This window comes from Phoxinus phoxinus (assembly GCF_949152265.1).
Source record: "Phoxinus phoxinus genome assembly, chromosome: 2".
Taxonomy (NCBI): Eukaryota; Metazoa; Chordata; class Actinopteri; order Cypriniformes; family Leuciscidae; genus Phoxinus; species Phoxinus phoxinus.
In genome coordinates this window covers 25,278,544-25,422,722 of record NC_136877.1, presented here as the reverse complement: position 1 = coordinate 25,422,722, position 144,179 = coordinate 25,278,544, and the positions used below count along the sequence as shown (strand labels likewise).

Below are 144,179 nucleotides of genomic sequence, written 5' to 3'. Positions count from 1 at the left end.
CTTGACAACTTTATTGAGAGGTCTTTGCCAAATGGTCTACCAATTTAAACTAAGGCTTGTTTAATGAGTTTGGTTTTGGCCTGATACATCTCAAAGTACCACTTACAACATCTTAGCCTCAACTCAAAAGTCTTTTCATTTCATCTGTTATTTTTATCAAGCTTCATTTACTTCATAAAATCCAATTATGATCACAGGAACGATGATCGCATAGAATAAATCAACAAGCAATAGTCAGTAACTGCTATTTTTCTTTGACACTATTAGGTCCCTGCGTGAAGCCGGTCTCCAGGGAGCCTGCTCTGTTTTCTCTGCTGCGAGAAAATGCTAACAACCATGTCTTCGTTCTTTTTAGTGAGATTGACAAGTCCAGACTGGATTTATTGATTTTCTCACCTCTAGTTCTTATTTCAATCTAAATGGAGAACATTCTGTAGGTGCAGAGTATTTTTCAAAGACCTTTATGTCACCATTTCTCTGCCATTGCATACCCATACTGCCCTCTCAGGGCACTAAAATGTCTGAAGGTAGGCACAGCCATCCGAGCAGAAAGTAAATACTGCAGGTTTTAAACGGAGCATATAAATCTTGGTTTTTTACATCATGAGAACTTTTCTGCCTGGAATCCTCCCTTCGGTTTTATAAGCATCCCCAACAAAACATTGCAAAGGTGAAGCCTGCCACCTTCAGTAAGCCACATGCTGTTGATGAGAGCTCAAGCTGACACACGCACCTCCTGCAAACATGCAGTGGCGACCAATTTTCTGAAAGATCTCTATTTATAGCCCTCTGAAGAGCTGCAACATGCTACAAAGGAGAATTAGAAGTGCTTAATTGTGCACATTATGCCTCTAAAATGAATCCCAGTGAAAGCGCCCCTGTGTGCTACACTATAACAAACCAACATTTTACTCTTTACTCTTTTGGCCAATGTTCTGCTTGCACTAATTAGGGCCTAGGTGACATATGGTAAACATTTGCCGCCGATTTGTTCCCGCTTGCTTTCTGTGCATTTAGTTGAGTTTAATGCACCTTGTGCCTGAATGAGAAAGCTCAAATGTACTCTTAGTGCAGGGAGAGGCCTTTCATTAGTGCTATTAGAAAGTGGCAGGAATTTAAATTGGTTGCGATAAATTAACAGCCCCACTGGGAGCTCAGGCCTGAGCCAGCTAATATGCAATTATATTAGGCAGCTTTGCATCTCCATCTCTGCTTATCTGGAATAGTGCATGCTGGGAAAGGGGCCCTCCCACCCAGCTCAGGGATGGGAGGCCTGCTGGATTAAACGTTCAAATGGTTAATTGGGAACAGCTTGTATCTGCAGCACTTACTACGCGAAATCAACATTGCCTGCTTTAAAAGCGCACGGATATTATCCTGAACGGACGATGTGTTCGGAGTCTTCACTTCACTTTTACGACTTCAGAAACAAAGCAACTTAATTTCTAATAAGACATAGTGGACATAGCATGTTAAAAAGAATACATCAGCGAGAGCAGCTGAATCATGCTGTTTTCTCATCTAACACCTGTTGCCTTCAGATATGCATTATTGAAAACCCCTACAGAGAAGACGTAAGCAACCATGTGGAACACAGAGCGAGGACGTTGTCTGGATTCGCAAATGTTTCGAGTTAAACATTTGTTCGCATTATAAGGTGCGTTTTTCCATTGCACATGTCTTTTACTTTATCTTGACGCTGCTTAAACAAGCGCCTGTAAGCCGTGGGACGCCTATTAGCAAATTTGCCCACTATTGTGTTCCGAAAACTACAGCTGTTCTCTTTAATGGGAACATGTAAAAACAGGCTTTGCTGTTTTGATTTAAATTCAATTGAAATTGACTTGTCATGCTGTGTTGTCTACCAACTACAAATGATCCAAGTAATCAAGGTAGACATGACAAATTCTGAGGAAAACCTTGACGGGATTCAACAAGACGTTCTGAGACGAACAAATTGACGTGCTTTATGCCTGTCACGTGGATGTCATCTTCGCAAAAAAACATTTTTCACTCAAAGGTGTGGTGGATGCAATCCATTTCACTGTGAAGTTCAATATTCTGTGTTGATAGACCTGATAAAACAGACCTGCATCAAGAATCATCAAACAGCCTCTCTTTAACATTACTTTTTGTGCTCACCACAGATGGTTATCACCATCTCCTTAACACAAGAGACAGCATATGTTTTCTTCTTCTGGCCCCTGTTTGTAGATTTACTACAAAGTGCATCTCAGTCAGCTGCACACGAACGGTTTTGCCAGGCTCATGTATTCCTGAGATAAGAAAACACAGCATGCTAAAGACAATCAAACAACCTTCTCCTTTGGACAATGCACAGCATGGTTAGTGACCATGATTAACCTCTTTCTCATGGTGCCTGTGTTCATGGGGATTTAAAGAGATAATTCATTGTTCTGGAGAAATATCAGCTGGATTCAGATATGCAGTCTGATTGAACGGTAGGCCACGGAGTAAAGGAAAGCCTCTTATTGTAGCATCATGTTATGAGCATCCAACTGATAGCCTCTTGTGCCAAATTACAGTCCATGTGCTGGTCTGCCTGATAGCCTCCACATTTGTTCCTTTAAATTAATATGACTTGGAAGTTACAGTGGAAATCACATTTGTGCATTTACTATGTTAAATTATTGATGAAGAAGAGCTAGCGCTAGATCTTTTCTTCTGTATTGTGTATTATTGAAAGGGCGGAGACATGGTTATAACTTCTATCCATCGGATATTGATTATATGGGAGCTGCAGACAATTAGACAAAATGATTGGAGAAGTCCTGCATAAGTCACCACACATTGGTTTCACTACATCCACACTGTCAGTTCTGGGAAACAACAAGTAAAACACAGAGTAGACACATGTTTGTGCAATGCAGAGTGGCTCTCCCGCACTGTATGGCATGACAGACAACTAGTTTTCCAGTCCAGTTCCGTTCACACAGTGCAGCTTTCTTAAGAATGCGGTTGTGAGTTTGGTAACAGAATGCAGTATGTCACTCTCATAAATAACTGTGTTTGAACGTAACTGTATTAAGGACTCAAATACAGGACTGACAACGTATTGCTGTATTGTCGTGTTGCTGTATGAACGTGGCCTTTGATTAAAATGCAATTAATATATGTAATAATAATGGAAAGTTAATAATAATAATAATAAAATATAATAAAACATAAATAATAAATGAATTAACTTTATATGTCATTTATTTTAATCATTCACATTAAGAACATCTATTTAGATGAAGTCAGTAGTTTGAGAGCATGTTATTTATAAGGAATATAGGCTAGTTATATTAAAAAAATTAAACCATTTTTTAAAAAAAAGTCATAGCTTGTGGAGTAAAACGCCCCCTATATTTTCTGTGAAAATACTAATTAATTAGGCTATGAAGGCTGAGCAATTTTAATATTTGGTGAATAACTCCTGCCATATACTCACTCAAAATTGGGATGGCAGTTCTAGTCATATTTATGTTTTTCTATGTCACATTTTCCTTAAGGGGGGCGTTTTCCCCCACTCTACCCACTATTGATTGTTTTTTTGTTTTTGTTTTTTTTTATGTGTAGCCTAATTTTATTTTTTTCCAACAGCTCATAAGATTGTATACATTTTCTCCAACAACTTATAATGGTGCATAAAACCAAATAATAAGTAAAAAAAGGGGTTTAATAAACCCGCTCAATAATGAATTTAAAGTGATCAAGGGCTTAGTGCATTCATTTAAACCTTATGCACGAGCTCCGCCAGTAGTGGGCACTTGTGCAACGCAATGACGCACATCGGAGTGAACGAGATGAAGGGAATTTAGCGAGTGAAGGGTATAATTTGACGCAGCCCGAGATTCTGGAGAGCGCATTCAATAAACAGGTTGAGTATAAACCAGCAACAACTCGATAACATCGATTATTATCGGAAGTGAATTTGATTATCGATTAGTCGCGTCTGCGAACTGGAACCATCAGCCCGGGAACCATCAGCCATAACGTCGCTTTACAATAATAAATAACACATTTCTATGGACAAAATGTATTGAGGAAAATAGTGGAGGATACAGGGAGAGTGAGCTATGCTCCGGGAAAGCTAGGTACAGTAACGTTACATGATCCAAGTTGTCCGAAACATAAATATTTATGGCCTTCAAAAATGTTACCTCGTGTTTTGATAGCGTCTGTTGTTTAATTCCGTTGACACGTGTAGGCTTTATTCCTCTGCGCATAACTTATGGTTATATCCTTATCTGTAATTGTTAGAAAGTTCCAAAGTATTTCCATTTAGCATATTCTGACAACAAGCGTCTTGTTAAATTCCACAGTCTGAACGAGCGCTGGTGGGCGCATGCGCGTCAAACAGACGAAGTGCAATAATTCTGACAAATACATTTTGCTAATATATAACTTGTATAGGCCTAGGCTATATTTATTTATTTTTTGGTTTATAAATTATTAAGTGTATATTTTAAAATACATTTAACAAAAGTTTATTTTAAGAGCAGGCTACTCGCTATTGTTGGAATAGCCTGCCCTATTAATGTAATATAACTGTTCAAACGAGTGCATGTGTGTTCCTCATACCTCTTACAAGTTCAAACTTTTTGTTTTTGTCTATTATAATTTTTAATTTAGTTGTGTTAATGTCTGTATTTTGTATGTAATGTTTGTATTTTTGCTTATAGACAGCCTCCCCTATATAAATTTACATTCACTATATTTGTTGTCATAGGCTATATATTACACATTGTTTGGGGGATAGCATTGGGCAGGATGTGGAATAACATTGTTTAAAAGAAAGGATTGAGAAAAAAAAGGTTTTAATGCATAATCATTTTTAGATTTCCATCCGCTTAATCGATTAATCAAAAAAATAATCTACAGATTGATCGATTATCAAAAAAAAACGTTAGTTGCAGCCCTATTCATTGACTCACAAATAAAGTAACTTTTAGGTCTGCATAGCATACTCTCCTGTGTTAGTTCCAGTTCCATTTTTCCCCCCAAACACTTAAAGTTGTCAGAAATCCCGCCCTGCAGCTAATTTCATTGGTTAAGGTTACAGTGACGGGTAGCTTTAGGGATCAGTGTTTGGTGGTAATCAGTACTTTGATTGACATGACCAGTAAACGGCTGCAGTGCAGATTTTCCGCTGAGCTGGTTTGGGGGGAAAAAATCATGGAGTTACCATCTGGACATAAAAAAAACTGAACTTAGTCTCAAAATTCTGTTTCATGTAACAACTTGTAGTCAGGAACGAGACTGATAAATTTATTCAGCTGCTGAATGTAGCCACAGTGGAAGCAATGAAGGTTGTGTGCTGTGGAAAACAGCCAGATCTTTTTCTTCATCCTCTTATAGATGTCGTATTCTTTCAGACATCTGTTCTACAAACTTGCTTCATTGCATTGCTTGGAAAGATTTTCTGAAAGATTCTTTCATATGGGTTCCCTTATGACTGGTTCAGAGCTTCACTCCAGTCTTCAGTAGCATGAGTGAAGTTGACAGGATGTTTCTGGGAGTTTTCAGATAACTGCATACATCATGACATCAAAACAACACAGTGGACAAACACAGAGATACTTCTCTGACAGAGAGAGAAAAAGATAAAAAACTACATTTGGTGGGAAACAGTTGAATTCATGAGTGCAGAAAGACATTTAAAGTCACCATGAAATCAAAATTGACCATTCTTTTTTTAATATATATATGCTTTATGACGGATAATGATATATCCGTGCAATTTTTTTTTATTTTTTTTTTATTCATATACCCTCATAATCTTTCAAAACATTGTGAATCAAAAACATTCACAGCCCCTCACCCGGCCGCAATGACATTCATTCTCTAATGGGGTGGACACTGGTACTTCATAACTTATTAATTTTGCAAATTGTGAATAATGACACTGTCTTCTAAAAAAATGCTGGGTTGTCTCAACCCCGGTTTGGGTCAAATATAGACAAACCCAACAGTTGTTTTAAATGTTTTAATTAATTAACAGTTAGGTTTGTCCATATTTGACCAAAACATGGGTTGAAGCAAGTCTATAGAGCTGCTTATATTGCTGAATTGAACTCATTATTGATACATTTACACAGTTATTGAACTGAAGTGACTTGAACTGAATAATGACACTATTGTTTTTTTTTAGAGCTGCTTTACAGCTTTGAAACAATTTGTATGGTATAAAGCCCTAACGGTAAGGTGGATTGACTGGCACAAGGGCTTGGCAATAAACAATAAGCAAACAACAGCAATCCAACAAGCCAATCAATTCCCAAAGGATAATGTCAAGTCCTGCCGCAAGTCACAATTTCCAGTTCTTTAACCGTTTGTATGCAGTATGATAAATCCTTAAAGTAAGCGTACAAAAAACATGTTTAGGTGCGCAAAATATGTAAATCGTAGATTAGAAATTGGAGATTAGAAATATCTGACAGCCATGACTTCACTTTCCCCAGTCTCCACATCTGTCTTAAAGACATAGCATCGTTAGCAAATGCTTTTTAATGATTTTGTGAGTCATTACCCTAGCAGTTTACATAAATAATGACAAAACAAAAGATAATTAAAGACACAGACTGTTTTTGTGCTTCATAATTCTCTGATAAAAAGGTCTATGAGGATGAACGTAACTTTGATGGTGTTGTTTCTCCCCCATTAGTTCATATTTACTCATTAATTATAGTGATTTTTCTCTACAAAAGCACACATGACAAACATTTTGTATTTTGCGTTTTCAATTATTTAACTTTTTTTAATTAATTAGGTCTTTGTGGAGTCCTTTTCAAACGTGAGTCATCCTCTGGCCTTGGTGCTGCCCATGATGCAATACAATCTCACAATGTAATTCTTCTGTTTAATGATCCAGTGTGTGAAGGCCTCACGAGTCACAACCATAGGGCACTTTATGAATCTTTCTTGATGAATTAGACAGTTGTACCTCACCTTCGGTTGAGATTAACTTTAATATGTTCATGTTTTAGGTCCCAGAGACGTGTAAAAATTAGTAATATAGTCATAGAACTATTTTTTTAAGAGTATGTGAAGTTATTAAACGTAATTTCGGGAGGAGTACGCCCATCTAATCTTCTAAATAATACCAAGGTATAAAAACAGCCACTTACTTCCATTGTCAGTTCTTTTGGCATCCCTCCTCCTCCTCTTCCTCCTCCCTTTTTTCTTCTTTATGTATTTTGCCTATGTAATACCTCTCTGAGCCCTTCTATAGCAGACAGCAAGCCAAATCTGTTTACCACTTGCTCTATGAATATATGGGCACAAAAACTTGTGGACTAACCTTTATATATATATATATATATATATATATATATATATATTATTGATGCTAAATCCCTATGTTTTACTACATTAGGATGTACTTAACAGAAATGCGACTGGTAAAGTCTGTTTGGGATGTGTTTGACCCCAAGTCAAGTCAAGTCATCTTCATTTATAGAGCGCTTTTAACAATGTAGATTGTTTCAAAGCTGCTTTACAGAGATGAACGTATAATTTAAGGTAACAGATTGTTTTGGCTTTATAGCGGTCCTTGAATAAAGTTATTTTCCAGCTAAAGTTAGTTTTGATTAATTCACTTCCGTCGAAAGGATAATTTGTTATTAAATTAGGGGCCGCTTAGACGACACTGTTCTCTCTACACAGACTTTAAACGCGAACCTGTGAGAAACACAGATGACGCTCACGTGCGCATCAAGAATTAATTATATAGTTATGTGCGTTTGGATATATGTGCCATGTTTGTAATTCCCTACAAACCAAAATCACAGCAAAATCACATTGTAGAAAAAGACAATAAAACAAACCGATGTAGACGATGGACAGGAAAGTGCATATAACTGTCAGAGAATGTTGTTTTGTGAAAGTTAATTGCATTTATTCATGTGATGTAGTCTAAAATTTGCTATGGAAGACTTGTGATGAATGTCATCATAATTTCTCATATGATTTTGAATAGTAATTAGGAGTCTACCTGAAACTTGAATGTAAAGTATTTTATTCAAGCCATTGAAACAGATTAATAATTCAAAGATAATATGAGGGATGCAGGCAAAAGGTTGAGAACTTTGTATATACTATCGTTCAAAAGGTTTGGGTCAGTAGGATTTTTTTTTTTTTTTTATGAATAGAAAGTTCAAAAGCATTTATTTGTAATCTTTCAAACATTATAAATGTATTTGCTTTCAGTTTTTTATCAATTGAATGTGTCATTTCTGAATAAAAGTATTTATTTATTAATTTCTCCAAACATTTGAACGATAGTACATAAACAAAGAAGGTATTGTGTGCATGGCCATAAAATAACCCAAAAAATAATAAAGCACAGATCAGAGCACTTCATAAAGCACATCGTCTAGAGAGATGGCATACTTTATTTTGGAAACAGTATGTTGTTTGTCAGTTAATCTTAAATCCTCTGCCTCTTTGTGTGGGTGTTTGTGTGTGAACACTTTATGCATCTGATCTGCATATGTCTGTGTGATATCCTAGAGCTTGTGCAGATAACTACCTCTGAATGTTATCCAAGTTTGGAATGAGCCACTCCACCGCAAGCATACACATCAGTGATAATTACACAGAATAGCTCACTGCCTCTTCAAACATGGCAGCCAATGCCAATTGGAGATGCTCCAACGAGGGCCATGGAAATTAAGCTGACAGAGAAGCCTTGATAGAGACACATAGTCACTTGCAGACTAATCACTGTCTTTCTTGAAAAAGTCTTTGATTATTAGTTTACAAGGAAATTACAACGATTACAATTTTCAGCACTCTCCCCCTCTGTCATGTGAGAACATGCTCTTATACTGGATGCAGAATCGCGTTTGTCCACAAGATGGTGATACAGAGCTAAAAAAAAGCTCTCGGGAATCTCACAGACAGATATTCAGCTCTGTGATTCCTTTCTAAAAGGTCTGTGACTGTGAAGAAAGCTATCGGTTAGCATATACTGTAGTCAAGTCGCATGTATCTATATAGCGCTTTGTAGCCTACAATACAGATTGTTTTAAAGCAGCTTCCGAGTAATATGCAAGACAACATGTCCCCTTATTCATTTTCAAACTTCAATAACTGCTGTAAAATAACTATATGCTACTGTAAACATTAATAGTGTCGTTGTTAGCAGTTGCACAGCTGCCACAAGATTAGAAGTATGCGATTTGAAACTGGCCGTCCATCAGAGTAGTCTACATGGCTACCGCAATGACCGCCAAGTGGATCAAGTAACTTTTTGGAAGCAGATGGTGTAGTCACGGCCTCTACCAGCAGGGGCTAACAGGGCCATGCTAAACAGCCAAATCTTGACCCCTTGATTCTTTGAGCTGAGTAATCTGTTAGTCATCAGATAAACAAGAAAAAAACAGATAAACATCCTCTTTTGGGTTGGAGAACACTACAGTTATATAACACTCTATGTCACAAATGTTTAACATGTATGTTGTTGTTGTTGTATATTTTTTATAGTAGGCCTATGTGATAATCCAATCCAAAAATTGTGGAAATGTTCAATTTAGTGTATTATAGGCCAATTGTATATCATACTTTATATGTTTTATTGTTGTTGTTGCACATTTTGACCCTGATTTCGATTTTACACAATATATATTTAGATTATGATCTAAATATATAATATGTATGTATGTTTTAAAGTAATTGTCAGTTTGATGTCCAGTTTTAATTAGTAAGAAAAAATCTTCAAAACAAAAGAAACAAAAGTAAGGCGTGACTGGATTTCTCGAAGCAGCGGTTTAATCAGATCCTCTGAATGGGATTAGGGCCCCTCTTAATCTAGACTAAAAGCTGGTTGCAAGGTGTGTACTGTGCCAAGTGAGGGGAAGTGGCTTTGGTGAAGCAATCAAGAGATGAGAAAGATAAAGGGATTAGATTTTTAACCTTGATAATCTCGCACTTTGCATTGCCATGTGAATGCACTTGTTTTTTCTGTTCTGATTTGTTTTGATTCTCCACAATCCCTTTCTCTACAGCAGCGGGGCTTATCATTGTTAAGAAGAGTTAGGAACTTAACTGCGCCTAACGTCACACCTGGGGCCAGTTGCACCAGCTATTCACCAGCTATGCGTAAGTTACAACGTAGCCTAGTTTTGACGTAGGGCACTAGTTACAACTTATGCACTACTAAATATGCACCATTAAACTTAGTTGAAGCGTAACTCTATGTAGACTAGATATTTACGGAAGCCTCCGATCAGGAGAAATGGTTGGAATAAAATAGTAGACTGACTCAATCAAAAAGCGCTTATGATAATGCTGACATTTACACTTGCTTACATTTTAAGAGAGACAAAATGATGTGTAGATACTTTGTTAGCGGCTCAACACGTTCTGTGTGCATCGGTCTGTGTTGTGCATGTCAAATAAAATCAGTCATATTCATAATTTCTTATGTTTTTGTATTAGTATAGAGAAGGTGAAGCTCTAAGCTCTATCCCGTCTTTCGGATGGGATGAGACGTTAAACCGAGGTCCTGACTCTCTGTGGTCATTAAAAATCCCATGGCACTTCTCGTAAAAGGGTAGGGGTGTAACCCCTGGCCACATTCCACCCATTGGCCCTTGCCAATCATCGCCTCCTAATAATCCCCATGATCTCCTCTCCACCTATAGCTGGTGTGTGGTGAGCGCACTGGCACCGTTGTACTGTGGCTGCCGTCGCATCATCCAAGTGGATGCTACACACTGGTAGTGGTTGAGGAGAGATTCCCTGATATGATTGTAAAGCGCTTTGGGTGTACAGTAGTACACATGAAAGCGCTATATAAATGCCTCATTCATTCAAGCTACGTCATACTGCATTGCATGCTGGGACGGCACCTCCATCTTAAGTGGATCGCCTTCTACTACTGATACTAAAATTAATACCGATACCTGCACCTTTTGTTTCGTTTTTGCCTTTAAATTAAATATTCAAATTTTCCATGGTAGGCTATCATTTGAATGAAAGAGAAGCTCTTGTATTGCATTGCATGATCATTTGATGTTTATTGTCATTGTAGATATTCACTTTCCAGTGCCACGAAGGGGAATCGGAGAATGAGGGTCATATTCAGCGGACAGACACACTGACAACCAAAATCAAAACCCTTGAAGCTTGTGAACAGTCGTGTAGTGGCTGCCTGTGAGTTCTGCTAATTCACAAGCCGATAAACTGTGAGAGTGATACTCACAAAGGTAAATCTCACCAATGTGATTATTTTATTGAGCGATAGGCAGTGGGTTTAATCTGTGACATTAATAATAGATCTACTATCCAGCGTCTTCTCGTCACCCCCTCAACCTGCTTTCCTTAGTATTTTGACACGTAGAAAAGGCAAAAAAAAGTATGGCATAGTTCCAGTTTCTCCCTGAACGAGGATGTGAATTACTATGGCAATTTTCGATGCCGCATGAATGACCTACAATGTTTTCAGATATTTTCATAACACAACCTTTCAGATACATTTTATCTTCAGGGGCAGACATTAAGGGCACAGACATGCTGAAAGTGGTTAATTTTATTTCTATGTTTGGTGTGCATCATTTATGAGTTTTTGTTTTGCATGGCTGTAACTTCAACGTGAATGGATAAACGGACTGGAGTGCTGCGCCCTCATTTCCCCCACATACAACACACACACATACTCCCTTTGTCTCTCACTTTGTCCCACTTGCAAGACCCACATTAAAAACCAGGATCAAAATAAACAAAAAAAAAACATATTTTTATCATATTTGTCATAGATAAATAATATTAATTAGTATACACTATCGATCAAAAATGTCTCTTATGCTAACCAAGGCTGCATTTATTTGGTCAAAAATACAGTAAAAACTGTTCATATTATTAACTTGGTGACCTCAAACTTTTGAATGATAGTGTAATACCATTACAATATTAAGGAAACAGTCTAATTTTCAGAGGCTCAATGACAAAACATGCATGGAATCACTGAAAATACCATAACTGTGATTCCTCTCATAGTCTATTGACGAGGTCTTCTATTGTTCTCATCAAAGCACGACTGAAATGTTTACTCTCTCAAAAAGACAACTAAACAAATGAGCTAATGACAGTCAACTGCAATGTAATGTACGGAACCAATTAGCTATATTTAGACATAATCCATAATACGTGGGAGTGAACTTTATCCATTAATCATGCTTCAATTAAGACTTAGCCTGCAGCGGTATAACGAACCGTACCTCTTATTTTGGGTATGATAGCATAGTTACAGGAATAGCTATTGTGCCTCTGTTTGCCCACTCGTGTCATGTGTATGTGTGACTAAAAGACTTAGTCCTTAAAATGGATGCTATAATTAACTCCGTCAGAGGCAATGTTTAGCTAATTTAAATGACCAAATTAAAGTCTTAATTCCCAAAGAAGGCCAAACGCCTGGACCAGCTTACGACAGAAGTCCTGGGAAAATGTTACAATGTGCCTGATAATATCACAAAAGAGAATGCAAATCGCTAAGAAGGTGTGGGAAGGGGGGTGGCTTTCAAATCTCACTAAAAACTCAAAATCTCCCTGATATCGTTTAATAGATCCTCCTCTCCCCTCTAATAACAGGCTTAGAAAGTCTTTACTAATGGATATCTAAGCTGATCCCGTCCATCTCTTATAAGGCAAGGCGCTTCAACCAAATTACGCTCCCTCAGAAAACAATCAGCTGCCAGCAAGTGACTCGGGGTTACAGAGGCTTTCGGAGCAATATTACTGTCTCTCGCTGGATTGCACTGACTCAGTTCTCGGTATAGCGGCAAATGGGGCTCTTCAGCAAACGCTTCCTCAAAATGTGGCATTAGTAAGCACTGAGTCCTGAGAACATTTTCAGGAAATGTGAAGTATGTACTCTCAGGTCCCATTTTCAACCGTGTCGTTCGACCTTACTTTGAAAATCAAAAATCGCTAGTGACCCTGTAAAACAAACACTTTTCTCTAAACCGGGTAAAGCCTAACAAATATGTAGAGAAAATATCGCTCGTTAGGTTTGCTTTTTTTTTTTTTTAGTCCCATCTGATGTTCAGCTCTCTTTGTTATCTTCCTCATAGCAGCAAAAGATCTGATAATATTATGACAACTTGGTTGTTTTTTACAACGAGATTTACAGAGAGAGAAAAAATCCAAAGAGTGCAGATTTGCATTGGCAAGAGGGTGGGGTGTTGTCTAACAACATGGCCACCCATCGCCCAGATGGAAGTTCCTGAACACTGTGTAATGACTGGGCCACTAAATAGGTTCTTAAGGCTAAAGATTATACCAAAGCTACCAGTGAAAGCATAAACAGATAAAGAGGGTATACAGGGGATAAAAAAGAAGAAAGAAAGGAAGAGCTTTATTGAATCATCTGCCTATCATCTCACATTAAATCAGATAACTATTAAAATAATATTCTGGGTTCAATGCGAGTTAGGGAAAAAAATCATTTAAACGTTTCATTCCTTTTCTTTTAAACGAGAGGTTTACAATGAGGCACTAACAATGGAAGTGAATGGGGCCAATCCATAAAAGTTAACATAATAAAAATGTATTTTAGTGTAACCACAATATGTAAACAATATGGTTACCATCAATTATTGTGAATCAATTGTCCTAACCTCTTCTGTGTAAAGTTGTATCCTATTTTTAACTGGACAGCCATGACAACATAACACCATAAAAATGATTAAAACAATTTTACAGCTCAAATAACTTTTTACAGAATATTTTTTTTATATTAAACAATTAGCTTTATATTTCTGCTTTTAAGTCCCATTCACTCCCATTGTAAGTGCCTCGCTGTAACCTTGCTTTTATTTTATTTATTTTTTAAACAAAAGGAGGGACAAGTCAAAATTAGTTTTAATTGTAATGAACATTATGACATATGTAGTGCTGATTGACCTTAGCTTGTATTGAACCTGGAATATTATTTTATTGCATAAGGGAAAACTAAAATTGTATTGCATGATTTGGAGGCAAATAACCTTGTGAAACATATTTAAGGTTAATTCATTCTTGGAACCACAATACAATTAATTGAAAAGTAAAATATACAGAACCTCTGTCAATCTGACATATGGTTGCTTCTGCTGTGTAAAACACTGATCAAAATTAAATCTGCTGACCATAAGGAATTCTACGTGAAAAGCCTAGACAGAGCTCAAAGTCCACAATGAACTGGAATTGTGTTTCTCTTCAGGCTAAGGAATGTCTCACTCAGCCTCAGGTCAATTCACTTCCTCCCATTGAAACAGTAGCAACATCCCCATTTAAACCCCTAACCTTGAGCTTCCTGTTGACAGAATGGAAATCCCATGGATCCAACACAGCTGGCCAGTTGAGAATGTTTCTTTCTGCTCACATTGAGATGATTACACACAGGAGACTTGACAAAAATGAGTCTCTGTGTGAGATGTGTGCTTCAAGTCCAAATAGCATTAGCCCATTACCTAATTGTTTTTCATCGTTGTCCTCGGTTACCTGCCATGAACACCAAGGTGACAAAAATGTGCTTTCAATTGTGCCGTCCCTGCCCTTTAACAGCATGTTTCAGCATGTGTGTGTAATCGGTTAGCAAAGCACAAATCTGAGCAGTGATTAAAAGTTCAGGGGTGCTGGTCCAAGCCTCTGCAGCTATGTTTCTGAAGGTTCAAACACAGGACATGAGCCGAAGATTAGTTTGGGCCTGGGAGGAAGCCGAGGCTGACGTTACGGAAATTACTGCAGGGCTGGAGCTGCTTGATTAGGACTGAAGTGATGGGATTAGCAGACCTCTCCATTTTGGAAAGGTGTAGGAGGGGAGAACGACTTTGAAGCTGGCATTACTAATCACGGTGGGCGTGGTACTCTGTATACCGTACATGGGGTTGTGACATCAGAGATAAAAAAATGAAACGATACATTCCGTGTGACTAATTCCGGTAGCATGTCACCGATGTCGTGCTTAACAGCCCTTCCTATGTGAATCTCACACCTGAACGCAGTCACAGTGGAACGGAAGCACTCAATCTTTCACCTCAGTCCTTATATTTTGATTCTGATGTTACAAAGTACAATTAATATTTTGTGAAATACCATGTTGTATTTGAAATCATATTTGCGAAATCACACTTTTTTCTGGCTTCCCGCTATGAGGCAATCCCTCTACTGTGATTACCCACCCTTGAATATGCTTCCCCCATTTGTTATTGAAAAAGGCATGAAGGGCAAGGAGGCCCATGATGAAACTCTCTGGCAATTTTGACTCTCTCAAGTCCTTAAACCTGAAGGGAATATGTTCCGGGAATTAATGAATTCAACATGTGAGTGCAAGGAAAGCGACATGAAAGTATCGCCCGGGTCTGTTTTCTCTTACAACTGCGGCTGCATTCTTATTTTGTAGCTCTCTGCTCCAGGTCGTCTCTTCACACATCTTAACATCAAAAATAATGCACTAACTGGCTGTTGGATGCTGCATTGCCAGTGCTGGCTCTGTTAGTCTAGCTGCCTCTTTGAATGAGGTGATAAAATTAGCATTAATATGCTTCCTGAAAAGTAAATTAGCAAGCGGCTTTGATATGTCTATGAATTTATTTCTTTGTTATTGCATTAGGCAAAATGTTTGGAATCTCTAATACTGACAACTTATTACTACAATACGGATTCCATTGTTTCTCAAATACAAAGAAATCAAAAGCCATTTTTAAACTTCAGACGCCATCTAAAGCAAAAACATTTTTAACTTGAATAAGTTTTGATGCTATTGTCTTCTTCAAACTGCATAATTTAGCTGAAGTCTAGCAAACAGCAGGATGCATTTGATGCATATTCCTCAGGCGCTTCTCATTAGCTTTTGAAGGGGTTCTTTGTGTTTCATTATTAAAACAAATTTTCACTGGTATGACCGTAACACAATTATTCTGAGACATGTTGCCAAAGCTAAAAATTACAGACTTTTATGCTTTCATTGCTTCATCCCCATTGTGGCACTAAATCATTTGGACTCAGTATGAAAGTCTGATTTCTTTAAAGGGGTCCATTTTCAATAAGACTAAAGTAGAAGGAGGGCGATTCAAGCATATGCCTTACCATGCCCCAGGGTGAATTTAGGATCACGTTAAGTGAACATTAATGTCTCGTTAAGATCAGTCCAAACGCCTCAAACATGCTGTACATCAGCTTTCTCTGAGGGCCTCGATGCGCTTGGCTGCTCACCCAGGGCAAATGAGAGATGACAAGAACCCTGCTATTTTTAAAGCACACACTTCACAAGGCATCCACTGTCTCATGCAGTCTGGTGGGTGATGGTGCAAAGAATGTCTGCTGGACAGCGGCAGGGTTAAACACCACAGCCGTGTCTGTAGGAGGCATAAGGAAAGGTCTCAGATGACAATGGGGAACATAAAGTTCATCTTACCTTCTGGAATGAGAAATCCACAGCTGGGAAGCTTTAAGTGTGCTTCTTGTCCATTTAAATAGATATTTAATTATTTTTATATAAATATATTTGTATATATTTTAGATAACCTTAGATAACCTCTAAGGTTATTGCTAAAACACTTGAATGAGTCTTGTTCAACCAACTCTCTACCTTTCTTACACAGAACAACCTCCTGGACAACAACCAGGTTTCAAAAGCGGCTACTCATCTGAGACTGCCGTGCTGCGTGCTCTAAGTTATCTCTGAGACTGGTAAGAGCAGCTTCTAAATCATCAGTACTCATCTTGCTGGATCTGTCTGCTGCTTTTGACAGTTAACCACCAGGTCCTCCTCTCAACCCTCATGACGAAGGGCATCTCAGGATCTTACCTCCTTCTGGGTGGTTTGCTGGAGGTCCTCCTTCCAAATGATTGCTAATTTGCTTGAATTTATAAGGTCTGTACCGATTTATGTGTATAGTTATTTTGAAGGACTTTTATTATGATACGGCCTTAACGTGTATAAAGTTTCACTATGTGTATGTGGCGTGCGCACTTTCGTGAAGGACGCAGCTTGTAATACATAACGGTTTTCTTCCCTCCCATGAAGTTTTGTGCATCCCACTTGAGGGTTATAAGGTAAACTAAGTTTAATGTTTATATTTTTTGTAATTGTATCGTTTTATTGTGATGTTGGTTAATGTGTTGGAGTGACAGTGTTTGTTTGTTTTTATTGTTTGTGTTTTTGCTGTAGCTCTTACGGTGTCTACATGAGTGTCACGAATAAAACGCTAATGGAAATATCAGTTTAAGGAGTAATTGACCATCATTCAAGTGGAGTAGCTACACAGGGTGTCATGGAGGGGTGATGTGTTTAAGTTGCAACATCTAGCTGTCGGGGTGCCTCAGGGCTCAGAGCTTGGACTACTTCTCTTCTACATGTCATCACTAGTATATGTCATTCAGAAACATGGTTTTTCCTATCACTGCAATGCTGATAACACAACTCTACCTCTCATTCCAGCCAGATGATCGTATAGTAGCTGCTTGTGTCTCAGCCTACCTGACAGACATTTCTTGCTGGATGAAGGACCACCACCTTTATCTTGCAAAGACAGTACTGCTTGTGGTCTCAGCCAACTCAACACTTCATCACAACTTTCATTCAGCTTGGTTCTTCAACCATAACTCCATCCAGGACACCTAGGAACCTTAGAGTTGAGATTGATGATCAGTTGAACTTAAAAGACCACATTGCTAGAACTGCCCGGCCCTGCATATTTGCCTTATACAACATTAGGAAGATCAGGCCCTTTGTAGGTCACTTTGGATAAAAGTGTCTGCTAAATTATTAAATGTAAATACTTTTATAGAGAGTACATTATGATTTGAAATGTCCACAGAGGTGTTATTTTTCTTGGTCATCTTTTCCTATGTCCTGTGTCCTGCATCCTGGACATGTGGCCATTCCATCACGAATTCCATCATTATTATTGAACTTCATAAAATAATTGCTCTATCTAACCTGAGGATATATTTCTTAAAATAAACCTGACACCTGAGCAATGTTCTGTATAGCACTGTATGCCTATGGTGACAATACTGTAAAAAATAGCTTCAATTAAAAAAAAAAAACAAGGTATGTGGAGAGAGTTGACCTGGACCATTTCTGCAAGACATTCAATAAGCATAATAGTATTGCCTCAGTCTCCAAACAATCATGTAAACTTTTATAAGTCTAACTTTCCAAGATACCATTTTAATTGAACCGGTATCACAGAATGAAGTGTTTCTTTAGTCACGTTAGCTAAAGGACACTAGTCGGTTTCCACTTCATTTGAACTTTTAAACTGTTTTATTTCCAGACTGGGATGAAATTATTTATTCTCATTATTATAATCAAAATAGTTGTCATGCTTTAGTTTGTTACATAAAAAAACAAGGTCGACAAGAAGTACACTTCAAAGACAGAAAGCAGATTTTAAGTCAACCAAATTTTAACAAAAGTTCTGCAGGGCAGTCTGAGCGAGGGCTAAAAAGGATCAAAAGTCAGACAGACTTTTTCACCTGAGGCCTGTCGTGGTGAAGTCTGTCAGCCATGTCTTCCAAAGTGAAGGCCAATAGACATATTCGAAGAAATAAGAATATCTTCACAATAGCCAAGGAGCAGACAAACAAACAAAAGCAAATGTCAAGCAGGGCTGCACTTCAGCAATTGCCTCTCTGTCTAAGCACCCAGGGGTATTTATCTTAGGTCCCCTGTCAAAACGGCTCGGCCATTCCTTGCAACTAATCCTACTAAACTGACTCTCTCCACTTAGATCAATGGGGCACGACACTAAGCACTTCTGACAGATACATACATCCGCAGCACGTCCCGGTCCCTAAACTCTACCCTCCTCTGAACGCATGAGTAGTCCCCAGCCCTGCACCCTTTCTCACTTACTCGTTTAGACAAGATCACAGATTCAGATATGTCAAAGCCTCTGAAAAATTTAATACCACTCTGAGGAAAATCTCTCAGGATTACTATAACTCCGTTAACCTGTTTATCGTACTCTTTATTCTATAGGTTTGAATAATAAATCACTTTTGCTTTCCTCTCAGGGAGCGAGCTGGAGCTTAATGATCTCCCACCTTCAACCCCCTCAGTCTCTCTCTCTGCAATCACTACCCGTCTCTTTCGCTCTCTCTCTCTCTCTCTCTCCCTGCTTCAGTGGCATAATGCGCCGCTTGCCTCACAGAGCTACTGGTGGTCAGGGGGCTGCGAATGTTATCTGATTTTCCAGAGAGGGGTTTGGAGCTGGACTAAAGAGGCTGGGACAATAACAGGAAGCGGCCAGAGGAATGGCTGGGCTGGGCTGATCACTTTTGCCACTGGAGTGGCCTGATTGTCCAGTGAGCAGCTCTGTTGGAGCTCAGACAGGTTCACATGCAGCTGGAAACAGACACCGCTGACCTGAAATTGAGGAGGATATAACTCGACTTTCAGATCAAAAGGGATTTTCAAATCAAGAACGATTGTTGAAGGATACAACACTCCGGTAGGTGATTTTTTTAATTTTTTTTTTATGTATGTTATATATATAGGCCTATATATATTATCCATATTTGTCATTCTATTGATATATTTCAAGTCAAAGTACATATTTTAATGACTGTATAATATATACTGTATGTGTGTGATTTAGGCTACTTTAAATTATATTAAGTTATAAAATGTATCTTTAAAAAAAAAAAAAAAAAAAAAAAAAAAATCTGTTTTGAATGATGCTTCCTGGACTAATAGGAAGGACATTCCCAAGGAACACTGATTACCCACGGGAAGACGTTGAACTTATCTGGATGTAACATTTTACTGAGGGACAGAGAAACAATAATGAATCCTTACACCATCTGTCCTGCTTTTTCTTGAAACAGCACAGCAGTTACAGGTTATTCTTAATGTCTCCTCCCATATGCCCCTGTAGGAATAATGTTTTAAGAGATGCAGAAATCAGTTCTATCTCATCAGACAATGAAAGCCGATGATACAAATTATTAAAGGTCATGTAAAACAGCACAGTTTAGTCTATAAATAATATAAAACATGCTTGACGCTATGCATATACTTAGACTGTAAATGAAGAGAGGTGTACCAGATGAGTCAGAGGTGGGAACAGGTGCAATGCACACACTTCAAACAGTGACACCTTTAACAGGTCTCTGGAACTTGTGACATGGAAGATATGGGATATAATGGAGGGGAGAGTTGATGTATGTCAGGCTGAATTTCCTAGAGAAGAGAGTAGGCAGACTGCAGATTGCTGGAAGCTGCTCCATGATTAAACCTATTTTAATCTAAAGCCCCCACCCACACACACACACACACACACAGAGACATACTTTCAAATGACTGGTTTAATCAACAATTGCTTTGGAAATGGTGTGCTTTTCAGTAATGTCAAATTATAAGAACAATTTTTGTATTAAACGCTTCAGTGTCAATGTAATGAGACTATTATGAGTCTCAGCTAGAAAGCTGTTGATAGCACTGCATTCGATTTTATATGTGGTGGGGGATCGAGGGCAAAAGGGTTTTTTCCTAATGAATTATACTAAATGAATGAGATTGTACCCTTCACACTCCGACTATGCCACTCTGGGAATTTCACCCAAAGAATTAAAATGAACCCCTACAAATGGCATTCACAGGTTCGTATCACCGATCAGAGTCAGAGACATGGTTAATCGTACACAAACTTTATTGACAACTCTTAAAAGAGAACAATGTTAAAATGGTTATGGAGCACTTTGTTCCACTTCAACAGGCCACTAAGCGTTTAGAACAGTCAAGGCCAGGGACGAGGGCTTACCAACAGAGAAAGTCAGGCCACGCCGTGCACCCGCAGGTGAAGGATCACTGCACTTCACTGTGCTCACACACACACATATAAGACTTCAGATGCAAACGCCTCTAAGTGTCATCTGAAGTTTTCTTCTAAAATTAATATTTTTATCAAGCTTGTATATTTAAGTTCAGTAATTTCACTTAAATTACAATTAATATGTCATTTTCATTGCCATTAAAGTGAAATAACTGACCATAAACATACAAGCTTGATAAAAATTATCATTCTAGAAGAAAAGTTCAGATGGCACTTAGAGACTTTTGCATGTGAAGTCTTCATATATATATCTTATGCTGAAAGAGGTGGGTGGGAATAAGAAGAAAAATAAGTGATGGTTAACTTGTTTGATTGGAAATGATCTACTGTTTCCTATGAACAATGTAATAGAAATGAAGGACATGAGAGTGATAGAACTAGCTAAACTGCAGTAAGGCTTTTTAATATTGCACAATATAACACAACCAGAAGTGCTTCTAGCTGAATAAGCGCCATAGACACAAGCCTATCAAAAGTTTATACAGACAAGAAGTTCAAATCGAGTTACCAACATTTAGAAAACAATATGGCTTGTACAATATTTTGTACCAGTGAAACCAACAGAAAGAAGCCAAAGCAGAATCAGCATTTGGATTTTAGTTAAGCAAACACAGACAAGTGAAGTGATGCTGTTACATCCAGTGATCTGATCTGTTACATCAAATATTAGCACTTATGGAACACTGCTTGTACAATATAAAAGTATTCTATTTTTTTATTAATAATAATAACAATACATTTGATTTATAATGTGCTTTTCTAAAACCCAAAGCACTACTGACAGTAAAAGCAAATAAAATACAGAAGTACAAGAATAATACAAAAATTGTCATTACAGTGCAACACAGTAAAATACTAATCATGACAGTCTATAAGCAATTTTAAAAAGATGAGATTTAACAACTTCTTGAAACTGGCTAATGTAGGATCATCTCTAACAATAAGAGGAAGTGCATTCCATAATTATTTTTTATGAAAACTGAAATAACCTATTAAAAACGAAAGTATTTTTTACTTAATTTATACATTTCTCCTTATAAATAACTTTTTTGCATGCCATTGAACCATTGAGTGTATTGTACTAAGACATTGGCATTTTTACATTTACATTTGCAGAAAATAAGTTATGTATCAAGTTATTTCAGTATAATAACCGTTTTGAATCTTATAGCTTAGATAATGAACAGCATTTCCCTTTTGTCCTTTTTTTGTTTTGATTTTTAAATCAGACATGGATAAACAGGAACATCTGAGTAGGAATGAACTCAAAGTGTAGTACATTTCTTATGCAATGCCCATACATTTCTGAACCCGTTGTTATGAAGTGATGGCATTTTATACCTTATGTGAAAGTAATCATTTTGAGTGGAAGAGTCTCAAGCAAAACCCTCAAGCAAAGATTAGTAATTTGGGAACACTTAAGAAGCATAATCCACCTCATCTTAATATAATCATCTAAATGAGTCTAACATAAGAATGGTCCATCAAGCTAAAGCGTGTTATCTGGGATGGGAATATCCTCTGAATTTTTCAGGCACATAGTAGTCTGGATAATGTATTAGTATAGGCTTTTACAGTGTCACACAGTGTGCAGTTTCCCATGATTTAAAAGCATGCAGTCGAAAGATTGTGCGACCGGAGGAATCATTATAAGACAGACAATTTAATGAAGGGATTTTATAGTCGGAGATAACAATAGATTTCTTTCTTTCTTTCATTCAGTCACACTTTATATTAGGTGTCTTTAACATCAAAAAAGTTGTTAGGTACAATGTTATTGTGTTTATGCTAAAACACTTGCTGCTATTGAGGTGTGATACTGCTCAGGTTAGGGACAGGTTTGGTGGTATGTGTAGCACACGTGTCAAATAATATTGCACTTGTTACTAGTATTAACCATAGGCCAGTAGGTTCGACTATGGAGGTGTAATAAAGACAACACTGGTTAAATAATAAAGTAAATCTTTTTATTTAAATGAACCATTGGAAGTAATTGTGGATATTAAATCAAATAAAAATAAATAAATCAACAAATTGTGACGTTTTTTGCTCAGTATCAAACCACAGTTATATGGATTCAATTCAATTAACAATTTCACTTGACTCAGTTATTCATTCAATTAGTTGGGTGCACCCTCTAGGCTATAAGGATATCCTAGAATATTACACTTTCGATATCAATATGAAATAGACCCCATAAACATTTACAAATGGTCACAGTTGTAAAAATGACAGCTTACTGAATCACATGCAAAAATAACTCATCCAAATTGAACAAGATGCATACAAACAGTTCAGAAAAAAAAAACAGTTCAATGAATCAGTTCAAAAGACTTGTTTGAACTAATCAGTTCAAAAGGGTTGAATTCGAAAAGTTCAGTTCAAGTTCGCTAGAGGATCCGATTCAAAAGACTCGATTCACTGATTCAGTTCGGAGAATCCAAAGTTCCTTAGAACCGTGGAAAAATTATTCTATAGTCCAAAGGAAAAAATCGGTTGTGCAGGAAAATAAAATACTCTGAGCAGTCTTGCAAAAAAAAAAAAAAAGCTCAGTCCTGTTTAGAAAAAAAAATAGCAGGCAATCAGAACTTTCCTACCCAATTGACCGTTCGCAAAACCCCGCCCTCGAATGGTTCTCGTCCAATCCTAGCTCAGCAACTGTAACTAAGGAGAAGGACCTCCGTCAAACATTGCGATTTCAGCAAGATAGTGAAACGATGCGCCTATGTCAGTGAAGTCTACACGGGCTTAAAACTTAAGCCCGAACCCGGCCCGTACCCAAAATAATTGAACTTGACCCGACCCGAACATTACGGTTATATTTTAAGCCCGACCCGAGGTCCGTTTCTCACCTTTTTTTTTTCATATGCTGTAGGCTATTTTATGATTGCTTGCAACTATAATTAAAAAATAGGCTACATGTACAAACTGCGGCACCCTCATCAGTCAGCAAACAAGAAAAAAAAGAGCTTTGATGTGGTTGAACAGGTACACAGTCACACATTCCTCTGGAACTCAAACATTAAACTTCAAAACAAAGTTTGCGCAGTTGCACAACTATTTACACAAATATATCCTTCTCAGTCTACGAGTTATGAATGAAGAGAACAGCATCGAGAGTTGATGGTTTCAGCGCCATACCTGCAAACTCAGAAGGTCTGAAAAAGGTGACATTACATTAAATATAATTAATCCTTAAAGCTATTAACGAGCAGTGAATGCTTTTCTTTTGTTGCTTGATCAATAGTAAGGACACAGACTGCATTAGGTTTAACGTATTACCCACTGTCACTTTAAGACATCGGATCATTTCCAATGAAATGCGGATCCAGAATTGCACATCCGACCGGCATACACTCACAACTGTTTAAGATATAACCGACATAATTTACCTGAATACTCTCCAAAACCGACATTTAGACATAATGTTGTGTGTATTTGTCCATTCAGACACGAAACAGAGCTCAGTACTCGCGCGCTGTATAGGTGTCTATGCAGTGGTGTAGTCTAGTTTTTTGAAGTGAGTACTGTGAGAGAGTAACTTTTATTTTGACAGGTTGTCGTAAAGACATTACAGTTTCTGTGTGTCTATGATACAAATGAATGGCGATAGTTTTATCAAATGAAATGGTGAAATTCTCATGAAGTGACTCTCATAGCAGCTCTGTGATGAAGTTCATGTGTCATGTGTAGCCTACATCATGTCCTCATACATAGCTACAGTGAAGCGCTGACACAAGCACGCGCTTGCTTCAGTGTGTGTGTGTGTGTGTGTGTGTGTGTAGTAGAGCACACATTGAGCGCTCATTCCCAGAGACGCGTTGAACAACTGCAGTCTCTGAGTTGTTCATATTCACGCGATTTGATCTGTGTCCATTGCAAACACAGACGCGGTGAATTTATGAATGAAAGTGTGAAAGTTCTGTCACAAAACGAAGTTGTTACGTATCCTCACCCTTTTTTTAGTGGGTATACGGAAATACTTGGCATTTTCGTCTGTGAAAAATGTCGTTGATGAAAATTATTCGTCAACGAAATTAACACTAATGCAGTGGAGGAGATAGCCTTGCCAATTCTTCACATTGAACTAACATTGTAGGCTAACAGTAACAACACAATTTGCTGATCTCACGTTAGCTGACTAGCCGACAAGCTTACTTACTTACCAATATAACGTTAATGTTAAACATGTTAACTAACAACAACGTTAGAGAAAACAATTATATTGTTGACAGATAACAGGACTTAACTCAAAAGTAATCAGTGTCCAAAGCATGAATTCATCCGCGGGAAAGCTGCAGCCAGGGGTGCGGGCGCTGCCGTTATCTTGACTGTGATTGGCCAAATGACCCCCCCTCTTCGGATCTACACGATTCACGTGGATGACATTTTCCCATTCAAAACGGCGATTTTCGCCGAAAAGCGACTAGTTTGCAGGTATGCAGCGCGTCCTCTGATTGCAGTGTTGTGACTGATATAGCGCGCGCGGGAGCACATGCGCAAAACAGTTTTGTAAAATTATATATGATCAAATAAAAATTATTGATATATAATTTTACAAAACTGTTTTGTGCATGTGAACGAGTGTAGCCTTTATATCTATAGACGTTTTTAATTCTGAAAACTCCAAAAAGCAACGAAATTGTCAGACATCCATCAGTGCATGATGTTCACAGAGGAAAACAACTGGAATACAGCGCTGGTTCTCTCGAACGATACTCGACGACAACGGCGGAATCCAAAGGCGTGGGCGAGGTAATGGGTGTATTAAATTAACGTTATATGAAATAATCCCGAAAAAAAGCACAAACACGGCAGAGATGGCAAGTTCAGCAGCTGGAATTTGCTGAGGTGAAGTGACGGCTAACCGGCTAGCATTTACATCAGCGGGAATCCACCTGTCACTTAAAAGTGGACACACGCTTAATTTAGCAGAACTTTAAGTATTAATCAACTAAACGGGTGAGTTATAAAAAAATGCACCCCCCTCACAGTTGTTATGAAGGGCAAAATTAGCTGTATAGACCAAAGCCACAGAGAGAACCAGGTTGTAAACATGTTTTTTTCTGCTGTAAAGTTGGGCATTTTAACATGGGGGAGATACAGATTTGACTCCCTTCTGCGGCCAGTCGACGAATTGCCGTTTAATTCACTTCCGTGTTGGTTTCAAGAGAGAGACAGAGAGGTTGCCGCTTGGTCAAAACTCATTCCTTCACTGATTCATACTGTAGTAGCAGTCCATAGAACAGAAGCCATCAAACTCTTTGTCTAAATAGAGCTGGTAAGTCCCGCCCCCTCCGCTAACCCCGCTGGACCTCAAAGTTGAAAAACCGTCAATGCAAGTGAATGGGAGAAAATAATTATTTTCTGGTCCCGTTTGAATTGTGCCATGAATGTGAACATATGTTGTCTGTGAATTTTTTATATAATCTTTCGTGTGAAAAATGCTACAATTTAGCGGGTAGAAGATTGATACGGGTAGACTTTGTGTGAGAGCACTTTGTGGACTACAACTCTTCGCTGCTTTCGGCGCGTTTGAAACGTCAACACCACTAGCTCACGGCTCTAGCTCACGGATCCCGCTAGACATGGCTGTGTCTTTGGTGCACTTCACCACCTTCCTTCAGGGAGAGGACAAAATCGTTGAGGTTGGCGAAAACCACGGGTAAGTCAACTTTATGTGGTGACGTCACATAGGCGACATGTAGGCTAGTCTTTCTCGTTATGTCTTTTCCACAACTGCTAGCCGACGAATCATACCATATACTGTCAAACTTGTAACATGAAAGATTATATAAAAAATTCACAGACAACATATGTTCACATTCATGGCACAATTCAAACGGGACCAGAAAATAATAATTTTCTCCCATTCACTTGCATTGACGGTTTTTCAACTTTGAGGTCCAGCGGGGTTTTACGGAGGGGGCGGGACTTACCAGCTCTATAGAACGCAGTGAAGACCCCCTTCTTTCCACTTTTTTTGGCCAAAGGAAATGACGTATAACTATGGTTACTGCTGATTGGCCAACGCAGTTGCCAGGAGGAAACTCCTTTGACCAATGAGAAACCTCTTACTACGCCCCTACCTCTTGCCACGCCCCATACCTCTTGCCACGCCCATTACTCCAAGCTGCAGCTACCCCTGTCTCGGCTTTTGAGAACGGTCAATTGACCGTTCGCAAAACCCCGCCCTCTAACGGTTCTCGTCCAATCCTAGCTCAGCAACTGTAACTAAGGAAAAGGACCTCCGTCAAACATTCCGATTTCAGCAAGATTCAGTGCAACGATGCGCCTATAGAGCTGGTAAGTCCCGCCCCCTCCGTAAAACCCCGCTGGACCTCAAAGTTGAAAAACCGTCAATGCAAGTGAATGGGAGAAAATAATTATTTTCTGGTCCCGTTTGAATTGTGCCATGAATGTGAACATATGTTGTCTGTGAATTTTTTATATAATCTTTCATGTTACAAGTTTGACAGTATATGGTATGATTCGTCGGCTAGCAGTTGTGGAAAAGAAATAACGAGAAAGACTACATGTCGCCTATGTGACGTCACCGCATAAAGTTGACTTACCCGTGGTTTTCGCCAACCTCAACGATTTTTTCCTCTCCCTGAAAGAAGGCGGTGAAGTGCACCAAAGACACAGCCATGTCTAGCGGGATCCGTGAGCTAGAGCCGTGAGCTAGTGGTGTTGACGTTTCAAACGCGTCGAAAGCAGCGAAGAGTTGTAGTCCACAAAGTGCTCTCACACAAAGTCTACCCGTATCAAACTTCTACCCGCTAAATTGTAGCATTCTTCACACGAAAGATTATATAAAAAATTCACAGACAACATATGTTCACATTCATGGCACAATTCAAACGGGACCAGAAAATAATTATTTTCTCCCATTCACTTGCATTGACGTTTTTTCAACTTTGAGGTCCAGCGGGGTTTTCGGAAGGGGCGGGACTTACCAGCTCTATGGCAGTGAGGTCTGCACGGGCTTAAAACTTGCTGTATTTTATGATTGCTTGCAACTATAATAAAAAAAATAGGCTACATGTACAAACACTGTTTCACTACGGCACTGCGGCCCCTCATCAGTCAGTAAACAAGAGAAAAAAAAAAGAGAAAGAGCACGGACTTACTAATTAGGACACAACTTTGATGTGGTTGAACAGGAACACAGTCACAAATTCCTCTGGAACTCAAACATTAAACTTCAAAACAAAGTTCGCGCAGTTGCACAACTATTTACACAAATATATCCTTCTCAGTAGGCTGAGTTATGAATGAAGAGAACAGCATCGAGAGTTGATGGTTTCAGCGCGTCCTCTGATTGCGGTGTTGTGACTGAAATAGCGCGCGCGGCGGCGGGAGCACATGCGCAAAACAGTTTTGTAAAATGATATATGATCAAATAAAAATGATTGATATATAATTTTACAAAACTGTTTAGTGCATGTGCTCCCGTGCGCTATTCTGTCTATACTTTCTGTCGTGCCCTGGAGGATATGTCTGCTGCATTACTCCAAAACAAATCACTTAATGTATGGATCTCAACCCAGCCATGTGTCTGGTTCTCAATTGTTTGACGGGCGTAGTAACAATAACTAAGGGGCGTGGCTTTTGCGAACGGTCAATTCCACAGGTGTTCGTTTGAACTCAAATCTTGCATCATTCAACGTTCATCTCGCTGGGAAGGCTCGCCATCTTAGATCGTCACGCTGAAATGAACGCAGTTCCAGCGTAGTACAAAAAAAAAACAGACCTGCATATGTAACAGGCAGTATTTAGTTCACAACACACATTAGATTCACTGCTTTTAGGTTAAAAACAGAAAATAGTAGCACTTGTTATCCTGTTGAACATAGTGCTGCACTTCAATCGTAATTCGACAGTTTAGATAACAGTATGCAACTTAAACAAGGAAAATCACTCGTTCAATATAATCAACAACAAAATATGAACATTACGAACTCATATTCTTACCATTAGGCCTACATAACTTTTTGCTCGTTAAACATCAGATAATATCAGCATTTCATGCTGACAAAGAAATACGATTTCACTCTCTCTCAATTTAACACATCTGTACACTACACAATTAATTACATTTATGAAAGTTTACACATTTCAAAATGTGTACTCACCAAATCATAAATATAACATAGATCATAAATGTCTCTTTTTCAATCCTCTTTGACGATCTTAACTTGTACACACAAAGTTATGCTGCTGCTCGTCTCACAGTAACGCAGATAAAGTAAAATGGCTTCCCCCATACAGAAACTAATGTGGTGGGGCGGGACATCAACATAAATCTCACGCAATTGGACAATCATTAAGATGTCAATCATCACACTGACATGCATTTCTTTTTGATTTTATAATTTTTCTTACACTCTTTACCAATTTCTGGTTAGTTTTAACAACTCTTTATTTAATTCCTTTTTAGAATTAATTTGTAAAATTATACAGGGTTACATATTTACTGTAAAAAAAATATATTAACAAGTTATGACAGCATCAAAATAAGTTAAGCAAACTTTTTTACAAGTTATACAAGATTCAACTCATTTTGTAAAAAGTCAGTTTAATGCCATTTAAGTTGAAATAACTTAAACATCCAAGTTGATCGTAAAAAAAAAATTATGGCAGCAACTTTTTTTTACAGTGTGTGTAAGGGATGGTTAAGTAAGGAAAGAGTCAACAGTTTTATTGATGTATATTACAGAAATTATTTGCAGCTGTGGTTACATGCAGGTTTTTTTTACATTTACCGGTAAGTACAATGTAAAAACATGTATGTATACAATAATTGCATTGTATCAATTGATTAATTTAAAATTATAGTATATAATAATTAAGGACTTTTTTCTTTCTTTCTTTTTTCTTTTTTTCTTTCTTTCTTTCTTTCTTTCTTTCTTTCTTTCTTTCCTTCTTTCCTTTCTTTCTTTCTTTCTTCCTTTCTTTCTTTGAAATATTAAACACACCTAATGTTTGTGAAGCTAAAGTAACCATGATGAATTAATGTATTTATTTGTGTTCCATTCACATGGTCCACAGATGATGAAACTGTCTGCCTGGAGGCAGATGACTGAGCCTGGATGCTGGGCAGGTATCCTGGTCGTTTTATGTACCCTCAGCATGGGAGCTGATGTCCAGCAATCTCTGAAAACACCCTCCATGCCGAGCACAGTACTCCAAAGACACAAGAGAGAATGGAGATGGTATAAACTTTATGTGTATGAGGAAACACCTTCAAAAAACCCACCTGAAAAAATTGGAAAGGTAAAGGTTCTAAACCATAGTGCTAGTTTGGATATAATGCTAATCGACTACTTTTTCAAATTTACTTCAAAGGTTATTGAAGAGTCTTCTGAGGTGTTACTATATATAGTTTAGATTAGAAAGGCCTAATAAACATAATCTTTATCATCTTTATTTGACATTGTGCTCTTTTCCCTTTCTTTCTCTTTTTAGCTAGAGAATTCACTTTCCTCTGTGTCCACAATATATAATCTCTCTGGAGAAGGTGCTAATGACATTTTTTCTGTAAATGACAATGGGGATATCTTGGTCAATGCAATTCTGGACCGGGAGAAGAAAAGTAACTACACGCTCTCAGCTTCAATAATCAACATTGAAAACAGAAAGCTGGTGGACAAAGATGATACGTTTGTTATAGTGGTCCTGGATATTAATGACAATAGCCCTGTTTTTCCACCTGACCTCTCTGGATCTATCAGCGAGTCCTCTATAAGAGGTAACACATTTTTTTCATGGTGGCCATATTTGTGGACAGATTCACCAATATAAAGAAAGACAGATGATGTGGGACAACTTGAGCTTGAAATCATGGATTTATGAAATGTGGATGTTGCAATGCTCTAAAACTATACAAAACAGCATTTTTTTATGCAAGATAAAAAAGATACAAATCTGTAAACTTCTCACATTTATCTATATCAAAACTATAAGTTTTAACTAAGTAAAAGTTAATTGGAACTACTATGATGTTTATTTTTGTTTATGTTTGCATTATGTTTGTAGGATCGATAGTAATGACAGTAAGTGCGACTGATGCGGATGATCCCACCACTCAAAATGGAAAGATTGAGTACAGACTGCTAAATGGGACAGACCTCTTCAAAATCAACAATGAAGGTATATATATTTACAGTATACACACACACACACTACCATTCAAAAGATTGGGTTCAGTAGGTTTTTGTAAAGTTTTTTTTTATGCTCATCAGGGCTACATTTATTGGATGAAAAATAAATAAAAACAGTAAAATATTGTGAAATATTTTTTTAAAATTTAAACAGATTGAATTCAAAAAAAGAAATTGTAAACAATCTAAAATTGTAACTTATTCCAATGAGGGCATTCAGGAAATTTTCCGCATCATTACTCCAGTCTTCAGTGTCACACGATCCTTACGAAATCATTATAATATGCTGATATACTGCTCAAGAAACATTTATTGTTATTATCAATGTTAAAAACAGTTGTCCTGGTTGATGTTTTATTGGAAACTATTATACATGTTTTGATGTACAGAAAGTTCAAAAGCAACAGCATTTAAGTTTATGAAATATTTTTGTAACGGTATATATATATTTTGTTTTGTAGGTCAAATCATTACGATGAAAAGTGACCTGGACCGTGAGAAACAGAGTCGGTACCTAATTGCTATACAAGCCAAAGATATGCCAGGAATTATGACTGGGAATTCTGCTACTACCGTTGTGACCATCAACATTAATGACATAAATGACAACATTGCCACCTTCAAGACGGGTAAGTCAACTTAAAAACTGTAACTGAATATTTAGTAAAGACTCACTGCGTGTTAGAGTATACTTGTAGAGTCAGTGCCAACAGAACGTCATTTTTTCCTACAGGAAAATACCATTTTAATGTGAAAGAAGACAGCGAAATCGGATTTAAAATTGGCATATTAGAGGTGGAGGACAAAGACGAGAGACAAAACAAAGATCCAACTTTTACTATACAACAGAAATATGATGAAATGTTTGGGATCAAACGAAATGATGAGAAAGATGGAATTCTTAGCCTGAAACTGGTAAGTATTTCAAGCTTTAATACTTGGCTATTAACCAACTTTTTTTTTTCTTTTTTTTTTTATTATAACTCAAAAACGCAGTCTAGCACAAAGTATTTTTACAACAAATAATTATACAAGCCATTCTTAATGTGATCAGCGTTTTACAGATCCAAAAATAATAATATCTGAAATAAGTAATAAATAATAGCCTACCCAAATATTGAAAAAATTATTAATTTATGAGTTCTACTGTATGAGTGGTGCATTGTAATTCTGAACATGCCTGCAACTTCAGTTTAATAATAAATAAAAAAAGAATGTTATCACATTTCCAGCATGTCGTATTATATAAGAATGTAAAGTAACAAAGACGGAGACATATGTCTGGACAGGGTTTTCGCAAAAGTAACTATCAGGAGGAAACTTAATCCTTAATCCTCTACTCCCCAAACCAAAAAAAGAAAAAGCATTCTAAAGGGGAACCAACTTCAGTGCTCTTTCTTGCTAAAGAAGCTATAAAAGCTTTTTCCATTGCCATGTGTTCTATGGTAAATTTAACCAATGATTGATGTTTAATACACGTAATTGTTGTGGTTTCTAGTTTTGAAGAAAAGCTTTCTTGGCAAAGCATAAGAGCAATATAAACTCTGTCAATCTCTGAAAGAACAGAGGGAAGGGGATATGAATATTTAAGACTGAGCAATGCAATGATTTGAATCAAAGACGAAATTTAAGCTCTTGTGCCATTATTGTTAATTTGCTCAATTTTCTTTCCAATCACTTACAGCCTCTTGACTATGAAAAAGTAAAGACGTACACTTTTAGTGTAAACGTGGACGAGCACACAGTGTCTACAAAAACAGACAACCAAGGTCCAAACCTGCTGAAGAGAGCCGAAGTTTCCATCAGTGTAATTGATGTTGACGAACCACCTGTTTTCAGCCAAACTGAATACATGTTCAGCATCTACGAGGGCCCCTTTAAGAACCCGCGCATTGGAGCTGTTTCAGCAAGGGATCCAGATAGTACCGGTTTCAAAATACGGTATAAACTGAACTGTATTTTTATTCATGTATCAAAAAAGATGTGTTCTGCTGTACTGTCATAAAGGTTATAGAGTAAACAGATGACATTTAATCTAATGATCCCTTTAGGTACTCTATTGAAGACCCAAACTGTCCTGTAGCTGTGGATCCTGTACAAGGACATCTGTCTGTGAAGTGGCAACTGGACAGAGAGAAAGAATCCTCATACACATTCCAGGTTACAGCACATGAGGATACACCAAATGGTAGGATATAAACAAGCTTTCACAACTTACCCATTTGCACTACCAATCAAAAGTCTGCACACATCTTCATTTAAAAAATATATATATTTTCCACTTTTTTAAAAAGCAGTGAAGGCACATAACACAAATGGAATTTTTTTTTTTTCAGGAAATAAGTTGCACTTTTTATATTATTATTAAATGAAATGTTTTATTCATGCATAAGCACAATTTATATTCGGAATAATAATTTAAGAATTTTAGTGTAAGCCTTTCAATTAACATAATATCTACATAAACCATATAAGTGTGTCCATTTGTGTTTCCAAAATATAAACTATCTTGGGCTATTGTGATTTCAGTGTTAAAAACATACTGGGGGGATCAACAAGGTCACTGAATTAGCTATGGCTAAATTATCTAATCAAGGATTTGTTTCAAGAAATCCAACAAAATGTGACTTCTGGATACTCTTTTGTTTTGCTGTACTAATTATTGTCGTTGTAGTTGTTTGCATCTTTGGTTAGTACTTTGGTTTAATTCAAAATGAACGTAGTTGCAAAAATTGGTAGTTAAATTGTTTTTAAATAAGAAGAATTAACAAACAAAAAAAAACTAGACAAGCACCAGTGAACTACTGTATGAACTTTTGATGGAGTTCATAGACAAATAGAAGTAGTTAATAATAGGTTTGACTAGATAAATAGGCATCTCATCATCATCATCATCATCGTCATCATTATTATCATCATCACAGACAATTTGTTAAAAAAAAAACTATTGTTTTGTTTTTCTTCTCTGATTTCTCAGGCCTAAAGTCCTATGCAATGGTTAAACTAAAAGTTATTGACATTAACGACAATGAACCAGAACTAACTAATGGGAGCTACGTGTATGTTTGTGAGAGTGATAAACCTGGAACGGTAAGGAATTACCTAAATACGTTTCATATTATTACATTTATAATGACTTTCCTTTAGATATCCTTAATTGATTACCCTTTTACAGGTTATTGGAACTATTGGTGCATACGACAAGGATGAAAATTCAGGCAGATTCCGCTTCACCCTGGCAAAAAAGAGCTCAAACTTTTCCCTTATTGATAACCAAGGTAAGAAAAATTATGTTTACTAAAATTGATCAGAGTCGTGCTAATCATCTTCAAACAATTTCTCTTCCATTATATAGGATAATGTTTGTAACATTGAGTTTAAAAAGGGTGTTTCTAGTGCAGGTATACATTTTCGTCATGATGGACATTAAGATTGTTTTATCCTTAGTCCCTGAACTACTCCAAAGCAAATTAACTGCTGATAATTCTTACTGTAATCTGGCATAAAAAGAATAGAAATAAACCCACCAAAGTACTCTAAAATGCATTAGGTAGAAGCTTTCTAAAAGCAGCAGCCCTGCACAATAAATCTATGATCTGACACTCCATGTTCTAAATGTGCCAGACTGAGGAACATTTTCAGAGCACTGGTTTCTTTCCTCGCAGCTGTATAATGAACTAAAATGACAGATTACTAATTTTAAACTGGCAGAAAGTAGGTTGTTAAGGTGCCTTGACTGGAACTAATAAATATGTTTTATTTTTAATAAAAATTATATATCAGCATAATTATTTAAAAGATTTTTAAAGGATCACTGACTGAAGTGACACTGAATGAATACAGAAAATTCTTATTTGTCATCACAGGAATAAATTACATTTTAAAACATAGAAAACAGTTCATTAACAGTTAATAAAAAAAATAAAAAAATCTGGTTACAGTTTATTTCAATGGTCCACTTTAGACACTACTAACTGCGAGTTAGTTGGCCTGCTGTAGTTGCAAAGTTACTTAGACTATTAGTAGACTAGTAAACCGTTAGTAGACTTAGTAGAAGTTAGGGTTAGTAGAATAAGTAGTTTCAAAGTTACTAAGATATTAAGTAGAAGTTAGGGTTCGTAGAATAAGTAGTTTCAAAGTTACTAAGATATTAAGTAGAAGTTAGGGTTAGTAGAATAAGTAGTTTTAAAGTTACTAAGATATTAAGTAGAAGTTAGGGTTAGTAGAATAAGTAGTTTCAAAGTTACTAAGATATTAAGCAGACCGTCTACTACTACTCTGCAACTACATGTCAACTACCAGTTATTAAAGTAGTAGAATGTCTAAAGTGGACCTTCGAAATAAAGCGATACCAAAAATCCAACGCTATCTCACGACCAATTTGTACGAATTCGTACGAGTGAGTAAAAGGTGGCTAATTCGTACGATTTGTGTAAACCCCATAGATGTGTAGGATTAGGGGCGGGTTCAGGGCTGGGTCATTCGAACAAATTCACACGAATTGGGCAACTCGTAAAATCGTACGATTCCGGACGAGTGAGATCGCATGAATTAGCCACCTCGTGAAAATTTTACGAATTGCCGTGTGATCAGGTTGAAAAATCTCAGCGATGCCAAACTTTTGAACAGTGGTATACATGTTTTAAATGATTTATTAATGTAATCTATAAAATAATGGATTTTATTCTTAGCCATGTATTCAGTGACAACAGAATGTTTATTTTTACTACTGCAACTGGCTTTCCTCAAAATGTGCTGGAAGAGCATTTCATTTCATGCCACACAAATGCCAAAGTGAAGATTTACTCTTCCTACTATTGTGTGAAATGGGATATTCTTAGGCCTGGTTGCATTGAATTGTCACAAGAATCTCAGCAACATTTCCCTCAAAGCATCAACAGAAAACAAAAGCAGAGTTCAATGACAACAATAGCACTGCTGATGAAAATTGTTAGCTTTGCACCTGTGGCAAGCACAGTCAGTCATTTCCCTTGAATAAGAGCAAAATGAATGACTGCATCTCTTTAATTATTAATATTTATTGTAGACAACACTTCGAACATTGTGCTGAAGCAAGGAGGTTTCAGTACAGAGCACTCAGTGGAACATGTGCTCGAAATTGAAATCGCTGATGGAGGTACACCAGAAAAGAAGAGCATTAACCTCCTCCAGATTAAAGTGTGCAAATGTCAGCCGGGACGGCGGATGGAGTACTGTATGGCCTACGCCCAGACCGGAATGAGCGTCAGCGCCCTCTTAGCCATTCTTCTCTGCATCGTCACCATCCTGGGTACGTTTACACACATCTCTTATCTCGTTTGCTTTTCTTCTTTCTGTTGCAAAGATCCTTGTAAGGCCAACGACACATTCTTTATTCTTCTGTGTGTTTTTTAAGGCAAAAAAAGCAAACACATTTTTTAAAACCAAAAGCATCATTTAATTAGGCCCAGCAAAACAGGTTATGAAGGATTCATGACATGACATGAGAGTTATCACATTAATAATACATGCAAACATTTTCAATCCTGTCTTTGAGGAAAGGCTTTTCTCCGTAATTTCCCAAGTGGAGACGGTGTTTATTTAATTCACAATCTTTGGATCCTTTAAGTGGTGCGATTGTATAAATAACCCAGGGACCGAACAGTCTAAATAAGAGCATGTAAGAGAGGCACTTAGCTCCATATTCTCTGTCATTGTCATTGTTGGTTAGTTCACTGTGTGTGATGTGATGTTGTGCACTCAGAAATAAAGGTACAAAAGATGTCACTGGTGCGATACCTTTTTTAAAAGTTACACTTTTGTACATTATCTAACTCTAAAAGGTGCATATTAGTACAGACACATATAATTCCTCTGTTGAAAGTCGCTTTGGATAAAAGCATTGCTAAATGCATAAGGGTAAATGTAAAGTGTACAAATCAGTACCGAAGTTGTACTGATATCAGATTTTGATTTTGAGATAGACAAAAAGTGCTGAGGTTCATGTACTCCCATGATAATGAGAGACTTTCAATACTACGGCTATTTAAAAATTCTCACAGGGTTCCACTTTGTTCTTTTAATTGTGACATCAGTACAAATTTCATAATGAGTTTAGATTACAGAAATAAACAGGAAGATGGTAAAATGGTTATTTAAGAAAGAAAGAAAGAAAGAAAGACAAAAAAGAGAGATTATATTGATATTGTGTTTATTTCTCTTATATTAGTCATCGTCATCCTCATTGTGTTGCGGAGGCGCTATCAGAAAGACGTTTTGATCACCAAGTCGTCTGGCGAGATCCACGAGCAGCTGGTGAGATATGACGAAGAGGGCGGTGGAGAGATGGACACAAACGGTTATGACGTCTCCATCCTGACCTCCGCCTGTCACGACAGCAGCTTTCGGCCTGGCGCTGGACCTTCGCTTTATGCCATAGTGAAGAAACCTACTGCTTGTAAGGGTGACATGGCCATGATGATCGAGGTGAAGAAGGACGAGGCGGACCATGACCGTGATGGGATTCCCTACGATACTTTACACATCTATGGTTTTGAGGGATCTGAATCCCTGGCCGGTTCCCTCAGCTCTTTGGACTCGTCCTCCAGTGGATCCAATTTGGACTACGACTTCTTAAATGACTGGGGACCTCGTTTCAGGACCCTGGCTCAGCTCTATGGAGTAGACGGCTCCGATACCGATAGCTCCTACTGATCCTATACTGAAGCCCATTGTCATCAGTAGGGATGCACCGATCCGATATTCAGTATCGATATCGGCTCCGATATTGCCATTTTTGCCAGATCGGGTATCGGTCAGACAAGGCCGATGCAAATCCGATACTCCAGCAGGGGTTAAATCTTCAGCTGGCTGGCAGGAGCCGTCACTGGCATGTCATGTGACCTGTCAGTGGCTGACTGGCAGCTGCCAGTCTGATTCCGGCATGTCACGTGACCTGTCAGTGGCTGGCTGGCAGCTGCTAGTGTGATTCTGGCATATCACGTGACCTGTCAACGCGTTGCCTGATACTCTCGCTAAGGAAATACATAGTTTTCTTTTTATGAATGTAATCTTATGTATCTATTCTTTAGGTAGGAGGGATGTTTTAGAGAATTTTATCCCAATTAAACCAGTTAAATGGCCGTGATCAGACTGGTTCCTTACCGACGCTTTGCTGGGCGCTAAATCCAGTCAATCGCGGCTGAACTACGTGTATAACGCGTTGCCTGATACTCTCGCTGTAAGGAAATGTATTGTTTTATTTTTATGAATGTAATCTCATGCATTTATTCTTTAGGTACGAGTTATGTTTTAGATAATTTTATCCCAATTAAACCAGTCAAATGGCCATGATCAACTGGTTGCTTACTGACACTTTGCTGGACGCTCAGTCAGCCGCGGCTGAACTGCGAGTAGGCTATAACGCGTTGTCTGTCACTCTCGCTGTAAGGAAAAACATAGTTTTCTTTTTATGAATGTAATCTCATGCATCTATTCTTTAGGTATGAGTGAAGTTTTAGAGAATTTTATCCCAATTAAACCAGTCAAATGGCCGTGATCAGACTGGTTGCTTACCAGCCGCGGCTGACTGATTGAGCGCCCAGCAAAGCGTCTGTAAGCAACCAGTCTGATCACGGCCATTTGACTGGTTTAATTGGGATAAAAATCTATGTTTTTCCTTACAGTGAGAGTATCAGGAAACGTGATATACACGTAGTGTAGCCGCAGCTGACTGGGAGCGGCCAGCAAAGCATCGGTAAGCAACCACTTGATCATGGCCATTTGACTGGTTTAATTGGGATAAAATTCTCTAAAACATCACTCATACCTAAAGAATAAATGCATGAGATTGCATTCATAAAAAGAAAACAATGTTTTTTTTCTTACAGCGAGAGTATCAGCCACACGTAGCTCAGCCGCGACTGACTGGATTTAGCGCCCAGCAAAGCGTCGGTAAGCAACCAGTCTGATCACGGCCATTTGACTGGTTTAATGGGATACATTTCTCTAAAACATCACTCATACCTAAAGAGTAAATGCATGCGATTACATTCATAAAAAGAAAACAATTTTTTCCTTAGAGTGAGAGTATCAGGCACACGCAGTTCCGCCGCGGCTAACTGGATTGAGCGTCCAGCAAAGCGAGCAACCAGTCTGATCACGGCCATTTGACTGGTTTATATGGGATACAATTCTTTAAAACGGCAATTATGCAAAAGAGCATTAATCATATCAACACATGCATGATAAATGAGCTAGAGAGGGAAGAACACAAAACACAAAAACTGCCAAAAAGCAATGGTTTCTGAAACTTGCTAGAGTCAGGCAACTAGCCAGCCACTGCCAGGTCACGTGACATGCCAGTGGCAGCTCCTGCCAGCCAGCTGAAGATTGAACCCCTGCTGAAAACATTATAAAGCACCATAAAGTTTTCGTGCACTATATATAAGTGTTCTGAAGCCATTATATAGTATAATGTGAGATAGAAATTAAAGGGGTCATGACATGAGAAACCAAATTTGCCTTGATCTTTTGGTATATAAGAGGTCTTTGTACCATTAAAACATCCTGCAAGTTTCATAGCTTAAGACGTCCTCCCCATTATAAACGAATCATTTATTTAATCAAGCTCTAAATACAGCTCGTTCTGGATCCATGGTAAGAAGTGACGTCACGGTACGAAGTGACGTACCCGCGTTTGCATACGACCGCCTCCAGCACAAGACAACTACGCTTTAAGTGCAAGACAACTACGCTCATTTCGTATCATTGTCGCGCCCGCGCACAAGTGTTCAGTCGACGGACAGCGAGTGGGTCTGTGTACAGGGAAATGACAATGCCACGCAGATGTGCTGTTCCTGGCTGTGGACAAACAACATCTTTGAATACGCTGCGAAAGATCCAGTCGTCAGGGCAAAATGGATGCACTTTATTTGTTTGCCGACGTCCCAGTCCATTTGAAGGATGACTGTATTGAGAACAAATCCCAAAATGATGCTGGCTTTGCCAGAAAACTGTTGCTCAAAGATAAGTCTGTGCAGACTATTCTGGGCTCAACAACGACGACGCAAACTGTATGTATTTAAAACTTTAAACTACTTTTTAAATACGCTGATCCGCAAATCCTCTGGCTGGGGGCGTTAATAATTGATGCATAGGCACTGACGTTAGCCAATCATAACAGTGGGCGTTAACACTGAACTCTTAAAGGGGAAACACCCCCAAAACAGACTGTTTGAATCAGAGGATGAGAAACAGGGTGGGAAAAGGTCATAAATCACTACATTTTAAAAGTTTTTTGTAAAAAAAACTATAGTAATACTATAATTGCACCTAAGGGAACATAATAATAAAATAAAAAAACCCATGTCATGACCCCTTTAATATTTAGGTAATTAAATTCAAGATCACGTACACTTTTCCCTCCGCTGCGGCTGTCAGTCATTCTCCATCCAGCATCAAACAGCGCGTCGCGTTCGGTTACGACCAGGGATGTAGTGGAGGCTAAACGCACGTAAACGCCGTTTGGGCACCTCCCAAAATTCTGAAATAGCGTTTATTCACCTCCAAAGTGCGTTTATCCAACTCCAAAGTGCGTTTATCCAACTCCAAAGTGCGTTTATCCACCTCTAAATTGCGTTTATCCACCTCTAAATTGAGTTTATCCACCTCTAAATTGAGTTTATCCACCTCTAAATACTGTAGCATATCGTTCCTAAGCCATTTTACATTCAGCTTAGGCTATGTCGTTTTAGTTTCATATTGTTCACTAGGCTATTAGTTTCATAGGTTGTTAAACCTAAGACGAATTATTTCATATTGCGCTGCATTACTGTCAGTAGCCGCGCGGTTTAGACCATAATAATACAGGGCTAGCCTAAGATTATCACAAATAAACACAAGATTTTGACGCATAGCCTATCCAAGCGTGTGTGGAGCGGAGTGTGAGCGCGCACCGGCAATTCGTACGAATTTTACGAGGTGGCTAATTCGTACCAATTCATACGACCTCACTCGTACGAATTTGTACGTTTTTTGCTAAATCGTACATATTTTACGATTTGCCAAAATCGTATGAATTCATACGAATGACCTACCCCTGACCCCGCCCCTAAACCCAACCGTCACGTGGGTTTAGACAAATCGTACAAATTCGTACGAGTGAGGTCGTACAAATTCGTACGAATTAGCCACCTTTTAATCACTCGTACAAATTCGTACGAATTGGTCGTGAGATAGCGTTGGACGCGCGGGCGCGAACACGAACACTTGCATTTCCCTATCAACAGTGAAACAATTTAAAATACTCTATCATTTCTGGTCATACAGTTTATTAATAAACAATTAAAATGCCTCGTTAATTTTTCAGACACATTTATTATCATTAGCCTATAAATCACCTTTCTGTAGGCTGGGGTTCAGAGATATATGGCTCTTCTCATTCAGCACTGCGGAAATAATATCATTTCCAGGTTCTAATTTTGTCTTAGAAAAATAAATCAACAACAACAAAATCCATATTAATTTGTGAATATTTTAAATGTTTAATTAAGGGGCAAAAAGTAGGCTAATAAACACAAATTCGTCAATATTATTTTATTTTTTTGCGCAGCATTTGGTGTAGCCTACAGTTCAAATTAAAATTGTGGTGTTCAACTTTGCCTTTAAAAAATACAACAACCGTTTTCGTTTTGTAATTACGGGTTAAAAATATTTTTGTTCTCTCTGTTTTGTCATTTAGTAAACTTTATAGATTTCAACCATATTATTCCTTCTTGAGTCTTTTTAACAAGAACTTCGATTAATGTATGAATTGAATAGTGATTGTGTGACCTATGATGAGGGAACAACCAGTAAAACCCTTGGTAGTACCATCAAATGATGCCTATAGCAATGTCATCAGGATACACATACACCGGTAGGCAGTGGCCCACCTTACCAGGTGACAACGTCGTGGTCCACCAGAATTTATAGTTTACCCACCTCTTTTTTTTACCACTACACCTCTGGTTATGACGGTCAACACGATGAAAAACTCTCCAAGATGATTCAATGTTACTATAATTATACTTGATCTGTAGATAAAGTTCTATGGACTTTATCTTGCTGGACTTTATTGCTGTTTTTAATATTTTACAACAATACAAAGAGCAATGCGTAACGTTTTACCAGATTTAGTGTTACACTTATTGTCTCTTATTTGTTCCCCACTAAATGTTTTTTCATGTTCAGATTTTATACAATTATTGTGCACTTGTGATTTTTCTAGACTAAATTTTACTGCTGAATTATCCACTAATCTAGTTTATAATAGCATTTTTTTGTCACAGATTAGGATCATATTTTTTTGATTTGTTGTTTTTCTTTATAATGAAGTTGTCTGTATTAAAGGAGAACTCTGGCGCAAAATGAACCTTTGGTCTAATTACACATTGTTACCTAGTCAACCGTTATCTGAGATTTGTTTTCATGATTACTCTATGCCCTATATACTAGCGTTATACTAGCGTTATAGGCTAAACTGTTTTTAGAGATAAAACTATTTACATTCGATAATCATGAAAACAAATCTCAGATAACGGTTGACTAGGTAACAATGTGTAATTAGACCAAAGGTTAATTTTGCGCCGGAGTTCTCCTTTAAGTAGGTTGTTTTTAACACACAAAATAGCCTAGTGATTATCAGTTCAACACAGAGTTATAGAAATTCTACTTGATAAAAAAAAAAAAAACTGCCCTGGTATCGGATTGGTATCGGTATTGGTCGATACTCAGAATTTTGGTATCGGATCGAATCGATTCTGAAAAAATGGTATCGTTGCATCCCTAGTCATCAGGTGCTTGTCCTAGGAAGACACATCGAGACTGCTGTCTTCTCTTTAAGGGAATTTTTGTAAGGGTCCCTTTAGGAAAGTGATTAAGAAGTGCCAATACTTGTTTCCTTCAAGCATTGTTATGAAATTGTGATGAGCACTACTACTGTATTTGTAATTTTCATAGAATAAGTGTGTGTTGTTAGAATAACTTGCCTTGGTCTTTTAGACTGTTTTTTTGTCTAGGTGGAATTTTATAAAACAGCATTGGACACTGGTTGGACAAACTCACTTTTAGGCTGTATGATCTTTATAGCAGATTTTAATTTGTGTCAACACAATATGTGTTCTTTCTAGCTCACACTATTTTGGATTTTTTTTGCCTATATTGTATTACTCAACCCAATCTCTTGAAAAAAAAAAAAGCGTAACCATTTTACTTTTTGGCAAATTGATAAAGAAATTGTATGAATTAGTATATAATTTGTGTGAAAACATTACCCACCCCTAAACCTAACTGTCAGGGAGTGGTAAATAGACTGCATGAAAGCATAAAATTACAAATGAGATCATACAAATTAATAACCAAAAAGTGAAAGTTATAAGTCGCAATGATTCTGTAAAAACCCTCAGTTTGTGTGTATCTCTTTTTTTCTATGTATACAAGTGTTTTATGGACTTTTGTCAGAGTAATTGTGAAGCCAGCATTGTTCAGCAGATTCTTCTCATCAGGAAAACTACTGTATTGCCATGGGAGCAACAGAGGAAGTGGTGATAACAGTACTTTGAAAGAATTAAAGGCTACTCCAAGTTTATTTGACAGGAATCATCAGCACATCGATTGTTATATATAAAACCCAAATCCCAAAGGTCAACCATAATAAGGCAATTGCAGACGTCTCAGGAAATGTGTAGTGAGTATGCCAGTTGAAATGCGAGAAGTGGTCTCAATAACTGTACTACCATGTGAACCATACGCATGGCTATTTAACAGCATCAAACGAGAATAATACAAAGCTGAAATTGCTAAATCTTATTTTGATGATTGTTAAAACCAAAACATGTTGCAGGCCAGCCAGTGTCTTGACATTACTGTTCATCATTCATTCAAGACTAAATAGTCAAAAGGATATCCTTCCGTTGAAAAAAATGTGTAGACTGTCTTTATACCTTAAACAATTTACCTCTGTGCACAAACCTATTTCCCTCATAAACCATGGGCACAATGTGTGGAAGCCACCTTCTCCCTTTCCTGTAGGGAATTACACGCCAAGTACTGTTCTACCGTCTTGTTTAAAATGACCAGCTCCATCACTGAAATGTCAACTTCCTGTCTGTGTGAGCACAAGGAAACGCACTTCCTGTTCCCTTATCTTTCAAGTGAAGGAACAGATTTAAACCTTTTTCCTGTTTTCTTGTCTTGGAGAAATAAAGAAAGAAAACTTAGGAGAGCCGGGAAATGCTAAAGAACAACATAAATCACACTGTCTTGGTCATAACGCATTGTCCTTCAAGACAAAAGGTGCTGCTCTTGAATGTTTTGTTTTTTTCACCATACAATTTAATTTGACTGTACATCTGTTTTCATATTTTTCTTAAATTATTTTAGGGGAATATCTTATAGTTCTAAATGTATCTTTATCATTCTGTTTAGATGTTTAATCAATATACTGTATAGCCGCTGGGCAAATATTATTACTTAAGTGAAAATCATAGACTGCTCATTCTCATAAAGGAAATTGTACAGAAAAACTGGAACTGTTTAACTGAAATAAGTTGGGGGCCTTCAGTAGACTGTATATGTGATTGTTCCTTTTTATTATCATATTTCATCTTATGTATGCCCTGAATTAGCGTTTCTTGACATAATGGGCTGTTTAAAAGTGTATAGTGTGATGTATGAACATTTTTCTAAACAAACAGATGTTTCTGAGATTTGATGAGGGTTAGGTCCAGTAGATGTCACTGTTGGGCAGTCAGACTAAACATTTCCGATGTGGTTCTTTTGTATGTGTCAGAGGGTCAACAATATGTGCCTTTTTTCTATTGTTTCTATTAAAATATAATTTTTAGTTTTCTCTTTTAAAACTGCCAATTTTGTATTTGAATAAACTTCATATTCCATAAAATGCTTTCACTATCCTTCATTTAAAATAAATGGTAGAATACAGTTTAATGAGAAAAACGTCATGTTTTGATCTTCATGTTTTAGTGACAAAATGTGAAATAAGGGCTCTTTTACCTCTGACCAATAAAGTGTAAAGATAGGAGAGTGTGTGTGTCTCATTAAACCAATGTTGTCTGGGTAGCAGAATATGCCTTGAGGTGAAAATTCATAATGTTTATCGAGCAGACAAACAGATCACACTGATAGCAGCACGTTAGCGGAAATTCCACAGTGATGTCACGCCTGACACATCTGTGAGACACCCAGCTGGGACTTCCTGAGGCTTCAGACTCAGCCATTCATAGTATTCACAGATCAAAGGGCTTTCTTACAATAAACACAGAGATGATGCTATATAATGAGGAAAAATGTATATGATTTATCATCACCATTATCTTGAACTGTCTTCTAAACGAGTATTATATTCAGTAACCTTAGTTACACATCTGTGCAAGAGTTTGGGGTCAGTAAGACTAAAATAAGTAGTTTTGCTTATCAATGCAGCATTCATTTTATCAAAAATCATCTCAGAATGTTTATTCAAACCGTTTCCCTGAGAAGAGGAACGAGGTGCTGTATCTTGTTGTTGACGCTATGGGGAATGGCATCAGTGTGGCCAGTGTCTGAAGCATGTGTAAATACACAGCAATAATCATTGGCAGTCAATGACATCACATGCAGAGTGCCTGTGAGAATAAAAGGGAGCCTGAATTACATGTCATCAACTCTCTTGTCCAAAGGAGATGTGCTGGCAAGCCCGAGGCATGACAACAAGACAGCATCTTCTTGTTCCTCTTCTCAGGAAACTGGGTTGCATACACAACCTGACACATTCCCTTATGAAGTATAACTTTAAAGCTGTGTCTTGAGATGGTGCTATGGGGAACCAATACACCATGCTGAAGGAGTGTCTACCTCACTAAGCTGTAAATATACACAAACAGGGGCATAGCAATAAATTACATGGAACTCAGCCGGAGACAAGAGTGTGTCAAACCCAAGGGGTATATGACTTGCAAAAAGCTATATAGTGGTATTATTCCCTAAGCCAGTATTGCCCCAGCCACTAGGGCACATCATTCTATGCCCAGTGCCCTCTATGCTAGCCACTCTATGCTCCATAGCCAGGGAAGTTGTGGCTCTTCCTCCTTTGCAGGACAGACTTCTGGCCCAAGAGCAGTACTATAAGGGAGGATACACAACATAGCATCGGATATGCTATGGTATCCCTCAAATATTGCCTGAGAAAGCTCTTAGGGTGCAGAATGCAAAAAATAAAGCTCAGTATTTAAAACCTCAGCGTAGACAATCAGTGGACAACTACTTGTTTTTCTTAAATGTAGTCCAACTCATAATGCCCAAGCAACAACCTTCAGTATTGCCAACATCCCTTCCATTATTCAGAAAAGGGAGGCAAGCAAGAGAAGGACATATTGCAGTTTGCCCAATAACACTCATCAAACAGGCTCTATACCCCAAGGAAGACACAGGGAAGCTTAGGCCCTACTTAAAGATGTAACTGGGGGAGTGCAGCTAATACCCTGACTTGTCAATAAAAGCACCCATCCAGAGGAGAGCATATATCTCTGGGGCAGGATATCCTCAGACATATGCCCAACATACAACCTAATCTGAAAGTATATTTGCCGAAAATCCACCGGCATACATACAAGTAATCAAACACTGCTCAGTGTGCAATATGAAACAAGCGACAGAAAGAGAAGAGCGATTCCAGATTCCTGTTTTTCTTTTATCCAAAACCTGCTCAATTCCTGTGCCAATTCCACAATGGTTGCTTTCAATTCCTCCCTCAGAGGAGGGCCATGAGTGATAATGTAGGGTCCATATAGCGAGGTCCTCTACATTCTATCAATCCGCCCCTGGACCTACAGTAAGTTCCAGAGGAGCATGCTGAACAACAGCATCGGTTTAGGCCAGAAAAGATAGTGGATTGCAATTTTTTTGTAACCACGACTCCTGTTCTTAACATTAGTCCATAACCTTGCAAAGCAGAATGTAAGGATTTAGCATGTTTCTCCTAGAGAAGTGAGCAAACATAATATGTGTCCACCCTACACAAGCTTATAAAGCTGGAGATGGTGATAGAGCTGACTTTGCAACTCCACCTCTTTAACTCCTCCATAGCAGAACTCACGCAGGTCCATGAAGGCAGCGTAAGCTGGGGGGGAGCTCAGCTCTGTAAACGTCTCTATGACCACCTCACTAAGATCAAAGCATCAAGGAGAAAGAGATTCTATGGCAATAATAGCAACCATAGAATGGCCCATGCACTGGCCGTGTCCTTTGTGGCACAGATGGCTAGATCTGTGGCATGCCTCAGGAGATAGTTACACTCAATAGGCGGGCCTGGAGTCCCCGCAACACATGTGTCCCAACACCTGTGTCCTCAGAGGCACTACTGAGCACATATGCCTTTGCTATGTGCTGCAAGGTGGTAAGCAGAGGACTTATTTGATAACATCTGCCTCTGCTCTTCCCACCTGCAACCCCACGATCAAAGCTGCCGTGCTTCAGTAGACATTGGACCTGAACAGCGAGGTACAAACACCTGATTTTCATCCCTCAAGAAAAAAGTAAGTCGAAAGGGTTTTACTCACCCTCACCGCACCTCATCACAGTGAGTGCATTCAGCTCACTCGAGAGCCGAATGCACTCGCTTCATTGACAAGGCGGGAGCCTTCAAAAAGGATGCAGCAACAAGGGAGAGATAGCTTTTAAACAGTTATTCAAATCGCTGCTCTTACAGCCTCTCCATACGCAAACAGTTCGACTACATGGGACTGTCCAAGCTGAAAACAAATTCCTCCATTATCTTGACACCTCAATGTGGAGATTTTGGAGGAATAAAATGCTCTCAAACTTATTTGCAGGACAGCGGAGGTGGCGGATTGTTCATAACACTTTACTCAACTCTCTCTGCACCTAATTCTTCAGAATTAGACACGTTACAATCAGTGAGTTCGGAAGCAACCACAGAGTGGCTTCCTGAGCTGACATGAAAGCAACAGAGCTATAGCAGGAGCAGCCTTATGCTCTCCCTATGCTCTATGCCCTACAATCCCCACAATCGATCCCTCGACTCTCATCCCTCAAGAGAGAGTTAAGCATGGGTGGAGCTTCCCACAGACAAAGCATCACAATCCCTCTAGAGCTGAATGTGCAAATGCTATATTCTTATCACTCTAGAGAGAATAAAGTAACAACAGAGCCTCCTACTGTAAGGAAATGGCCATTAGTGCCTCCAACTCCCTCTAGAGATGAATACACTCAGTGAAAACGTAAATTATTATCCCTCAGGAGAGAATCAAGCGAGAACAGAGCTTCTTACCATGAATTCAATGCAACGATTGCCAATGATTATTGCCATTTCACAAGTTCATACATAAATATAAGCAGATATAGTAAAATATGCATATATGGCATGCTGTCCGAAGAGAGGGCTTAAGAAAATAAATTGTCCATGCATCATTTTGTGCAGACAAATGAAGACCTACAAATATACTGGACAGGGCAGAAATTAAAAATTTGGTTTTTGATTAACTACAGTACTAAATGATAAAATTATCTTCTTAGAGCCTCACTGCAATATTGTCAGATGGATTGTTTCAGAGTTTGGATTTAACTTTGGTTTAATTTTATTTAATTAAACACACTGTCATAGATACACACATTTTCAAGAAAAACATGTTAAACAAAAATATTCTGTATAGAAGAATGGGCTAATACAAAATCACAATCTCACATGAGAATATTCACACACTCCCCATCCAAACCCTGTACAGTTTCAAACAGATATGAACAGAGATACGAAGGAAATATACCGAATGCAAATCACATCATTGTCACGTTTCATCATTTATGGATCATTTAGTTCTTTATTGAAACAATAAATGAGGATTCGAAATAAGAAATAAAGCTTTCACTCTACGTGTAGTTTGACAAAATGAACACAAGAGGACAGCACAATATCAACATTTTGAACACCCACATGTAGAAAGCACAGACAATCCATTTTATTTATGCAGTACGAAAAAAAAAATATTTTATACAACAACAAAACCTAAGGAGCATCAGGACTATTTTGTGATTTTTATGTATTTGTATTTGTTTTTGTTTGTTTGTTTGGTTAGTTTGTGATTTGTGGGCATACATTTTGAAACAAAATTATTAACATTTGTTGAGCAAGGTCGGGTTAAATTGAGCATACAGTGTATAGTGACAGTAAAGACATCCATAATACAAAATAATCAATAATAAAAGATACAGTATAGTGACAGTAAAGACATCCATAATACAAAATAATCAATAATAAAAGTTACAAAATAATCTTAATTCTTTTGAACTTTAATCAAATAAGTATATCACAGTTTCTACTAAAATATAAGGCAGCACAATTGTTTGTTTTTTTGTGTGTTTTTTTTACTGGTAATAATAAGAAATGTTTCTTGAGCATTAAATCATCATAATAGAACGATTTCTGAAAGATCATAACACTGCAGTAATGGTTGTTTCACAATATGAACAGTTTTTAATGTATTTTGCAAATGCAGCCATGGTGAGCATAAGAGACTTCTTAAAAAAAAAAAAAATGTATATATATATATATATATATATATATATATATAGAGAGAGAGAGAGAGAGAGAGAGAGAGAGAGAGAGAGAGAGAGAGAGAGAGAGAGAGAGAGAGAAAGAGAAAGAGAGAAAGAGAAAGCTGACCCATACATTTTTGAATAGTAGTGTATGTCCATGCAAGAATTAATGTACCGTAGTACAATGGATGTGATCAATGCAAACAAAATACATGCAAAAAAAAAATCGTTTTTCTTTTTTTTTTTTACAATACACCTGTAACGTTGAGTCTAAGATAAAGACGATAGGCAAATAAGATCAAAGTAAAAGTGTTTGTTTGTTTGTAATGAAGTAACTCAGGTAATCCAAACAAAAACGAAACAGTGTGCCACTCTCAAACAATACAGGACACTAAACTGAAGAAACTGAGGGACTTAAATAGGCATGGTGATGAATTCAAATGTTTTCTAATTAGTAACATAATGAATAACCATGACAACTAATGTAAAGCAGGATCAAGGGAACAGGAAACTAATTGAAACTCATAGTCCAAAAAACAAAGTACACCAATCTAAGAAACACTAAAACCCACATAACGTCCCCCACCTGAACAACTAAGGGAGGGAGGGTAGGGGCTCTGGAGGCGGAAGAGGGGCCAGCAGAGAACAGGAACCAAGCAGGGACATCAGCCTAAGAAACCATTAAGGCGCTGAGGGTGGAAGGAAGCATGGATGAGTATGCGGTCGATGAGAGCCCATGCGTTTCAGTGTAGACGGACAAAAACTGAGACTTTTGAAAATGAAGGCATGGCTTCCCACATTACGCTACCAGAAAACGACAATAACTGACCAGGGCTGCATTTCCCAAAAGAATGGTAAGCCTAAGTTGATCGTAGAGACCATTGGTGGCTATTGTTTTACGATCAACTTAGGCTTACAATGCTTTTGGGAAATGCAGCCCAGAGCCGTCTCTATCAATGCCTCTGTAACATACCTTCCTCAACGGCAATAACATGGAGACTGAACTGCATCCTTTGCTGACTTTGAGGTCCATTTTAGCACCCATTGTGCAGTTAAACTCTGCATTTTAATACTGCAGCTGCATACATGCGCAAGAGGCAACTGTTTACACTTGTATACGCATGCCCAGTTTGCTTGAACGGTCATTTGACATGTGTTTTCAGTTGTGTAGTCTGGACAGAGATCGTTTCTGAAATGTAGTGGAAACATATAAACAAGGATCGTTTTCATTTTACAATGCCGTTTGAAACAAAAACGTACTCGTGTAAACAGGGTCTGAGGCGACAACGGTGCGAGCGAGGATAGAGGCAGAAACGGAGGGAAGGAGGAGCCCGACAGAGTCGTAGGGGTGGAGGAATGAGGTGCAGCCTAAGGTCCAGAAGTCCATGGCGACAGTAGAGCAACGACTGACAAAGGTGGAGCCGGTGGGCAAGGCTTACTGGTTGACGGGCTGAGGTGGAGCTGAGGGCTCGGAGGAACGAGACTGGAGCCCCAAGGCAAATCCGCATTGCATGGCGGAGCCAATAAAGGAGCCAAATGGCTAAAGGAAGCCAGCGGAGGCGGGGCTGAAGGAATGGCTGGCTTCGGTGGAGCAGACAGGAGAGAAGGCTGGGTGTGAACATTTACATTTACATGTAACCAAATAATCCGTTAGTAATCGAATTGACCGCTCAATCGGACTGAAAAGCCTTTACGTAAACACCTTAATTGATCCGATTGAGCTCGATCCGAATTAAATTTCGATCAGATTGAAAGGGGTGGTTTATTCCTTTTCTAATCCGATCGAGAGGACGTGCAAACACTTGATCAGATTGAAAACCGAAACTGAAAGTACTGCGCATGTGCAATCACATCCCCCAACTCACCTGGTGACAAGAGCACATTGAAAACGTAAGTAATATCATGACAACAACACTAATTTGAGGTCAGTCAAATCTTTAAATGCGATTTTTTCATCTACCCTTGTCTCTACTATTTGGATTGGGAAAAGAAATAGATTCAGTTTAATGGCTTCAAGAGTGAAATAATTAAGGAGTGAAAGTGAGGATTATGAAAGGTCAGCAAATCCAAGGAAATGCCTTTACCTGTTTTAACCTTCTTGTATTGTATGTCTTCTCTCTCTTGCACTTTCACAATGAGTGTATTTTAATGAACTTACTTACTCTTCTTACAATAATGAAAATTTGGCTACACTAAAGATGATTTTCCTGATAAAAGAATGTTATATAACCTCATACAGAAACACTAGTCCCTGTCGCCCCTCCCAGCAAGCCACAATGTACCTTCCACTCTGATGCCCTCACAGACAGTTCAATCAGATGTCTTCCTTGACTTATGTCATATCCTTGTTACACACTCATGCATCCCCCTTTTATCTCTCTCACTCTTTCTCACAAACACATCAGGGACACATGCATATGTCTCTCTCTCTGTCTCTTGTGTGCATGTGGATCATGATCTTTGTTCTTTTTACCATCAGTAACAGCAACACTGAGAATCTGAGGCCCTGTTTACATCTGGTATTAAGATGCGTTTTGGTCAAAAGGGTCGCAAGTGGACGACGCTAAAACCAGGTGTAAACAGGGTCTAAAATGTTTTGAGCTTCTCCACTTTAGATCACTTCCAGAGATGGTCGAAAACACATTCAACTAGATTGCATAGTGTAAACGTTCATGTGGTCAAATGTGTTCGAACAGCAACAAATGACCGCCTACTCTCTGCAACTCACCTAATGCGTAAACAATATGGGAAGCGTGCTATCGGGATTCAAATATTGTTGGCTGGAGATCCAAGTTTTGGTTTGAAGACGAAAAACGTACCAAGCACAATGTTCTCTCACCATGCTTTGTTGCCAAATTCCGAGCTCGGAGCCCTCTCCTCGGACAGCATGCCATATACGCATAATTTATACTTTATCTGATTATATGTAAGTGTGAACTCATGAAAAGACTATGGCTGCAATCAAAAATTGCATACTCTCTGAATAGATACTTATTTTGAACAAGTAATAACTTTGTGACCGCAAACATTTTCTATATAGTATGAATGTGGATCTCAACGGAAGTAAAAAGTCATCCGGTTATACTTTTTGCCTAATCTTTACTGTAATGAGTACAGTGAATTCAAACATTAATCTATGTTGTGGGGAAGTTTGTGATTTCAGATTTTCATATTTCAGCTTATCACAACGTCCATTTCATGCCGAATTGAACACACCTAATTCAGATCATCAACTTGTTTTCAGAGATCTCCATGAACTGAAATGAGTATATCAGTTAAGACAGACATACAAAATGTGCGGTTCTGTGGGTTTGAAATCCAGGACTGAAAATAAGAGCCATTCTGGAAATTGGTGATCTGGTGATAACCATAACATCATTGTTTTTGATTTTGTGCCATTTTCAAGAGTGAATTCGGTTGTAGACTGTGGTTGTTATTTCCGTAAATATCCGTGTGTGTCTGTGTGCGTGCGTGCTTGTGCGTGCGTGTGTGTTTGTGTCCAGGGTGACACAAACACGTACAAAGAAAATTTAAATACAAAGACAGGACTAATAATAATACGTCTTTTTCAGTAAATTATGCAAAGCGAATGATGTATGGCGTAGCACAGCTCATGCCAAGAAAGAGGGGCTGTTGAGATTTGAAACAAGCAATGGCAATTCATCTAATGGCTTATGCACATTCTGTTCCCATTTATATCTGCTGAGCTGTTGCATTCTTAAATCCCAGAGGTGTGATCTTGTACTAGTGTAAGAAAGTGATTCACACTTGCACTTAGAAAATGCTGACCTGCTGTACTTTACCTCCACTGAGATTTAACAGCTGCAAAAAGACAAGTAAAGTGAATGGGGCTTTCCGGAGTTGCACGTAAACCATAGTAAAGTTATAAAAAACAATGACAGATATACAGCTACTTTTCATCACACATTCATTCACCACAGTATGCTGTTATTCCTCTTGTCCACTATTCTATGCCTTTGTGACTGTTTTCTAAACTCTTTCCTCATGGAACTAAAATCCCAATTATTTATGCCTTAAATGGCAATACATGGCACTTTCATAAGGACCCTCCTCTGATGGTCTCTCGCATGTCAGAAATAAAGGACAAGAGCTTGTTCTGAAGGTCTTTCACAATCATAAACCAAATTGTCAAGTACATTTTTAATATAAGTATACAAGTATAAATTGAATATAAATATTGACTTTTATGTTATTATTTCTGGCATTAAGAACAGTGAAGAGTAAATTAAGTCAGTTTAAAAAAGAATGAATCATGTTATACCATCCATTTAACATTGTCTGATAGATAGAGTATATAATTGTTTGCTGAATGTCAACTTGCTTTTGTTCATCAGTATAGAGCCATTCAAAGTTGTCAAAAAGTGCAATGAGCTTTGACCACTTTAATTTTATTAAAACATTTACTAAAATTACAGTTTTTCTTAATTTATTTGACACATTTCAAAACAGTTAACACAGTGATCTGAACACTCTGTCCTAAATGGGTTGGAGAAAAAAAAAACTGTTGCAGCTCTTGGGTTTACAAAAAATCACAATCATTTGTATACCATTTTTCCAAACACAACAAACAAAAATATATTTGTTAAAATCTCAATTGCACATGGTATTTTTTATTTTTTTCAATAGCCCCAAAAATCTGCTGAGTTAGTAACACACACAACATAGGAAATGCTAATGTCCTAATTATTTATACAGCTATCTCAATTACAACAACTAAAAAATGGGGTTAAATAACAACAAACAAGCAGAAAAACGAGAAGGGGAAAAAGAAGAAGGTAACAGTGAGAGGTGGTGGAGAAGTGGAAGGGAATTAATGAGAGGGAGAGGAACAGAAAAGACAGAGCTGAGGGAGAGGAATAGAGGGTATATGAACAGGAGAAGAAGCAAGAAAAGCTGAGGATGTAAGAGGATGTGATTGGCCATCGTGCCACAATCAATGTCCCGGGACATACAACATTAGAAAGGCTCCTAAAATTTTTTTAACTCACTCAATGAAATCGACTTTCCACAGGTTGATCAAGAGCTAATGGAGCGCAATTTTGTAGTTGGGACAGAATCCAAATCCACCAGCACTGGTGCAAGAGTAGTTTGAGCATCACCCACTTGTCAGAATGGTGTTCCTTCCACCATATTCTCCTTTCCTGAATCCAATTGAGGAGTTCTTCTTCTCTTGGACAAGGAACGTATGTTTTGAGAGCAAGTTCCAACCATTCCAACCAAACGTCTTCAAGCGATGGAAGAGGTCTGTGGTGAAGTTGGCACAATAATGTCAATGATAGATTCAGCATTCACTGCGAAACTATATGCTGTGATGTTGATAAAATTATATGTTCAAATGAAAACTCATTGTTATACAACTAAAATGTGAAGAATATGATTAAAGAACACGTGAAACTTATATTTTCATCCATGTATTTGTGCTGAATTTACCAAATCAACAGAGAGCACGCTTGTTTTTGATAAATGCAGTGCTTCATTATGCAGTGAATATCGCTCTATTTCACCAGAGTTTAAAAAAAATGCAATGCATTAAAATACAAGTATATTTTTCTAGCTACAGTAAAAGTGAGGTAAAAACGACTTTTACAGCTGAGAAAAAAAAATTATTTTAACACAATTCTTTAACATTTTGTCACAACTTTTGTTATTGCGTGCCATTTGCTTGGAAATATGAATACCGATTTCGTTTAACATTAATGTGAGTAATAATGCTGACTCACTTCTGTTTTGGCCATGAATAGGCTAATTGTTCCCAGAACTTATTAATGTATGTCCAGTGACCAAATTTACTACATATTTTTTCTGTTGCTGTTAAGGCTACATAATTATTTATTTATTTTTTGCAATTAACTGGGCAGAGGTCACTAGTTTGCTAGAGTGCGCATGGGATGAGAAGAGTAGCCTTCATGTTAAAATTAAGCATTTTTTAGTGTGTGTTTGAGCAAGAGAGGAGAAAGAGGCTGTAGATGGTGTTATTGGTGATCTAGTCTTATCTATATGGAAATGTCAGTGGCACTGCTGTTGTTGTCCTTGTGCTTTCTCCCAGTTTTGTGTATAGTGAAAACAAATTAGTGAATAGGCTACAGCAAAAAAAAATGTAAATTCAGTCAAATAATTTTGTTGAGTGTACAGTAAGCTATAATGTTGCTTTCTTTGATTATACCTAAACATACAGCACACAAATCTGCACTCTTTACGATGATAACAAATGTGCCATGTTTAAGTAATGTTTCAAGAAGCTCAACAGGAAAGTGAGCAGAGAGGAGAGGAAAGCATCCAAGATTATGATTTTCTATTTTATATCTATTCTATTGAGAGACGTAGGCTGTTTACTCTCTAAGTATTCGTCTATCGCGAGTGTAGTGCTCTCTCCTTCTCTCTCTCCCTCTGTAATGGCACAGCATCACCTGCCCTCATTTCTTTATTCAGAAAGCCTTATGAAGTGCCAGGAGACTCAGCCATGAGGTGGTGGGCAGGCTAAGATACACATACCGTTTGTTAACCGTTATTTTAATAGTCTCTGTAATGAAAGCGCCGTGATCAAGTAAGAAATCGTTTTGGAATTTGGATTCGGATTAAAGCGGCGTTTGCGCAGCTCTGTCAGATGATTTGCTGTGCGGCACATGCATGCAGTGAACGAGACAATCGACCGCGCGAGATATTTCGACATGTAGAGGAGCTGAATTTGCAGGGCTGTGGTAGGTAGGCTGAAACACGTCTGAGGAGGGTAGCAGAGTAACATTCAGCTGCAACTCTGAGTCCATATGGATATGGGCTTTGCAGAGCAATCCGAGAAACACTGATGTTTAACTTGCATGGGTCTATTTTCTTCTCTGCGAGCGGGTAAGTAGGCTAGGTTACTTCACCTGTTCCTTATCTTAAAGTCATACAGACACGACAGTTTTCGCTGTTCTCTGAGAGATGCGTTCTCCGTTAGCTGAAATGTAAAGTGTAAAAATATTTTGGCAGGTAACATAAAAAATGGCTTTATGTTGTAACATCTATCTATCTATCTATCTATCTATCTATCTATCTATCTATCTATCTATCTATCTATCTATCTATCTATCTATCTATCTATCTATCTATCTATCTATCTATCTATCTATCTATCTGTGTTCTCATTTCAAAATTGGCTATTTTCGTAACCTAATAACAACATAAAGGTCACTATGTACCACTCTTAGTTTGTTGAATTGTTAGCCAGGCTCCATGGTAGCTTGTTGCTCTAGTCAGTTGGTCTCCCTTGGTTCTGAATGATTGCACCTGCACACACATCTGAGATCCCAGAGGGATAACAGGGAAGCAGGGATGCAGAATTAAAATAAAATAATAGCCAATGAAATTAAAATGTCATCCCTCTCGTTTCACTCTCTTTGTCTCTTTGCCCCTTTTGATTTCCAGTTTTCCTCTTGCACTGTCCTCTTGTTTTCACTTCTTCTGATATAATCAAGACGGGCAAGAATTACACCAAAGCATGTGAGTACTTTTATGCATGCTTTCTAAAATGCGTCCTGTATAATTAGGCATAGTTGCTTTAGGTTATCTGGAGGTTAGTGTACACTTCATGTAGCCTATATGCCATTCTATTATCAGCTGTTGTTCAATTTTAAAGATATACACAATTTTGGCTGCAGTTCAATGGAAAAATCTATACTTTGAAGTGGTTTTCTGTTTGTTATGGCCCAGGGAGTCATCCAGAACAAGAGAAAAGATGTTTGACATAATTTTTATTATCTGTTTAAATTCCATTTTCATATTATAGTTATGACATTGAGTGTGATCAAATGCAAAATGTAAATAAATCATTAGTAGCCTGACTCATGATCCCTGGTAAAATAAACTAAATAACTATATAAAGTCATCAAGTTGTAGATGTTGTTCTTTGCACTTGAATTAACCATTTCAAAATCAATCGAACTGTTTACAACTCAATGCATATTTTATGATCATCTCTATTTTTGTGCAACTGGACTTATAGGAATTGAAAATACAAGAATACGACTTATAATCACCCCACGTAAACACTGCAAACCTGAAATTGTGCTTTTGCATTGTATACGAGCTAAAGTGTTTAAGACATGGTTGGAGTATATGTCTGGATAAATGCCTTCTAATCTGACTTGTATTTGGGCTTTATTGGAATGAAGATGCCCTTTGTCATAAATAATATATAGTGTCTGTGGTCATATGATTGAAATAGGGTGGGTGGTCCCAGGTGGGATGTAGCCACAGGGCGTTTAAACATCTGGGTGATCGTCGCTTTCATACTTATTACATTCTTTCTATCCCTCTTTCTCTCCCTCTCCCTTTAATCTCTATCTTGTTCCTGCAGATGAGACCATCATCCTTCTTTGCAAAAAGAAGAAGGTCAAAATTGGAACTTGTTTGGTCAATCGATTAGGATGTTACTATAAGAAAGACTTTGGAAGGGAGTACATGTTGATGAAACTGATTTGTTCAGGTAAGCAAAACATCCAGTTTTCAATATTCTGTAAATATAAAATGTATTCAAAGAGTGTGGAGATTTTCTATCATCCTTTACTGTCTCTTCCAGTCCATGATTTGTATCTCACCTACTGCTGGTGGTTTATGTGTTGCAAACACATCTCGGAGTTACAGACCACAATTTTGCACAAATTGATAGACAGAGGCTTCACACTAGGGATGCTAACGATTAAACGATGATAGATACATTGTCAATAATAATTTAATTTGGTCAAATAAGAGAGGTCATTTTGAGAAGCGTGCGGCTCATGCGCAAAATACGTGCAGCAGACACACAAGAATAAATGAAGCGTGCACCGTAGTTACCTATTATAAATGTATTAATAGGTGTGTTTGACTTGATGTGGCGCTGTGCAGACCAATCGTTGTGTTTGACATCAAAGTACTGCGAGAGCAATTAGAAAGCATACGGAGCCATCTGCTCTCTAATTGCTCTTGCGATACTTTTATGTCATACACTGATCGGTCTGCACAGCACCGCTTCAAGTCAAACACACCTAATGCATTCAAGCCATGCAATTGATTAGTTTGGCTAGTCGTTAATTTTGAAGCATAATTAACCATGGGTCCAAAAAAAAGCTCCAAACAAGCTCCAAATTTTACTGAACATGAGAACTACTTGCTTGTGTAAACGCCACAATAAATGTAAATAGAATAAACAAGTAATAATACCCTGGTTGAGAAGTGGTGATTTTCCAGCACTGTTTCAGCTGTGCGCTCATATTGGCTCATGGTAAATGATGACTTGTCGATCTGTGCGATCAGACCAATCCAAGCGCTCTCCAGCTGTAAAACAGTGTCCGATTGGTCTCTACACATTGTCCCTACCCTTTATATATCCACCCACCATACCCAAGATCCAGTTTCCATTGATTGAACTTTTAAATAGCGTTGGGAAACACTGCATCATGAACGCGACGTGAACAGATCCTAGAAGTCCTATAGTTTTAGCCAAGCAGCATGTCATGTCACTCCGTGATCTACACATTGTCTTATGTTGTGTTTGGGCTCATTCGAGTCCTCCTGCTTTAAATAAAGATATGCGATCTATACGGTTTACTAATGTTGCGGGAACGTACAGACCAAAACATGGCACAAAAGCATCATGTGTATGCTGTTTACACGTGTGTCGGCGGCGCTTTCTCATACAAGTACTTGGTTTAGTTTGGCCTCTAACTGAAACAAACATGCTCGTTGTATTCTGCTAGTTGAGACCTTTTCAACTATGTATGACACAAGTCTATGTATGGTGATTTTACAGATCACATTTTCATTTAAAGCAGTTTGGCCTATTTTTTCTTGCTGTGAAAAAAAGAGCAATTCTGATATGTTAGAAAATAGGGATGCACTGAATATTCTGCCACCGAAAGACTTTTATCACCGAAACAATACGGCCGAAACGAATTAGAATTCTTTGAATTGCGGTGGTTGCACCTGATATCATTCACCGTGCGTCCACATAAAGCTGCCTCTTTTTCATGGCTTGTTGTGCTTACGGTCAAATACACACGAAAACATTGTTCATCTTGCCGCGTATTTACATAAACACATCGGTTATGTCCGTGCTGTCAACAGTAAAGGCCATTGCACACTGAGTCCCAAACTCGCATCCGAAATCTTTGCACGTTAAAAAATAAATATGTCAATCACGCTTGCACACTGCCTCCGAAACTTTCGTCCGTAATAAAAAAAACGAAACGGGTTCGATTTTCTGCGTTTTTCGCATCTGTAGCAAGCCATTTGAATGGTGCTTTGACAATTCAGAGCCACCGAATCACGAATACGAAAATTTCGGACTCAGTGTGCAATCGCATGCGATTAATGTTTTCAGTTTAACGGGTTAAAAATATTTAACGCAATTAACGCAGTATCTGTTTTTTTCCCTGTCATACTTTGGCTAGCGTTACATTATATAATCATGTTCTTCTTCATGCAAATGCTTTTAAACATGCAAGCGCGAAAAGTCCTGCTGACATACACGACGCACAACGACGTGCGCCAGAATCTACTTATCTTTCGCGCTTAACGAATAACACACATTTGTGCCAAAATGTACGTTTTGTTAAGTATCCTCATGAGAGCAGTCTTAAATTAGTTAAGTAAAGTCTTAAATTAACGTTAAGAGTTGTGAGTAAATGGGACGCGTGTGAGATCCACATGTGCAGCAGTGACAGCAGAATCACAGATGTCATTCTAGTGTTTAAATGTGTATTATCCACTTTGCACATCTGCAATTCTTGGTACATTTGTTGTTAAAGTTCTACAGTTAACATGGCCTATGGCAGCCTTTGTTTTGATACACTATTATGTTGAAGGCCTACAGAGAAAATATTGTTGTATCTTAAGCAGTTGCACTTGTTCTGAATGCACTTTCTTGTAGTAGTCCTACAGAGAAAAAATTAAAATGCACTTGACCTAAATGCACTTTGTTTTTATGAGAGAACATTTAATTTAAAAACCTTTCTGCAGGCCAGTAGGCCTGTACATTATTATTTAATGTACACATGAGTGGGGTCAAGTTAAACATTTTATACTGTGCATTGTTGCAATGTGCTAAATAAATATTTGCATAATTTGTCATTGATTTATTCTTTGAAACTTTAATATTAATTTATTCAATTGCAATGCCTTGATTTTAGTAAAGTTAGTACACAGTCATGGCTATAAATGCAATGGTACTAATAATTGGCATAATTTCTTTCGGTGTTTCGGTTTTCGGCCTTGGTTTCCTCATTTCGGTGCATCCCTATTAGAAAATGTAAAAGCACTTGTGGTCATATTCCCTATATTCACTAATGCCAATCTTCTAAACTTTAAAATGACACCTATTTTGTGTTGGTTAAGCAAGTGGTTGTTTAGTAACATGATAACTTAGTAGCGTCCCTGGCTTCGGATTTAAGAGGTTAAGGATAACGATTTTTTTGATTTGATTTGATTTATTTATGGATTAAAAAACTTACATAATCCAAAGGATAACATGTTAAAGTGTAAACACTTATTTCCAACATGGTCCTTGGTGATAAAACACAAAGACAAAAACATTTACACAAATCATCCGAATTTCAACAACATCCTAAAATCAAAAAATCATAAATCACATTAATTAATCAATCGATGCTAGTTAAAAAGATCAGCTACTCTACTCCATAAAAGGGCCTTAACCTGATATCTAAAAGTCCCTCTGGTATTTACCATTTTGAGGGAAATTGGCAAATTATTCCACAGCATGATACCAGTATAAAAAAAAGAAGAACTTCCAGCTGCATTGTGGTACTCTACAAGAACGGACACTGGCCCTAGTATTATGGTAATGCTGTGTATGAACCATTTTTATATTGGAGTGTAAATATTTGGTCACAAAATGATTAATTTATTGCTAATTTAAACAACAATTGATTATGGGAATTTATGTAAATTGACATCCCTACTTCACACACTTGTAATGTTTATACCAGTTTTATCCTGAGGAATAAACAAACAAACCAAACTGTAGGCAGCTAGCTGGGGGTCGAGACAGAAACCATGGCAACGTGGCTCCAAGTTGTGATTCAACTGGGCTATCTTGACACTGAATTGATTAAGCAGGGTTGTTTTAAAGGGAGCACTTTTCTCCTCCGTTTGTCTGGCAGCTTGAAAGAGCTCAGAGTTACAGCGCAAAAAATATAAAGCATGTAAACTACTACTCAGTGCCAGAAATGTTATCTAAGAATGAGAATTTAAATGTTTTCATACATATATTTGACTGAGAGCGATACATCTTCTCGTTGAATTACGTAAAGGCAGGTTGTCAGCCATCAGGGATCATTCTCAACCCTGGGCAAACAAATCCAATAAAAAATTTGTTTTGCTAGTTGATCCAATATTAGAAAAATGGTTCCTGAATGTTAATGCATGCTCAAGGGACTGCAGTTACTTATTTTCCTTGCAAATTTTTAATCAGAATATCATCTTTTGTTATTGCTGTAATTATTATACAAGACCAGTATTGTGAAACCTGAGGCAATGTGTGTGATTACGTTATTGTTCTTCCAACTGACATATATCCCCGGCTTCACAGACCAGGCTCAAGCCCAGTCCCAGACTAACATGCACGTTTGAGCTGTTTTAACTAAAAGCAACTTGCACTGGCATATCTTAAAATGTGTCACTGCCATTGTTTTATCTCAAGATGCACACCAGTAAATGCTTTTTTAAGGCATGTTTAAAAGCTAATTAAGTGTCCCAATTGAACTAAGGCCTAATCCTGGCTTAATCTAAACCCTGTCTGTGAAACCATGCCATTATCTTGTTCGCTAAGTGGCCACCATCCTCTTTTAAACACCTTCGTAAGGGACAGGCAGGCCCTTTAGCCATAGCGCGTTTAGGGCATCTGCTAATTCGGACTGACCTTTAGCTAAACTGTTTACCGACACAGGAAATTGTATCTACTTACACTGATGATGTCACAAGGCTTTCAACTTGTAGCAAAAGAACATGACGTTGTGTTTTGTTTAACCTTACCTCATAGATTTAAAAAAATTGCCTGTCTTTGGGAATCATTGCTTCTTGTTGTGTTTGTTAGGAAGTATAGAAATTGGTAAAGAATTATGCTCTATGACAAATGTAATGTAGTGGATGAGACAGACTGAGATATTATATTGAAATATAATCAGTTTCTATTGTAATGTATAGAACCCCCTTCATGAATTCATTAACATGAACATTTTTCATCATTAGTATTGTCAGAATCTTTCAGAATGATATTTTTCTGAGGTAGTGGTGTGTGGCAACCTGTGGTACCTTAGAGTTAGATCACTTAAAATATTAAAATGTACCGTATGTGTCTTGATGCTTTCCCCAGATGTTAAAATTTCATGTTCAATGCAGAAGCCTGCAGGTCGCAGGACTCTGTGTCCTGAAAAATGCACTCACATAGAGCTTGCTCTCTAGTCCCTCCCCTCAATTCACTCTGATACATGATACATTGCTCATCTATCCAACACTTTAAATGTCACAGTAGCCCTGTGGTCCCTGCAGCCAGCTTCTCTCTAAGCTCCCAGCCCCCACAGTGGAAGAAAATAACAAGAAATAAATACTGATGATAAAAACCTACATTGTTTTGGCTGTCAAAGACCAAAGGACAAAAAGCACTATAAAAGTATCATTAAAGTGGGCCATCGAACGTGTGCATCATAATACAAGTATTCTGAAGTAACACAATAGATTTGTATAAAGAACAGACCAAATGTAGGGTGTTGTTAATTGAAAATATTCATCATCATCAAATCTTAAGAACAACTTTTATGCTTTTTTCCCCCCTTTTTGTGGCATGATATATTATTTTACTTGGTGCATACTTTATTTCATATTACTTACTGACCAATTAGAGTTAGTATTGATCAGCAGGTTGCCTGCTGTGTTGCCATTTCCTCTGTTCCTGATGTGACCTTCAGTCAGGCAGTGTCTCAGCTGGTTAGATCTGTGTGTTGCAGCCGGGTTGCTGACGCTGGCTCTAGCCCACTGGGGATGCCCCTGCTGTGTGTGTGGAATAGCACACCCATCATACCTCTCCCTGCATCATTGGCACAGACAACATCCACCATTATTGCTACTACAGCCCACTCATAAACACTCGCCCTCCTACGGTCATCCCAGAGGGAGGCTAAAAGAAGCGGCAAAGAAGACAAGAAGAAAGCAAGATTCAAAGTGGTGAAAAATGTTGCCGTTGTCATTGCATCAGTCCTTTAGATTCATGCGTGGTTGCTTCTATTCCTGTCAGGCGGCTTTGCACGGCGTCGTACGCTGGCTAAATGCTCTGTCTTCCAACTTGGTGCCTCAAACTTGGTGACTTTCATGGCTACTTTTAAGTTCATGCAAATACCAGTTGTAGAAAGGCTTTGTTTTGTTTGTTTCGAGTGAAATTTGCATTTTAATTCTAGAGCGAGAACGAAGGTCTCTCCTGCTCACATAAACGCTTTCAATTAAATGAGCAACGGGCAGCTCTGAGTTTTGGGTTATCCAAATAAACTTTATTACAGCCTTTCCTGAGGAAGAGTACCCACACTGACATACTTCCTTAAGTTGGCCATGCTTTTGCACAATAGTCAATGTCAGTGGTCCACATTAAAACAGTATTAGTCCGTCGCACCTCTCCTTTCTACTGATAATAATGCACAGTTTATCATGTTAACTCACTTGTGATCCTTGAGACATCTGATATAGCCAAAGTGCCTATAACCGTATATTATACAGTTTCATATCACAAACTATGAATTATTTTGCTATTAAAAATATGATCTTGCTCTGACTGAGATATTATCTTTTCCCTGTGGAAACTGTTATTCCTACAAAATGTGAAACATTAGACAAATAGCACTTGGCATGGAAAATGAGTCTGGCTCTGTTTTAAATGCTCATGTGATGTGCTCATATTTTAGTGCAAAGGATTTTTTATCAAACTATATCCACCAGCTCCAACCATCAGACAAAATTAGACCATTTTCTGCCTGAATTTTGAAAAATTGATGTGAGATTGCATCCTTATGCGAGCATGACTAACAATTTCACTCTTGGAAAGAAGAAACCTTGCAAGAGTTATGAATCTATATGCATATGACATGAGCTATATACGAGAGTGAGAGGAGAGAAGTGGGAGTTAGCATGATAGTAATGCTTATGAGTTTTTCACAATTGCTGCTGTATCCCTAAGTCATTCTTCTGCTTTGGGACTAAATCACTTCTTCTTTCATAAGCAGCAGTTTACAAAGTTAACTATAAATTTGGAAAAAAAATTCATGGTCAATAATTGATGTGATGGTCAATAAGTTTTGAACAGTAGGCTAGTGTATATTGACAAAATGTACCTTTTGTGTTCCACGGAAGAACAAAAGTTTATTAAAATATTTTATATTAAACTGCAATCAAGCATTGACTTTATTAGATATAGTAATTGTAAAAGAAAATGTCAAATAAATTATATTGTTTACTTTCAGTATTGGATTAATTATTTCATACCAAAAATTTGTGAATATTGTCTGATATTGATGGTCATGTATTGTGCATGCCATAGTTAAATGTGCATGATTGTAATTATTCATTCCTGTAATTTTAAATTGGAGCTTGTCATTTATATAGTTTATCAGACCATAGTAAAAGGGGCAAATATAAAATAAGATATCGCATTTTTATTGGATTTGTGCTCTATGAGTAATACAGCATTTCAGTAACAGCTGCAGTTCCAGCATTCAGCTTTACTCAACAGCAGCACAATGATTCCAGCCTGCAGCGCTTTCCATCTGTGCCTGGCAGTCCGTATTATCCCAAAGTGATAATCTTTGTCAATGTTTTTTAGGTGATCTATATTTGGGTTTGAAAAGGGAGATGGGTGGATTCATGTTGATTGAGTGAGATATACAGAAGTGGCTCATGGGTGCCACTTAAACTAGTTTAAGCCACAGGGCCAATGGGCTCAGCCTGCCAGCCATAACGGCGGGAGTGGGATCAAATCTGGAAAATCCTGCAGAATTGGGCCCTGCTATTGCATCCCATGACCCGCTAAAACCTTAGAGGTCTAGATAATGCGGATCTCTAGCGTTAATCCCCCCTTAGCTTAACTTGCTTGGGATATGTGGTATCCAAAGCACCCAGGTTTATCGCCACTGTGCCCTTTAATCTGGGTTAAATGACATGGGAATGGTGTCTTTAAATGGCTGCCCATCCATGACAGGAAACTGTCTTCGAGGTGAGAATAGGTGAGAATTTTTTTTCAACCCCAATGAGTCATTACTCTTGTTTGGGGGCTCACTTTTTGGCAACAGCATCTCATTGGAGAGCCTCTGTGTTTTTAAAAATGGCAAAGAATCTATTTAAAGTGGCGTTTCTAACTCATAAAGCTCATAAAGGCAGGAGGATACAATACTTAAAATAGGCAATCAATGTGAGTAATCTGATGCCTTTTAAATCAGTACAGCATTTGTAGACAGACTATTGTAATTTGTATGTTCTGCGGAGGATTAACCCTCACATCCGGTACGCAGCCAAGCCCAGAGCCCAGCCAGCCAGGCTGCACGGAGCGAACGCCAGAGCCTGAGCACGCGCCCATGCCAAAGAATAGGGCAGAGCAAGCCATCGCCTCGGAGCCTGAGCCTCACAAGATGTCTGACCAGGTGTGTAAACCGGCAACATCGTCCACCGTAGGAATGCTTGTGTAGTACGAGGGAATAGAGGAAGACCCCACCCACACTCTTACCACTATGAGCTGAACCCAACATGAATTCTCCTGTGCCCCCACTGGTCCCGCCCCGCATGAACTCTCTTGGCCCTGCCCAGCTCAGAGTCTCCAGTGTTCCCAGAATTCTCTCCCACCTCCTCATCCAAAATCAGCCAGTGTCTCTGCCCCACCTCCGCTCATTCCCTTCAGCCCCTCGACTTCCCTCTGTGTGGATCTGCCTTGGGTCTTCAGGTCTCCAGCTTCACCCAGTCAAGAAGATCCCCCGGCTCCGCCTCCAGCCGCTGTTCCCGTCTTTCGGCTCCACCTCTGACCATCTGACTTATGGCTCCACTGGGCTCCCTTGAGCCTCCGGCACCACCTCCATCGGAGATTGCTTCACCTTGCATGCACCACAGTCTGCTGCGCCCCATCTCCCAGCCCCTACGGCTCCGTCTAGCTCTGCCCTCCCTCTGGTTCCACCTCAGCCCTTCAGGATCCTGCTCCACCTCGGGGGGTCATCGCTATGGCTCCGTTGGAGCCTCCAAAGCCTGTGGTGTCGTGCTGGTCCATTTGCTCTCTGTCCGCGCTCTGGGCTCCCGCTCCACCGGCTCCGTCTCCATCCATTGTCCCCATGGCTTCGTTGAGGAAATCTCCACAATAGCTCCTCCGTCCCTCTATTCTATTCCGCTGTGGGGCATTGTCCTGACTGGACTCTGGGTTTCCTCTGAACTCCTCCTGCTCCTGGCTCCTCCCACCTTCCACTCCCCCATGGACTGTTCTACCTGCCCCTGACTGTTTTCGTCCCCCTCATCTTCCCCGTCCTCCTCAGGAACCTGTAACATGTATGTTCTGTTTAGTTCCTGTTAAGCCTACCTGAGTTCGTAGTTTGTTTCCTTGGTAACTCATTAGTTTATCATTCTGTTCAGCTGTTCTTGTTTATTTCCCTCATTATCCCTGTGTATACTGTATATAGTCCCTGATTTGTTCAGTTCCATGTCCGATCTCGTTTATGTATATGTTGAAGCTACATGTTTGTGGATTCATCATTAAAGTCTGTTCCCTGTTCCAATCTCCTTTGTCGTACGCATTCCTTGCAACAACCTAACACGACAACTATACAATAATTGGATTTTTTACTTATTTGAAAACAAAAACGCTTACTGATTCTGTTTAATATTAAGTTTGTTGCGTACTGTGTAACATATGCTGTACCCAGTATATATTCCTGGAAAAATCCAAATTGTTTGTTTTTTTTGCTGTAAAAATGTCATGTATTTTTTGAGTTTAGGCAGATAATGATCGACAAAAATAGTCATGTTTAATCAAATTTTTGTGTTCATGATATTCAAGAACAAGGATACAGAACTTCAGTGGGTAGTTTTTACTTTTTCTTTTTTGCAAGCAACATATTAATATCTGCAAATATTATATTGTAGTTGGTGTTTCACAATTGACAATTGTAAATTGTTTTGAGGGCTCTCTCTGCCCTCCTGCAACTCCTGCATTCTCGCCACAGTCAGAAATGCACATTTTCCCATGTAATTTAGCATAAAGCAGGTATTTTACACATGCTGAGCATTGAACATGTTACATGCTATGTACAGCAGAAATAGTATGCTATTGTGAACATACAAGAAGAGTTTTTGTACTGCAACAGTGTTTGCTAAATTTGTGTTGGACAGTGAATGTTGTCAAATTCTTATAATAGGTGCACTGCACAGTCGTCATTCTTTGTGTCTTCTGTTATTTTGAGTGGTTGCGGTTTTACAAACATCTCACAGATTCATTATAAAGTTCAGGAGCAGTAAACATGAAAGTGGATAGTTGCACTCTCACTTAGTCTTCTTGAATTAGACAGTGGAGCGGGGAGATTTTGACACTGACTTGCTGTACTCTCTCTCTGTTTACCACATCCGTCTGACAGCTCCCATGACAGCGTAGCCGACTGAGGCAGCTGCCTTTGCCTCATACACAATGGCTAAGCAAAAAGCACTAAATTGTATTCATACTGCAGTGCAATATCTGGAGGAAACTACAGCAATCTATTGTAGATACAGTTTCTCCTCTATCAACTGTTGCAAATTATTAATTTATCATGGTCTTCGTGTATATGCAGCTATTAAAGGTGGTGGTATTTTTTTAAATGTTAAAATACATGTTCATGGTGTTTGAACACTGATGTGTGTCCACAGTGTGTGTAAACAACCAGCCTATAATGGTAAAAATCCACCCACTTCTTTTTTTTATAATCCCCATAAATCAGAAGCAGTGTCTGTAAATAAATACACTGTTCTGCTGTGATGGTGTTTCTAATACAGTGGCTATGGGAGTGACGGTAAAGTTGACATATTTCTCTCTTCTGACTGCCGTTATCATTCTCTCTCTGTTTGTTTTTTTTACTCTTTTTTTAAAGTTGTGGAAATACTATTATGGAGTTTTTCTTTTTCTATTTGAGCAAATGTGAACACACAAAAATATATTTAATGTAGTCTCTCTTTCCCCGCTATAAGTTTATCCAACTATGACGACTTCCGCTTCTGAGACACCCGGAAATGTGAAAATGATCAATTAGCATAGATCCCGCCCTGAGTGAGCCCCAAATAGTATGCCATGTTTATATCCTTTCTATAGCACCTATTGATATAATGTCTACGCCACATAAACATTACAAATGTTCTGTTTATGGATGTACCAATGAACATAGTCTCCATAGACTCCCAACATTTGAGCCACTGAGGACACAGTGGATGAATTTCATTTATGAAGGAAATGTGCAGAAGAAATTAGGTAAAGTGTTATGTTTGTGAAAACAATTGTACGGACTTCTTCGCAAACGAAGGTCAGTTCAATACTGGATTTTAAAAAAAATAACGTAAATAAACAAAACAATACATGTTCAATCTTCATGCATCATGTATTCTCTGGCTCTGTAGGCGTCTATACAGTTCCCACATAAGCACAAAACTTTATTGATTAGCATTTTATGTCATGATTATCAATAAATTGAACTCATCAACTTGTAACTTCTTCTTGAGTCTCTCCATTATGTGTCCCACTCCAGTTTGAGCATACTGTATAAGGTACACACATGAAAACGTTGTGTTTTTGCACATATCAAAATAGGGGCAAATTGTGCATGCTATAATAAATGATCTGTCGGGTATTTGAGCTGAAACTTCACATACATTCTAGGGACACCAGATAATTATATTTCATCTTGTAAAAAGGAGCATAATAGGTCCACTTTAAAAGTAACATTTTGCACACTTTTATTGATGAATATTGAATATTTGATACATGGATTACTCTTAACCCTCTACCGCACGCATTATGCTAGACCTATAAAAAAAAATATTTGACTCTTTTTCTTTTCTTAGAATGGCTTAACTTGAAGTGCTGTAGAATTTTTTTTTGGAAAAAATATTATTCTAAGGTACTTTATGATATGTTGCCATATGGCAACAACATACAATAGTGGAAATGACTTAGAATAAGTGTAAATTTACTTAAAGTTAATATTTTTGTTGTTTGTGTTGATTCAATTTGTGCTATAATAAGCTTTAACACAGTACTTATAAACAACACCTTATACATACTTTCCAACAAATGATTCTTCCAACTGATTCTATTTATTCCATTCTTTTTAACTGAATAATGCTTTATATTCTTTGAATTTCATAATTTTTTTTATTAATATTATTCAATTGCAAATGTATACAGTTAGTAACAAATATAATAATGTTCATCATGTATCATACAACATTGACATAAAAACATTTACATAAAAACATTGCAGTTCATGGAAATTCAACATTCCATCCTGGAACGGCTTCTTTTGGAATGGTGGGCACTGGGCAGCTCTAACCTCTTCTTGATCTAATGAAACATAAGCAAACATGCATTAATGTTATGTGAAAACCATGTACAAATCTACGGATGATTTGATTTCTGGACCTATTCTTTGACCTGACCCATAACTCTGTCTCTTTGTCACTTTCTGCACAAGTACAAACCTACACACGCACACACACACACACACACACACACACACACACACATGTCTGGTTCACTATCTTTGTGGGGACTCGTAATTGTTTTTATACTGTACAAACTGTATATTCTCTCCTCTTACACTAACCCTAGCCCTAAACCTACCCATCTCACACACACATATCTGTATATCTGATATATCTGTATTCATACTGTATCTAATCAAAAGTAAAAATGCCATGTAAATTAGATGATTTTTTTCCATAATACAAATGCCTAGGCAGTCCTTAACATATGACTAATAAACATTATATCACTAGCATTAATATTGTTATTGTTACAGCTTAACAGATTGCAGCTGACCTTTCTGGCTAGCTGAACTATTGCAATAATGTCATTCCACTATCGCACAGTGTTGCCGCTTGGCAACACAGACATTTGATCGATTTACCAAAAACTAATTTCATAAAAACTTTTTTGAGTGGTGAATATGTCATCATAACTTACCTGAGGTGAAGTTTCCGTTTTTTGTGTGTTTGTGATATGGGCTGGTCCTTGCTTCTGAATGATGTTTAAATTTGCTTTCAGAAACTACCGACAAGAGACGCAGTCTGTCATAAATCGCGCCAGAAAAAAAACCTGCATGTCATGTGACTTAACCAAAGCACATCATTGGCTAAACTAAGGTCTTCTCATTCCAACAAAAAACACGAGAATGTTTTCTTAAAGAGACAGTGGCAAGGAAATTAACAGAAAGAGTACGTTGCCATATGGCAACACCATGCGGAAACTGAATATTGCTAAACAAGATCCCACAAATACTTGTCAACAGGGCCGTGGCACCCCTCTCATAACTGGTTACAAAAAATAAAGTTACATACTGTTGAACATCTTTTAATAACTTAAACACTTATAAACACTATAGACTTTATTGCTTTCATACCAATTAAATGTAATCAGTTTCATAAAATCCATTCATAAAATCCCAAAAAAAGTTACCGGACCGGATGACGTGGATGTGTGTGGCTTTAAAGTCACTATGAAATCAAAATGGACTATTCTTTTTTTATATATATATAGAATATTGCAGTGTTTATTATAAATAAATAAAACAATTTAAGTGCCCTTGTAATCTTTTATCAAAATAACTTCCCCTCCCTCTTGCAATGACATCTTTTCTCTTCTCTGATGACGTGTTTCTCTGTGTGAGGGCAGGACGACCTGTAATCGCAGCAATAGAAGACCACAATAATTTAATCAATTCCCGGTGGACAAAATAAAGTACCGCCCTATGCTTTTTTCTTGTTTGAGAAGCCACATCACTCGGATATATGTTAAAATGGGAAAGAAAAGACTAACGCAACTTCCGTTTCATGCTGACTTTAAGCCTGATTATGGCAGGACATGGTTCATTTTGCCTTAAAGATTGTTTTGCTGCTGCTGTCACTTCCTTTGTTTTACCCACATTTGAAATACACCTCTCCAGAGGATATATTACAACCTCATTCTGTCCTGCTTATCATAGTTCCCTGTTAACCAAGGGAACTTTCACACCAACAGTTGCAACAATCTACAGCTTTTCCCCCAATGACTAGGTGTGTTTGGCACAGAAAGGAAGGCTGGCACCCTCATATTGTTCCAAACCTGTATGAATTTATTTTTTGTCCATACAATGGAAGTCAATGGTCACCAAAACTTGTAGGAACATTCTTCAAAATATCTACTTTCATGTTCGCAGAAGAAAGAAGATCATACAGGTTTGGAAAACATGATGGTGAGTAACTGATGACATAAACTTTTTTTATGCAAATCTTCAGCACTCCAGCGTCAGATTGGGAAAAAATAAGGGAGTAGTCGGTATATATTAGCTATTCCCTATGATTTACCTCCTCACTGCACAGTTGAGCTTTGTTGTCTGGCTAAATAATGAGATTGTGATTTGTGAATATGGAGCGTCACAGGCAGAATTGTAATATGTGTCTCCCCTATGGGCTTTATTAATAGGTGAGCCAGAATGAGAGAAGGCTTAAGCCTCTGTACGATTCAGTATGACCTAGATATGCGGCATTTCTCTGACCCACATCCAATTCACTACAGGCTCCATCGTGTACTGTACAGCAGGCTCTTTCTCTTCCATTATACCAGAAATTAATGGCTCTGAATCTCCATTAGAAAAACTCACTGTGGCATGTTGCATTCTTTCACCCCCTTTGGACTAGACGTGCAAACCAAAAGCAATGATTCAGTCTTTTGATAGTATGGAGGAATTGCTTGGCATTATTTTGACGTGATAATTGACAACATACAGTATTTACTACCATGCATTTGCTTTTCCATGTCTTGCAAGTTTACCTGTTATGGGGGTAAATGGGATGAATTATATATTAGCTAGGTGTAATGATACTTAGTCATGTCATTAGTGTACATATCAACTTTGCTCCTGGGGTCACTTGCCGTTTGATGCATATTTTTATATAAGACTATAGGTTTTAGTTAAAAAAAAAATTGTTATTAATAATTTATTACATTTTTGTTGTATGAAATCTTGCCAGGTATATGTAGCCGGTTTATAAAAGCAATAAGCCCAGTGAATCCGTTGTCTACAGTGATTTTAGAACAGCTAATGGTGTTGTGGGGCATTGTTAAATTCCGCACAAACACAACCAAAGCTAAGAAGCTAAAGCTAAATGTCGCAACTATCCCCTCCTGTTGCAGATCTCCTACTGCTTGTTTTTACCCTAATGTGTGCATGCATTGTGTCAGTGTGATTCATGTTTCGCGGTATCTTATACGCGTGTTCGCTTGCTGCCCCAATGCTTTATAGTCTCTTGCTCTCCGGTCAGCAGCTGTTGTCCAGTCCGAATCAGATGGCGCCGGGTACAGACTGACCTTGAGCTGCTGAAGCCCACAGTTCTGTTCTGTCGATTTGGGGTGGTTAGAATGAGCCCAGCGTGCTGACAGACAGACTGCCCAGTAACAAACCTCATCAAACAAGGCCAGACAGTGACACAGTGTTCCCAGAGACCGCCTTCAGCACAGGCTGCGGACGGGAGCAAACATCATTGCCACAATCAGATCCATTATCCCCCATCCGTCACAGAGCAAACAGCCAGCATCCGTTACAGGCCCGCAGGATCACCGCTGACTCTTCTGCTTATCCGCGCACACTCACATTAAAGGCCCTGCAGGGGAAATATTATGAATGCATTACGCCAGCTGTGAACAGCTCATCCAAACTGTTGTGTGGGTGTGCATCAGTGTGTGTGTGTGCACACAGTTTAGAGGAAATACACCAGTGTAATGAACATAGATCAGAGGATTATGAAATTTTAATGTCAGTTATATCCGGTTTTGCCATGTTTTGTTTGGGTATGAACACACATTTTAAGGTACCAACCAATATAGTGTACAAACAGTATAAAGGACCTGTGCCTGGACACGATGACAACGCAGTGCTGAAGTTTGAATAGTCTTTCCCTTGTGAAGGCCTCCTTGCCTTTACCTCTGTACAGATAAAACGCTCTCAAAATAATTCCACTTCACATGGCTACGCGGAAGCAATAAATAATTCTGTATTATACATTTTTAAGGCCAGACAAGTAATTTGTTGAGGTCAATTCGTGAAGAAAGACTACACGCCTGCGCACATATTCAAACGCGCATACCTATAGACTAAACACGTAATATATGCATGTGCACGCCGTCAGTGTTTTCACAGGTTTGCGTTTAAGTTTGCGCAGAGCTAACTTTTTTTTTTTTTTACATTTCAAGGCTTGCACCTTGGAACCTATTTCAAGGTTTGCGTTCTCGAGCCACCAGGCACTGTTTTGTGCAAACGAGCAGGCCGGAGCGCATTACTATTGTCGTACTAAGTTAATAACTAATGATCTTTGCAACGGAAGTGATCAGTCAAAACTAGCTTTAGGTGGTCAATAACTTTATTCTAGAGCTGCTGTAAAGCCAAAACAATCTCTGTTACTTTAATGTCCTATCATCACTGTTAAACTGCTTTGAAACAATCTATATTGTTAAAAGCACTATATACAGTGCTATGCATAAGTTTAGACACCCATGCTAAAGTTGACTAAAAAGAGGAATAAAAAATCATCTTTTGGAAATTGAACTTAATGCCTTAATTTAAAAAAATAGGAAAAATCCAACCTTTAAGGACACCAATTTTCTTTGTGAATGAATAATGTATCGTAAATAAATAAATGTTCTTCCTTAAAATACAGGGTGCATAAGTTTGGACACCCCTATGTTAAATTCCCATAGAGGCAGGCAGATTTTTATTTTTAAAGGCCAGTTACTATATGGATCCAGGATACTCTGCATCCTGATAAAGTTCCCTTGGCCTCTGGAATTAAAATATCCCCACATCATCACACACCCTTCACCACACCTGGAGATTGGCATGGAGTACTTTCCATAAGATCATCTCTCAATGCAAATCAAACCAGCTGTTAGGCTAACTGAAATAAAAGCATGCCAATCTCCAGGTATGGTGAAGGGTGTGTGATGATGTGGGGATATTTTAATTCCAGAGGCCAAGGGAACTTTATCAGGATGCAGAGTATCCTGGATCCATATAGTAACTGGCCTTTAAAAATAAAAATCTGCCTGCCTCTATGGGAATTTAACATAGGGGTGTCCAAACTTATGCACCCTGTATTTTAAGGAAGAACATTTATTTATTTACGATACATTATTCATTCACAAAGAAAATTGGTGTCCTTAAAGGTTGGATTTTTCCTATTTTTTTAAATTAAGGCATTAAGTTCAATTTCCAAAAGATGATTTTTTATTCCTCTTTTTAGTCAACTTTAGCATGGGTGTCTAAACTTATGCATAGCACTGTAAATGAAGGTGACTTGACTTAAAGCATGAATGTTTTGTGTAGGTTCAAAACATATTATTGCATGTATAACAACATGATTCATACAAGTATAATGCTGATTTTCTCAGTGTTAAAGCTATAATTCATTGACAGGAATCTTTTTATTGGAACAAGAAAAATATGTATATCACAATGTGCATTGGATTTATTTGTGTTGAGGTGTTAGTAAACATTTAAGAGATAGTTCACCGAAAAATTAACAGTCTGTCATTTTATCACCCTTGAGCCATTTCAAATATGTATGCTGTTATGTTTATGTATGCAAAAGGAGAATTTGTGAAGAATTTGTATGCAGATTTGTTAATGACCATGTCCGTCAAGCTTAAATGCACCATTCACCCAAAATTAATATTATGTCATGATTTACTCAACCTTATGTTGTTCCAAACCTTTATTACTTACTTTATTCTGCTGTGGAACATATGAGATTAAATTGGAAGAACATTGACTTTCATTATAGGCACAAAAAAAAAAGATAATGCAGGTTTAGAATGACATGAAGGTGAATAAATGATGGCGTATATCTTTCATTTTTAGATGAACTATCTATTTAGTAAGCACATAAAAATGTAGGCATGGTCCATATGACTCATGCACTAGGTTTTTACTAAGTCTTCTGAAGACATGATGGCTTTATGAGAGGAGCATTTCCCTTCACTGAATCTCACACATCAGCCCCACTCTTGGTGCCAGGATTACAATCATTAATGCCAAATCTCACTGGTTTATATGTGTCGTTTCTCGGCATATGGTGATATTTTGAAGAATAGCCTTTGAAAACACCAAGAGAGGGATTTATTCCCCCTTTAATAACGAAAAGCCATCGTATGACTCCAGAAGACTTATATAATCCACTGTGTGGACTACTTTTATAACAGTTTTCATTTTGTGATGAACTCTTCCTTACTTCGTAAGTCTTTGTTATGGGAGGGTGTATGCCCAGACTTGCCCTTGGCATGAGGGAACAGGAGTTTTTTTGTGTTGATGGCTTTCCATGCTTCCCCTCGCTCAGTGGCTCATTTGACATGACTGCCTAATGCTTTCCACAGTGCTGATCTTGGATCAGAGTTGACGTTTGCTCAATACTCGGAAGCTGCACTGCTGCTGCTAAATCAACACACTGATGTCCTGAACTGAACAGTGACAGTTTAGCACTGCTGCTTCTGCTGACGTGTCCCTACAGTTGGGGTTAGAGTTTAGGCTTCTTCTGAGGGAGAGAAACTGTTGTTAGTGAGATTTATTCTGATATATGAGAGCATGAAAAAGACAATAATATGCACAATTAATTTGCACAAGAGACTATAGCAGTAATAACTCAACCGTTGCAATAATTTGCCTCACTTTATTTGTTTCTAATATTAGCTTCTTTATTTCATTATAATTGGGTACATTTTTGCAGTCTTATTAGTTTTTTATTACTGTTTTTCCTCTGTTGCTTATATAAGCCCTGTGATAATTTTCATTCCAAATATTAATTATAGCAGTATTATCCACAGTTAGAGTAAATTATCTTTATTATTTTAAGTCCAAGTGCTTGTCTGATTTTAAATGGGTTGTTGGAAAGAAGATAGCACAGAGGCTTCAAAGCATGAAAATCCTCTCTTGATTTAAAGGGAAACAAAACACCAAAGCCTGGATCAATAGCTGTTCATTGGAGCGGCCCTCTCCAGCTTTATGATAATAGATTGTGTGTTCTTGACAACACGTCTGTCCATCCTGTGACCTTGTCACTAAGGGCTCTTCCCTCTGTCTTATCTCATCAGTCCTTTGCCTGCTGTGCATCACAGATTTGAAAACATAAGAATGTTAGACATTTTACACTCCTCTCATGCCATTTCTTTCCTTAAAAGCACATTTAATCTAATTGTAAACCAATTCTACTCTGTAACACATTAGATGATCAATGAGTTATAACAACATCTTTTTTACATTGCTTTAACTCCTAAAAATAAGTTATATCATGACAACCCTTGGGAGATTGGCATATGGATATGGCAATGTTATTTGGTCTTGGTGGAAAAGATCGGCTGCTGCTGCAGTGCAAGTACTGATCATTGCTACTGCCAATACAATCACAGACATTGCTGTGAGCATGTAAGACTTGCTGCTGCTGCTGGTGCACATAACATAGACGATTTAACCCCGTAGCAGATCTATACAGGTGGAGCTGGGGAAGGTGGAGGGTTTCTGAAAGCGCGCTGCACTGCTAACCCCGGTATTTGTTTTGAATGTTGAGCTGCAGCTCATTGGACGCTGATGCAACAGCAACCAATCAGCTGTGCCATGTAGATAATGATGTGATTGCTACCGAATGAGTCAAAGACTTATCAGCCTGTGCCATCTAGAGTTTAATACCAGAACTATGTATTTAAGAAATTTTCAGCTTTTATGCAATATTCATCGCATTTTTTTAAGTCACTTTAATACAATTTAAGTTGAAATGACTTAAATATCCAAGTTGATTGTACTTAAAAAATTAAGGCAGCAACTTTTTTTTACAGTGTTGTCACGGTCAGGTGGCTGTAGAAAGCGCACGACGAAGGAGATGGTGATAGATGCAATGTCTTTAATAACAAATTCAGGAAGATAATGACCACGTTAACACAAACAATAACCGACCATGGACAGAACAGTAAAGGCAGTATAAATACACAGTAAATGAGGACACTAAACAGGAAAAGCTGACAAGACTTAAAGGGATAGTTCACTTTAAAATTAAAATTCTGTCATCATTTACTCACCCTCAAGTTGTTTCAAACCTGTATTAATTTATTTCTTCTGCTGAACACAAAGAAAGATATTTTGAAGAATGTCAGTAACCAAACAGTAGTCTGTACCCATTGACTTCCATAGTATTTTTTTTTCCTACTATGGAAGTCAATGGGTACAGACTACTGTTTGGTTACTGACATTCTTCAAAATATCTTTCTTTGTGTTCAGCAGAAGAAATAAATTAATACAGGTTTGAAACAACTTGAGGGTGAGTAAATGATGACAGAATTTAAATTTTAAAGTGAACTATCCCTTTAACTACTTAGAATAGTGACTAACGAGAATGAATACAGGCATGACAGAAACTGAACATACATGTGACAAGTGTATACAAAAATTTCCCTAAATGTGACTAATATGACAATATTAAAGAGGCTTTTTTTTTTTTTTTTTACAATTTTAGAAGCCTGGTAGACTTTTTCAATCATGGTCTGTGTTATCTGGGTCAGCTGGAGAGATTGAAGGATGTGTCAAGGCTTGCACTATCTGTCACGCCCTTCCCAGCTGGATCTCTTAGGACCCTGAAGTGGAAATGAGTAAAAGGTTATGTCAACTTTTAACGACTCTGGCAGATGGCATTTCTCATGAGGCTCAGGAGAAGCTTGTATGAGGCAAGTTTGTCTTGTACTGTAGGTGTGAAGCACATTTACAAGTGTACTTATGAGGTACTTGTCCATATATACAACATTTCATGGGGTTAGCTGCCTCCCAATTGGCATGCTGTAAGAGTAAAAGCTTTATTTGATCAGTAACTTATTTCTCAACACTTTAAAAGAATAATAATAATAATTTAAAGTATACATGCACCTCCATTTTAAAGTTTGGGGTTGGTAAGTTTTTTTTAGGGTTGGTAAGTCCTGAAAGTAGTTAAGGTGCTCACCAAGGCTGCAATTATTTTTTCAAAAACAGTAATATTTTAGCAATATTATTACAATATAAATCTTACTGACCCCAAACATTTGAATGTATTTCAGTTGTTTCAGTTTTAATGCTAAGAGCATCACACATGGATTATCACTCCGCTTTTAGATGGGTCACACTCAAACCAGACACTACATAATAAGATAAGATTCTATGTTTCCTTCTGCTTACCATTTTCCCCTCAGGTCACTTACTTCACATTTTTCTATCTTGTTATTTTTAGCCTCTAAAACCCCTGCCACTTCACATCATTGCAGAGTGTAGCAACCCAACAAGCCATATTATGACAGTTACATGTACTCTTGAGGGCCAAAGGGTCACGACAATGATATTTACAGATTTTTTTGACCAAGACATCCTGGCAGTTTCTCCTGTTGTGTTTACATGCTGCCTGTGTGTCTCTTTACACTCCAGAACAATGGTTTCACATAAAGGACTGCAGCGCCTTCTAAACTTTGTTTTGCAGTTAATTTTGTGACGTGGTGAACCACATTAGTATTGTGCCTGCAAGAATTGATGCTTTATTTTGGTGTGTATGTTATAGGTTACAGAATATAATGTATAAATATTTGCATTCGTTATACAAACAGTGGAAAAAGTCTGATAATTATTTCATACAACATTCAACATTTTAATTACAAAGTATATTACCAGAATTACAAGTTGATTTAAAAAAAAATTACATAAATTTCAGAATGTCTTATTTGGTTTGTCTTCCTTTAATTAGAGAGACAGAAAAAAAACTTGATCAAACTTTTGGACCCTCACTGTATGTACTGCATTTTTTCTTACTCTAATATTGAGCTATGGTTGGACTAATCATTTGTTTAGATTCAGCACATTTAATTTGTATAACTGTTTGTGCTCTCCTTGTTATTCATATAATATTCAGTTAGACAAACCAGGGCTTGTGTTTATTAGAATCAGCTTTCTAGAGGCTTGTGTGTATTTGTTCCTGTTGTTGTGTGTGCTGCTAGATGTGTGGGTAGGAGTGACCTTCTCTTCACACACTTTTCATCCTGGTTGCTGAGAGATCTAAATGAAGTCCTTATGTTTCTGTAAATGCTGCTGCAAGTATTTATTTATGTGGACAGTAATCACACTGAGAAGTGCTCAGATAAAATCTCACTCAATGGTTTTACTCTCCCTAATATAAAGGCCCTTACAAAACTTGGACATTGTTTGCTGGTGACCATCCTGAAATGAGACCTGAACCTATTGTCATGGTCTCTCCGTTCTTGAACTCATTTTAATTAACCAAGCAAGATTTTGTGAATCCAGTGCAAAACAAAATGGCGCAAAATGGTAAATAATGGCGGAAATACCAGTAATTTGACTAGCGCAAACCAAAATTCAAATAATCTCCTCCCAAAAATGTTACATCTAAAAAGGGAAACTCCTACAAATGCATGCAATAAGGTCAGCCACAAAAATAACCGTATCCAAGCCTTTTCAGTGCTAATTTTTCACTGCATGTCTTTAGTAAATCCTGGCAGTAGTTTTTTAACGGCAAAAGAGGGTTTGCGTGGAGCAAGCTGTTAGTAAATCTGGCCCTAGTGTAATATCCGCTATAGAGAAATCTTCTAGCTATGATACTTCATTTCTAATTTCCTGAATCGTGTTTAGCTTGTTCACATAGAGAGGTGGTAAAGTGTTAGAATTTTGTCTTATGATCTGAAATATGTGTTTGGTTGTTTTTTTGGTGTCAGTTTGAGATGATATAATGAGTCTAAATGACAGGAAAAATCTTGAACTGAGGGCTACCAAAGCAAATGTGAAGAACATACACGTATACTTACAGTACTGTACTTACATCATAATACTGTTTTATATAAACTTTTTCCACCCTCTCTCTGACCCTTCAACATTTTTCACACTGCACCGCAAAGCAGCACATAAGCAGTCCAAATGAACAGGTTATTCACACTGCCCACGTGAGCAGAACGGTGACGTGTAGCAGGAGCGTAGGTCCAGTTTCGGCACCGAGTCTATTGTTGCCTTGCATGCTGAACACCTCAGCGACATGGAAAAGCCTTTTTTTTCTGTTGCAATGTACCCTTTTATGAAGAATCAAGCATAATACTGGATTATGTAAACCGTTTATAACTGCAGTTTGGGTTTGAGTGGGTCAGAAATCGAATAATTTTAGAGCAAGCCTTTTTTAACACTCAGTTTCATTCGACTTTTCTGTAGAGAGTTTTGAAAAGTTACAGTATTTTTACAGGGAACAAAAAGAAGGAAAATTGTATTACCCTTAAGACTTGTTTTACAGTTTTTCGGAATTGCTAAAACACTAAACCTCATTCTCTGAACCAAATTCTCAATAGCCTAAAACAATTTGTCGGATAAATCTCTAACATTAAACAAGTTCAGGTAGTTAAAACACTATTTAAATAATCTCCTCCCAAAAAAATGTTACATCTGAAAAGGTAAACTCCTACAAATGCATATGCAATAAGGAGGAAGAGTATGTGTTTAAGAGGTGGTGAACAATGAGGAAGAGGATGAGGATGAGAAAGAGCAAAGGTGTGGAGAATGTTGTCAAGGCTGGATCTGGCTTAAGGGGTTTTTCCCTTTACCTGCAGAGATGACATTGTTTGTGATGTGGACAAAGTCCTCCAGCCAGACTAACATGAAGACATGAGTGACTGTAACATGCTTTTCATTTTTTTTCTGAAAAAAAAAGCCTCTGGAGCTTTTTAAGTTTTTTTACTATAACCTTTTTGGCTTTTGCAGTTGGGTCACTGTAGTTTTACAGTATGCAAGAGCTGAACATACAGGCATTCAATACTGTACAATATTCAGTATAATACTATATTTGCAGTCCATACAGTATACAACTTATTCACCTTACTACTGTAAGTTGTGATTAATATACTTTTTTTATGTAATTGCGAAATTTGTTTACTTTGTTACAATATACTTTTTTTCTGTAACTGCATGCTTTGTATTCTGCGTTCTCCATTTTTCTCTGCAGTGTCTAATGAATGGTCTGTATAGCGTTTATAATATTGATTGATGTGTGCATGATCTGAAAGCATTGTTTGATTTTGAGCACAGATAAAATGGTTTTGAGGCAATAGTTTGATCTTGCCAGAAGACCCAGAGGTTCTTTGATGTGGTTTGAAAATGTGGTTTTGTGTTTAAGATTTTGAGAAAGTGAGAGATGGTATCAAGAAATGTGTTTTAGCAATTCAGAAAAACTGTAAGCATTTACCTCAAATATTGTAGTATATTTTTGTCTGTCTTGTGAAAAAAATATATATATATTGGTTTAAGAATGCTTAGATGTATTTTATTTTATTTTTTACTACCAAAAGACAATAAAGAAGACAGTTTTAGAGTAGTATTTTCTTAGTGTCGAACTGAAAATAGGAGTGTGAGAAAGTGCCTAATGTTGAACAGAAAATGTGGGCTGCAGTTTTGGAAATATGTGGCACAAAATTGGATTGTTCCCAGTGGGAAGCATGACAAGAGCAGGAAGAGAAGTGTGTGTGTGTGTAAGTGTGTGTGTGTGTGTGTGTGTGTGTGTGTGTGTGTGTGTGTGTGTGTGTGTGTGTGTGTGTGTGTGTGTGTGTGTGTGTGTGTGTGTGTGTGTGTGTGTGTGTGTGTGTGAGTGTGTGAGAGAGAGAGAGAGAGAGAGAGAGAGAGAGAGAGAGAGAGAGAGAGAGAAAGAAAGAAAAAGAGGCTAAAGAAGAAAAAGCATAAGTTGTTGTGATTATGCAATAGAGTTGCATGTTAGTCTGCTGCGACCTTCTGCATAAAGCCATGAGTTTTTATCTTAGACAGGACAAGGATGCAAGGGCTAGAGGGAAGGACAGCAGAAGGACATGATGACTTACATAAGCCATACTACTGTGACCGGAGTGAACTGATCTCCCAAATGCAATCTCAGTCAGATTCAGCACATAATAGCACACATCTTGAGGAAGAGGACACAGCAGACATGTTAGCATACACCAGCTGGATGCCTGGAGGTTTCCATGCTGCTGTAGCCCTGGAGACGCAACCATGTGGTCTTTAGAGACCTCACTGTCAACCAGCACTGACCACCCACGGATTAGTACATAGTAATGCTAATAAATCAGATCTGAACACATAGATGAATGAGTTGAACGCAAAGTAGTGAAGTTTAACCAATGTTAATTACCCAGGAGAAAAGAAAACTAAATTCACACACTAAATTAGTTATATATTCACTTCTACAAAAATAATTGTAGAAGATAAAGAGGATCAGGTATTAGCACAGGGTTTATTTAAAGGGGTGGTAAAATACCATTTTCACAAGATGTAAAATAAATCTCTGATGTCCCCAGTGTGTGTGTGTGAAGTTTTAGCACAAAATACCCCACAGATATTTTTTATATAGCATGTTAAAGTTGTCACTTTTTGAGGGTTTGAGAAAACGCACCGTTTTGTGCCTGGCCCTTTAAATGCAAATGAGCTGCAGCAGAGGGCGGGGTTTCAAGAGCTTGTGTGTGTTAGCAGCTGCGATCACCTCACACAGACACTAAAATGACAGAAACTGTTCTGTCTTTAATGTTAAAACGGAGTCAGACAAAGATGGAGAGACTCAAGAAGAACTGACAACACATATAATGCAACAGGACGTCTCTGAATGGTTAGTTGATGAATTTATGTTGCTGATGTGGAGTTAACTATCTTCAATTAGGATATTCTGTCATGGTAATCTATAAATCGCTCGTATAGCAACTGTTGTGAGATGCACACAGAGTGACTTTATATTGCATGTGAATAGATGGATGCAAAAGTTTGAGCTGACTCACAAATGTACTCTTATACAACAACTTTTCCTCTTCTCAACATGGACTGTGTGTTCCCGGGGGCGGGGTTTATGTACATTTTAGGGTTGGTGGTGTCACTAACCCGGGAGGAATGTCGTGTAGTCCCTACCAGCGGTTTGTTGTAGTCCTTTTCTTTAAAAGCAAATATCTTCCTTTGCTTTGAACTTTGAGATGTTGTAACTTTGCAGATGTTGTTTATGCTCAAACAGCAACATTTCACACTAACTAAAGTTAGAAAAGTGAAATCATACTTTACCACCCCTTTAAGCAACACAAAACAAGATACTTAATGTGCGAGACAGTGTGCTGTGCACAAACATACCGGACAACTAAACAGAACACAGACAGGATCTTAAATACACAGTGACGATTAACTAAACGACAAACAGCTGTGATGAATGTAGTTATTGTCCATGGTGACTGATGAGTGGCGGGAAACTAGAACAAAGGGAACACGTCATGAATGGAAAAACAAACAGACTGAACATGACTGTGACAGTAGCAAATATACACTACCATTCACCACCAAGTTGGTTGGCTTGGTAATTTTTTTCAATGTTTTTATTGTTTTTATTATGCTCACCATTCACCAACGCTGCATTTATTTGATGAAAAATATAATAATATTGTAATATATATTTACGATTTAAAATAACTGTTATAATAACAGAATTTTCAGCATCTTTACTCCAGTCTTCAGTGTCACACGATCCTTCAGAAATCCTTCTAATATGATGATTTGGTGCTCAAGAAACATTTCTTATTATTATAAGTGTTTAAAACGGTGCTGCTTAACATTTTTGATACATTCTTTTAGGGTTATTTTAGGAATAGAATGTTCAAAAGATGTATAAATGTAGATGTCCATATAAACTTCCCTCATCCACATCACAAGGTGGAACGCACTTCAAAATGGCGGCAGGGATTCCCCTGAGGGGAAGTGCTTAGGGAAGTTCGCAAGTGCGTGTCTATAAGTGGACTGGAACGCACACCTGACAGCTTTGTCGGACAAAAATGGCAGATTCTGCAGATGGCGGATTATGATTGGTCAGATTGCCTGTCAATGAAACTCCATGTGAAGCGTCAATTCAGCTCCAGATATTTTATGTTCTGTTTTCTTCCCAACCCCCTCTTTTTTTCTCCGAGACAGACTTAGCTCATTCCCGTCGCTACCTTTGAGGTAAACGGACATGCTGAATTATGGAAGCAATATAACGACAGTAACAGCCAATGAACTTTATTAGAACTATTAGTGAACTTGATTACCACACTCTAGTAGCCTAATAACATGCACAGATTTCTTGTTTCGAAAGGAAAACCTTGTGCTTTTAGCTCATGAAAAAGCAATAACACATGAACTGGACATGGATGAGTTTGTAACAAAATTCTCTAAAATGAGTAGAAAGCTAATGTTGTAAATATTATAGTGACTTTTCCAAGACCTGCCCTGTTTTCCTCAAATCTAAAGTTACTAAACTGATACAAGATCTGTTGTGTGGTTAAAAAAATATAGGCTACATGTAAAAATAAAAATGTAAAAAATAACAATGGCCAAAAATCTGTAATGTTATAACAGACGTGAGAATAATTCTTAAGAAAAACAGCATTTCAGATAAAATTAATATTTTTAATTTGTAACAGTTTTCTAAATTGAGCAAAAAGCTGATGTTGTAAATGGTATAGTGATGCAAATAGTTATTTTAAAGTCGACATGAAATCAAAATTGACCCTATTACTTTGTTAGCGCATATTACTAGTCTTGAGGTGAACAATTAATCTGTGCAAGTTGATACACAGATTTTTTTTTTTTTTTGCAGTTACTAAATAGTTGCAAAATATATACAAAAAATATTACAAATGAAGAAAACACAAACAAACACAACAATAACAAACAAACAAACCTAACAATTGCTTTGCATGTATGATATTAAAGCTATATCAATAGACATGTGAGACTAAAGCATTAAATAACACCCCCCATCCCACCCCACCCGGCCCACCTTTCATCTCATATCTGGAGCCGGACCTGCTGATAGCACTGCTTCATTTATGTATTATGTTGTTTAAATAATTGTAAAGGTTTGTGAACTAATAATAATTAACCAAGTCTGATAAACAACCGTGTTTCTCACAGCACGTTTCTAAAGACTCTCATGAGCATTGAGTTGTTTTAACAACACTGCTGTATTCCACCTTCACAAAGTTTAATAACAACAGACCAACATGTTTTCTTTTCCAAATGTTTGCAATGCAGCACAGGAGTGCAATATATATCTAAAAAAAATAATTGTGAAATGTTTTTGTTTTTATATTTTAAACCCATATTACAAATTGTCCTTAAAAAGAATCAGGACCTTTATAAAGTTTAAATATATTCAGTAAAAAAAAAAAGTTATTGAGTAATAATTGCTAACAGTACTGACTGTGGTTCAAAATAGCAAATATTCAAGTGACCTCAACACCCTTTTAGTTACTCTTTCTGTTGCTCCTTGTGTGAGAAGTTTTAAATTGGTAAAAGTTTTAAATTATTGATGTCGAGGTCGTTTGATTGCCTGTGATTATTTTGTGTTGAATCTTTCTAGTATTTTGAACTACCTATGGCCTTGTTTGGTATCAGTAAGGTGTGATATTTTTCTCAATCGTTCCAGACAGAAAACTTTTTTATCAAGATATAGCTCAACCATTAAAGTTGCCCCTTTTATGCTTTTTTGAACATTGCATTTCTGCAATGTAGCTGTTTATGAATGTAAAAGGTCTGTAAAGTTTTAAAGATTAAAGTGCACGACAAATAAAGTTGTTGTCTCCGAAACTAAATAATCAATTCTAAACTGCCGAAACAAGTCATCAGCAATTTCTGTCTCACTTCCTGTTACATACTTGCGTAATAATGTGATATATTTGCATAATTCCAGCTTATGGGCTTCATTGGCTTTCCTCGAACAGTGTCTACTTTGACCCGCCCTCAAACACTGTAGTTGTAGGCTAGCTGAGGCCTGGAAGAGTTTGGTTTGTGTTGCTGCAGATTCACTTTGCATGCTCTTCAAAAGAATGAGGACCTGCGCTGGAATTGATATGGAAAACTGACGCCATCATTTTTGTTCGCATCACTGTGTATACAAGTGCTGATGAAGCCTCTGGAGCTGAAATTCAGATGGTAATGGCCGTTTCATTTCCGATGTGCTGTAAGCAGTAGACCAATCGCAACAGCCTACATCTTTTAAATCAAGAGACTAAATCTTTCGAACAAGCTTTTTTCAGATTATTTGAGAAATGAGGTGATGTGCAATGTATTGAGAAAATTTAAGTGTTTTTTTTTTTTTTTTTTTTTTTACCTTGGGCGACCTTTTGATCACAGTAAACACTTCCAAATGTTTCCTTTGGCCTTAGAATAAATATGGTTCCCATTCAAGCACTGCTGGAGATTCACTCAGATTCACTGATTTGATTTCAGTCTTGTTTGTCTCCGGGAAGGGCTGGAGGCCTCAAGCCCACAGAGTGTTAATATCATCATCTTTCCCAATAGGCTTGAATCTGACTGTGTGTGTGTGTGTGTGTGTTCTCTCTCTGGTCTGAATGCAAAGGGTGAAGGAAGTCAGAGGGGAGCTAATGGCTGGAGTTGGGCTTCTCGTGAGTTGAAATGAAAGTCTTCCACCCGCATATTTAAAAATTAAAACGGGTCAGGATTAAAAATTTAACGCTGCAGACTTGAGAATCTAATCTACTGAGGGATGAAAGTCTGGGGAGCGTTCCTGATCTGCGCTACACAGAGAGGTGTTTGAGTGTGTTTGTGTCTCAAAGAAGGGTTATTATATGGAAACTGACATAATCCCACACCATTATGATCTGTGTGGGAAAGAAGAAAATGTCTCTTTTGTGTTTTATGTAACACTTGCTACTGTAAATTATTGAAACTGCTTTAAAAACTGACCATCTGTCTGATCTTTCTCTCCTGTTTCCCTTCTTTCTTTTTCTCATGTCATCTTCCCATTTTCCTCATTCTCTCGAACCTCCACACAATCCCATCTCTGGTTCTACCATGTCCACCATTCAGCGAGCTCAAACCAGAGCAGTCATGCTCATGAGTACCCAGACTGCCAAGAAGGGGGTAATGAAGCCAGCTTGCTGGTGTCCCCTCTGGTGGTGGCTGGCATCGTCATCGGGCTGGTGCTCTTCCTCTCCTGCGTCACCATCATTGTGGGCAGTCTGCGCAAAGACAGCCGACTGCGCAACCCCCACCTGCGAGCCAGCTACGGTCAGTGACCTAACTTCATGGGCTCCATAACATATCAAAAACACCTGGTCTCACAGACAGGACTTAGATTAAGCCAGGATTAGGCCTTAGTTCAATTAGGAAATGTAAGTAGCTTTTATAAATGTGCACTATAGAAAAAAACGTTACTGGTGTACATCTTTAGACAAAACAATGGCTCTGACATATTTTAATATAGCCTATGTCAGTGCAAGTTACTTTCAGTTAAAACAGCTCAAACATGCATTGTAGTCTGGAACTAATTTAAGCCTTGTCTGTGAAACTAGTGTGTAGTTAGTACTAGGGGTGTAACAATATATCGTGCCACAATATATCGCAATACAAAAATGCAACAATACGTATCGTGGATAGTGACAATATGTATCGTGGATAGTTCACCCAAAATAGAAATTACTGTATAAGAAAAAAATCATGTTTTCAGAGTTTTAGTGTCAGTACTACATTAAACTACTATATAATGTTGATTATAATGTATAATAATGCAATGGTCAGCTTCAGAATCATGAATATTTTTATTCTGGTGTCACCATTATCCTTGAATTACAAGCACTAAGTCCAGACCTGTTCATTTAAACCCACAATGTAATATCAAAGTTAGCATTTTAATCAACAGTAAATTTTTTGTTAACCTTTTATCATATGTCTTGGGAGTATCGCAATAATATCGTATCGTGAGTTCAGTATCGTGATATATATCGAATCGTGAAATGAAGGTATCGTTACACCCCTAGTTAGTACTGTGTTGTTGCATTAGTATTTGTGTGACATGCATGACAAGTTGGTTTGTCATACTATTTTGTTAATGTTATTCTGAAAATTTGAAACCTAAGCATCCCCTCAATGCCTTTTTTTTTTTTTTTGGGTTCAATGATGCCAGCCGAAAGCCTGTCCTTGTAGCTCTACTGAGTCTATCAGTTAGCCTTACCCATTAGTTAGTGATATGGCCAGCAAGACCTTCTTTCTAATTTATTTGGCATTGACTGTATTATAAACTGCAGCATTTTGAAGGTTTAGGTATACAGTACTTTGGACTTTACTGTCCTAGCAGAGAAATCACTGGTGTATTTCATCATGTTCCATGGGAATATTCTGGTTTATATATATATTTTTTTTACTAAAATCTAACAAACTTACTGTATGTTGTTGTGTTTCTGTGCTATCTTTCTTTTTTTAATGTCACAGTTATTGTTTTATCTTATGCAGTGACATTTTCACTATTATGTTCAGTGTTATATCATGAAAATTGTTGATTTTTTTATCTTGATTGAGTTAATTGTACTATGAAAAGCTTTAACTATTGTTTTATAATCATTTTAGTCTGATCTTTCCAATTTACATTACTGCAGTTTGTTTTGTGATCGTGTCACAATGTAATGCATACTTTGTTAATCCAGGCGATTATTGATAGATAAGGCACCTAGAATAAATTGGACACATACAATAAAACACATTTACATTCTCATTGCTGTTCAACGATTACAAATGCTGGTGTCTGTACCTATAATCCTATTATGTAGCAGTGTGTTTTATGCAGAGGTATACATTTTTTTAGACAAAATATTTTAGATTGGACATCTGTATGTTCCTTTACCGTGATGTCTTTATGTGTAGCAGACCTTTAAGGGTTAATTCACCCAGAGAAAAAAAATAATAACTCATGTTGTTCCAAACCCGTAAGACTTTGTAGTGCAAATGAAGATCTTGTTGATGAAATCTGGGAGCTTTCGACTTTATTCAACAATTTATTCTCTTCAGTGTCAGTCTCTGACGCTATTCACATTGTAAACACAGTGCATTGCTTCCGCGTTCTACGTCAGAACACCGGCTCAGTATTGGCCGGCTCTTATGTCAGCGCCACACGCATGCATCATTGTGCTCACGTGAACAGCGTAAGAGACTACATGAGTAATTAATTAGTAATTAATGACAGAATTTTCATTTTTGGGTGAACTAACACTTTAGAGAAAATGGTTTAATTTCATAACCACATTTTTATGCACATTACATTGTCACTGGTAGTGCAATGTTTTAAAGGGGTAGTTCACCAAAAAATTAAAATTCTGTAGTCGCCTTCAATGCCGTTCCAAACCCATATTCGAAACACAAATGAAGATGTTATTAATTAAATCTGAGAGATTTCTGTCCCTCCATTAAAAGTCTTCACAACCAAGACGTTGATTGTTCAAAAAGTGCATAAAGAGATAATGGTTTAATCCCAGTATTCTGAAGAGACCAGATCGCTTTATATGATACACAGATTTAATTTAGGAATTCAAAATGGAAGCTTGAATGTGCTTGTGTGATGTGAGAACATATATCTTTTGTTCTTAAGCATCAATCAACTATGTTTGAGCTTCCACTATATTTGATGTGTTGAATGTGCATGTTTTAAACCATATATATGTGAATAAAAGCTAAAAATTAAATCTGTTTATCACATAAAGTGATGATTTCGTTTTAGAAGCCTTGGGTTAAACCACAAAGCAGCAAAGTTTTGGTGGAATAGATTTTCAATGAGGTACCAAAATATCTCAGGTTTCATTAAAAACTATGTTTATTTTTGTCATATCATTTGTGTTGTAAAGATGATCAAATGCGTTTTGGGTTTTGAACGGCATGAGTAAATGGTGGAGAGGTGAGACAATGATTAAAATTTTGGGGTGAACTATCCCTTTAAGAGTATGACAATATTGGTTTTGGCAATATATAACTTACAAAAAAAATTTGCAATGTATGAAAGTCTCACTAAAATTCTCAAACTTATAATATAAGAAACAGAAATTTCACATGTTTTGTTGTTGTTGTTGTTTCTACAGCTCCAGATGGCCTCTCATATGGTGGCTCCATTGGAGAGCTGAGGTCCACTTGTGTTGAGGACTTTCCCCCTGCTTTTGACTTTGACTCCTATGTGGAGACACTGTCTCAAGTCAACGTCATGTACCCAGATTCCCCACCTCAGTGAGTAACATTTTACCTCTGGATTGATAGGGTACAACATAAAGGCTCCATGGGGTACAAGGCTCCTTTGATTTGATTTTTCTCCACAAAAACGCTTTTCAAGATGAACGTGGATTTTTGGCTGATCCTTGACACGAGCGCGGGCAGCATTGCAAAGTTGATTCTGCACCACTTTGATCTAATATTTGATGTTTTTTTTATTGTAGATTCAAGTAGCAAATGAGAATTACTAAAATTATTGCATACATTTTTAGACAAAGGTCTTGTTAATGATTTTCTGTTTTGTTCAAGCTAATTAGAGTAACAGTTATTGTACAATATTGGAATAATATGTAAAAGTATGGTATTTGGGGTAAAAGGCGCCCCTGCTGTTGGGGATAAACGCACAGTAATTAACATGATAATAAACAGCTGACTGACTTTTCCATTTGTTGACATGCCGTTGTTACATTTAGATGGTAGAAATCATTAGGTTGGCTGAGATAATCACCATATTTATAATGAAACCATTTAAAAATATGATATTAATCATATCATTTGTTAATATTGTAAATCTAAATTAAATTATTATGGGATCTATTTCAATGCTTTCAGAATATTTACATTTTAAAATAGTTTTATGTATTTTTTAAATATATTTTAACATATTTGAATGACAGTATATTTACTGAACAAAAATGAATTTAAAATAGTGCAAACTTTGCTAAAGTGATTGTTTTAAACAAGTATCAACTTAGACATTATTAAAAACATATTATTTAGCTAAAGTATTGTATAAATAATGTGTTTAGCCCCATGCTGGTGAGCCTTTTACCTCGTGTGTGTGGTAAAAGGCCCACCTTGCCACTTCATACGTTTATACGATTTTTAAACAAAATAAACCACTTTTATGATTTGTTTACACACAAAATATGTTGCTCATATTTTTTTTCTGCAATCATGCACTATGAGAATAGTGGGAAGCAATTTTTTCTTAAGGTTTGCCTTTATCCCCATTTTACCCTATTGTATATACAGTGGAAGGTAGAGGAGGTAGCGTGTGCATGTGTAATCAGTAATGAGATCACTTTTATCGGCTGTGGCAGAGAAGGCACACTGCCTCTTTGATGGATTCCATTCCGCCGTCCTTTCCACAGTCTTTAAAGGCTTTAGCATAGCATGGGCTGATAACTAAGCTAAAAGCCAGTTTGAGAAGATGAAGATAGAAATGGTCCACCAAAATTTGCCATATTTCATTTCACTTGAAGTATAAAGCCTGGCCGCACCAAGCCGACTTCAAAGAACTAGCGGCAACGAATACCGATTGTGTTGTTGCCTCTCGTCGGCTGCGTCTGGACCAAAAAGTTGCGCCTGAACACACAGCACAGACTACAGCCGACCGCATGTGTTCTGCGCCTGCGTGTAAGGAATTAACTATAATATCAACAGGTATCAATAGTCTATATTCGTCATTCAAAAGGAGAAACCGAAACAAGGATATACAAGATATTTGAAACCTAAACAAAGCCGCATTACCATTTTGCTTACCATTTTGAATATCAGTTATTTTAATAACTTGAGCGACTCGTGTTGTTATGAAAATATTCACGTTTTGGAATGCTCGGGTATGATAACATAACATTAGATCAGCCTTCTGTCTGTGTTGTCTGGACTTACTTGCTCTCTTTCATCACTTTCGCTTCAATTCGCTAAACTGAACACCCAATCAGAGTTCCCCTCTCGCCGACGGCCCTGATGCCGATTCAACATGCTGAATTGGGCAAACTGCCACTACTTGAACCCAACGAGAGACGACGTGTGGAACACACCACAATAACTATAGCCCGACAGACACTCTTGCCGAGCCTTAGATTTCACCCACCTTACCGAATACAGACATTCAGTCTTTTAAATTGTCTGTTTGAAAAAAATGAAACCCGTTCTAGGTAAAGGAGTTGTGAAGTCTGGAAAAAATAGAATTGCTCTGTGTTGATACAATCCCTCCTCTTTAGGGGCATGTGTTGGCTAAAACTAGAGTCTGTGTTATTTTTCATTTTTTGTATTGCTTGAAAGTTTAGCGATTAATGAGAAATGGTCAAAAAAAGAAAAAGAGTTTGCAATAACCAGATGGGTAGTTGTATTCACTCTTCTCAGCTCTCAGTCCTTTTCCTTTCTCTGTTCAGAAGGTTCTCTCATCCTGTTAGGAAGGTTGGACACCTTCAACTTTCAGCCTTCAGCCTATTCTCCTAACAAGCAGGGATTGCTGATAAATGCCATGGCTTTGCACTGAAAAAGGCTTGGTGTGTTTGATCTAAATGGCAGCTTGTCTAATTGGCATCTTCAAAGAATCTGTCAGTTCCCTTCCTTGCCATTTAGCCTGCCTGCCTTCACACAGCGACCCATAGAAAACTCTTCTCAGGTAGGGGAGCCCTTCACAGAGGGATGTTTCAGAGTGAGAAAGGTTTTATTGTTTAGCAGATCATTTCAATACAATGACTTTAGGTTGGATGCAAAAACTTGTTTTTTTGAGTAGCTCCAACGAGTAGTGGCCTTTGCTGTTTTTAGCATTTGTTTCTCATAAGAGCTCCACGAAAGCAATTTGATTGTGTTAAGGAACCTCACTAATACATTACAAAAATCAATGCTAAAACATTATCTGAGGCGCTACATTTCACAATGATTATGACCTCAGTGGAATCTATACATCCTGAAATCATCTGTATCATGTAACTAATCTATGAGTCTATAAATTATATTATTTTATTTTAAGAAACTATAGACTCCAAAACAATTATAACTTTTTGGGGGATAGGATATACAGTACATTCTGGTGTTTTTGTGATGTCGTAACAGTAGTGTACAATTCAAAATCACGATGAACATATTGGGAAAATTCTAAAATTGTCTAAATCGTTTTGTAGTATATAAGTGGCTATATCTTCTGATGAAGCAGTAATGTATTCCTTAATGAAGTCAGTGATGTTAAAACTCAAATGACTTTTTTTAAGGTCATTGCACAAACCGTCACCTTTAGCCTACTCAACCAAATAGACTTATTAAAATATTCTGTTGGCTTGCATTCAAATTGTATTTCTAGTATAGTGTCGATGATGATCGACCAATGAAAAATCCTGAGAGGTATGATAGTGGAGAGTAAAAGTAAGAGAAAAATTAAGCAACCAAATCATGGCACTCAGAACAGACCAGAACAATATACTATAATTTGCTGTAGGTTAAGTACCTGGTGTTTCAGTTGTTGTTGTTTTTTTTTTATATTTGGGGGCAAAAGGCACCTTTATCTTTACGCCACATTAGGAAAGAAAAAAAAAACAGGTGCCTGACCCATGCGTATATCCACTGACCTACAAAATGATTGGACCGAGAGACTCCCAGATATGAAATGAATGAGAGTGTGTGCTCTTGACAGCACACACTGCACACTGGCAGTTTTTAGTAGATGGGAAATCAAGAAATGTGCATTTCTACACCCACATGCATCTAACAAGCCAAAACAAACCTTTAATTTGAGTTGTTGTTTTTTTTCTGGAAAGTGCAATATGTTTGTCATTCATTTATGCACTTGACTTGAGAAAAAATTATAATTGCGTTCAGATGTCAGGAGTGGACTTCAAGTCCACTTTTCAGTTTTTATGAGACACTTCATCAAAATAGTGTTAAGTTTGTGTGAAAATAGCTGAGCAAATGTAAAGGTGATTGATATCACATCTCAATATCATGACAGCGTGGGACGTTCTTCAAGAACATGGAATTCGAATATATTTGAACTGGATATTTATAAAGTGAACCAAGGTGAAGACTTAGCTCATGAATATTAAGTTACATGGCTGGACAGTCTTGGAGGATTACCTGGCAATGTCAACATGAGCCAATTATAATTCATGACCTTAATGATGTCATAACCAGCTCATCTTTCCCTTTAATCCCCATTTAAATGCATTCCAGCGCCACTACCTGAAGAATATATTGAACCTTATCGAATGGATTGTGTGTAAATGTTTCCCTGCTCTTAACCGTGGTGTGCTGCTGTCAAAGATGTTGACTCAACCTGACTGAAGTGAAGGTTGACTTGTGACTTCATGCAGAACAATCACTTCGGATTGACCTGACTGTTGAGTCTACTCTACTCTCAAAGTGACTTTGTCTAGTTAGGTTATTTATCACTCCTGTAGTTATTCTTTCTCAGTGCCGAAGTGCTTCCTCAGTTGCATCAGATGCCTAAATTGTTAAGCATTTGGCTGTCTGTTTTGTGCTTGTGTGTGCGTATATGAGAAAGGTTTAGTTAGGGTCATGCTTGTGCTCAACTTGCCTGCCCTTCATGGCTTGTTTCACAAAGTGCCAATGGTATTTACATCTCTATGACAGTTCCATTAGGCTGGCAGAGCCCTCTGGTAAAGCTCTGTGAAGGGGCTTTTTAACAGGGTGAAATTACCTCTCCACAAGAGCAAGAGCTACCTGAAAGAGCAGGGCCTCCTCCTATTAAAAAGTAAATTATGACTGATATAGAATATTAGTGCTGGCCTGGAGGCCTATTAAGAATTACTGAATGGTGTGTAATTCTATTTGGGAGAGATATCCGACCCTCAGTCCAGATACTAAATTTAATTAGAGCCAGGCGGTCCATACCCGCACACCTCTGTTGAGATGATGTGGCAAGATGATGAAAGATTACCATTACACACTCTTGACCACATTTTATTCTACAGTGAAAAGTCTGCATCTAATGCAGTTATTTTTATGGAAAGAAACTTATTACAATTAGTGCGGGTCCTCCAATCTGATTGGCTGAGCTGTGTTTCAAGAGTGCTTAGGGCTGTGCAACAATTAACCGCATCCAAAATAAATGTTTGTGTTTACATAATATATGTGTGTACATTTTTCTTAAACATGCATGTGTGTGTATTCATATATATACAACATAATTATAATATACACAGTACACACATAAATTATGTAAACACAAACTTTCATTTTGGATGCGATTAATTGCGATTAATCGTTGCACAGCCCTAGTGCTGATATTTTATTTGTCTGTGTTTACACATTCCAGATAGACTGTCAGGCTGTGTTAAGCCCAAAGTATATTTTGGCAGTCCGTCTGCGTGCGGCCCAGTTGTGCGCCTGAGGGACTTGAGCACTTGAAAACAAAATCCGCTAGATAGTGTGCGCGCGCCAAACACGTCTTTCTGCGCACATGGCCAAGGGAGTGTACTTTGAAATACTTGTACGCTCGACTGTGCGCAAGTCGAAGCGGAATGCGGAAAATGAAGTATACCCGGGTCTTTAGTGATGGGGATTTTTCACTGACTCTTTCTGCAGGCTACATCTATGCGCCAGTAGGTGGCAATGTGTGACCTTTCGAGACAATCATTGAATCATTCATTCAGCTGATTCGTTCAACAACGGCTGTGTCCTAGTAAGGCTGCACATCTCAGCTGTCACGTCAGTGCTGAAGGTCATCTCAATTTGAAGGATCTTTGGAAGCCAGCTTTCGTTTCGTGTCCTTCAGTCAGCTCATTCTGAAGGATACATCAAGTGCATCCTTCGCGTCCTTCAATCACCCACAATCCCTTGCACACATTCCAATTCATGAAAAAGAAGTGACGGAAAACGAATCCGCACTGAGCTTGTTTGAGTTCATTATGACAAAAATAATGTTTTCTGAAATGAAGGCATAGCCTACACGTTATCTTTTGTTTTTTTTGGAAATTATTAACTGAACACTAAACTGCCAATAGTTTAAGCCACTGGGAGACCACAGCAGTTGTCATTCACTATATTAACTGGCTTTTTATTAATTCAATACAAAAGTATTTTTCCCAAAATTAAGTTTTTATAGTATTTTCGTACCATGACATTGGGGGCAGGAACATGTGTGATGTTCCATGCGCACTTGCTAGACCGTCTCATTCTAGCGTTCAATGCTGAGGAGGAGTCTAGCCTAAGAAGCCTCAAAAGGACTTGTATAGGAGAATCATTCAGGAACAAAATTGGGTGAGTGATTGAATCATTCATTCAACCGATTATTTCAACAGCATTGATTCATTTAGGATCGAAACAAGTCCTCATTTGGAACTATTTTAGTTGATGCAGCCGGAACCGGCAGCATTGTGTCTAAAATGTAATTTACAATTTAAGTAATTTAAAAGGTAGTTTATTTAACTTACACAATTCATCATACTTATAGTGATAATCATGCTTTTGGTCTGATGTGTCTGAATGATGAGCATAGATGTGTTATTGTGTGATATTGCTTTACTTAAAAATATATATATATTTTTTTTTTTGCTTCTTTCATTGTAGACCTTAATTCCAGGGTTCTATGTTTTACTGTTATACGGTTATATAGTATCTGTGAATTTAAAGCGTTTGAGAGGGGAGGTCTTACAGATGCTAAGGCACCGAAGCCGAACGGATCTCTCCATCACTGCCTGCCTCTCTACTAGCCTTCATTCATCTGTGCCAGAAATGAGTGGGTGCAGAATCACTCTTCAGATCAGAGGAGATGAGCCTCCAGTCACATCATAATGTGCATTTATCACCACTGGCACATTGCAGCCTGCCCTTTCAGCCACTGTTACAAACTCAGGCCTCTCTGTCTTCACAGTTAAAGCAAAATGGCTACAAAAAAATATGTGCTTAGAGGAAGACAAATGTTTATTTTCGTGTGTGTACGTGGACTGGCATAGGACCATTACGCTGTGTTGGAACTGGGCTACCCAGGCATTTCCACATGCCACGTTTGGGAACATGCCAGTTTATTCTACATGCACATATGTGGACTCTAACATGGAGTCCACCGCTATGCTGTTCTTTGATGTCTTCAGGACTTTGGAAAGAGGAGCTATTAGCACAGTGGGGCTGACAGGGAGGGGCTGTGGCATGTGACTCACGCCAGGGCTGCCATGGCCACAGATGGCACCTGGGAACTTAGTGCTCAGGGCATGTATATGAGCTGCTCACCTGTGGAGCCCGTGAAGTGCCACTTCCGTAGAGCAGAAGAAAACTAGGCAGATCCCAGAAACACACACACACACATTGCTCCAAAATATCCACCAGAAGTGTGTGTGTGTGCGTGCGTGCGTGTATTTTTGAGCAACGGATAGTGCATGAAGTGTGTGTTTAGAATAATACGAAAAAATATATAAATTAAATAATATATATATAAATTTTTTTTCTTTTTTTTTCTCCATTTTAATATAAATACAATGTTTATTAAAGGTGCTCTAAGCGATGTCACGCATTTTTTAGGCCAAACATTTTTTTGTCACATACAGCAAATATCTCCTCACTATCCGCTAGCTGTCTGTCTCCTGAACACACTCTAAAAAAACGCGGTCTCTGTAGACACCCCAGGCTCCACAAACTGCAACAAAAACAAACTGGACTAACCCGCACCACAACATAACAAACAGTGTTCCAGCCAATAACCGACAAGAAGGATTTGGGGGTGGGGTTTGGGTTGTTAGTGCGCGGATGAGGAGGAGGGAGGGTCTAGCTAGCCTCCGTTTTGTTTGGCAATAGTTCGAACGTCAACAAGAAGTGACGTCACCCAGGATCGCTTAGAGAACCTTTAATACATAAAAATGTTATTTATATTAAATTATAAATGTTAATAAATATTTAGAGGGGTTATATGTCGAATTCCTAAACCCTTGTTATTAGTGACACTGGTGGCTGTTAAGTGAACTAGAGCCAGTTCTCACATTCGTGTACACATAATGTACAAGAGACTGAAATAACTCATTCTAATTTCTGATTGGCTGGTAGCTGGCATTTAACTCTGTATAACTCGAGACAGATGTTATGAACTCGGCAGAGAACTTCCCTCCGTTTGCCTGCGCCTCGTCCATTAATTGTATAGCGGGACAACTTATCCCTTACTCCTCAGCGTGAGAAATACAAGGTGTGGCGTGTGAACGAGTTTAAATGCGTGAGACTTGAGAGCCCTGTGGCTATGCGAGACTAAAGTTTGAATTCATACATTTTCTTAGCATGATACATTTACATTACAGTACAGAATGGCTATCCTGAACTTTGTATAAACATTCATTTCACGTGTCATAGAATGGAAGAGAGGCCCTCGGGAGGACCCATAAACGGCGCATCCTTTTGATTTTCTCGGCGAAACCGGCCCGAGTCCTTCACATAAAAATCAGTCTGTAGGCATTTGTCACGTCTTGTTTTGGTTCCTGTTTCATGTCAGTCATGTTTCATGTCTTGACATGTGATTCCCTTGCCCTCATGTGATCCTGTCATGTGCTTCCCTAGTCTTTTGTGTGTCAAGTAGTCATTGGTTAATTGTCTAAATCATGTTCACAGGTGTGTCTCGTTTAGTCATTAGTAGTCTGTATTCAAGCCCTCATGTTTGCCGTCTTTGTCAAGTATTATTTCCCTGTAATCACTGTTGGTAAGTGCCATGTCCATGTCCATGTCCATGTCCATGTCCATGTCCATGTCCATGTCCATGTCCATGTCCATGTCCATGTCCATGTCCATGTCCATGTCCATGTCCATGTCCATGTCCATGTCCATGTCCATGTCCATGTCCATGTCCATGTCCATGCACTCGGGTTCTACAACTTGTCTCCAGTGGATCACCTGTTATAGCATTCATGGACAATAGGCAGTCAGGAAAGGTCTTGATATTTAAGTTTTGTTACATGCTGTTCACACATTGGCAATAAAAAAGCAATTAATACATACATTTTTACATACAGCCCATTTATAGTCCGTTTATTGATATATTTATGTTGTATTTTAATATTTTATATAATTTTTATATACAAATGTATTTAAAGTTTGGGTGTGGAATGATCCTATATTAAAGACCTCTGCAGGTGTTTTTCATCATGTTCTCTGGGGAACTGTCTGCATTAGACCAAGGTGGAAAAACAACTGATGCTCATATTTGTTCCAGAGAAGAACAATAGTCTGTTTAAAAACACATTAAAGAAAACACGGGCTGTTTATTATTTTAGGAAATGGATAGATGAGATGAGAGACACAGTTATTGCTGGGCTGTGACATTTGCATAGCCTGATTAATAAATTATTGTCAGTTGAGGTTACACCTCAGTATGTGTGTGTGGAGGAGTCCCTGAGGAGCCGGGCTCCTTAACAAGGGTGTGGTGCAAAACATTTCTCGCCCTGTTGGCCTTTGCTGAAGAGAGCGAACCACCTTATGTAACACAGAAGGATATAGATAGCCCAGAAAGACCTTTGCGCTATACCTTATTATCATACAGAAAAAAAGCCAAATTAGTTTTCCTGTGATTCATCGCAGTGCAGGCTTCGACATTTGGAATGTGCTTTTATCTTGATAGCACCTCACACACACACACACACACACCTGCACATGGAGGATTCTCAATCAGAGTTATTATTTATGGATGAGGAGTAGGGGAACACACTGCTGAGGGTAACCAGGGTAACAACAGATGTCTTATTCACATTGATTATAGGTTACACAGCAGGTGTTGTGAACCTTTAAATGAGCACAACTGTATCAGGCTATGGAGTATAGGTCTACGTGGAAATTAAAGTTCAAACCTGAACCTGGTCCAAAATGAACCTTCTTACCTGACCAGATTTGACCTGTCAGAATCTGTCTTTCTAATTCCTTTTTTTTTTTTTTTTTTTTATATCTGTTTTCTAAATGCTTGTTTTTGAACTTTAACAATAAGTTTAAACTTTTGGACCTTGTAATTTTTCATTAAAATAGCACAGCTTGATCTTCCGTTGTATGTAACAAAACAAAGTGTTGTGTTTTACAAAACAAAGTAAAACTAAAATAAAATAAAAATAATATTATAAATATTAAATAATAAACAACTATTTTTAATAAAACAATTAATTATATACTTATTACAAACACCAATCTGAGCTAAGTAACAAACCCTACCCAAACACCCTATTTGGCATAAGGTTATAACATTTTTTTTAAATATGATGAAGAGATTATTTAATGGTGTGGCGAGCAGGACGAGGTCAAGGGCCATGGGAGGACAGCGCGAGGCTGGTGGCGGGATTATAATGAGTGACACCTGCGCGGATGCACCGGTCTCGGATCTCTCACGGAGGAGCGGAAGCATAAAAGGTGAAGGGACGACTGCTGGCCACACAAAACAGAAACACAACATAAAATCAACCCTGTTCCTCTCTCGATATCCACTGTCGTTGCTCCTCCTTTTATGCTTCCGCTCCTCCGCTCATTATAATCACGCCACCTGCCTCGTGCCGTCCTCCCACGGCCCTCGACCTCGTCCTGCTCGCCACAAATGGTAACTCTGCTTGTTCCTGGAGTTGCATGATAAAGGTTTAACAATAATGAAACTCTTTAGTTTAATTTTCCTTGTTTTCGGTTTGCCTGAGTTCTCATTGCTTGTTTCGTTGCCATGGTTGCTAGTGACACCTGTTACGTTGATTATATCTCTCCCTGTGTAAGCCCTCAGTTCTCTGTTCTTTGGGCCTTTCCAAATACCCACACTTGCGGCCTTGGCCACTTGAGAGTGCGTGCACGCGACTTGAAGTAAGTGCGCAAGACTGTGGTCTTGGTCTCGTCTTGGTCTCAACCCCTCAAAGTATTGGCCTTGTCTTGGTCTCAGCACATCCTGGTCTTTGTCTTGACTTGGTCTTAGTTTAGGTGGTCTCAACTTCATGTAGTTGCTTCATTGATTCTCTGTGATCAAGTTGAAGTTGTTAAATTCTCTTGTATCTCATTCTTCCTGCATTTCATTGGATTAAGATACACAGTGCTATGTGACAAAATGCCGAACCTAGAAAATATATATTTTTTTAAATGGATATTGCAGCAGCTTTTGTGGCCCTTACTGTGAGAATCTTCCTTAATCCGAATATTCTGCCTGATTCTGTTTGTTGGCTGTTTTTATTTATTTATTTTTGGATGGGAGCACATTAAGGCTCACTGGAATTGCTTGATGTGGACAATCCTACATGGTAAGAGGTCTAGTGTTGATGTCCTTGCCTATGACCACAACAGAACAAGAACCCAGACAACACCTCCACACACCCGCTAAGGACCCAAAGCCAGAGCCCACCGCAGACCCAGAGCCTATGCCAACTGAGTCTGACCAGGTGTGTGAGCCAGCCCTTATGTACTAAAATGAGGGCCAGTTGTTAATGTTCATCCATTCATTAATATGTTCATACAGTTCTATGTGTATGTAATAGTTAATTTGCTGTTGTTATGTAGTCAGGCAGTAAAGTCACTCGCCTTTCGTTAGGACCCGGTAGGACCCGGTGCTAATGACGCATACACTGACGCAGTTTAGCTTTGAGTTACGAGCGCTGATATTATTATTGCGCAAGACGGACCTAATGTGATGATAATGCCAGTTCATCGGCGATTCTGCAGTATTGAATCGCATGTGTGCGTGCATCAAAGAGTAAGTTAAATTTCTCTCGTTATACTGTGGTGTTTACACTATGCGCGAATTGCCTTTAAAGACGCGCTTATCGCATCTGTCGTACCACATATGTCTGTGAGCTAATTAGTAGCTCATCTTTACAATACGATCGCTGGGAAGACATATTTCTGATGTTAATGTTATAAGAAATGAATATTGTGTAGAATGTGTATATTCATAATACTTTATTGTTGTTTTTCTTTATAGAACCACACTTAATTAAATACTGTTCAAGATTAAATGAGTGGTCTTTGAGTGGTGTGTGCATCTAACTCCTACTAAACGGACATCGCTTAATTGTTCTGATCGGACAATCTTTGGTGGTTGCCACCGGGTATTAATCTAGCACCTAAGCGCTCCAACATTCTTTTCATGGTCCTTCGAGCCGGAGCGGCAACTTCTGAATTAACATAATGTCCATACATAGTGAGGAGAATAGTGATGCAAAAATTCGCTCCCGTCGCCGAACGCAGATGCCAGAGTACCTCGCAGACTATGAGGTTGATTATGTGCCAGAGCAGCGATCAGCGCACACACCCTCATACCACTCCAACGAGAGAGAACAGATAATAGGGGCTACAGGAGGTCCATTACCACCTCACAACACCCTGGCAGCTGGCAGCGATCACTTTCCTGCCTATGAGGTGAATCCACATTTCTCACCTGAAGTACTGCAGATGCAGCTGAAGGATCTGGAGGAGGAGAACCGTCAACTCAGACGTGACCTCAGAGAACCCACCGTAGCTCAATCTCCAAGACCATTGTCTCCATCTCAACTACTGCTGTCACCCAGACACTCATTGCATGAAATGGAGGATCTAGTCTCTACCTCACCTGCACCCCACAGAGTAACGTCAACAAGAGATCAAAGAGATCCACGTTATGAAGGAGAAAGGTCAGTGAAACGCAGTGAGGATAATTTACATGCAGAACGTCAACGTGACAGAATAGATGAGATTATCCACGAGCTTCAGAGGATGAAGGTGAGTTCCAAGCCACCCAGATCAACGTCGCCATCGCCAGAGCGAGTAGCAGCACCCCAGAGGGCTGAGCGGGGTGATGAACGTTACCAACACCCAAGGCAGCCATCCACACACTATTACAGCCCTACTTTCAGACAACAGAGACCATTCGTGCAGTATCGTTCCTCATCGCCACCCAGTCAAGAGAACACTTATCGTGGTCCAACTCCTACCATTCCTAACTTCACTAAAGAGGATCCACGTGAGTTTGCCAGGTTAAAGGTAGCTCTTGACAATCTCCTGCCTGCTGATGCTACAGAGCGTTTTAAGTTCCAGATATTGATGGACCACTTGAAGTTTGAGGAAGCATTGCTCATTGCTGACTCCTACAGTAACAGCAGGTACCCTTACAGTCATACCATGCAGGCTCTAACAGAGATCTATGGCCAACCTCATCAACTTGCCCTTCAACGCATTGCTGTCCTGATGGATGGGCCCAGCATAAGAAGTGGAGACACCAGGGCATTCAGGCTTTTCGCACTGAAGGTACGGGCCCTGGTCGGAATGCTGGATCAGTTAGGAAGTCCTGGACGAACAGAACTGACTTGTGGGTCGCACGTCTCCCGACTCCTAGCTAAATTGCCTCACGATCTCAGAGCAAACTTTAAGAGGTATGTTAATCCGCTCAAGACACCTATACCTACCTTACTGGAATTTGCAGAATGGCTGGAATATGAGGTGAGGGTGCAAGAGGACGGTACCCAGTTTAGTTTTGACTCTGGAAGAGAGAGACAGAGTTTCTGCAAAGACCAGCAAAGATTACCTAAAGTATCCCACAGATCTACTGCCATCTTCCATGGAAGCGAGCAAAAGCTAGTTTCCAAGGTTGAATCGGTTCACCGAAATGCATTTCCTGAGGTGCGATCACTAGAGAAACCTAAGAAATATTGCCCCTTTTGTAATACAACTCAGCACTATCTCAATCAGTGTTCAAACTTCAAGCTGCTGACCAAAGAGCAGATTGTGACCTGGATCAGGTCCAATCGTAGATGTTGGAAATGTGGGCGCGATCACCAAGCAGGTCAGTGTACTCTTAAGGCGAAATGCAAGAAGTGTCAAAGGAGGCATCTAGAGATTCTGCACGAGGCCAATAACGAAATGAGTGCTAATGCTACCAAAGAAAGAGAGGAGATCACACAGTATAACAGCACCACAATAGAAACTCTGTACGTTGATCGACCAAGCGGCAGCAGTAGAGTGTTACTGAAATTGTGCAAAGTCATCATACGCAACGGAGACTTTTCACTGGATACATATGCACTGCTAGATGATGGTTCCGAGCGCACCATACTTCTTCATGAAGCAGCTCAGCAACTCAATCTCCACGGTAAGCCCGAAGACCTGTCTCTTCGCACAGTGCGCCAAGATATCCGCATCATCCATGGATCCACAGTATCATTCTCAGTAAGTCCCGCCACTCAATCAGATCGCAACTTTGCAATCAAAAAGGCTTTCACAGCCAAGGAGCTTGGACTATCACCTCATTCCTACTCAATCGAAACGCTCCAAAGGAGATATTGCCATCTCAGAGGCCTACCTCTGCAGTCAATCGACCATGCGAGGCCATTACTGCTAATTGGGTCAGATTACCCACAACTGATCACCCCCATTGAGCCAGTTCGATTGGGACCCCCAGGAGGTCCAGCAGCTGTGAAAACTCGTTTGGGATGGACACTCCAAGGTCCATCAAAGTTCCTCGAACACATCCCTCACACACAACAGTGCCTGTTCACATCAGTAAGCCTTTCGCCTAATGATCTATTCAGTCAAGTTGAGAGGTTGTGGCAGATGGACATATTGCCCTACCGAAATGAACGGCTTGTTAAAAGGTCAAAACAGGATGCAGAAGCTGTGTGCCAGCTGGAGGAGAAAACAACAAGGGTTGAAGTTGAAGGTGTGCAAAGATACGCTACCCCCCTCCTGTGGAAAACCAGTCCTCCACCTCTAAATGCTCCAAAGGAAGCGGTACTGCCTCATTTGCGAAGGACTGAAAATCAGCTGGCACGGAGCCCTGATAAATCCCAAGTATACAAGTCGGAGATAAGCAAGCTGCTAGAAGCGGGCTACGTGAAGGAAATTCCCCAATCCACAGCTGTACAGACACAAGGGTGGTACATTCCACACCACATGGTCCACCACAATGGAAAGAACAGGATTGTATTCAATTGTTCATTTAACTTCCAAGGGATGAGCCTGAATGAATATCTTCTTCCTGGGCCAACTCTGGGTGCGACCCTGCTGGGAGTACTTCTCCGTTTCAGAGAGTATGCAGTAGCCATTAGCAGTGACATAAAGGGGATGTTTCATCAGGTGCGCCTCCTGCCAGAAGATCAAGCATTCTTGCGATTCCTGTGGCGAGACCTGAACACAACCAGCCCACCTGGTGTTTACCAATGGTCAGTGTTACCCTTTGGAACCACGTGCAGCCCGTGCTGTGCAACCTTTGCTCTCCGGAAACATGTTGCCGATCACAGCCATCCAGACAGTGAGGTACGAGCATCAGTTGAGCATCATTTCTATGTTGACAATTGGTTGCAAAGTGTTCCCTCACTTGAAACCGCCAGACAATTAGTGGATGACATGCGACATCTGCTGGCCGAGGGTGGATTTGAACTGCGCCAATGGGCTAGTAACACTCCCCAACTCCTGCAACACCTACCACAGCAAATCAGGTCAGAGAACCATGAGCTTTGGTTTAGTTCAGACAGAGCAGACCCTCAGGAGCGCACACTGGGACTTAGGTGGCAGTGCAGATCTGACACACTTGGTTATAAACATGGCCACGTCGTAAAAACTGAGCCCACAATGCGATACATATATAGCATCCTTTCCAGTCAGTACGATCCATTGGGATTCATCACCCCATTTACTACAAGAGCTAAGTTTATAGTCCAGAAGCTCTGGGACAAAAAGAGAGAATGGGATGACCCTGAACTGCCCACAGACCTCAGAAATGCCTGGCTCACGTGGGAAGACGAGCTTACACAACTTTCCAGTGTCACACTACCCAGATGCTACACTACAAAGCTAGATCCCTTGACCAGCTCAAGAAGTGTGCACACATTCTGTGATGCCTCAGAGCGAGCATACGGTGCTGTAGCCTATCTCCGCACTGAAGATAACAAAGGGCAAATAGAGGTGTCATTCTTGGCAGCTAGATCACGAGTAGCTCCAAAGAAGCAGCAAACAATTCCTCGACTTGAGCTATGTGCTGCTCTAACTGGAGCACAACTGGCAGCAGTTCTGAAAAGAGAGCTCACACTAGACATCAGCAGTTTTAAATACTGGACTGATTCTACTACCGTCCTTAACTGGCTGCAATCAGACTCTTGTCACTTCAAAGTGTTTGTAGGAACTAGAGTTGCGGAGATTCAAGAGTTAACTGATTCACAATCATGGTCCTATGTGCAGTCACAAGACAACCCTGCTGACGACATTACTCGTGGCCTGTCACTGGCTCAGCTAGCCACACCTACCCGCTGGAACCATGGCCCAGAATTTCTTCAGAAGCCTCCGTCGTCTTGGCCCAGATTGCCCAACCTAAAGCCAGCCGACACCTCAAAGGAACTGCGTAAACCAATATCCTTCCACCTTCTTATAACTCACGATGACCAGCATGCAGTCAATGCATCCAAATATGACAACTTCCAAGAGCTTATAGACGCAACAGCCAGATCCCTTTACGGGGCGGCCTGTCCCACAGACCTTGTTAATGCTGACACGTATAAGAAAGCAGAGCTCAGAGTCATCCAAAAGTCTCAAATGGAGAGTTTTCCTGATGAATATGTTCAGCTTCAAGCAGGGAAATTCATCTCCCCAAACAGTCGGTTAAAGACATTATCTCCTGAATTTGATTCTGTCACGCAGCTGATTAGAGTGGGTGGACGACTCCGAAGGTGTCAACTGCTGAGCCCTGACATTCTTCACCCAATTGTTCTAGACCCAGTTCATCCAATGACTAAGTTACTAATTCAGCAGTACGATACACAGCTCCATCACCCTGGTACTGAAAGGGTCTTTGCTGAAATCAGAAGACGCTTCTGGATCTTGAGAGGTCGTCAAGCTGTTCGATCAATCCAGCATCACTGTGCTGAGTGTCAAAGGTGGCGTGGCAAGCCCAATATCCCTAAAATGGCTGACTTACCCCCTTCTAGTTTAAGACTCTTCCAGCCAGCTTTTTACTCCACAGGCATGGACTGTTTCGGCCCATTTACCATCAAAATTGGGCGACGGAATGAAAAACGCTGGGGTATCATTTATAAATGTTTGACCACAAAGGCAGTGTACATTGACCTTCTCTCTCAAGCTGACACGGACTCTTTCCTCATGTCTCTACGGCGCTTCATCGCCCGTAGGGGAAAACCTCATGAGTTGCGCTCTGATCAGGGTACCAACTTCAAAGGTGGAGATCGTGAGCTTAAGGAAGCTTTTAAGAATATTCATCCTCAATTGCAAACAGAACTTGCCAAGCAACAGATCGACTTTCAGTACAATCCACCAAACTCCCCACATTTTGGAGGATCCTGGGAAAGAGAAATCAGATCTGTTAAAGCTGCTCTGTACACCACCATTGGTGCTCAAACAGTCACAGAGGAAGTGCTCAGGACTGTCCTAATTGAAATTGAGGGAATTTTAAATTCAAAGCCTTTGGGATATGCATCTTCGGATGTAGCTGATCCGGACCCAATAACTCCCAATTCACTCTTAATGGGCCGGCTAGACTCTGCCTTGCCTCAGGTAATTTACCCTGCATCGGAGTTGCTCAGTCGCAAACGCTGGAGACACAGCCAAGTACTGGCAGACCAGTTCTGGAGCTGTTATCTGCGTAACTACCTGCCCGGACTCCAGTCTCGCCAGAAGTGGCAACAAGAGAAAGACAACCTGACCGTAGGCACGGTAGTTATGATTGCAGATTCACAATTTCCCCGAGCACTCTGGCCCATTGGGACTGTGAAAACTGTTATGGCTGGAGCTGATGATAAAGTAAGAGCTGCAGAAATCCAGGTCAAAGACAGAACCTACATCAGACCTGTTGTCAAACTGATTAAGCTTCCTACACTCCCTGACTGACTGTGAGTACTGGCCCGAGATGCAAATCTGCAAGCACATTTGGGGGCGGCTGTACTAAAATGAGGGCCAGTTGTTAATGTTCATCCATTCATTAATATGTTCATACAGTTCTATGTGTATGTAATAGTTAATTTGCTGTTGTTATGTAGTCAGGCAGTAAAGTCACTCGCCTTTCGTTAGGACCCGGTAGGACCCGGTGCTAATGACGCATACACTGACGCAGTTTAGCTTTGAGTTACGAGCGCTGATATTATTATTGCGCAAGACGGACCTAATGTGATGATAATGCCAGTTCATCGGCGATTCTGCAGTATTGAATCGCATGTGTGCGTGCATCAAAGAGTAAGTTAAATTTCTCTCGTTATACTGTGGTGTTTACACTATGCGCGAATTGCCTTTAAAGACGCGCTTATCGCATCTGTCGTACCACATATGTCTGTGAGCTAATTAGTAGCTCATCTTTACAATACGATCGCTGGGAAGACATATTTCTGATGTTAATGTTATAAGAAATGAATATTGTGTAGAATGTGTATATTCATAATACTTTATTGTTGTTTTTCTTTATAGAACCACACTTAATTAAATACTGTTCAAGATTAAATGAGTGGTCTTTGAGTGGTGTGTGCATCTAACTCCTACTAAACGGACATCGCTTAATTGTTCTGATCGGACAATCTTTGGTGGTTGCCACCGGGTATTAATCTAGCACCTAAGCGCTCCAACATTCTTTTCACCTTATGTCCGTCAAGGAGCTCGAGACTGAGCCAATGTTCATCCTAGAGACTGAGTGTAGAGAATCTAAACTCTACATGTATGGACAACGAACAAGAGCCCACCACAGATTCTGAGCCGGAGCCTGCCCAGTCAGACCAGGTGTATGAGCCGGTATCATTGTTCATCTCTGAAGGAGTGTTAGTATAGTTTGAGAGCATGGAGTTGAGTCCCGCCCATACTACCACCACTGTGCGGTTCCATGTCCACAAGGAATGGTATGATGATTTGGACGATATCATTCCCAAAAATCTCCAATCTTCACTGGTCCCATCCAGTTTCTAGACTCATTCGTAAACACTGTTTGCAGCCAGCCTCAAATATTTGTAGCTGCTGGTCCCGGCCGGCCAGCCTCGAGTCTCCTCCTTCACCACTGGTCCTGCCTGGCCTCAAGTCTCCTTCTTCATCTTGTCTTGTCCAGGCTCCCACTCCCTCCTCCTCTGACAATGGCATTCAATTTCCTGGGTCTGCCTCCACTGGTTCCCTTCAGTCCCTCTGCTCCTCTGTCAGTGGCTCCGCCTAGCTGCCCTGGGCTTCCAGGTCTCCAACTCCGCCCAGGTGTGTCGATCCCCTGGCTCCAACTCGGCCTGCTCCACTGTGGTCCTGTGGTCCCTTAGTCTCAACCAGGCTCCCTCAGTTCTCTGGCTTCACCTTGGTCAGTCATCACCCTGGTTGATCCACAGACTTCCTGGCCTCCGACATTGTCACCCTGGGTCTTTGTCTCCTCGGCTCCACCTCGGTTGGTCCGGCTTTTGGCTTCATCATGGCTCCTACCTCCATCGGTTCCACCATGGACATTTGTCCTTATGGATCTGCTCTGGGTCGCTCGGGCTCGCTCCCTAGCTCCTCCCTCCATCATCTCTTCCTTGGTGTTTGCCTCTGATGGATCCACCAATTTCCTGCCCTTTGCCTGCCTCTGGAACCCCCTTCCTCCCTACTCTGTTGGTTTTGTCACAGCGCGAGGACCTGTAGTTCAGGGAGGGGGATGTAATGTAACTATAATGTTCTCATTGCTTGTTTGTTACCATTCAGTCAGTCTGCCATTTTATTATAACCGTAACTTCTGATCGGAGGCTTCCATAAATATTTAGTTTATTTGTAAAGTTACTCTTCAACTAAGTTTAATGGTGCAACTCAAAAATATTTAGTAGTGCGTAAGTTGTAACTTAGAGCCCATTTACTTCAAAACTAGGCTAAGTTGTAACTTACGCATAGCTGGTGCAACCGGCCCCTATTCCATTTCTTTGTTCTTTAGGTGTCGTCAGTGTTTGAAGTGTAGTTGATTATCTGTGTTTATTAAAGTCTCTAGTATCTTGTTCTTCCTGCGTCTCGCTCTTCATTGGATTAAGCTACACAACAGAATGCAGAATTGGGTGAATAACACATTACACAGTGGCCTCATTTATCGTATATATTAATGTGGACTGAATTCGACTCAGAATGCTGCACTCTAGAGGAAGTTGCTGTTTGACTTTGTGTATGTCTGCAAATCAATCACATAATGTAATGCAAGGTAAGGTTCAACCTAATGAAAAGACTCCATAACGCATTTGTGTACAATCCAAGGAATGCAGTCATTGGCCATCATTGCCAAGTTCAGTAGCGGTGTCTGCTGAAGTGTGTAATTCTTAGACACTGTGACTCCACAGTATAGCTGAGTGCAGTATTCTCAGAGAGGTGTGCCAGAGCATTGTGGGGTTATGAGCATTCAGTCAAGCTGTCAATATTGTTTGACCTGCTTATGGTGGCAGTGTAAAGTATCCAGGCATGGAGTCATGTTAGCTGTTGTCCCCACCTGTAGCAAAACATGCTGACATCTGGATTGGTATACTGAGTTGATGTGCATGTGTTTATGTGCTGTTATATAAGTTATCTTGCATTGTCACAGGTTTTCAGAGGCTGGGGGGAAATAATTCTTATAAAATATGGTTAATACTAATTTAAATGTCAGCTGTTGTTTTAAAGTTAATTTATTTCATCCTCATATCAGACACTTTAGGTAAAAAAAATATATTTATGACATAATTATGTAAAAAGTGTAACGAAGTCAAAAAAAAATGTTGACTTGCATACATGAGTATAATTCTAGTAAAATAGAGAATGAAAAAAGTGTAGGGCTGGAGTTGGTAGGAGAAGAGGAGGAAGGGGGGACTTGTGTGCGAGTGCATAAGTCATTTGTAGTTCAATTAGTTTTTTGTCCTTTTTGAAGCTTCTCAGCTTGACAAAAAAAGGTAGCGCTTTATTTTACGGACCTGTTCCCCATGTACATACTATGTACTTATTATAGTAATTGCAATAACTGGGTAATAACTTGGTATAACCCAGAACCTACCCCCAAACCTAACAATAACTCGCAGTTATCATCAGGAACATCCAAGGCACTCTCTTTGGAAAAGTTAAAAAGCCTTTATTTCTATGGCTTGGTCATAATCAACACTATTAAAACACTCCGACGCGTTTCGGCATACTTAACTCGTAGTTACTTTGGATTACCCAGTTTCTTAGGTAAGGACACTGTAAGTACACATAAGTGCATGTACTGTAAAATAAACTACAACCAAAAAAATACAATTACACTTTCACTATTTATGGTCATTTTAAAGCAATTTTTGTAGTCTTGAAGTTTAAAAACTGAACAAATATCATTTAAAAGTCTAGTGCTTAAACATTTTCAATTGTAGTATATTATTTTATGGCTGCTCATTTGCAAATATAAAATGGGTTTTATTTACAGAAATCGTGTTGCTGCCATAGGTGAAAATTAATTATTGTTGATGCTTTTACAATTGTTGATCATATAATAAACGTATCTAATATCAGCAGTAGCAGCTGTATTGAGGGGTCTCCCATATACTCCGAGATCTACTCCCTCTCATCCTTCGTCAAGCTTCAGTGAGGTGATGAGGGCTAATTAACACACCACCTGCTCAACTGGAAGAGGTAATGATAGCAGGGGAAAATGGCTAAGCATGACTGGGACCCATTAAAGGAGCAAGTAAAAAAAGTTAATTGTTTAAGTGGTTCAGACTAAATCAAACTAGTCTATCTCTTCTTCTCTCAGAGGTTCTTTATATTTTTATCTCTTCTCTTGTCATGATGGTAATGAAATCCCAACATGAACACAAGTGTTTTGTATAGAAGACATTATTGGGGCTTTCACACTGGCAGTTTAGTTCAGAACGGGCTACGGTTTGCATGAAAAATCGTTAATGTGGTTCGGGTGAATGTGAAAGCAACACGGACTCGGGTGCACGCTTGTTCAGGAAGTAAAGTGACCTGCGCATGCGTTTTAGCTGATTATGATGTATTTAGTTAAATAAAACATATTTAAGGGTGATAGTAATGATGAATTACCTTGGATACGAGCGAGAGTGAGCCTGCAGTGTATTCGCGCATTGCGCATGGATTCAGGGCAACAAATTTGGAAATCCACTGTCTCCTCAAAAGAGTCCGTATGCAAGCAGCAGAGAGCCACCTTATGGGACACACACACAGTAAACCTGTGTTGTTCACTCGGCTGCGCATAATAGCACTGAATTAATAAAAAACACAATATATTGACCCGCGTTCTGTTTCTATCATTCGCCGTGCACGTTTGAACGAACAGTCACGCTCGGGCTCGGACCGCAGCAAACGAGCCCAGTCTGAAAGCCCCCTAACCGTGCGTTCACACCGGACGCGAATAGCGCGTCAAATTCGTGCCTGTCGCGTCTTGTTATACGCTTGACCACTTTGTGTTAATTCGCGCGTAAATTTCGCTCTTGACGCGCGTAAAAACAAAAGTTTGAAGCTAAATTTACGCGCGTCAAGAGCAAAATTGACGCAAAATTAACACAAAGTGGTCAAGCGTATAACAAGATGCGAAAGTCAGAGGCGAAAGTTTGCAAGTAAGGCCGCAAAATTTTTAAATACTACACGAAATTTAGTTTTGAGAGTTGTTCAGTCGAGAATGTATTTGTTTAAAGCTCAAAGTCCTCCTGACGTTTGCCGCTGCACGAGAAATGTTTAAATTCACAATCTATAGCTTCAGTTCTATTATATGAAACATACAAGTTAAAATACATGAATGACTCGTTATAACGTAGGTCAAACGACTTCTTTAATGTGAGTTTTTGTGAGTTTTTCTTCATCTCATTCAGAAATGTATGACTGTGTTCAGTGTCACATTCATGATATTATCATAGCTGAACAATGTCAATCCTTCTTTCACGCAGGCATTTAGTAATATTACAAAATAATTTATTGAGGCCAAATATATAAAATAAGTTATTGAGGCCAAACATTTAAAATTACATATTAAACTGAAAAGCGGGGCTGCATGCCCCCGTTTATCACGTCACTTCACCACGTGTCATGACAGCAGCAAGCAGGCTCCTGATTGGTTAATGCGGCGCGTCAAACGCGTGAATGCCCAAAAAGCACTACATAAAATCATTCGCGCGTGATTCATGAGGCGTATTCGCATCTACCGTGCCGTACTCTACGCCTCATTCGCGCCGCAGGATTTTTTTACATGCGTAACGCGTCTTTGCATTGACTTAACATTGAAATCACACGCGCCTGACACGCTATTCGCATCCGGTGTGAACGCACCATTACTGTGCGAAACTCAAGTTTCGAAACCCGTTGGCGGCCATCTTTTTACAAGATGTCTGATGTTGATAGATCATTTAAATAGTTGTAAACCATGTCTTTGTGTAAACTAGCAGCACGGCAGCTTGCTAGCGAGTTAGTAGGTCAATAACGTGACACAAAATTGAAATTTGTACAACCTGGAAAACTTACCAGGTTGTACAATCTCCTCACTTATCTTCTTCCAAGCGAGGTTCTTTTTGTTCCTGTCTCTATAAAAGTATGAACTTGAGTCATATAATTCCGGGTGACCACACAGCTAAAATTAGTTTCTCCTCCATTTTGAATGAGTGACTTCGAGCAGGAGTTTGTTATGCTATGTCACTTTATGCCACGTGAAGCAAGCAGGCTCCTGATTGGTTAACGCGGCGCGAATTGACGCAGAAGTTCAGATTTTTCAACTCGGGCGGCAGACGCGAATTCGCGTCAAACGCGTGAATGCACAAAAAGCACTACATAAATCATTAGCACGTAACGCGCCAGACGCTCAATTCGCGCCATTCGCGTGAACTTGATGCGCGAATGAGGCGTATTCGCGTCTACCGCGCTGCACTCTACGCCTCATTCGCGCCGCAGGAATTTTTTACGCGCGTAACGCATCTTTGCATTGACTTAACATTGAAATCATTCGCGCCTGACGCGCTATTCGCGTCCGGTGTGAACGCACCATTAGAGTCATGAAAGTCACTTACTGTATGCTCAGAAAGGCTGCATTTATTTGATTAAAAATACTGTACAACGTAATATTATTATTACAATTCAAAATAATTGTACTACTTTAATATATTTAAATATTTCATTTATTCCTGTGATGGCTAAGCTGGATTTTCAGCATCATTATTCCAGTCTTCAGTGTCACATGATCCTTCAGAAATTTGTATAATTATGCTGAAGAAACATAATATTATATTATTAATATTAAAAACAGTTGTGCTGCTTAATATTTTTGTGGCAACTGTGATACTTTGTCAGGATTCTTTGATGAATAGAAAGTTCATAATAACAGCATTTTTTTTAAATAGAAATCTTTTGTAACATTATAATTGTTGTTACTCTCATTTTTGATCAATTGAAATGCATCATAGCTGAATAACAGTATTCATTTCTTTTGTGTAGACAAAAGATGCATCTGTGACAGAGATATTTGTGCCCACCACAAAGCCCCCTCTCATGTGTAAGCCTGGGGTGGCGGCCTAAACCAATTCTAGCATCCCGTTTCCGCTCTCTCTGACAGTCTGATATGGTTAACCATGCCGAGATCCAATTACCCTGCTGCTATTCGCTCTTACTCTTTCTAACACTCTGTGCCCTGCTCTTGCTGAGGTCAGAGGCAGATGACTGCTTTACTTCTACTGGAAGTGCCCATGACCCTGGTTAATGTAGCTCACCTCACACACACACACTACTCAAGCAAGCAAGTAGGCCATTTCACTCCCTTTCTCTATCTTTTTTTGTTTGCTTTTCTCCTGGATGGAAACATCGGTCTTTGAATCTGATATGCTTCACTTCAGCTTTGTTTGCGGTATAGCAGGGTATCGCAAAGAGAAAGTAAATTTGGCAATTTGATGTGGTGGGAAGAAGAAAAAAGATAATTGAATGTCAATTCTAATGCTTCACCCTGAGCCAAGCATGATACTTAGCATGAGCCAAGAAGATCTCGCATTCAGACATTATAATAGCATAAGTAAAATTTGAGCTCTCTATGTAAAAATCTGTCATAAATCTGACACTTGTGGTATATGTGGTGAAGCATAATTTTTTTTTCTCAACTTAAACTTTACTTTACATTTTGTATTTATGTATTATTATATCATATTTTTTGTTAAATTAATTTGTATTGTATTAATTTTGTTAGATATATTATATACATTTTAAGTTTATGTTATTTTTTAACAGGCCTAGTCACAAGAGGCTGGAAGGGAGTGTTCTGGGGTCGACAGAAAATATTTTTTTAAAGATTGCACTAGAGCTTTTAAAGATGTGTTAAGTATTAAATATGCCCAGCACAATGATTCTTAATACATTGTTTAACCCTTAAATGGATGGATGTTTCTCCAATCATTATTACATATTCAGGTCTTTAGCGACCCGTATCTATATCTGAATGAATCTTGTCAAGATAATATAAAACTCTCCTGATAGAGTAACAATTACAGAAGAATAAAATAAAGCATATTTTGTTACCTTTTGGATCTTGGAAGAGTTCACTATGAGCAGATGTTTTACCATCATCACTGTCCTTATCAGAGATCATTTCCCAGTACATTCAGCATCTGGCTCATATTCACAATCTCAAACATATTCTCAAAACTATAATTTTCAACATCTTCAAAATCAATATTTTGATCGCTGACAGCTTCTTGACCAGATCCACCGTCAAGTGACAGTGACACTCATATCTGACTGCGTTCAGCACTTGCTCTGCAGTAAATCACTGAGCCGTTTCAAGTTTTGCTGATGATACTTCCTATTCTTTTGTTTTCTGCCTGCGGTTACTATGAGTGAAACGTCACTTCACAATTTCATGTTTATCAGACATTGTCACTTGTGTAAATTGCACTTATTCAGTTATTAAAGATTCTATTATTGTTGTGCAGAAAAAAAATACTTAGACTGTTACATACCTCGGTTGTTAGTGACGATATACATTTTTTTTTTAAACGTATGGGAAAACATTATTTTATCATTTTATTATTTGTTCTTGTTATATTGTTTATAATGAATACTTGAACACTTGAATACAAAAGGTTAATGTCTATAAAAAAATATGAGGAAGAGGGTAGTGAATGACCTCCCGGGTCACTAAAGACCCGAGGTATGCGTTTAGGGGTTAATTTATCATTTAAGATTCATGTCATTGTTTGAATATGTTATTTGTGTGTCATTGCCACTGCTGAGTCCAATAAATGATAAAGTACCCGGAACTATAATGAGAAATCATGAGATTAATCACAATATTTTGTTCTGTTGACAGATGAGAGATGAAAGATTTCTTGGTGTATTATTTTGAAATGTATACAATTAATAGTTTCCATATAATACTTTAATCGTTTTTGTGTCTTTATTATAATGACAGTAAAAAAGCATTTTTTTATTTATTCTGAAGACAACATGTTTTCTTTATAATATCACACTATACCGTGTGTATAATATTTCCCCTATACAGATTATAGGTATTTATCTTTAGCAAGGGGATCAACATATTTAGGGCTTCTTGGCATAAACATGTTTGAAAATCCCTGTGCCAATACATTGCCTGCCCTCTAGAGGTTAGAGTAGGTAACCTACCAAGTTTACAATACATATTTTGTGGTTCCCTAAAGAAGATAAAACAGGATCCTCCTATACTTAACAAACGTTGATATATTACATTGATAGGAAGGAATGTTGTCGAAATGTTTTGAAATCAGATGTGTATATAATCATATTTAATCAAAATGGTCTTTTTCTTTCAGTTACGATGAATGTGTGGGACAAGGGACGCAAATATATGTTCCTACGGACGATCCACCCCCCTACTCCCTCACAGACCCGTGCCGTGCACACTATCACAGAGAGACGGAGGATCTGCCCGCTGGTGCTTCCTGGGTGTCTGCAAGCAGCTCTTCCCAATACCCAACCAGACTACAGAACTTCAGACACCAGCCGATCGCCTCCATCTCTTTGTCAGCCTTACCTTTTGAAGAAGCACCCCCATACGAAGCAGTGGTGAGTGAACAAAACCAGCCCCTTCCACTGATGCCCCTGGATCTGCTCAAACACACTACAGTGGACACCAGTCCTCAGGACAGCGTTTCCCACAGGATCCTGTAATCCTGACCTCTCCAGCACACTCATGCGTCACCTGTACCAGGCCAGCTTTGAGAGGGACTCTTTTGTGTGGCTGAGGTCTCCCTGAGTCAACAGCTGAAACCGACACCTGCAGAAGCCCACGATTACCTCTCACTTCACCTGACGCAGACACTGCACCTCCTGTTTTATCTGACAAAGCGGGAGCCGCCATGAGAGCACAGGGCTATCGACCACTTTTTTTGTGCGTCACCTCGCCTAGTCTTTTGCTCATGGTGCAACTATATGTCAACGTGCGTCTTCTCCTACTGATAGACTTCTAGATGATTTCAACTTCACAAACACCACAGCTAATTTTGGATGGCCTGACTTTAAAAGGAGCAGAAAGCCTCCTAATAAACATCACCTGGAGAAATTTACGTGGGAAGAGAAATGTACCTTTCTTTTTAGTGTGACAATTTGAGTGTGTTCCTGCATGAGTGACTATTTCCACATGACTGTCTCTTACAACCTTTTTTTTTTTCTTTTTTTCTTTTCCAATTTAGGGTTGGTTTTAACTATTTACGGTTTGTAATATGTAACTTTTTTTTTTAAAGATAATATTTTGTACATTTCATAGAATAACTAGCAAATATGAGAAATTACCTTTAAAGCAATTTGAATGTCGTCAGAAAATCGATATGCTTTTTATCCATACTTTTTTTACTCACAATTTCTTTGCTCCTTACATCAGTGGTTCTCAACCAGGGGGTAAATTCCAGCCCCAAAAGTCTTATAAATTATTTATATTAACATAATATTAATTAAAATACTGAAAAAAAGAAAAAAAGAATTTGATGTACAACATTAAACTGACATTTAACTGTTTTAAAGTCACCATGAAATCAAAATTGACAATTCATTTTTGTATGGAATATTACTATATTGATTATAAATGATTGATACGTGCACATCATCATTATTTTTTTTTTAATTTTGTGTTCCCTTTTAATCTTTATTTAAAACAACTCCCCCTCCCTCAGCAACATCTTCTCTTCTCTGATGACGAGAGCGGGACAATCACATGAAGTCAAAGCAATAGCAAACCACAACCATCCAATCCATTCCCGATGGACACAAATCAAGTCCTGTCCTTTTTTCTTTCTCAAGAGGCCATTTCCTTCAGATATTATGTCACAGTAGGGAAGAAAAAACTATCGCAACTTCCATTTCATGCTGTATTAAGTTTAATTATTGTCCTGGACAAAGAAGGGCCTTGCACTCAAAAAGGTTGAGAACCACTGCTTTCCAGCTAGTTCATAGATCACTGTGATTTCTTTATATTTCCTTCTTTTTGCAGAGACTACTGTTTTCCTAATGTCTCCTGGCAATGCTCATTTTCAAATGCATCTGAGGATCTTATTAAGAAAACAACAGATGTGCGATAAGTATGATATCAATGCATATGACAAATACAAACTATAGTTAGAAAGGGCTGTAGGGGACACTTCGTCAAAGGGTGTAAAACAATTTTACATTGTTCTCCTAAACTGCATTGATGCTGTGTACATTATAACAGAAGAGCTGAGACTGGTAACTAAGTAGCTCAATTAGCAAAGCCATTGTAGCATTGATGTCAATATGAAATGAAACATAAGATAGTTCTAGCTGGACACACTCTGTGCTTCCAAAATAATTATGTATCAGATTTGTTCCTGTTTTTGTTGCCCACTTCATTTAATGTAACACAATGGCTTCCCCGCACATGCATGTTATATACAATGTGCCTATTAAGCACCATGACTGTTAGATTAACGTGCTAAAGTGAAGAAACTTTTCCACTCACTTTTTTTGTTGTTGTCTTACCTTCACACACACACACACACACACACACACACACACACACACACACACACACACACACACACACACACACACACACATTATATATAAATACATTTTGTAAATACACCCTGTATGTATGTATATATATACTGTGTGTGTATATTTTTTTTTTTACAAAAATATATATATAGTGTGTGTGTGTGAGTGTAAAAGTTTCCCATAAAATGACTGCATGATACCTCACATCTATTCTCCTCACTCTCCCCTCACCGCACGAAAGTATATTCTTATAGAAAAGAGGGTCTGTAGGGATTTATTCAATTGAATTTGGTGCATGAATGCATTTCGTGTGTCGTGAAAAGCAGCTCAAAACAGAAATGAATATTAAATGGCCCACTATTATTTATTTATTGTAGTTTGAACTTTGAATGTCGAGCTTGTCTCGTTCTGGTCATATAGCTCTGTAAAGGCATGAGCTGTATTGGTCAACACCTTAGATGAAGAATTGCTCCAGATGTTCTATGATGTAATGAGTAGAGGTGTATTAGCTGTTGCCACCACTGTAAAACTACCGTATCTGTAAACTCTCGAGTTTAAGTCACACTTGTTAGCACGAGACTGTAGCGATTCTGTGTGCATAAAGATCAAATTAACACAAGTCAGATTTAAAGGAATATTGCCAAATTATTATTAATGAAGATCTACTTCCCATTCGTTGCATATTTTCTGTCTGTTTTTAGAGGATTGTGCATTTTAGTTGCATCTATGGAGTTGATGTTCCGGAAAAATCACTTTAAAATGGCTTATGTTTGTGTGCTAAACTATTTCACCGGTTTCATTAGACCTCATGGATATTGTTTCTTACACCCGAATAGCACCTTAGCATCAAAGCCCGTCGTTAATGTTGACTTACATTTAATGGATCTACATCTCAAGTGTGTTATTTCTCTGTCATAATGTTTTGGTCGGTTGTCCAAAGTGATAATGCTGTTTAATAGAGCTGCAGATGTCGATGTATGTTTTGTATAGGAGTCTTTATTCCTTTACCACTGTATCCCTGAATAAATAAAAACACCAGACTTCTATCTATCGAGACGTTCATCTCTGAATACTTTCTGGGAGAATTTTGAAATTGTAAATTTTTTTATTAAATACAGAGTAGTGATATACACACACACACACAAACTTAAAGGTACATTATGTAACTTTTGGCTCTCTAGCGGTTAAACATTTTACAGAAGACAATTGTTTTAGTTGTGTATCAGCTCTGTGTGACTGTGCAGATGAAAATTATCCAACAGCTCATAAAACATTCACTACTAGGCTTAAAGGGACAGTTCGCCCAAAAATGATGATTACTATTTTTTTTTTTTTTACTCACCCTCATGTCGTTCCAAACCCATAAGAACTTTATTCATCTTCGGAACACAAATGTAGCTATTTTTGATGAAATCCGAGAGCTTTCTGATTCCTCCATAGACATCAAAGTCATTGGAACTTTCAATTGGCATTGCAACTGGCCCAGCAAATTAGTAAAGACATCGTTTAAAAAAGTCCACATCAGAACACCGCCTCACTATTGGCTAGCTCCTGCGTCAACATCACACGCATGTGCCGTGTGCTCACGTGACCAGCGTCGGCCAATAGTGAGGCGGCGTTCTGGCGTAGAACCAGGAAGCGCTGCACTGTTTACTTCGCAAGCATAGGAGATCTGACAAAGAAGAGAAGAAATTGTTCAATAAAGATGTTTTTTTTTCGCACAAAAAGTATTCTCGTCGCTTCATGACATTACATTTGAACCACTGTTAGTCACCTGGACTATTTTAATGATGTTTTTTCTACCTTTTTGGGCCTTGAAAGTTGCAATGATTTTGCTGTCGGATCAGAAAGCTCTCGGATTTCATCAAAAATATCTTAATTTGTGTTGAATGTGTTCTGAAGATGAACGAATGTTTTAAGGGTTTGGAACGACATGAGGGTGAGTAATTAATGACAGAAATTTCATGTGGGGGTGAAATAACCCTCTAAGAGATAACCAGTTTAGATGGAAAGGATCTCAAGTTGACAGCTGAAGACCTTGTTAGAGAGCTAGATATGGCAATTTATCTATTCAAGAAAATACATGAATCACCTCTTAAGGAAAAAAAAACCCTGCCATCTCAGTGTCACTTTAACAACATTTCAAATCCCTCAGTCCTTGCTATCACCAAAAAAGCCAAGTCAGTGTTGATTCTCTTTTTGCCTGCAGACTCTCCTCTCCTCTGTTCTGTTTTTTTTAAAGACTTGTTCTGTTTTAAATGGGTGATTCCCCAGAGGTTATAGATGTATTGTTTGTTGTGACAACTAATATATGCCACTCCTACACACCATAGACATATCAAAGTAGCAGGTCAACTTTTCTCTATTTACAGATATGAAGTAATTTCCAGCGAAAACCATCCCATCAGTTCTAAAATATAACACTTAATTGGCTTACCATTGAATCAGGGTAAGCATTGATTATGTATTGACTCATTATTTAAATTGTGTTCATTTCGAACAAAGAAAGTTACATCGTGTAGGCTACCTTTAAACTATGATGTAGCCTACTCATTGTTTTGGTTAACATTGTCAACACCTAAAAATATCTAGTACAAGCATATATGTAAAATGAAATAACATTATATAAAAAAAACTAAACAAAATGGTATAATTTCTTCATTCTCAAATATTTTGACTGAAACTCAAAAATATAATTTGTAAAAAAAAAAAAAAAAAAAAAAAAAAACTGAAATAATTGATTTACCTTATGACAAAATGAACCGTTGGACTTTTAAGCATTTATTTTGGTATGTCCAGCTCAAACATTTAGAGATTTTATCCATGTAACATATTATTATTGTGATATTTCCAGAGCTACTGAATTATTTTTAGGGTGTAGTAAATTCAGTATAGATAGCAATGTAAGATTCTGTTGTGCACATTTACAGCTGGCAAGTTTCAGAGAAGAATGTGCAGTTTAGGAACAGATGTTGATTGTAAACTAAAGGCTTCCAGATGGACAGAATGTTTCCTGAACCATTTTGCTCATTGACTCCTGTCATTCATAATGCAAGCCTCTCGCTAGCACTGATGTGGATATTCATCTCTCTCTCTCCTGCCTGTTTGCATGGTGGGCTCACAGAAAGCGCCCTGAACAGATGGCCTGTGCCAAAGCTCTCACCTTAATTAGCCTCTTGTCCCAAAGATCCACTTCTATTAAACTATACCAGAGGAATGCTCATTTCATCCATGCAGAGCCACACAACTCTATCACACTACAGAAAGTACAAACATCTGAAACATTGTACTGTTATAATTAATGTGTATTTTACCATCTACTGATTATTTGGTTACAAGGATTATTTGGTTAAAATGTGAAGTTACCAACCCCATCTCTCGGCAATTCGTACAAATTTTACGAGGTGGCTAATTCGTACCAATTCATACGACCTCACTCGTATGAATTTGTAAGATTTTTGCTAAATCGTACATATTTTACGAGTTGCCAAATTCGTATGAATGCGTACGAATGACCTACCCCGCCCCTAAACCTACACATCACGTGGGTTTAGACAAATGTACGAATTCGTACGAGTGAGGTCGGACGAATTAGCCTTTTAATCACTCGTACAAATTTGTACGAATTGGTACGAGTGATTACCAACGTTTCGTGAGAACGTTTCGTGAGATGGCGTTGGAAGTTACAGTGTAATAAGTACTCAGGAATATTAATTAACTACATGCACTTACGGTATAGGGTTAAGGTTATGGTTTAGGTTAGTTGCTAGTAATTGCGCATAAATTACTGTAATTATTTCTATGGTAAGCAAATGTAACTTGTGTAATTATGTCATCTTAAAATAAAGTGTTACCGAATATTTTCAGGTCAGAAAAGGTCAATTAAATGAGATTATGGAAGTAGCTTCTTCCCCCTTTAGTTCCTGTTATTCAAATTATTATTATTTTTAATTATTCTCCAGCACCAATAACTCTTTATTCAGTGACATAAGTGCTTATTAAGTTTTAGTGCTTATTAAGTTTTGTGCACTTTGTGTAATATTTGCTGCATTCAGTATATGTTTTGATACGTTAGTTAACTTGAATGTTATGTGTTGGTACATTGCAATCAAAATGATTTAACCCCCGGAGACTGTAATATTTTACAAATGTAAGCATTACAGAGGGGTTTTTTTTATTTAAAAAATACATCTATAACAGTAGTGGCAAATTAAAAGTGATAATGTCAAAATACAATTTTATGCTTTTGAGTTATAGGATTTTTGTTGTTGTTATACAGCAAAGGTCATAATTATTCAACCCCTATTCAATGCTGTTGTTTTTAAGTCACTCATTTGTGTTGTATGGTTCAAAATTGTGTTAAAATAAAATGAAGCCTTTGGAAACTCTATAACAAAACTGTATTAGCATGTGCTGTTACACATATGCCCATGCATGTGCTAAAGGTGCAAATATGGTCAAGTCAAAAGTGCTGTATGAACATCATTCAGTTTTTGAAGTATCAGACATTTTAGCAAATATGGTGATGCTTTCGGTGCAGAGACTGAAGCTTGATGATCAATGGACTTTCCTGCAGGACAGCCATCCTAAAGTATCCATCCAGATCTACTTAAGCTTGGTTCGGGGATCAATCGTATAATGTTTTGTAATGAGTGGCCTGTACAGTCTTCAAAATTACATCTTATTGAAAATAGTTGGTGTAATTTGAAGAAAGCAGTGGTAACATGAAAACCAAAAATTATCAGTGCAGTGGAGAGGTGTCAGAAGCTTCTAACATGATGTGTTTATTGTCAGTTATAAATAATAAAAGTTTCTGCACAAAACTTGACTTTTGGGGGTTGAATAATTTTGAAAGTCAGTTTGATTTTTTTTACATCAACTATACGTTTTTAGAATCACTCAAATGTGTATTAAAACACTTTCTAGAACTGATGACTTTGCTGAATTCTTTTCATAAAATGTCTTGCTGGTCAAGGGAGTTCAGTCATTTTGATTTCAACTGTATATTATCATTTTTCATTTTTGCCTTTTAACAATGATAGGAAGGTATGAAAAAAAAAACAAAAAAAAAAACGATGACCCGGGACCTGTCGTCAAAATCCCAAAAGTATGAGAAAAAAAAAAAACATGACCCGGGACTTGAACTCAATTTTTTTGTGGATGGAGCTTAACTGCCATCAGTTTAAAGAATATCTTTTGCCTTTTAACCATGATAGGAATGTATGAAAAAAAAAAAAAAAAAACGATGACCCGGGACCTGTCGTCAAAATCCCAAAAGTATGAAAAAAAAAAAAAAAAAAAAAAACATGACCCGGGACTTGAACTCAATTTCTTTGTGGATGGAGCTTAACTGCCATCAGTTTAAATAATATCTTTTGCCTTTTAACAATGATAGGAAAGTATGAAAAAAAAAAAAAAAAAAAAAAAATGATGACCCGGGACCTGTCGTCAAAATCCCAAAAGTATGAAAAAACAAAAAAAAAAAAACATGACCCGGGACTTGAACTCAATGTTTTTGTGGATGGAGTTTAACTGCCATCAGTTTAAAGAATATATTTTGCCTTTTAACCATGATAGGAAAGTATGAAAAAAAAAAAAAAAAAAAAAAAAACGATGACCCGGGACCTGTTGTCAAAATCCCAAAAGTATGAGAAAAAAATAAAACATGACCCGGGACTTTAACTCAATTTTTTGTGGATGGAGCTTAACTGCCATCAGTTTAAAGAATATCTTTTGCCTTCTAACCATGATAGGAAAGTATGAAGAAAAAAGAAAAAAAAAAAAAAAACGATGACCCGGGACCTGTTGTCAAAATCCCAAAAGTATGAAAAAAAAAAAAAAAAAAAAAAAACATGACCCGGGACTTGAACTCAATTTCTTTGTGGATGGAGCTTAACTGCCATCAGTTTAAATCATATCTTTTGCCTTTTAACATTGATAGGAAAGTATGAAAAAAAAAAAAAAACGATGACCCGGGACCTGTCGTCAAAATCCCAAAAGTATGAAAAAACTAAAAAACAAAAAAAAACATGACCCGGGACTTGAACTCAATTTCTTTGTGGATGGAGCTTAACTGCCATCAGTTTAAAGAATATCTTTTGCCTTTTAACAATGATAGGAAAGTATGAAAAAAAAAAAAAAAAAAAAAAAACGATGACCCGGGACCTGTCGTCAAAATCCCAAAAGTATGAAAAAAAAAAAAACATGACCCGGGACTTGAACTCAATTTCTTTGTGGATGGAGCTTAACTGCCATCAGTTTAAAGAATATCTTTTGCCTTTTAACCATGATAGGAATGTATGAAAAAAAAAAAAAAAAAAAAAACGATGACCCGGGACCTGTCGTCAAAATCCCAAAAGTATGAAAAAAAAAAAAAAAAAAAAAAAACATGACCCGGGACTTGAACTCAATTTTTTTGTGGATGGAGCTTAACTGCCATCAGTTCAAAGAATATATTTTGCCTTTTAACCATGATAGGAAAGTATGAAAAAAACAAAAACAAAAACGATGACCCGGGACCTGTCGTCAAAATCCCAAAAGTATGAAAAAAAAAAAAAAAAAAAACATCACCCGGGACTTGAACTCAATTTCTTTGTGGATGGAGCTTAACTGCCATCAGTTTAAAGAATATATTTTGCCTTTTAACAATGATAGGAAAGTATGAAAAAAAAAAAAAAAAAAAACGATGACCCGGGACCTGTCGTCAAAATCCCAAAAGTATGAAAAAACAAAAAAACAAAACATGACCCGGGACTTGAACTCAATTTTTTTGTGGATGGAGTTTAACTGCCATCAGTTTAAAGAATATATTTTGCCTTTTGACCATGATAGGAAAGTATGAAAAAAAAAAAAAAAACGATGACCCGGGACCTGTCGTCAAAATCCCAAAAGTATGAGAAAAAAAAAAAACATGACCCGGGACTTGAACTCAATTTTTTTGTGGATGGAGCTTAACTGCCATCAGTTTAAAGAATATCTTTTGCCTTTTAACCATGATAGTAAAGTATGAAAAAAAAAAAAAAAAAAAAAAAAACGATGACCCGGGACCTGTCGTCAAAATCCCAAAAGTATGAAAAAACAAAAAAACAAAACATGACCCGGGACTTGAACTCAATTTTTTTGTGGATGGAGCTTAACTGCCATCAGTTTAAAGAATATATTTTGCCTTTTAACCATGATAGGAAAGTATGAAAAAAATAAAAATAAAAAAAAACCGATGACCCGGGACCTGTCGTCAAAATCCCAAAAGTATCAAAAAAAAAAAAATATGACCCGGGACTTGAACTCAATTTCTTTGTGGATGGAGCTTAACTGCCATCAGTTTAAAGAATATCTTTTGCCTTTTAACCATGATAGGAAAGTATGAAAAAAAAAAAATAAAAAAAAAAACGATGACCCGGGACCTGTCGTCAAAATCCCAAAAGTATGAAAAAACAAAAAAACAAGACATGACCCGGGACTTGAACTCAATTTTTTTGTGGATGGAGCTTAACTGCCATCAGTTTAAAGAATATCTTTTGCCTTTTAACCATGATAGGAAAGTATGAAAAAAAAAAAAAAAAAAAAAAAAACGATGACCCGGGACCTGTCGTCAAAATCCCAAAAGTATGAAAAAACAAAAAAACAAGACATGACCCGGGACTTGAACTCAATTTTTTTGTGGATGGAGCTTAACTGCCATCAGTTTAAAGAATATATTTTGCCTTTTGACCATGATAGGAAAGTATGAAAAAAAAAAAAAAACGATGACCCGGGACCTGTCGTCAAAATCCCAAAATTATGAGAAAAAAAAAAAAAAAAACATGAACCGGGACTTGAACTAAATTTTTTTGTGGATGGAGCTTAACTGCCATCAGTTTAAATAATATTTTTTGCTTTTTAACCATGATAGGAAATTATGAAAAAAAAAAAAAAAACGATGACCCGGGACCTGTCGTCAAAATCCCAAAAGTATGAAAAAAAAAAAAAAAAAACATGACCCGGGACTTGAACTCAATTTTTTTGTGGATGGAGCTTAACTGCCATCAGTTTAAAGAATATATTTTGCCTTTTGACCATGATAGGAAAGTATGAAAAAAAAAAAAAAACGATGACGTCAAAATCCCAAAAGTATGAAAAAAAAAAAAAAAAAAACATGAACCGGGACTTGAACTCAATTTTTTTGTGGATGGAGCTTAACTGCCATCAGTTTAAAGAATATATTTCGTCAAAATCCCAAAAGTATGAAAAAAAAAAAAAAAAAAACATGAACCGGGACTTGAACTCAATTTTTTTGTGGATGGAGCTTAACTGCCATCAGTTTAAAGAATATATTTTGCTTTTTAACCATGATAGGAAAGTATGAAAAAAAAAACAAAAAACGATGACCCGGGACCTGTCGTCAAAATCCCAAAAGTATGAAAAAAAAAAAAAAAAAAACATGACCCGGGACTTGAACTCAATTTCTTTGTGGATGGAGCTTAACTGCCATCAGTTTAAAGAATATATTTTGCCTTTTAACCATGATAGGAAAGTATAAAAAAATAAATAAAAAAATAAAAACGATGACCCGGGACCTGTCGTCAAAATCCCAAAAGTATGAGAAAACAAAAAAACAAAACATGACCCGGGACTTGAACTCAATTTTTTTGTGGATGGAGCTTAACTGCCATCAGTTTAAAGAATATATTTTGCCTTTTAACCATGATAGGAAAGTATGAAAAAAAAAAAAAAAACGATGACCCGGGACCTGTCGTCAAAATCCCAAAAGTATGAGAAAAAAAAAAAACATGACCCGGGACTTGAACTCAATTTTTTTGTGGATGGAGCTTAACTGCCATCAGTTTAAAGAATATATTTTGCCTTTTAACCATGATAGGAAAGTATAAAAAAAAAAAAACGATGACCCGGGACCTGTCGTCAAAATCCCAAAATTATGAGAAAAAAAAAAAAAAAAACATGACCCGGGACTTGAACTCAATTTCTTTGTGGATGGAGCTTAACTGCCATCAGTTCAAAGAATATATTTTGCCTTTTGACCATGATAGGAAAGTATGAAAAAAAAAAAAAAACGATGACCCGGGACCTGTCGTCAAAATCCCAAAAGTATGAAAAAACAAAAACAAAAAACATGACCCGGGACTTGAACTCAATTTCTTTGTGGATGGAACTTAACTGCCATCAGTTTAAAGAATATATTTTGCCTTTTAACCATGATAGGAAAGTATGAAAAAAAAAAAAAAAAACAAAGACCCGGGACCTGTCGTCAGAATCCCAAAAGTATGAAAAAAAAAAAAACATGACCCGGGACTTGAACTCAATTTCTTTGTGGATGGAGCTTAACTGCCATCAGTTTAAAGAATATCTTTTGCCTTTTAACCATGATAGGAAAGTATAAAAAAAATAAATAAAAAAAACGATGACCCGGGACCTGTCCTCAAAATCCCAAAAGTATGAGAAAAAAAAAAAACATGACCCGGGACTTGAACTCAATTTTTTTGTGGATGGAGCTTAACTGCCATCAGTTTAAAGAATATCTTTTGCCTTTTAACCATGATAGGAAAGTATAAAAAAAAAAAAAAAAAAAAAAAAAAAAAGATGACCCGGGACCTGTCGTCAAAATCCCAAAATTATGAGAAACAAAAAAAAAAAAAACATGACCCGGGACTTGAACTCAATTTCTTTGTGGATGGAGCTTAACTGCCATCAGTTTAAAGAATATCTTTTGCCTTTTAACCATGATAGGAAAGTATAAAAAAATAAAAATAAAAAAAAAAAACGATGACCCGGGACCTGTCGTCAAAATCCCAAAATTATAAAAAAAAAATAAAAAAAAACATGAACCGGGACTTGAACTCAATTTTTTTGTGGATGGAGCTTAACTGCCATCAGTTTAAAGAATATATTTTGCTTTTTAACCATTATAGGAAAGTATGAAAAAAAAAAAAAAAACGATGACCCGGGACCTGTCGTCAAAATCCCAAAAGTATAAAAAAAAAAAAAAAAAAACATGACCCGGGACTTGAACTCAATTTCTTTGTGGATGGAGCTTAACTGCCATCAGTTTAAAGAATATCTTTTGCCTTTTAACCATGATAGGAAAGTATAAAAAAAATAATTAAAAAAAACGATGACCCGGGACCTGTCCTCAAAATCCCAAAAGTATGAGAAAAAAAAAAAACATGACCCGGGACTTGAACTCAATTTTTTTCTGGATGGAGCTTAACTGCCATCAGTTTAAAGAATATCTTTTGCCTTTTAACCATGATAGGAAAGTATAAAAAAAAAAAAAAAAAAAAAAAAAAAAAGATGACCCGGGACCTGTCGTCAAAATCCCAAAATTATGAGAAACAAAAAAAAAAAAAACATGACCCGGGACTTGAACTCAATTTCTTTGTGGATGGAGCTTAACTGCCATCAGTTTAAAGAATATCTTTTGCCTTTTAACCATGATAGGAAAGTATAAAAAAAAAAAAAAAAAAAAAAAAAAGATGACCCGGGACCTGTCGTCAAAATCCCAAAAGTATAAAAAAAAAAAAAAAAAAACATGACCCGGGACTTGAACTCAATTTCTTTGTGGATGGAGCTTAACTGCCATCAGTTTAAAGAATATCTTTTGCCTTTTAACCATGATAGGAAAGTATAAAAAAAATAAATAAAAAAAACGATGACCCGGGACCTGTCCTCAAAATCCCAAAAGTATGAGAAAAAAAAAAAACATGACCCGGGACTTGAACTCAATTTTTTTGTGGATGGAGCTTAACTGCCATCAGTTTAAAGAATATATTTTGCCTTTTAACCATGATAGGAAAGTATAAAAAAAAAAAATAAAAAAAAAAAAAAAAGATGACCCGGGACCTGTCGTCAAAATCCCAAAATTATGAGAAACAAAAAAAAAAAAAACATGACCCGGGACTTGAACTCAATTTCTTTGTGGATGGAGCTTAACTGCCATCAGTTTAAAGAATATCTTTTGCCTTTTAACCATGATAGGAAAGTATAAAAAAAAAAAAATAAAAAAAAAAAACGATGACCCGGGACCTGTCGTCAAAATTCCAAAATTATAAAAAAAAAAATAAAAAAAAACATGAACCGGGACTTGAACTCAATTTTTTTGTGGATGGAGCTTAACTGCCATCAGTTTAAAGAATATATTTTGCTTTTTAACCATTATAGGAAAGTATGAAAAAAAAAAAAAAACGATGACCCGGGACCTGTCGTCAAAATCCCAAAAGTATAAAAAAAAAAAAAAAAAAACATGACCCGGGACTTGAACTCAATTTCTTTGTGGATGGAGCTTAACTGCCATCAGTTTAAAGAATATCTTTTGCCTTTTAACCATGATAGGAAAGTATAAAAAAAAAAAAAAAAAAAAACGATGACCCGGGACCTGTCCTCAAAATCCCAAAAGTATGAGAAAAAAAAAAAACATGACCCGGGACTTGAACTCAATTTTTTTGTGGATGGAGCTTAACTGCCATCAGTTTAAAGAATATCTTTTGCCTTTTAACCATGATAGGAATGTATGAAAAAAAAAAAAAAAAAACGATGACCCGGGACCTGTCGTCAAAATCCCAAAAGTATGAAAAAAAAAAAAAAAAAAAAAAACATGACCCGGGACTTGAACTCAATTTCTTTGTGGATGGAGCTTAACTGCCATCAGTTTAAATAATATCTTTTGCCTTTTAACAATGATAGGAAAGTATGAAAAAAAAAAAAAAAAAAAAAAAATGATGACCCGGGACCTGTCGTCAAAATCCCAAAAGTATGAAAAAACAAAAAAAAAAAAACATGACCCGGGACTTGAACTCAATGTTTTTGTGGATGGAGTTTAACTGCCATCAGTTTAAAGAATATATTTTGCCTTTTAACCATGATAGGAAAGTATGAAAAAAAAAAAAAAAAAAAAAAAAACGATGACCCGGGACCTGTTGTCAAAATCCCAAAAGTATGAGAAAAAAATAAAACATGACCCGGGACTTTAACTCAATTTTTTGTGGATGGAGCTTAACTGCCATCAGTTTAAAGAATATCTTTTGCCTTCTAACCATGATAGGAAAGTATGAAGAAAAAAGAAAAAAAAAAAAAAAACGATGACCCGGGACCTGTTGTCAAAATCCCAAAAGTATGAAAAAAAAAAAAAAAAAAAAAAAACATGACCCGGGACTTGAACTCAATTTCTTTGTGGATGGAGCTTAACTGCCATCAGTTTAAATCATATCTTTTGCCTTTTAACATTGATAGGAAAGTATGAAAAAAAAAAAAAAACGATGACCCGGGACCTGTCGTCAAAATCCCAAAAGTATGAAAAAACTAAAAAACAAAAAAAAACATGACCCGGGACTTGAACTCAATTTCTTTGTGGATGGAGCTTAACTGCCATCAGTTTAAAGAATATCTTTTGCCTTTTAACAATGATAGGAAAGTATGAAAAAAAAAAAAAAAAAAAAAAAACGATGACCCGGGACCTGTCGTCAAAATCCCAAAAGTATGAAAAAAAAAAAAACATGACCCGGGACTTGAACTCAATTTCTTTGTGGATGGAGCTTAACTGCCATCAGTTTAAAGAATATCTTTTGCCTTTTAACCATGATAGGAATGTATGAAAAAAAAAAAAAAAAAAAAAACGATGACCCGGGACCTGTCGTCAAAATCCCAAAAGTATGAAAAAAAAAAAAAAAAAAAAAAAACATGACCCGGGACTTGAACTCAATTTTTTTGTGGATGGAGCTTAACTGCCATCAGTTCAAAGAATATATTTTGCCTTTTAACCATGATAGGAAAGTATGAAAAAAACAAAAACAAAAACGATGACCCGGGACCTGTCGTCAAAATCCCAAAAGTATGAAAAAAAAAAAAAAAAAAAACATGACCCGGGACTTGAACTCAATTTCTTTGTGGATGGAGCTTAACTGCCATCAGTTTAAAGAATATATTTTGCCTTTTAACAATGATAGGAAAGTATGAAAAAAAAAAAAAAAAAAAACGATGACCCGGGACCTGTCGTCAAAATCCCAAAAGTATGAAAAAACAAAAAAACAAAACATGACCCGGGACTTGAACTCAATTTTTTTGTGGATGGAGTTTAACTGCCATCAGTTTAAAGAATATATTTTGCCTTTTGACCATGATAGGAAAGTATGAAAAAAAAAAAAAAAACGATGACCCGGGACCTGTCGTCAAAATCCCAAAAGTATGAGAAAAAAAAAAAACATGACCCGGGACTTGAACTCAATTTTTTTGTGGATGGAGCTTAACTGCCATCAGTTTAAAGAATATCTTTTGCCTTTTAACCATGATAGTAAAGTATGAAAAAAAAAAAAAAAAAAAAAAAAACGATGACCCGGGACCTGTCGTCAAAATCCCAAAAGTATGAAAAAACAAAAAAACAAAACATGACCCGGGACTTGAACTCAATTTTTTTGTGGATGGAGCTTAACTGCCATCAGTTTAAAGAATATATTTTGCCTTTTAACCATGATAGGAAAGTATGAAAAAAATAAAAATAAAAAAAAACCGATGACCCGGGACCTGTCGTCAAAATCCCAAAAGTATCAAAAAAAAAAAAATATGACCCGGGACTTGAACTCAATTTCTTTGTGGATGGAGCTTAACTGCCATCAGTTTAAAGAATATCTTTTGCCTTTTAACCATGATAGGAAAGTATGAAAAAAAAAAAATAAAAAAAAAAACGATGACCCGGGACCTGTCGTCAAAATCCCAAAAGTATGAAAAAACAAAAAAACAAGACATGACCCGGGACTTGAACTCAATTTTTTTGTGGATGGAGCTTAACTGCCATCAGTTTAAAGAATATCTTTTGCCTTTTAACCATGATAGGAAAGTATGAAAAAAAAAAAAAAAAAAAAAAAAACGATGACCCGGGACCTGTCGTCAAAATCCCAAAAGTATGAAAAAACAAAAAAACAAGACATGACCCGGGACTTGAACTCAATTTTTTTGTGGATGGAGCTTAACTGCCATCAGTTTAAAGAATATATTTTGCCTTTTGACCATGATAGGAAAGTATGAAAAAAAAAAAAAAACGATGACCCGGGACCTGTCGTCAAAATCCCAAAATTATGAGAAAAAAAAAAAAAAAAACATGAACCGGGACTTGAACTAAATTTTTTTGTGGATGGAGCTTAACTGCCATCAGTTTAAATAATATTTTTTGCTTTTTAACCATGATAGGAAATTATGAAAAAAAAAAAAAAAACGATGACCCGGGACCTGTCGTCAAAATCCCAAAAGTATGAAAAAAAAAAAAAAAAAACATGACCCGGGACTTGAACTCAATTTTTTTGTGGATGGAGCTTAACTGCCATCAGTTTAAAGAATATATTTTGCCTTTTGACCATGATAGGAAAGTATGAAAAAAAAAAAAAAACGATGACGTCAAAATCCCAAAAGTATGAAAAAAAAAAAAAAAAAAACATGAACCGGGACTTGAACTCAATTTTTTTGTGGATGGAGCTTAACTGCCATCAGTTTAAAGAATATATTTCGTCAAAATCCCAAAAGTATGAAAAAAAAAAAAAAAAAAACATGAACCGGGACTTGAACTCAATTTTTTTGTGGATGGAGCTTAACTGCCATCAGTTTAAAGAATATATTTTGCTTTTTAACCATGATAGGAAAGTATGAAAAAAAAAACAAAAAACGATGACCCGGGACCTGTCGTCAAAATCCCAAAAGTATGAAAAAAAAAAAAAAAAAAACATGACCCGGGACTTGAACTCAATTTCTTTGTGGATGGAGCTTAACTGCCATCAGTTTAAAGAATATATTTTGCCTTTTAACCATGATAGGAAAGTATAAAAAAATAAATAAAAAAATAAAAACGATGACCCGGGACCTGTCGTCAAAATCCCAAAAGTATGAGAAAACAAAAAAACAAAACATGACCCGGGACTTGAACTCAATTTTTTTGTGGATGGAGCTTAACTGCCATCAGTTTAAAGAATATATTTTGCCTTTTAACCATGATAGGAAAGTATGAAAAAAAAAAAAAAAACGATGACCCGGGACCTGTCGTCAAAATCCCAAAAGTATGAGAAAAAAAAAAAACATGACCCGGGACTTGAACTCAATTTTTTTGTGGATGGAGCTTAACTGCCATCAGTTTAAAGAATATATTTTGCCTTTTAACCATGATAGGAAAGTATAAAAAAAAAAAAACGATGACCCGGGACCTGTCGTCAAAATCCCAAAAGTATGAGAAAACAAAAAAACAAAACATGACCCGGGACTTGAACTCAATTTTTTTGTGGATGGAGCTTAACTGCCATCAGTTTAAAGAATATATTTTGCCTTTTAACCATGATAGGAAAGTATGAAAAAAAAAAAAAAAACGATGACCCGGGACCTGTCGTCAAAATCCCAAAAGTATGAGAAAAAAAAAAAACATGACCCGGGACTTGAACTCAATTTTTTTGTGGATGGAGCTTAACTGCCATCAGTTTAAAGAATATATTTTGCCTTTTAACCATGATAGGAAAGTATAAAAAAAAAAAAACGATGACCCGGGACCTGTCGTCAAAATCCCAAAATTATGAGAAAAAAAAAAAAAAAAACATGACCCGGGACTTGAACTCAATTTCTTTGTGGATGGAGCTTAACTGCCATCAGTTCAAAGAATATATTTTGCCTTTTGACCATGATAGGAAAGTATGAAAAAAAAAAAAAAACGATGACCCGGGACCTGTCGTCAAAATCCCAAAAGTATGAAAAAACAAAAACAAAAAACATGACCCGGGACTTGAACTCAATTTCTTTGTGGATGGAACTTAACTGCCATCAGTTTAAAGAATATATTTTGCCTTTTAACCATGATAGGAAAGTATGAAAAAAAAAAAAAAAAACAAAGACCCGGGACCTGTCGTCAGAATCCCAAAAGTATGAAAAAAAAAAAAACATGACCCGGGACTTGAACTCAATTTCTTTGTGGATGGAGCTTAACTGCCATCAGTTTAAAGAATATCTTTTGCCTTTTAACCATGATAGGAAAGTATAAAAAAAATAAATAAAAAAAACGATGACCCGGGACCTGTCCTCAAAATCCCAAAAGTATGAGAAAAAAAAAAAACATGACCCGGGACTTGAACTCAATTTTTTTGTGGATGGAGCTTAACTGCCATCAGTTTAAAGAATATCTTTTGCCTTTTAACCATGATAGGAAAGTATAAAAAAAAAAAAAAAAAAAAAAAAAAAAAGATGACCCGGGACCTGTCGTCAAAATCCCAAAATTATGAGAAACAAAAAAAAAAAAAACATGACCCGGGACTTGAACTCAATTTCTTTGTGGATGGAGCTTAACTGCCATCAGTTTAAAGAATATCTTTTGCCTTTTAACCATGATAGGAAAGTATAAAAAAAAAAAAATAAAAAAAAAAAACGATGACCCGGGACCTGTCGTCAAAATCCCAAAATTATAAAAAAAAAATAAAAAAAAACATGAACCGGGACTTGAACTCAATTTTTTTGTGGATGGAGCTTAACTGCCATCAGTTTAAAGAATATATTTTGCTTTTTAACCATTATAGGAAAGTATGAAAAAAAAAAAAAAAACGATGACCCGGGACCTGTCGTCAAAATCCCAAAAGTATAAAAAAAAAAAAAAAAAAACATGACCCGGGACTTGAACTCAATTTCTTTGTGGATGGAGCTTAACTGCCATCAGTTTAAAGAATATCTTTTGCCTTTTAACCATGATAGGAAAGTATAAAAAAAATAATTAAAAAAAACGATGACCCGGGACCTGTCCTCAAAATCCCAAAAGTATGAGAAAAAAAAAAAACATGACCCGGGACTTGAACTCAATTTTTTTCTGGATGGAGCTTAACTGCCATCAGTTTAAAGAATATCTTTTGCCTTTTAACCATGATAGGAAAGTATAAAAAAAAAAAAAAAAAAAAAAAAAAAAAGATGACCCGGGACCTGTCGTCAAAATCCCAAAATTATGAGAAACAAAAAAAAAAAAAACATGACCCGGGACTTGAACTCAATTTCTTTGTGGATGGAGCTTAACTGCCATCAGTTTAAAGAATATCTTTTGCCTTTTAACCATGATAGGAAAGTATAAAAAAAAAAAAAAAAAAAAAAAAAAGATGACCCGGGACCTGTCGTCAAAATCCCAAAAGTATAAAAAAAAAAAAAAAAAAACATGACCCGGGACTTGAACTCAATTTCTTTGTGGATGGAGCTTAACTGCCATCAGTTTAAAGAATATCTTTTGCCTTTTAACCATGATAGGAAAGTATAAAAAAAATAAATAAAAAAAACGATGACCCGGGACCTGTCCTCAAAATCCCAAAAGTATGAGAAAAAAAAAAAACATGACCCGGGACTTGAACTCAATTTTTTTGTGGATGGAGCTTAACTGCCATCAGTTTAAAGAATATATTTTGCCTTTTAACCATGATAGGAAAGTATAAAAAAAAAAAATAAAAAAAAAAAAAAAAGATGACCCGGGACCTGTCGTCAAAATCCCAAAATTATGAGAAACAAAAAAAAAAAAAACATGACCCGGGACTTGAACTCAATTTCTTTGTGGATGGAGCTTAACTGCCATCAGTTTAAAGAATATCTTTTGCCTTTTAACCATGATAGGAAAGTATAAAAAAAAAAAAATAAAAAAAAAAAACGATGACCCGGGACCTGTCGTCAAAATTCCAAAATTATAAAAAAAAAAATAAAAAAAAACATGAACCGGGACTTGAACTCAATTTTTTTGTGGATGGAGCTTAACTGCCATCAGTTTAAAGAATATATTTTGCTTTTTAACCATTATAGGAAAGTATGAAAAAAAAAAAAAAACGATGACCCGGGACCTGTCGTCAAAATCCCAAAAGTATAAAAAAAAAAAAAAAAAAACATGACCCGGGACTTGAACTCAATTTCTTTGTGGATGGAGCTTAACTGCCATCAGTTTAAAGAATATCTTTTGCCTTTTAACCATGATAGGAAAGTATAAAAAAAAAAAAAAAAAAAAACGATGACCCGGGACCTGTCCTCAAAATCCCAAAAGTATGAGAAAAAAAAAAAACATGACCCGGGACTTGAACTCAATTTTTTTGTGGATGGAGCTTAACTGCCATCAGTTTAAAGAATATCTTTTGCCTTTTAACCATGATAGGAAAGTATAAAAAAAATAAATAAAAAAAAATAAAAAAGATGACCCGGGACCTGTCGTCAAAATCCCAAAATTATGAGAAACAAAAAAAAAAAAAACATGACCCGGGACTTGAACTCAATTTCTTTGTGGATGGAGCTTAACTGCCATCAGTTTAAAGAATATCTTTTGCCTTTTAACCATGATAGGAAAGTATAAAAAAAAAAAAAAAAAAAAAAAAAAAGATGACCCGGGACCTGTCGTCAAAATCCCAAAATTATAAAAAAAAAATAAAAAAAAACATGAACCGGGACTTGAACTCAATTTTTTTGTGGATGGAGCTTAACTGCCATCAGTTTAAAGAATATATTTTGCTTTTTAACCATTATAGGAAAGTATGAAAAAAAAAAAAAAAACGATGACCCGGGACCTGTCGTCAAAATCCCAAAAGTATAAAAAAAAAAAAAAAAAAACATGACCCGGGACTTGAACTCAATTTCTTTGTGGATGGAGCTTAACTGCCATCAGTTTAAAGAATATCTTTTGCCTTTTAACCATGATAGGAAAGTATAAAAAAAAAAAAAAAAAAAAAAAAAAAACGATGACCCGGGACCTGTCGTCAAAATCCCAAAAGTATGAAAAAACTAAAAAACAAAACATGATCCGGGACTTGAACTCAATTTTTTTGAGATGGAGCTTAACTGCCATCAGTTTAAAGAATATATTTTGCCTTTTGACCATGATAGGAAAGTATGAAAAAAAAAAAAAAACGATGACCCGGGACCTGTCGTCATAATCCCAAAAGTATGAGAAAAAAAAAAAACATGACCCGGGACTTGAACTCAATTTTTTTGTGGATGGAGCTTAACTGCCATCAGTTTAAAGAATATATTTTGCCTTTTAACCATGATAGGAAAGTATGAAAAAAAAAAAAAAACGATGACCCGGGACCTGTCGTCAAAATCCCAAAAGTATGAAAAAAAAAAAAACATGACCCGGGACTTGAACTCAATTTCTTTGTGGATGGAGCTTAACTGCCATCAGTTCAAAGAATATATTTTGCCTTTTGACCATGGTAGGAAAGTATGAAAAAAAAAAAAAACGATGACCCGGGACCTGTCGGCAAAATCCCAAAAGTATGAGAAAAAAAAAAAACATGACCCGGGACTTGAACTCAATTTCTTTGTGGATGGAGTTTAACTGCCATCAGTTTAAAGAATATATTTTGCCTTTTAACCATGATAGGAAAGTATAAAAAAAAAAAACTAAAAAAAAAAAACGATGACCCGGGACCTGTCATCAAAATCCCAAAATTATGAGGAAAAAAAAAAAAAAAAAAACATGACCCGGGACTTGAACTCAATTTTTTTGTGGATGGAGCTTAACTGCCATCAGTTTAAAGAATATATTTTGCTTTTTAACCATGATAGGAAAGTATGAAAAAAAAAAAAAAAACGATGACCCGGGACCTGTCGTCAAAATCCCAAAAGTATGAGAAAAAAAAAAACATGACCCGGGACTTGAACTCAATTTTTTTGTGGATGGAGCTTAACTGCCATCAGTTTAAAGAATATATTTTGCCTTTTAACCATGATAGGAAAGTATGAAAAAAAAAAAAAAACGATGACCCGGGACCTGTCGTCAAAATCCCAAAAGTATGAAAAAAAAAAAAAAAAAAAAACATGACCCGGGACTTGAACTCAATTTTTTTGTGGATGGAGCTTAACTGCCATCAGTTTAAAGAATATATTTTGCCTTTTAACCATGATAGGAAAGTATAAAAAATAAAAAAAAAAATAAAAAAAAAAGATGACCCGGGACCTGTCGTCAGAATCCCAAAAGTATGAAAAAAAAAAAAACATGACCCGGGACTTGAACTCAATTTCTTTGTGGATGGAGCTTAACTGCCATCAGTTTAAAGAATATATTTTGCCTTTTAACCATGATAGGAAAGTATGAAAAAAAAATAAAACGATGACCCGGGACCTGTCGTCAAAATCCCAAAAGTATGAAAAAAAAAAAAACATGACCCGGGACTTGAACTCAATTTCTTTGTGGATGGAGCTTAACTGCCATCAGTTTAAAGAATATCTTTTGCCTTTTAACCATGATAGGAAAGTATAAAAAAAATAAAAAATAAAAATAAAAACGATGACCCGGGACCTGTCGTCAAAATCCCAAAATTATGAAAAAAAAAAAAAAAAAAAACATGAACCGGGACTTGAACTCAATTTTTTTGTGGATGGAGCTTAACTGCCATCAGTTTAAAGAATATATTTTGCCTTTTAACCATGATAGGAAAGTATGAAAAACAAAAAAAAAAACGATGACCCGGGACCTGTCGTCATAATCCCAAAAGTATGAGAAAAAAAAAAAACATGACCCGGGACTTGAACTCAATTTTTTTGTGGATGGAGCTTAACTGCCATCAGTTTAAAGAATATATTTTGCCTTTTAACCATGATAGGAAAGTATGAAAAAAAAAAAAAAACGATGACCCGGGACCTGTCGTCAAAATCCCAAAAGTAGGAAAAAAAAAAAAAAAAAAAAACATGACCCGGGACTTGAACTCAATTTTTTTGTGGATGGAGCTTAACTGCCATCAGTTTAAAGAATATATTTTGCCTTTTAACCATGATAGGAAAGTATGAAAAAAAAAAAAAAAAAAAGACCCGGGACCTGTCGTCAGAATCCCAAAAGTAGGAAAAAAAAAAAAAAAAAAAAACATGACCCGGGACTTGAACTCAATTTCTTTGTGGATGGAGCTTAACTGCCATCAGTTTAAAGAATATATTTTGCTTTTTAACCATTATAGGAAAGTATGAAAAAAAAAAAAAAAAACGATGACCCGGGACCTGTCGTCAAAATCCCAAAAGTATGAGAAAAAAAAAAAACATGACCCGGGACTTGAACTCAATTTCTTTGTGGATGGAGCTTAACTGCCATCAGTTTAAAGAATATCTTTTGCCTTTTAACCATGATAGGAAAGTATAAAAAAAAAAAAAAAAAACGATGACCCGGGACCTGTCGTCAAAATCCCAAAATTATATAAAAAAAAAAAAAAAAAACATGAACCGGGACTTGAACTCAATTTTTTTGTGGATGGAGCTTAACTGCCATCAGTTTAAAGAATATATTTTGCTTTTTAACCATGATAGGAAAGTATGAAAAAAAACAAAAAAAACGATGACCCGGGACCTGTCGTCAAAATCCCAAAAGTATGAGAAAAAAAAAAAAACATGACCCGGGACTTGAACTCAATTTTTTTGTGGATGGAGCTTAACTGCCATCAGTTTAAAGAATATCTTTTGCCTTTTAACCATGATAGGAAAGTATAAAAAAAAAAAAAAAAAAAAAAAAAAAAGATGACCCGGGACCTGTCGTCAAAATCCCAAAATTATGAGAAAAAAAAAAAAAAAAACATGACCCGGGACTTGAACTCAATTTCTTTGTGGATGGAGCTTAACTGCCATCAGTTTAAAGAATATCTTTTGCCTTTTAACCATGATAGGAAAGTATGAAAAAAAAAAAAAACGATGACCCGGGACCTGTCGTCAAAATCCCAAAAGTATGAAAAAAAAAAAAAAAAAAACATGACCCGGGACTTGAACTCAATTTTTTTGTGGATGGAGCTTAACTGCCATCAGTTTAAAGAATATATTTTGCCTTTTAACCATGATAGGAAAGTATGAAAAAAAAAAAAAAACGATGACCCGGGACCTGTCGTCAAAATCCCAAAAGTATGAAAAAACAAAAAAACAAAAAAAAAAGATGACCCGGGACTTGAACTCAATTTCTTTGTGGATGGAGCTTAACAGCCATCAGTTTAAAGAATATCTTTTGCCTTTTAACAATGATAGGAAGGTATGAAAAAAAAAAAAAAAAAAAAAAAAACGATGACCCGGGACCTGTCGTCAAAATCCCAAAAGTATGAAAAAACTAAAAAAAAAACATGACCCGGGACTTGAACTCAATTTCTTTGTGGATGGAGCTTAACTGCCATCAGTTTAAAGAATATCTTTTGCCTTTTAACAATGATAGGAAAGTATAAAAAAAACAAAACAAAAAAAAAAAACGATGACCTGGGACCTGCCGTCAAAATCCCAAAATTATGAGAAAAAAAAAAAAAAAACATGACCCGGGACTTGAACTCAATATTTTTGTGGATGGAGCTTAACTGCCATCAGTTTAAAGAATATGTTTTGCCTTTTGACCATGATAGGAAAGTATGAAAAAAAAAAAAAACGATGACCCGGGACCTGTCGTCAAAATCCCAAAAGTATGAGAAAAAAAAAAACATGACCCGGGACTTGAACTCAATTTTTTTGTGGATGGAGTTTAACTGCCATCAGTTTAAAGAATATATTTTGCCTTTTGACCATGATAGGAAAGTATGAAAAAAAAAAAAAACGATGACCCGGGACCTGTCGTCAAAATCCCAAAAGTATGAGAAAAAAAAAAAACATGACCCGGGACTTGAACTCAATTTCTTTGTGGATGGAGCTTAACTGCCATCAGTTTAAAGAATATCTTTTGCCTTTTAACCATGATAGGAAAGTATAAAAAAAAAAAAAAAATAAAAAAAAAAAACGATGACCCGGGACCTGTCGTCAAAATCCCAGAATTATGAGAAACAAAAAAAAAAAAAACATGACCCGGGACTTGAACTCAATTTCTTTGTGGATGGAGCTTAACTGCCATCAGTTTAAAGAATATCTTTTGCCTTTTAACCATGATAGGAAAGTATAAAAAAAAAAAAAAAAAAAAAAAAAAACGATGACCCGGGACCTGTCGTCAAAATCCCAAAATTATAAAAAAAAAAAAAAAAAAAACATGAACCGGGACTTGAACTCAATTTTTTTGTGGATGGAGCTTAACTGCCATCAGTTTAAAGAATATATTTTGCTTTTTAACCATTATAGGAAAGTATGAAAAAAAAAAAAAAAACGATGACCCGGGACCTGTCGTCAAAATCCCAAAAGTATAAAAAAAAAAAAAAAAAAACATGACCCGGGACTTGAACTCAATTTTTTTGTGGATGGAGCTTAACTGCCATCAGTTTAAAGAATATATTTTGCCTTTTAACCATGATAGGAAAGTATGAAAAAAAAAAAAAACGATGACCCGGGACCTGTCGTCAAAATCCCAAAAGTATGAAAAAACAAAAAAACAAAAAAAAACATGACCCGGGACTTGAACTCAATTTCTTTGTGGATGGAGCTTAACTGCCATCAGTTTAAAGAATATCTTTTGCCTTTTAACAATGATAGGAAAGTATAAAAAAAAAAAAACGATGACCCGGGACCTGTCGTCAAAATCCCAAAATTATGAGAAAAAAAAAAAAAAAACATGAACCGGGACTTGAACTCAATATTTTTGTGGATGGAGCTTAACTGCCATCAGTTTAAAGAATATATTTTGCCTTTTGACCATGATAGGAAAGTATGAAAAAAAAAAAAAACGATGACCCGGGACCTGTCGTCAAAATCCCAAAAGTATGAAAAAAAAAAAAACATGACCCGGGAATTGAACTCAATTTTTTTGTGGATGGAGTTTAACTGCCATCAGTTTAAAGAATATATTTTGCCTTTTGACCATGATAGGAAAGTATGAAAAAAAAAAAAAAACGATGACCCGGGACCTGTCGTCAAAATCCCAAAAGTATGAGAAAAAAAAAAACATGACCCGGGACTTGAACTCAATTTTTTTGTGGATGGAGCTTAACTGCCATCAGTTTAAAGAATATATTTTGCTTTTTAACCATGATAGGAAAGTATGAAAAAAAAAAAAAAAAAACGATGACCCGGGACCTGTCCTCAAAATCCCAAAAGTATGAGAAAAAAAAAAAACATGACCCGGGACTTGAACTCAATTTTTTTGTGGATGGAGCTTAACTGCCATCAGTTTAAAGAATATCTTTTGCCTTTTAACCATGATAGGAAAGTATAAAAAAAAAATAAATAAATAAAAAAAAAAGATGACCCGGGACCTGTCGTCAGAATCCCAAAAGTATGAAAAAAAAAAAAACATGACCCGGGACTTGAACTCAATTTCTTTGTGGATGGAGCTTAACTGCCATCAGTTTAAAGAATATCTTTTGCCTTTTAACCATGATAGGAAAGTATAAAAAATAAAAAATAAAAAAATAAAAACGATGACCCGGGACCTGTCGTCAAAATCCCAAAATTATGAAAAAAAAAAAAAAAAAAAACATGAACCGGGACTTGAACTCAATTTTTTTGTGGATGGAGCTTAACTGCCATCAGTTTAAAGAATATATTTTGCCTTTTAACCATGATAGGAAAGTATGAAAAACAAAAAAAAAAACGATGACCCGGGACCTGTCGTCAAAATCCCAAAAGTATGAAAAACAAAACAAAAAAACATGACCCGGGACTTGAACTCAATTTCTTTGTGGATGGAGCTTAACTGCCATCAGTTTAAAGAATATCTTTTGCCTTTTAACCATGATAGGAAAGTATAAAAAACAAAAAAACAAAAAAAAAAACGATGACCCGGGACCTGTCGTCATAATCCCAAAAGTATGAGAAAAAAAAAAAACATGACCCGGGACTTGAACTCAATTTTTTTGTGGATGGAGCTTAACTGCCAT

At 37.6% G+C, this 144,179-nt stretch overlaps 2 protein-coding genes and 1 long non-coding RNA gene across 4 annotated transcripts; all 3 read left to right on the top strand.

Moving 5' to 3' along the window:
* Positions 1-3,754: 3,754 nt before the first annotated feature.
* LOC306994517 lies at positions 3,755-17,984 on the top strand. The gene is made up of 4 exons (XR_013796692.1): positions 3,755-3,883; positions 11,042-11,216; positions 16,593-17,046; positions 17,162-17,984. It is a non-coding gene; the product is annotated as an uncharacterized lncRNA (long non-coding RNA).
* A 1,320-nt stretch (positions 17,985-19,304) lies between these two features.
* Positions 19,305-37,838, top strand: cdh5 (cadherin 5). Its single transcript, XM_079605519.1, has 12 exons — positions 19,305-19,451; positions 29,889-30,113; positions 30,306-30,588; positions 30,876-30,989; positions 31,462-31,629; positions 31,734-31,915; positions 32,685-32,941; positions 33,052-33,188; positions 33,978-34,090; positions 34,176-34,278; positions 36,048-36,290; positions 37,209-37,838. The coding sequence occupies exons 2-12, from the start codon at positions 29,889-29,891 to the stop codon at positions 37,691-37,693; spliced, it is 2,310 nt and encodes a 769-aa protein (XP_079461645.1). The 5' UTR covers positions 19,305-19,451; the 3' UTR covers positions 37,694-37,838.
* An 18,171-nt stretch (positions 37,839-56,009) lies between these two features.
* Positions 56,010-120,527, top strand: bean1 (brain expressed, associated with NEDD4, 1). Of its 2 annotated transcripts, XM_079605132.1 has the most exons (6): positions 56,010-56,434; positions 56,996-57,070; positions 57,927-58,055; positions 87,724-87,924; positions 90,759-90,900; positions 117,279-120,527. In XM_079605132.1, exons 1-6 carry the CDS (start codon positions 56,407-56,409, stop codon positions 117,634-117,636), a joined length of 933 nt encoding a protein of 310 aa, XP_079461258.1. In that variant the 5' UTR covers positions 56,010-56,406; the 3' UTR covers positions 117,637-120,527. The 2 variants fall into 2 exon arrangements, with proteins under 2 accessions (XP_079461258.1, XP_079461259.1); XM_079605133.1 differs by lacking the exon at positions 56,996-57,070 and having other exon boundaries at positions 56,195-56,434; positions 117,279-118,283.
* Positions 120,528-144,179: the final 23,652 nt, after the last annotated feature.

Excerpts from the sequence above, each read along its gene's own strand:
- cdh5 (XM_079605519.1), top strand. The coding sequence starts at position 29,889 with ATGATGAAACTGTCTGCCTGGAGGCAGATGACTGAGCCTGGATGCTGG. Across the intron at positions 30,990-31,461 it reads CTTCAAAATCAACAATGAAG|GTCAAATCATTACGATGAAA; the intron begins GTATATATATTT and ends TTTGTTTTGTAG. Across the intron at positions 31,630-31,733 it reads CATTGCCACCTTCAAGACGG|GAAAATACCATTTTAATGTG; the intron begins GTAAGTCAACTT and ends TTTTTCCTACAG.
- bean1 (XM_079605132.1), top strand. The coding sequence starts at position 56,407 with ATGGGTCTATTTTCTTCTCTGCGAGCGG. Across the intron at positions 87,925-90,758 it reads CCACCTGCGAGCCAGCTACG|CTCCAGATGGCCTCTCATAT; the intron begins GTCAGTGACCTA and ends TTGTTTCTACAG. Across the intron at positions 90,901-117,278 it reads TACCCAGATTCCCCACCTCA|TTACGATGAATGTGTGGGAC; the intron begins GTGAGTAACATT and ends TTTTTCTTTCAG.